This window comes from Elgaria multicarinata, chromosome 11, assembly GCF_023053635.1.
Source record: "Elgaria multicarinata webbii isolate HBS135686 ecotype San Diego chromosome 11, rElgMul1.1.pri, whole genome shotgun sequence".
NCBI lineage: Eukaryota > Metazoa > Chordata > Lepidosauria > Squamata > Anguidae > Elgaria > Elgaria multicarinata.
In genome coordinates this window covers 47442339-47581067 of record NC_086181.1, presented here as the reverse complement: position 1 = coordinate 47581067, position 138729 = coordinate 47442339, and the positions used below count along the sequence as shown (strand labels likewise).

The following is a 138729-nucleotide window of genomic DNA, read 5'->3' as shown; positions in this document are numbered from 1 at the left end:
GACCCTTCGCACACAGCTGGGCTTAGCAGGTAGGCTCCCAGACCTCTGTGTTGGTCTTTTCAGGCGCTAACCTCTGGGTCTATTGCTCTACTGGCTGGGGGATGCTGGGATCTGTAGTCTAGCACAACTGGCTAGTCTTCATGGTACGGGAAAGGGCATACTGGGAGCCACAACTCCTGGGTCCAACAGGTTACAGTGTGGGGAAGTCCCCACGGCTGACGGGCTCCCTCATGGGGCGAGGGGCAGGTGGGAGCCACCCTGGGAGGTGTCAGCCTTCCCCTGCCGCATGTGGCTTGGCCCACTTACTCGAGTCATCTGCCTTGCAGCGTCCATCCCTTGGTTATTTACTTATTTACAGCATTTTACTCCGTTATTCAGCCAAAAAAATTAAAAAGGCCCCCTGGGCAGCTTACAAAGATTAACAGTTGCTGCCTGCAGGTTTACTATCTAAAAGACACGACACAAAAGGAAAAGGATTTAGGAGGGAGGAGGAAAAGAGCAAAACTCAGGCACACGTTCTTTGTTTCAAAGTTCTCATGAGTGTTCTTTTTGGCAGGGAAGGGCAAGATGACCTCCCCGCGGCTGTTTCCTCTCCAGCCGAGGAATGGGGCCGGCGGGGTCTCCCCCTTGCCCTGCTGTTTATCCTGGAGATGGAGGGGAGGGGTGGGTGGGCACGCAGCATCTGCAGCCCCAGGGAGCGGCAGTGTTTGGCCCAGAGGCCAGCAGGGGCCTGGACAGGGCGGGCTCAGCCGGGGCGGGGGCCTCCTCGCCCTGCCGTGGGGGGCCGGGCGCTGCTCTCCTCCGGCCGCCTTACCCAGGTCCCCGATCTCCACATGGCCCAGCACAAAGAGGCCTCCTTTCTTGAGGTGGTTGATGAACTTCATGAGCTGGGATCCGCCCCGGGGATTGGCCACCATGAGGAGAATCTGCGGCCGCCAGAACTTGACGTGGTCCTTCCGGATGTCCAGGAGAAGCAAGTACTTCCGGACCTTTGAGGGGAGGGAGGGAGGGAGGGGGGCAGGGGGGGAGGGAAGGAGAGAAGCGGCCGCCCAGGTCAGAGAGGTGAAAGGATCCAGCCCTTTCCTCACACGCAGGCCTACAGAGGGGGGCACGATGAGACGGCGCCTCGTGAGTCAGCCTGGGACCTACAGGCTCCTCGCCTGCCTGGCCAAACGCAGGGCAGTAGAAGCTCTTCCGGCCGGAGGGCCAAGGTCCGTTTTGGAGGCGGCAGCGGCAGGAGCAGCGGGCCGAAATGGGAACCATCCCCCCGGGGTGTAGTCCCAGGCTCATCCTGCAAGTGACTCGGCCTCCAGGGAGGCATTCCGACCTTTGAGAGCAAGGGGAAAAGTTGCCCCAAAGTCAGGGAACCACCCATCGATGGGGGCGGAGGAAGGTGGGCCGCTGTGGGGCCCTGTGGGAATGGAGCGCTGGACTAGACAGACCCAGGGTCAGATCCAGCATCCTCCCAGAGTGCAGGACACGGAATAACGGGCTCAAGTTAAAGGAAGCCAGATTCCAGCTGGACATCAGGAAAAACTTCCTGACTGTGAGAGCAGTACGACAATGGAATCAGTGACCTAGGGAGGTTGTGGGCTCTCCCACACTAGAGGCCTTCAAATGCAGCTGGACAGCCATCAGTCAGGGATGCTTTAGGGTGGATTCCTGCATGGAGCAGGGGCACATAGTTTGTGGAGGCCTGCGGGCCGGGGCCACTGCCAGGCCCTGAAAAGATCAGGGCCCTGTAAAAATGTATATCTATGTACTCAAGCTTAGAAATAATTACTAGGATTTGTCTGAACTCTGCAAAATGCAAAGCCAGCCAATTCGTTTCCAATCCATGCCAAGTAAGACACAGGCTTTAATTCATTTGCCCTCTGCCTCCCGGTCACCCTAAACCCGTCATTCCTCCGCAAGGACAATTCATGCACAACAGCTACAAAGAGGGGTGGAAAAATGCCCTCCAAAGAGTGACTGCTATGGGCTTTCATGCACCCTTTTTATAGAATCCTAGAATAGCAGAGTTGGAAGGGGCCTACAAGGCCATCGAGTCCAACCCCCTGCTCAATGCAGGAATCCACCTTAAAGCATCCCTGACAGAGGGTTGTCCAGCTGCCTCTTGAAGGCCTCTAGTGTGGGAGAGCCCACAACCTCCCTAGGGAACTGGTTCCATTGTCGTACTGCTCTAACAGTCAGGAAGTTTTTCCTGATGTCCAGCTGGAATCTGGCTTCCTTTCACTTGAGCCCGTTATTCTGTGTCCTGCACTCTGGGAGGATCGAGAGGAGATCCTGGCCCTTGCAACGTCCCTGCCGGGGGCTCCCTCCCTCCACAGATACCGCCACCCCCCAGACTTGCACACAGCTGTACCTGGTGAAAGATGAGGGCCTGGCTGATGTAGCCCCAGGAGGAAGCCGCTGAGCGCAGGTGGATGAAGGCCAGCAGCAGCAGCATCAGGCCCAGGCTCCCAGAAGCGCCGGCTGGACTGATGAGGAACATCATCACCAGGCAGGAGACGATCCCCAGCAAGCACGTGTGCCACGAGAAGACCTGGAACGTGGGGCTGGCGGGGGCAGGGCAGGGTCAGGGCACCGCTCACACTTGCCCCAAAGGCCGGCCAGACGGCGGGCCACACGGGTTCTCTCGGCAGCCAGCCGGCACGGATCCACCCCGCCTTCTCCCCGAGCGCCACCCACCGGAAGTTCGGAGCAGACGCCCACTCGAGAGCCAAGCAGGCCAGGTCCACGGCGGCGTACGCCACGAGGTAGAAGACGGTCACGATGCCGGCGATGGTGTTCAGCTTCCCGACAAGGAGGACCAGCTGCAGGAGGGGGAGGGGGAGGCAGCAGCCGGGGGAGGGTCAGGCCGGCCGGGGCACCCCACGGGGCGTTGGGGGAGGCGCCTGGCTTCGAAGGCAAGGCTCCCAACTTCACCGTGGCCCGGTGGTTGGACCACAGCTCCATTGGGCAGGAGGCCCCCGGCTGAACCCCCTCCCCTGGTGTCTCAGGGGCGTCCGCTCCCCCGGGCTCTCTAGACTCTTGCTTGTAGTTTTAGTTGAAACAGGGTCACGAAAGTCAGCCACGAGAGCAAGCCACAGGGCCACAAGATCGAGCCATGGGGCCATTTGCCAGGGGTGCTTTCCGCCCTCTCCGGGGCCTTTGCTACCCTGGCAGGAACAGGCCCCTTCTAGGGGTCCTGGGCCTCAGGCCTGTGGGCCAAATCTGGAGCGCCCGAGCGCCAAACCCAGCGCTCCCGGGCTCCTCCAGACGACCCCTTCCCCCTTTCCCCTAGCCGTCAGGACCTTACCCATGGTCCCCCCCTCCTTCCAAGAGATTGAAAAGCCCCTCCCGAGGCCGAGTTACTGACAGGAAGGCGCAGAGCCGGGACCGGCTGGTCTTCTGGCTCCTTCCACCCCGGGAGTGTGGCCCCCAAGAGCCCCTCCGAAATGGAATGCGACCCTCGGGCTGAAAGGGCCCCAACCCCTGGCCAATGTCCCCCCTCCCTACATGCTCAACGGTGGCAGGGATGAGCCGCCTGGGACTCCCATGGAAGGCCTGGCTGGGGGGCGGGAGAGGGGGGCCTTACCTGCACGAGGCCCCAGGTGTAGAGGACTGCCACCCAGGGGTTCCCCCCTTTGGACACGATCTTTGCCGGAGCCAGGACCAGGCCTGTTGGGAGAGAAGGAGCGTCTGTTGCAGGGGACCCTGGGAGGGCATTTCCAGACTGGGGAGGGGACTCGTAAAAGGGGTGAAAGCTTTTTCCCTCCGTAAAGGGCGGTGGGGGGGGGCGAGCTCAGCCTCACCGAACAGGTCGTCCTTCGCCAGGGCGTGCAGGATCCGCGACGCGCCGATGAGGTTGCTCATGGAGGCCGACAGAGAGGCGGAATAGATGCCGATGAGCACGAAGGGCGGCCAGACGTTGATGGCGCGGAAGAAGCCGTAGTCACCTTTCAGCAGTGTCCTGCGGGGCGGAGAGGGAGGCCGTCGGTTCCTTCCCCTGGAGCACCACCCGCAGGGAAGACCCCTCTGGGGCGAACCCCACCCCGGCACCCTCAGCTCCACCCCCTCCACTCTGCCCCCCACCCGAGGGCCGGTGCGACCGTCCCCGGCCATCCAGGGACGTCTCCTCTCGCCAGAGCCGCTCGCCAGGGAGTCGGGACAGGAAGGATTCCCAAGGGGACGCCCGGCAGAAACGCCCGCGGCCCTGAAATAACGCACACATGGCGCTCCCACCACCCACCTCTCACAGGTGAAGCTGGTCATGAAGAAGAGGAAGAAGTAGATCACGAAGGTGTAGACCACGGCCACGATGGTCCCCTTGGGGATGGAGCTGCTGGCGTTCTTCAGCTCGCCTTGAGAAAGAGAGGCGAAGACGGCGTTCTCTCTCCGGCCTCGGCACTTGGCGATTCTCTCCCCACTCACCCCCGGTCGCCACAAAAGGGGCACAGGATCAGAAGGACCCTCTCCTCCACGAAGTCCCCACAAAGCCCCCTCCCGTCCATCTGGGCTCCCAAATACACACCCTCTGACACCCCCAAACCTCACCTGACATGTTGGAACCTGCCATGATGCCTGTGCAGCCGTTGAACATGACCGCAAAGACAGTGGCAAAGGACATCATGTTGTTCGTGGTGTAGTCACGAGAGTACATGGCTGTGCAGGCGGTCAGGAGGAGAACGAGGCGGGGGGGGAGAGAGAGAGAGAGAGAGAGGAGGGGGTTGGACTTGATGGCCTCAGAGACCCCTTCCAACTCTACTATTCTATGATTCTATGAAGACACACTTTGCTGGGTCACTTTCTTCTGAGCCACGCAGACAAGAGAGTGTGGTTTACTTCCAAGGTACGAGAAGGAGCCCTCCGCCTCCCCCCCCAAAGCCCCCACCCCACCCCACCCATCCTGCCAGCGCGTGACGGCACCTCGTCCTTTTCTGCCTGCAACACCTCACAGGGCTGCCCCCCCCCCCGCCCATTTTAGAAGATGCCATTTCCAATCACACCTACCCACCGCAGAAGGTGGAGCACCAGCTAAAAGAGAGTTAAATGAACCAGGGAGATAAATTTGTGGATGATGGTCTCGTGCTACCCCCATCCTCATTCTCCTACCATTTCATACCCCAAACATCCTGAAAAAAAAGAAAAAGCAAATCCCTTAACCACCTGTTAAAAATAAAACCATTTTTTTGGGGGGTGTTGCTTTCTTTCCAGCAAATCAAAAACAAAAGCCACAGCACTGTCCAGTAGCTTAAAACCCAAACAACACTGCCCAATGCATTTGCGCGGGCCGACAACAGATTGTGCAATTAACTACAACGCACTCCCAGCCAACCCCAAGGGCTGTGTCTTCATGCAAACTAGGGGAGATGTGCTTTTAGCTGTACAGTTTCAAATGTAGATGGTTTCCTGCATTTTAACATTTATTATATGATTCTTTGAGGGGGGGCTTTGCTGAAAGCAACCCACGTGCCTGGGCACGGTAATGGACTGGACGAGGGCTAACAAACTGAGACTCAATCCAGACAAGACAGAGGTAGTTAGCGGGTGGTTCATCTGTCCGGCGAGGGGATGTTTGCCCTGTCCTGGACGGGGTTGCACTCTCCCTAAAGGATCGGGGCCGTAGTTTGGGGGTGCTCTTGGATCCAGAACTGTCACTTGAGGCACAGGTGAACTCAGTGGCAAAGAGCACCTTTTATCAGCTTAGGTTGATATACCAACTGCGCCCTTATCTGGACAGAGATAGCCTAGCTACAGTTATCCATGCTCCGATAACCTCTCGTTTGGATTACTGCAATGTGTTATACGTGGGGCTGCCTTTGAAAACAGTCTGGAAACTTCAGCTGGTACAAAACAGGGCAGCCCACCTACTAACAGGGACTGGCCGGCGAGATCACATCACGCCAGTCCTTTTACAACTTCACTGGCTGCCAGTCCAGGTCCGGGCCCGATTCAAAGTGCTGGCATTCAAAGCCCTAAATGGCTTGGGGCCAGGTTATTTGAAAGAACGCCTCCACCCATATGTACCTGCCCGGACCCAAAGGTCATCCACAGGGGGTCCTTCTCTGTGAGCCCCTGCCAAAGGAAGTGAGGCAGGTGGCTACCAGGAGCAGGGCCTTCTCTGCTGTGGCACCCCGGCTGTGGAACGAGCTCCCCAGAGAGGTTCGCTTGGTGCCTACATTGTTTTCCTTTCGTCGCCAGCTGAAGACCTTTTTATTCTCTCAGTATTTTAACACTTAATTTTAACTTAAATTTAAATTTTACTGTTTTAACTCTGTATTTTAGTTTTATATCAATTTTGCTGCGTGGTTTTTATCCTGGTTGTGCTTTTCACACTGTATTTTGTATTTGTGCTTTTAACCTGTTGGTTGTTTTATTATGGTTTTAATTTTTGTGAACCGCCCAGAGAGCTTCGGCTATTGGGCGGTATAAAAACGTAATAAATAACTTAAATTTAAATTCTGCTGTTTTAATCTCATATTTTCACCTATATCAATTTTTGAGGTGGTGCTTTTTATATTGTACTTTGTGTTTTTAAATTGTTGGTTGTTTTATATTATGCTCTTCATGGTTTTAATTTTTGTGAACCACCCACAGAACTTCGGCTATTGGGTGGTATAGAAATGAAATAAATAAATAAATAAAATAAATGAAGAAAAAAACCCTATCAATACATCTGTCGGCGGTGGAAATGGCTGTTGTGTCCCCTTAAGACATTTGCGGAATGGAAATTTGGCTTCAAAACAGAAACGTACTGGCGAGGACGCATCTCTGTTTCATAAGCATCTTTTGCGACAGACTCCCCAGCCTGGCGCCTTCCAGATATGCCGGACTACAGCTGCCATAGCTTCGTGTGGGGATGCTGGGAGCAGTAGTCCAACACATCTAGAGAGCACCAGGTTGGGGAAGGCCGCTCCAGGCTCTGCCTACCATACATGTTGTCCTTGAGGGTGGAGACGTTGAAGCCGGTGAAGGAAGCGTTGAAGCTGTGGTTGCCGTCTCGGGAGACCAGGATCTCCCGGGGGGACACGGCGAAGAAGCTGGCGAAGATGGTGACCAGGACCACGTTGACCACCAGGAAGATGAAGAAGGCCGCCTTGGTGTAGATCTGGGCCCCCACCAGGCACACCACCAGGCACAGCAGGAGCACCACGGAGCCGTAGAGGAAGCTGTACAGGTAGCCCTGCGGGAGGGCCTTCGCACCGGGGGGGTCCGACCCATCTGGAGGGGGGGGGGGGAGAAAAACGGGCAGGCCGGGAAGGGGGATTGTTCAAGCTGAGCCCCTTCCTCGCTCAGAGCTGAGACCGCAGGGTGCCGAACCCCTCACGTCTGGGCCCCCAATCCAACCCCAATCCAGCTTCTCTGGAAGAGGTCCTGCATTCCTGCAATGTCCAGTGTCCGTCCTGCTGCAACACCGGAGCCCTGGGTCTCTGCCTCCCCCACCTAACCCCTTCGGCTCCCCCCTCCCCCTGGGTTCCAGCACCCACCTGCTCCGAAGACGTCCAAGATGGCTTCCACCAGCCCCAGGACATAGACGCCGCAGGCACAGACGTTGGCCAAGTAGAACATCAGCCCAATACTGCCGCCAAATTCGGGGCCCAGCGTCCGACTGATCATGACTGGGGGGGGGGGGTGTCAGTTAAGGCAACGTTTTCAAGGCGACGGGCCCTGCCTTCTCCCAAACTCATGCAAGGCTTTGGTTTCTACTGACAGCCATGGCAAAGGCACTTTGCACGAGCTCAGAGGCACTCGGAATCGACCGATTATTACGCGGCTGGTGTTCTGCTTCTGGACACAGGTTCTGGGGCAAAACCTGTACCCAGGCCTTTCCAAATCCAGCCTACTCCACCGGATCCCTGCCCCAGGCAGCCGGCTCCTGCTGCCCCTCACCCACCCCGTGGATCCCTTCTCCCTCGCCATCCTGACCCACTTGCTGTCCTCCTGGCTGGACCCCAGCCCCGAGCGCACCACAGCCAGCCCTCGGCCAAGAAAGGATACAGTACGCCCCGCCGGCCTGCACTGCCCCGTTGGTGGAGATGGCGCAGACAGAGAGGACTGTCAGGGAGATGATGACGTAGGCCACCACGAGCATCAGCAGGGACTGCAGGAAACCCGCGTGGCCCACAACGAACCCTGCGGGGAGGCGGAGGAGGCGGGTCAGGGCTGCACGCGGAGGTGGAAAGTTGGGGGCCAGCGCTGGGTCTCCCCCTCCCACTTTGAAATCTGAATTCCCAACTCCAGCTTTACCCTTCGCTAGACTTTTATCACAGACGTCCCCAGCCTGGTGCCCTCCAGAGGTGTGGGACTACAACTCCCGTAATCCCCCAGCCAGGCTGGGGGATTACGGGAGTTGTAGTCCCACACCTCTGGAGGGCACCAGGCTGGGAAAGACTGTTTTATTAGATCAATTTGGCAAAACAATTCTACGAGAAAAGTTTAGATACATTTTATTAAATAAGTTTAGATACGTTTTATTAGGTCAGTTCTGCAAAAAAGTAACCACAAAATGAAGCTTTCACAGGACCAAAAGTCCTTGACAAGACGAGGCCAAGTGCATCCCTGAGCTAACCTTCGCAAAACCTAAGCTGCCAACTGCCCCGCAAGGGCCATAGCTTCTTTCTACGCTAGGGTGAGCTTTGCTAAACCCAAGCTGCTGAACAGGGCTGGGCAGGGCTCTTCACTCCTTTGGCCTGGGAGTGGAGGCAGAGAGGCCAAACGGCATGTGAAAACATGAGTGGCCAGCTGGGAGAGGGCCCTGCAACCCTCCCGTGGCATGCTTATGATTTAAACCCCGCCCCTCTGACTTATACGGCTCACCTGGCACCTACAACGGTGGTCCTTTTTTCAGCCCTGAAGTTTTAAAAACTGCGTCCCTGTCGTTTTAGATGTTTTACCCTTGCTATTACTGTGGTTTTTATTCTGTATCAAACTTCTATTACGTTTTATCCGGTTATTGTATTTTATGGCTTTACGTTTTGCTTTGTCAAAACGCCCAGAGTGCAGCTTTGGCTATCGGCCGGTATACAAATGCAGCAAATGAAATGGAATACATTTTAAGGACGTGCCATTGGGGCCTGGCGTGCTGTCCAGGCGTCGACCTCAAAGGAGACCCTCAAGGTGAGTTTGGATGAACAGCAAAGGATGAATGCCCACCCGCAATCTGAGGCAGTCCTTTCGAGGGGGGCTTCTCGGCTACGCTGTTGTCTTTTGGGGACCCCAAGATGTTTGTAAGAACGCCCCCTGCCCGCACAGCCTCACCACCTCCGCAGCTGCCTGTGTCTGAACGCCCTGCAGGGGGAAAACGTGGCACCTCTCCAATGCCCCACCATCACCACTCACCGACACGCATGAAGACCACGATGCTGAACATGGAAAGGACCGTCGGCACGATGACCCCGAAGAAGGTGGACAGCTGCCGGGCCGGGTCAGGGTGGGGCCCCCCTGACCCCACCCCACCCACCACCAGGGGGGCCTCTTCCTGGGTGGCCCCCGGCATCTCTCCTTCCCCTGACACCCGGAACAGCCGGTAACTGAGCAGAGGCGAGCTCTCTGTAGACATGGCCCGGGGAGGCGTCGAGGACCCCAGCTTATCTAGGGGGGAGAAAAAATTAATAGGTTAGCTGTGAGAGTCCAAACCAGCAGCGCCGGTTGCCACGGCCATTGGAAGCCCAGTCCCAAGAGGCGGAAGCCCCCTGCGCCCACCCCCACCGGATCTTCGCTACCAGGAGACGTCGAGAGGGGCCCTCACTGAGTCAGAGCTTTCCTCCACCTGGCCCAGTGTTGACGACATGGGCCGGCAGCAGCCACAGCTCCCCCTCCAGAGCTTCAGGCAGGGGATCCCTCCCAGCCCTGCCTGGAGATGCTGCTGAGGCTCGAACCCAGGACCACCACGGAGCTACAGAGCCTGCCCAACTCGGACTGCTTTCAAAGGGGTTTCCCCCCCCCCCCCAGAAATCCATGGGGGAGAAGGCTATACCAACGGTTACTAGTCCTGAGGGCTTTCATTCGTTCGTTCATATCTTTGTAACGTTTCTATCCTGCCTTTCCTCCAAGGAGGCCACGATTCCCCACTGTTTTCTTCTTTCCCATTTTCTCCTCACAACAGCCCTGCGAGGTAGATTAGACTGAGAGTCCGTGAACGACCCAAAGTCACCCAGGGAGCTTCATAGCTAAGTCGGGGACTAGAACCCAGGTCTCCTGAGTCCCAGTCCAGCACTCCGACCACTACACCACACTGCATTTTGCCTGCTGTATTGGAGGAGTTTGAGGTCTCTGTATCAGTTGCTAGGGACCCCAAGCGGCGGGGGGGGGGCGCTCCTGGGCTTCCCCTGGGGGCACCTGCTTGGGCACCGGGGCACCTGATGCTGGGTGAGATGGGCCCCGTTGGGCCTGATCCAGCAAGCATCTCCTGACACCCCCAAAGGTCTCAACCTGACTACCTGCCTGGATGCACCCCACAAATCCTTGGTGGTCACTCAACAACAACCCCCTCCCCAGTGTTGTAGCTGCCAAACACTGCACGAGGGGGGGGGGGAGTGGCTCCAGTGACTCCAAGACCTGCTGCTGTACATCAGACCCCACCCCCACACATCTGTCCTGTGTCATCCCCAATACAAAGTTGGCAGGGGATGGAGATTTCCTGGTTGCACAGGGCTGTGAGCTACGAGGCAGGACTCCTGGGTTCTCCAAGTAGTCTCAGAGCAGAGAGCCAAGAAGGTGAGCAAAAGGGCCGGATGCTGGAGCAGGAGTGATGTTTAGAAGGTGGGGGGGTCAGGGGTGGGGTGGGGGGCAGAGAGCCAAGGCTCCTGGGTTCTTCAGACAGGGAGAGGAGGGCTCCCCTTCCTTTTTCACCAGAGAGCCGTCAGAACGTGGGATAAGAGCGATTCCCCTGTGACAGTTTGAGGGTGAGGAGGGCACTCTGCCCATGATCAGAGGGACCAGTGCCTTCGTTGCTTTACAAACAGGCCCCAAAACTGAGACCCAGGATAAATTAAACCAGTGTTTGTGTGTGTGTGGGGGGGGGGTGGAGGTAAAATTGAAAATAAAACAAAAAGGAGTGTGAATATTTAGGAACGAGACTTCTCAGGGGTGGGTGGGACCCCTCTCCTTCCCCCACCCCCACTTTCAAGTCACCATCACCCCAGTTTCTACAGCTTCTAGACCCTGGCCGCTGACTCCCCCCTCCCCCCTCTCTAAGAATGGCCTTTTCAAGTCAACCATCCTGGATGACTTTTGTAGGGTACAGATACTTGACCCCCCCTTCCCCCGACCATAAAGGGCGGGGGGAGGGGGGTCAAGTATCTGTACCCCTACAAAAAAAGAGCTGTGTGTCCCCCCCCCTTCTGAGAATGTGGTCTCGCGGCCCCTCTGTTCCCAGATCAGGACACACACACACCCAGTGAAGCGGGGGCCGCTTTGTGTATCCCCACCCCCCATCAATGGGGAGGGGAGGGGACGAGAAGCCGCAGCTCATCCTAGCAAGCGCTTGCGGGGGGGGGGGAGGGGAGGGGAGGGGGAGCGGCGCAGCTGGAGTGGGGGAGGGGCGTCACTCGGAGCAGGTGATTCACGTTCAGCGAGGGGGGGAGGGGTCAATTCGCCAAGCATCAATTGGAGGGGGAGGGGCGGAAGAGACCTGCTACGCCTGCCGGGGTGGGGCCCGATCCTCGCTCGCGCCAGCCTCTCCCCTGCCCGCAGGAACCCTGCTCCTCCCGGAGCCTCTCCCTCTAGGGGGGGCTCTTCCTCTCGGAGGGACCCAGGCGTCCTGCACCCCGCTTTGCGAACCCAGGCGTCCCGGCTCCCAATCCCCCTCCCCTCCCTCCGAGGGACCCAGGCGTCCTGAGCCCCCGAGCACCGACCTGGCCACGTCCGAAGCCGCCGCCGCCGCCCCGGGCACCGGCGGGTCACGGGCCCTTCATGTGACCGGCCCGGCTCGGCCTCCGCGCCTGCCCGGCTGTGACTTCGGCAGCCTCGAAGGCGGCGGCGGCGGCGGCGGCCGTGAGCTCAGATCCTGCCGGAGGAGGAGCCAGGCGCGGCGGGCGGCGGAGGAGGGCCGCCGGCTTGCGGCTCCCATAGGACTCTTTTCCTCCTCATGCAGGAAGAGCCCACAGAGCCGCCGAAGAGGGACACGCGTCGGCCTGGCCTTGCGCGCATCCACACGCACACGTGTGTCCCCCCTCCCCCCCCGCACGTCGCTCTCTCCTTCTCCAGCAAGGCTTCGAAAGGGGGCCACGAGCAATTTCTCCTCTTCTCCCCTACCAGGACACGGGCCTCCGCTTCTGGGGCTCCACCACGCCGGGGGGGGGGGGCAGGGTCGTGTGAACGCCCATAGGTCTGATTGCCAAGGCAGACACGCGTGTTTGGGACGGGGCCGAGTGGGAGGGATCACTTCCCTTACCTGGGAATTTCCAGGCTGGAGAGAGAGAGAGGCTGGCAGGGCTGAGGAAGTGGCCAGTGGCCCAGGGTTCGTGGCCTGGGGCTGGGCTTCTGGGTGTGTGTCTCCACAGAGTATGAACTCTCCCTGCTTGCTCTTGCCGGTTTATTCCTGCAGTTAACACAGGAGAAGGGCTTTTTCCTGGCCTCTGCTTCTCCCACAACCTTTGCGGAGGATGGCAACCCGCCCGCCCTGGCCCAAAAGTTCCTGGCTGCGGTCTGACTCTGGGCAAGTCTCTTCTAATCAAGTCGCCTTGGGGGACCCCTGTCTGGATTGATAAGTAAATGAATGTAAAGAAATGAAAAAAGAACAACAACTGGCCTTTCACTTCTCTCACTGAAGTTGCACAATTTGACAACATTCTATTGCCGGCTGCTTCTCCCTGAGCAGTTAGAAATGTAGGTGAATAATATGGGCCCAGCAGCTTAATATTTGGGCGGGGGCGGGGGCGGGGGCGGCGTGCACAGAACCGTCAACCCCACAAGGATCTCACTTGCAAGGGTATAAAAACGTGAGGATGATGCCCAGCAGAGAGACCGCTGCTGAGTGCTGGTTTTCCCTGCTGCTGTGATTCGCATTAAGGTCTTCAAACAGGACTTCTGCTCCCCCTCGCCCAGAGCCATCAAACAGCGGAGGAATGGGGTGTGTGGATTTGCTAGGGTGGCCCTATGAGAAGGAGGACAGGGCTCCTGTACCTTCAACAGTTGTATTGAAAAGGGCATTTCAGCAGGTGTCAGTTGTATGTATGGAGAACCTGGTGAAATTTCCTCTTCATCACAACAGTTAAAGCTGCAGGTGCCCTGCCCTCTTTTAAAGCTGGTCACAGTATAGCTGCAGTATAGCTCCTGCAGCTTTAACCATTGTGATGAAGAGGAAATTTCACCGGGTGCTGCGTGCATACAAATGACACCTGCTGAAATTCTCTTTTCTATGCAACTGTTAAAGATAGAGGAGCCCGGTCCTCCTTTTCATAGGGTCACCCAAGGATTTGCGCTGGCCCTGGAGAACATGCCTCCGGTGGCAGCTTGCAAGTCCCCGTTGCTCGTCTCTGTGTGTGTAAACACCCACATCCGTGGCACGCATGCAAACCAGCCTCTCCCTGCCGACGAATCACAGGATTGCCCAAGAGAGCAACTGGGCCACCTGCATGTGTGCGTTGCACAACTGTGCGAGAGAGAAGTTTCTGAGATTGTGCTCCTGCAGGCCGGGCGGAGCGGCGTCCCTTCATGGCTCTTTTCTGGGCTGTGCCGTTGCCTCCGCCGGTGAATATCAGCCAGCCGGCCGAGTGCGTTATCAGCCCCAGCTGCACGCGCCCAAGTGCCTCTCCGATAAGATACCGAGATAACCCTGCGGCCTCGAGGGCAGCCTCCGGGGTCACTCCACGGCCTTTCGCATGGCAGGCGAGCCCGGTGGGAGGGGTGGGAGCCTCAGCCCCCTCCTCAGGGTGGGTAGCCCTGGACCGGAGGATACTATGGTGGCGGAGGAAGTATGTGTCAACAGCCTCCCCGCTCCTGATATGTTAGTACAAGGGTGGGGAACCTCATGGCTTGAGGCCAAATCCTGCCCCCCCCCCGCTCTTTCCTCCAGCCATCATTTGGGGGCTTCCTGGCGCTGGGACAGTTCCCCCCACCCCATTCCAAATCTCCTTGTGCCTGACAGGAAGAGCTCAGAGCTAAAACAGACGTGCGCCACCACAATGCGGCCCCCGAGTGCTTCTCGGAAACAGCCGCTGGCCCTCGGGGGAAGGCGGTTCTGCCCCCCTCCCCAGGTTAGAGCAACAGCAAGGCTGCTCCGGGCCAACCCTGATGAAGACGAACCTAAAGCATCCTCTGAGCATTTTAAACTTCCTCCAGGCCTTCGCACGGTTGTGACTACAGGTATAAAAGCTTCACTACCTGCCTCACCTGCCGCTCCCTGGAGGTGGGGTGGGGTGGGGCCCCCCTAAGCTGCCGGGCCCTGGACTTTGGCCCCAAGAACCACACCAGCGCCCCCTCCTCAGCCTGCTTTTACAGAGAATCCCGATAACAGCCGGCAGCGTCAGTGCTGGGTCCCCTCCAGCCTCTTCCGGGCGCCTGGCAGGGCAGCTGCAGAACAACAGAGGCCTCCTTGTCTGGAAGGAGCGGCGCCCGTGGGGCTCGGGCGGCCCTCCCAGGTCACCCTGCCTTCTCGCCATGAAACCCACATCCTGCATCCATCCTCCCGTGACCGACCTTGTGGCTCCTCTGTCGTGGTGAGTGCTGGAACAGGAAGGCGGCGTGCCTCAAGAGTGCCCAGGAGCAGCCTGGCCGGTGTTGTGCAACTGGGGCCCGGCAGGCCTGCCGCCCCACTGGCGAGGGAAGTCCTTTGACACATATAAGCCTTTGTTTATGTTCCAAGGCTGAGCCCTGGGTTGGGGACAGCCAAAAACTGCAGGCCAGCCGCGTGTGTGTGTGTGTGTGTGTGTGTGTGTGAAAGCAAACACAAAGAGACGTGGAGGTTTAAAATCAGGAGGGCGTGGGTGTGCAACACACGCTGGAGGGGGAGGCTCTTCAACCCTACACAGCCGTGCTCTTGCACAAGTCCCGGTCGCTTCTGTGGGACTCGTGCCAGATAATGTCTTGCTGGACTGGGCCATGTAGTACTAGATCAGCCTTCCCCAACCTGGTGCCCTTGAGATGCTTTGGGTGTCCGCTGCCAATCAGCCCCAGACAGAATCGCCCAGCCATCAGGGATTCTGGGCGTTGTAGTGCAAAACACGTGGAGCCGTCCAGTATCTGGGGCAGGTGGGGCTGAGCTTTCAAGGTGCTGCTGGAGTCCCTTTCCTCACATGCATGAAGGGTTAATGTGCGGCAGGTGTATATGCAGAGCTGGTGGGCTGGGGGGAGAGTGAGAAAAGGCAGGAAATGCAGACGGGGCTTGTGGCTTCCTTAGCGGTTGGATGAGAAGATGACCCTCCTTGCCCCTCTTCAAGCCATGGGGGTGGGGGGAGAGAAATCCCTGGGGGATGTGCAGCCGAGCAGACCCTTCTTCCCGTCAAAGTGCCTTTGTCCACGAACGTCCCCCCTAAGCTCAGTGACCACGGTGTCCTGGGTGGCCAAAATGTCCCCCTTTGCCGATGTCAGATTTGTGAGCTTTTATCCTTCCCCATAGAGACTGGTCTGCTGGCCCTGCGCAGAACGCAGCAGGCCACGGCTGGGGTGCCCCTCCTGTGGGAAGGCGAGCCGGTGTCTGAGCCCGAGAGTTGTGGGGGGCGTTCTTGGATCTTGCCATAGTGTTGCCGGGGGAGACGCGGGGACAGCAGCGTCCGTTGCCTGTGCCTGGATCTCTTACGAGGTCTCGTACTGCAGGTAAGTAATGGTTTGGGGTTAGGGGGCTGTCTGGAAGAACGTACCAGGCCCCCCCACCCTAAGCCTGTGAGAGGGACGTGTCACGGTGCAGGAATGGCTGGAACCTGTGGGGCCGGCTTGCACAATTGCCACAGCCCACTGTGGCTTATGGTGTATGTCGGTGGCAATTGTGAATATTCAAGCGGCGGCATGTGGGTTTTGTGGCTTAATTTGACACCCAAACCTGGGTTGTTGCCTTGGCTTCCGAACTGCCCTCAAGCCAAAAACAGCCCATGGGTTGTGGGTGTTTCCTGAACCATGGCAACAACCCACTTTCGCCAGGTTCAGATGTCGTGATAAGCTGCAGCGACTGCGTGAATATTCGCAATGCGTATTCCCACGCCAGAAGACGCAGCGGACCGTGGCAGCCGTGCAAACCAGCCCCATCAAGCCTCAGTCCTGCCTGGACGATTATTCCTCGAATATTCATGCACTGCAGCCCCCCACGGCTTAAATAAGCCACAGTGGGCTGCAGTGATCGTGTGAACCGGGCCATTGACGGTAGGGTTGAGCGGTTTCAGCTGGGAGCGCTGGGTGCCAATTGATGTTACGTCGTTTTCTCTTCTAGGCCTCCTTTTGGGACTCTGATGCAACCGCTCCACCCCGACAACTAGGGGTCCCAGGCGAGACGCTCTGACGCTCTCTCCCCCTGCCCAAACGGGAAGGAGGGTCTCCCACCCATGGGTGGGAGGGAAGCACTACTCCTTCCATGCAATATAAGCTCTCTGTTGGCGAAGGCCAGGCACTCCGCTCCAACCATTGCCACTGCTGGCCAAACTCTCTCTCTCTCCTTGCAGCTCATTCTCCCCCCCCCTCCACGTACAACGTCTATTTATTTGTTTCTTTATTGCACTTTTCAACCACCTGGGCAGAGTACAGGTAAATTAAATTAAAGACATGACATACAGTATTGCAATAAAATAACGATAGAACAGCACGTAACAAAACGGCGCAAGAGGTACGAATGGTGCAGCGAGCCATAAAACCAGAGAGAAACCACCAGCAAAAATTAAAACCGTGCAAAGATTTTTTTTTTTATAAAGCACTATAACGGTTCTTAACATGGCTTGCAGGGATTTCAAATGGACAGGAAGCCTCAAGACAGAAAGGGAGCCTGGCGCCCTCCAGAGGTGTTGGACTACAAGGCCCATAATCCCCCAACCAGCACATCTGGAGGGGAAGGAAGCTCCAGCCAACAGCAGCTGCCTGCCCTTTTAAGTCTGTGTCGGTGCTGCACGAACTCCCTTGGCCGAGAAGAGCCGCCCCTCCCTGTTTCGCCACTCCAGATGTGCTCAGCCCCCTCCTCTTCCATGCAACTGTAGATGGGCGCAGCGGCCAGGCGCTCTGCATGACCCTCCCCCCCAGGAGAGAGCATTCAGGTGGCTGCGTGGGTCCATCTCAGCACACGCTTCCGCCTCCACCAGCAGCAGCCTTTTACGTGGCTCTTCATTGCCCCTTCAAGACCAGCCACCCCCAAACATTGCAGCAGGGAGCAAGAGAAGATCCATGGATGGAAGGCACCTCAGCTCACATGGCCCCGGGTGGGGTGGGGTGGGGTGGAGAGGGCCTGCGGGTGGCTGGGGGGCAGATGATGTCAGCATCTCTGCTTAGCAGAAAGTGCCTGGCCGGTGTCCTGCCACGCTCCGGCTCTAGGACACCAGTGGCTGTGAGAAGCTTTATTTGGAACCAGGCTGGGGTCCACGCCCACACAGCTGGGGGGCACCCTGGTAAGGCAGCCCGGGACCCTTCGCTTGGGGGAAGAACCCAGAGAAGGAGCAGGGCTGCTCCTGGCATCCGTGGTCGGGCATCTGCCCGATTCCCTGCTGCTGCGGCCGAGGGCGCTGTGAACAGCTCTGCAGAGCTTGCCGTGTGGAGTGGAGTCCCGGGAGTGCCCTCGCTTTGGCCACGTTCATAGAATCATAGAATCGCAGAGTTGGAAGGGGCCTACAAGGCCATTGAGTCCAACCCCCTGCTCAAGGCAGGAATCCACCCTACAGCATCCCTGACAGGTGGTTGTCCAGCTGCCTCTTGAAGGCCTCTAACTGGTTCCATTGTCGCACTGCTCTAACAGTCACGAAGTTTTTCCTGATGTCCAGCCGGAATCTGGCTTCCTTTAACTTGAGCCCGTTATTCCGTGTCCTGCACTCTGGGAGGATCGAGAAGAGATCCTGGCCCTCCTCTGTGAGACAACCTTTTAAGTATTTGAAGAGTGCTATCATGTCTCCCCTCAATCTTCTCTTCTCCAGGCTAAACATGCCGTTCTTTCAGCCTCTCTTCATAGGGCTTTGTTTCCAGACCCCTGATCATCCTGGTTGCCCTCCTCTGAACACGCTCCAGCTTGTCTGCGTCCTTCTTGAATTGTGGAGCCCAGAACTGGACGCAATACTCTAGATGAGGCCTAACCAGGGCCGAATAGAGAGGAACCAGAACCTCACGCGATTTGGAAGCTCTACTTCTATTAATGCAGCCCAAAATAGCTTTTGCCTTTCTTGCAGCCATATCGCACTGTTGGCTCCTATTCAGCTTGTGATCTACAACAATTCCAAGATCCTTCTCGCTTGTCGTATTGCTGAGCCAAGTGTCCCCCATCTGTGCCTTTGGTTTCTATTTCCTAGATGTAGAACTTGGCATTTATCCCTATTAAATTTCATTCTGTTGTTTTCAGCCCGGGCGTGTGTCTTCCCCTGGTGGGGCTCAAATCCCCAGCTGCTGCTTCCCAGCCCCATGCAGTAAGCCCCTGGAGGTGGCTGCTGCTGCAGCCCGTGTGTGGCTGCCCTGATTGGGTGTCCCATCCCACGGCAGCTGCGCCAAAGGCCCTTTCCCTCCGTGGGTGGGTCTTGAGCCCTTGTCCGTGGAGGGCTGGGGGCACTCTCTGGAGCGCACCCGGGCTCCCCTCCTCCTCCGCCCTGCATGCTGTGCTCATAAAACCTTGCTGTTTCTCTCCCCGCCCCCCTGCAAGCCGGAATGGACTGTTCATTCATTTCCCCCCCTCTGAGAAAACCCCTCTCTGCTGCCACCTTTCGCGTTTGGCAGGGATTTCTCCACCTATGGGCAGCTGTTCATCTGGGGGAGATTAAAAATGGAGCCCAGAAGCTCCCTTCCGAGACAACGACGGGGGCTACTCCAAATGCTCTCTCCTCTGGGGCAGGGGGCCGTGACGGAGCCTGCGAGGGAGGGAGGGAAGCAGGGTCAGCTTGTGGGTCCTACAGGAGTCTTCTTCAGGGGAAGAGAGAGACACAGGCTTAAGTTCCAAGCAAAGGCCCCAGGATTCTTGTGTTGGCGAGGAATACCATTTTATTGGCATTCGGCGATGCCGCCACCCTTCTGTAGTGTGTTCCAGACACACAGACGAAAGCCCCGTAAAGCTGTATTTAGCAGCTGGCTGGGAAAAGTGACTGAGCCAGGCGGTTTGTCCTTGGCCCACTCTCTCGGGAAGGAACGTCTGAGCATCCGAGGGTCCCGGGGGGCAGTTGTGCTGACGGGGAAGAGCTTGGGCCTGGCAGGTGAGTTGTGCAGGTGTCGTCCGGGCTTTGCTACCAACCAATCAGGCTCCAGGAAGCGGAAGCAGGGATCCCTTCTCTTGAGGGCCACCCTGGTTGCGCCCCCTCAGAGATCCAGAACCTCAAAACCCAAAGTACGAAGGTTCCCAGTGTGGCCTGGTTGAGGGGTGGGTGGGGGGACTGGGAAACTCAGAAGTGGGTGAGCTTGTTCCCAAAGGAGGGCGAATCTTTGGGCTGGCCTGAAAGGAAACAGAGAGAAAATTAATAATAATAACAATAATAATACCAAAACAGAGCCGACTTCCTTGGTTTGCAGAGCGGCCCCTGGGGTGGGTGGGGGGGGTGGGGGGGGAGGCAGCTGTGCGCATCGCGTTCCCCTGGGTTTCGGATGCAGCTGACCCTGGGGTGCAGCCTCCCACAACCTGGTGCCCTCCAAATGTGCCGGACTGCAACTCCCATCATTCCCAGCCAGGGAGTTGCAGTCCAGACACATCTGGCCGGGGAAAGGCCGCTTCCGCGTCCCCATCTCACCTTGAGCTGACAAGACAGCGATGTGGTCTTCCTGGAGCTTCTTCCTACAGGGCAGGGGAAGAGAGAAGCGCGGCAGCATCAGTTCCCGAGGGCACGTGGGTGTGGGGGGGTGGGATGTGGGTGTGCCAGGGCAGCCAGGAGAGAAGGCGGAAGAGGCAGCTGGGATTCCCGCTGGCCGGAAGGTCCTCTGCGTTTAGCCTCCTCCCCCGGCAGCCGGGTCTCAGCCTCTGGGGAGCAGAAGCCCCCTACCTAGGGGGCTGTGTTTCATTTCCAGCTGTTGTCATGATCAACAGCCCCTGGAATACCTGTCAGCCATGTTTTTAATGAATCCTTTTTTAAAAAAAATAAAATTCAATTTATGAGTTTGGCTGTCACGAAACGGCACGCCAGATGATCACAGGGCTGGAGCATCTCCCCTTTGAGGCAAGGTTACAACAGCTGGGATGGTCCAGCTTGGAAGAAGGGAGGCTAAGAGGAGACCTGATAGAGGTGGGCAACAGGAGGCCTGTGGTGGAGAACGTGGACAGGGAGCCATTTCCTCTTGCTCTCATCCTACTAGAACCCAGGGGGGTCATTATCCCATGAAGATGGATATTCACGACAGAGAAAAGGGAGGACTGCTTCACACAGCGCAGAGTTAGACTATGGAACTCACTACCACAAGATGTGGTGATGGCCACCAGTTTGGAGGGCTTTAAATTTATTTATTTTATTGCATTTATATACCGCCCTGTAGCCAAAACTCTCTGGGTGGTTTACAAAAGTTAAAAACAGATATGCAAAAATGTAAAAGCATAAAAACAATATCTATTTAAAAAAGGGGGGTTGGACAAATTCCTGGAGGAGAAGACTACCCATGGCGACTAGTCAGAGAATCCTAGAATAGCAGAGTTGGAAGGGGCCTACAAGGCCATGGAGTCCAACCCCCTGCTCCATGCAGGAATCCACCCTACAGCATCCCTGACAGACGGGTGTCCAGCTGCCTCTTGAAGGCCTCCAGTGTGGGAGAAGAGCCCACAGAGTCCTGATGGCTATGTGCTGCCTCCAGTATCTGAGGCAGTCAGCCTACATACACTAGCTGCTGGGGAACATGGGTGGGAGGGTGCTGTTGCCCCCGTGTCCTGCTTGTGGGTTTTCCGTGGGCAGCTGGTTGGCCGCTGTGCGAACAGAATATTGGATTAGATGGGCCTCAGTCAGATCCAGCAGGGCTCTCGTTATGTTCTTAATATCCAGTAGCAAGAGGTTCCATGGGGTTGTTGGTGTTCTGCTAGGAGGAGGAGGAGGAGGAGGAGGAGGAGGAGGAGGAGGAGGAGGAGGAGGAGGAGGAGGAGGAGGAGGAGAAGCGGCTCCTTTTTGGCCCTAAATCTCCTCACAAAGAGCTTTCAGTTGTGTGTCCATATTAACTTGTTCCCCTTCAGCCATTGTAGTTGGGGCTCCTCAACCTCCCCCGTGTCGGCGCTGGGTGGGCCCCGCTTAACCCCCCTCCCCCAGGACCATCTCTCTCTCATCCCACCTCCCGCTGCCAGGGGCTCCCAGCGCACGTCACGCTGCCGCTGGCCGTCTGTGACCCCCGCGGCCCGATCCGCCACCCAACCCTGCCAGAACTCTTACTTCTTCTTCTTCTGTTGACAGACGCAGACGATGGCCACGATAATGAGGATGATTGCCAAGGGAACGAGGACCCCGACGAGGATGGCTGTCAAATGGTTGTCTGTTTGGGAGCCGCAAAGAGAAGCCGGGAAAGAGAGGAGGAATGAATGAATGAATGAATGAATGAATGAAAGAATGAATGAATGAACGAACTATCAGCCTGGAAGGGGCGTTCCCAGGGACGGGGGGCAAGAAACGTGGTTACCTTTGGCGGGAGGTACAGGGGATGTATCCAACGGCGGGGGAGATGTGGAGGAGGGTTCCGTGGAGGAGGGATCCGTGGGGGAGGGATCCGTGGGGGACATTTCCAACGGCGCCTCCTCGCAGAGGAGTCCCGTGTAGCCTTCAAGGCAGAAGCAGATGATGCCCTCGGAGGACTCCTGGCACGTCCCCTCGTTCTGGCACGGAGCGCTGAGGCAGGGGCCCGCTGCGGAGGACGGACACGGAGACCACCGTCGGTCCAAGCGCCACCCTTCCCAGAGAACCCAGGCGTCCGGGCTCCCACACCTACCCCCCCACCCTCCAGAGGGACTCCCCTCTGGGAGCAACCAGCGCCCCCCTCGGCTTCCACACCCACAACCTGCCAGGCGCCCTACAGGACCGTGCCAAAGCCGTGGCAGGGCCCGGGGCTCCCGCTCGTGGTTGCACCACAGCCAGCCCGGAGATGTGTGGAGCACGACTGAATGGCAAGCGAGAGCCACTGGAGAGCTCACGGGCACCTTTTGAGCACGTGGCCGGCGTGGACGTTTGTGCCACGGGGATTCCTGGATTAAATACCTCCCCAGCCGCTCGCAATTCAGGACACAAGAAGAACCCCAAATGTTCCCTCCGAATGGGATGCCACCGCCACCACTGCCACCACCACCTCCCTGCTACCCCATGCTCACTTTGGAAGCAGCCACGGGTGTAGTTGGTCACGGTGCAGGACTGCCCCTGGGAGCACCCGGCCGCCTCGCACTCCAGAACCCCCGTGCTGCGGCAGGTGCAGCGCTGAGAGCAGTCCCCAGTGATGAACGTGTCGTTGATCTGGAGGGAGAAGAGGGGGTCAAGTGTCGCCCCAACAGAGCCCACACCCAGGCCTCTGCTCTACCCACTAGGCTCCCATCCTGTAAGGTGCCAAGAGTCTAGCATGTTACGCTACCATAAGAAGCCACGAATTCTACTTCCTCCCAGCCTTCCCTGTTCTGGGCCCATTTTACCTCACTCCTTGCCCAGAGAACGCGGGCATTTCGCCCAAACTGCCCCCTCAGACTGCATGAGCTGAGCTCCTCATTCTACTTCACCAGACTGCCTCCTCCCAGAAACAAGCCAAGTCTTGAAACACTTGCTGGCGGACGGAGGGAGTGCCTGACGCTCCCTGTGTACGATAATCAACACCTGTGGCCCTCTCCTCCAAAGGAGGTTCTGAGGACAGCGGCAAGGGACAGGGCCTTCTCAGTGCTGTCCCCTGGTTATGGAATGTACGCCCCTCCCCACCCAATGAGGGCCACCTGGTGCCAACATTGCCATCTTTTTTGGCACCGGTTCAAGACTTTTCACTATTCCCAGGCATTTGATGAGATATGATGGGATTCTGATGCATCGGTTGATTTGGTTACGGTCTGTGATGACGTTTTAGTTGTTTTATTCATAGAATCATAGAATCGCAGAGTTGGAAGGGGCCTACAAGGCCATCCAGTCCAACCCCCTGCTCCATGCAGGAATCCACCCTAAAGCATCCCTGACAGATGCTTGTCCAGCTGCCTCTAGAAGGCCTCTAGCGTGGGAGAGCCCACAACCTCACCAGGCAACTGGTTCCATTGTTGTACTGCTCTAGCAGTCAGGAAGTTTTTCCTGATGTCCAGCCGGAATCTGGCTTCCCGTAACTTGAGCCCGTTATTCCGTGTCCTGCACTCTGGGAGGATCGAGAAGAGATCCTGGCCCTCCTCTGTGTGACAACCTTTTAAGTATTAGAAGAGTGCTATCATGTCTCCCCTCAATCTTCTCTTCTCCAGGCTAAACATGCCCAGTTCTTTCAGTCTCTCTTCATAGGGCTTTGTTTCCATATTATTACTATGTTGCTGTTGTTTTTAAATGGAAATTGTTTTTAGCTGTTTTGTATGTCGTAAGGCACCTTGGATCTTTTTTTTTTTTAAGAGAAAAGTGACTAAACAGCTTGGGACCTCGATACTTGAGAGAGCGCCTCTCCTTATATATGCCTGCCCGAGACCTGAGATCTGTTGGAGGAGCCCTTCTCCGCATCCCACCAACGCAACACATACGCTATGGTGGGACAAGGGGAGACATGAGAGCACTCTTCAAATACTTAAAAGGTTGTCACCCAGAGGAGGGCCAGGATCTCTTCTCCATCCTCCCAGAGTGCAGGACACGGAATAACGGGCTCAAGTTACGGGAAGCCAGATTCCGGCTGGACATCAGGAAAAACTTCCTGACTGCTAGAGCAGTACAACAATGGAACCAGTGACCTAGGGAGGTTGTGGGCTCTCCCACGCTAGAGGCCTTCTAGAGGCAGCTGTACCACCATCTGTCAGGGATGCTTTAGGGTGGATTCCTGCATTGAGCAGGGGGTTGGACTGGATGGCCTTGTAGGCCCCTTCCAACTCTGCTATTCTGTGATTCTATGAAGGGAGAGGGCCTTCTCTGCGGTGGCACCCCGACTGTGGAATGCCCTCCCCTTGGAGGCCCGACTGGCGCCAACATGGATTGCATTTCGATGCCAAGTAAAAACATGGCTTTTTAACAAAGCCTTTGATGGTTAAACTCACTGGCACATTGTTTCAATTGCTTTTAAATTATATATTGTTTTAACTTGGATCATGGTTTGTTTTTAACTGTGCATATTTATTGTTTTATACTGTATGTTTTTATCTGTATGCCGTCCTGGGATATTCATGATAAAGGGCGGGATATAAATGTTTTAAATAAATAAATAAATAAATAAATAAATAAGACATTCTAACATCAACGTCACTTCCTCCCCACAAACCCGTCACGGTCCCAGTTCTGACTAAATCCAGGCGCCTGAGCCTGCAGCCTCCCCGGCAGCCCCCGATCCACCGCCCCCCCGACGCCTCTTCTCGGCTTCCTACCTGGTAATACTGGTTATCTCTGGTGCAGCCGCACTGGCTGTAGGGGACGCTGTCGAGCCCGCTGAGAGTGTAGCCGGCGTCACTGGCACAGCCTTCCACGCAAGGCTCGCTGCAGTCGGACGGGGCAGCCAGGTTGGCACACGTCCCAGGACAGGAGCTCATGCAGGTGCTGTAAGTGGTGTGAGGCGGACAGGACAGCTCTGTACCGGGAGACAACCAAAATGCTTTTTTAAAACAAACAAACGAAAACCCACGGTTATTTTTTTTTGGGGGGGGAGGGTTAAGTTGCTACAGGTTTGCCTTGTACTCTAAATTGCAATGAACCGAAGTTGGTTGAATTTGTTTATTTTTGAAATGGTTTCAGCTCGGGGGGTGTTGCTAAAATAGGGAATGTTGCATATTCTCAAATTTACGGAAAGGGGAAAAGGTTAGAGGAAGTGCTTCTCACAGTGAATGGCAGGCTTTGAAGGTTACGTTCTATCAACCATCTGTCAGGGATGCTTTAGGGTGGGTTCCTGCACTGAGCAGGGGGTTGGACTCGATGGCCTTGTGGGCCCCTTCCAACTCTGCTATTCTATGATTCTAACGTAGAATTTTAGTTTGTAAGCGTCTTGGGGGCAGAGACCCATCCTCTTCTGCTCTCTCTCCTTCACACATCCCTAAATGGCGACTACCAGCAGAGAGTTGCCCAGGGAAGCACCAGTGAGTTTTGACCCACCCACTTCGCCCGCCTCTGACTTCTTCCCCAGCCCTCTGAAGAAAGTCAACCCTTGCCTTTACAGCCGGGGAACCAGCCTCCAAAACTGGGGCAGCCATTTTGGCTCAACATTCGCCGCTAAAGAGACATTCCGATCCCCCAAAAGTCGTATCCCCAGAGATTTGCAATATGTACGTGGATTTGCATTTAATTGACAAATTCTCAGACACATTGGTTAAGAAACCGATAGTGAATCACCTACGAATCTTGTCTGGGTTCTCAGCTCCGATACAGAGGGTGCCTGCAAAAGCCCATGGCAAGGAGCACTCCAGAGCAACCTGGGTTTAGTTCTGGCTTCTGGTGGATGGTCTCTTTGGCAAGGCAAATTACTGATTCGCAGCTGCTCCACGTTTTAGGATTTTTTAAAAATGAAGCCCTAAACCCCTGGCAGAAGGTGTGCGTGTGTGTGGGGGTGTGGGTGGGTGGGGGTGTGATTGGGGGCAGGGCCATCTCTCACCGCAGCCCGTCTCCTGCCTCCACGGCCCCAGCACGACCCCCTCCTCCTGGCAGACCAGGGCATAGGCCTCGTAGTCCTGGCACAGGAGTTCAGTATCATTGAACAAAGCGCAAAGGTCATACACGCAGCTCCTGGAGGGATGGAGAGGGAGGGAAATGGGTCACACGCACGTGGGAGCGGAGGTACGGCCTTCCCCTCCGCCCGCCCACCCGCCAGTTGTACACTCACTCCTGGAAAGTGTCCGGCGAAATGATGCCGTGGCAGGCCGCAAAAGGTCCCTGGGGGTCAGACAGGGCCCCACAGGCCTCCGTCCCGTTCACGAGCGCCAGTTGCTCCGGGCTGCAGTCCAGTTCAAATCCTGTCTCCATGTCATCCGGCGGTTCCTCGCGGCTTTTGGGGAAAGAGAGGGGGGACATGGTCAGGATACACACACAGGACCGGGCGAGGCAGGGAAGGGCACGCTGTTGGATCCTGGATTGGATCTGGTTTTTATTTTTCCATTGTTTTAGCTGGACACTTATTGAATTATTGTATGGAAGCAATTTTCTGCAATTAATCAATTAGCGATTGCATCATTGAACAGGACTGCCTATAGAAGTAGCTGTGTTTTGCATGCTCTTTATTCCTTCACCTTGCCCCATCTTGACGTATGCTGCTGTGTATTGAATGTCTGTGAGTATCTGTATATGTGCTGCCATAACTAAATTATTTCAGCTGTCAGTAAAGGGTTTGCTTTTAACTTACAAAGAATCCTTTGCCGCATTGAGTCTTTGCTGCGTCCTAAACTGAGAGCCCGCTGCTACTTCTGCTCAACTCTGGTTCAGAGTGTGATTTCCCAACACGCGCTCGGTCCAGGCTGGCTAGCCAAGGCGTAGGCTAGGCGGAACGAGGCCTGAGGCTCAGTTCAGGGCCGGACCAGCCTGCCAGGGACAGCACACGGCTGGGCACTGGAGCGCGCGCACACATACACACGCGCACACGCGCACGCACACACAGAGACGTGGCTGACCTGACGCGGACGTGGCTGCCGGCCTGCCTCTCCTGCAGCACAGGCGCTGCAGCCTGGACGGACGCCAGCCAGCTGTTCCCAAAAGCATTGAGGCTCCGGGTCCAGGTGCCGTCTGGCTTCATGTACTCGTTTTGCCGACTCCCGTCGTAGTTCCCGCAAAGCCCCCCCACGTGATCCTGATACGTGCTGGGCAGGATGATCTCTGGGCAGGAGAGAGAGGGGGGGGGTTGAACGCAGGGCCCCCCTATGGGGGGAGCCCCATTCCTCCGTGTCTGAGGCTGTGGCGTCCCTCAAACGAAGAGGCCATCGGGGCTGCCTGTCCCTGGACTTTCCCCTTAAACAGGACCAGTGCTGGATCCAGGCTTCAGGGGTCCTCTGGCAGGACCCCCTCCCTGGGCCCCCTCCCTCGGTAAGTCCACCTCCCCACGGCCACCACGGCCCCCAGCTGCTCTGGCTCCCAGTCGCTCCCGCTTGCTTGCCTGACAGGTAGAGAAGGAAGCCCAGCACAGCCCAAAGGCAACGCGCTGAAAGCGGAGGTGCCGTTTTATTACAAATAATCCCCGACGCGTTTCGGACTCCTAAGGTCCTTCCTCAGGGTAGTTCAAGCAAAAATGAAACATCAGCTCTCTGCTTTGCATAGGAGACGGCGGGTCCGTGTGAGAATGGATGTTTCATGTTTGTTTGAACTGCCCTCAGGAAGGACCTTAAGGGTCCGAAACGCGTTGGGGATTATTTGTAATAAAACGGCATCTTCACCCCTTTGCCTTTGGCCTTCTTGGCTGCCTGACAGGTAGAGAGCCAGGGAGTAAGGAGGCTCTAGCGCCTCCTCCTCCTCCTCCTCCTCCTCCTCCTCACCAACGGCGCTCTCTGAGCAGAAGCCAGATGGAGAAGCAGGCTGCCGTGCGGAAGAGGAGGAGGAGGAGGGGGAGGAGGAGGGGGAGAAAGTCCAGGGCGCCCTCATCCGTGCCCCCTTGCTGGGGCGTGGGGCTTTGGCGGGTGAGCAAGCACCCCTAGCCAGGAGGTTGAGCCATGGCCCTTCCCCCACACCACGGAGGGCCGCTCGTCCAGCACACAATTCTTCTAGGCCAGGATTGGCGTGCCACTCGGGTGCCCCAGGGGTTTTGCCTGCTGTCGGCCGTAGCCAAAAGGACCCTCCTGGCAAGGAGCAACGTTGCCCCATCCTCCCTCCAGTTCTCTTGACTTTGGAATACAGTCCTTTTTGCAGCTCGTCCCATGCCGCTGACGCTTTTCTCCCTCTCCTGTAGGACGACGGCGTTTGTGCAGGTGGTTCTGCTCCACAGTCCCTTGCAAGCGATGACCCGCAACGCCCGCGGCGGGAATTTTGCCAGCCAATTAAAAAACGAAACCAAACATTCGCTCAGAGCAGAAGGCACAGATCTCTGTTGCCAACTGTACAACTGGAGACGAATCCTAGAATAGCAGAGTCAGAAGGGGCCTACAAGGCCATCGAGTCTAAACCCCTGCTCAGTGCAGGAATCCACCCTAAAGCATCCCTGACAGAGGGTTGTCCAGCTGCCTCTTGAAGGCCTCTAGTGTGGGAGAGCCCACAACCTCCCTAGGTAACGGATTCCATTGTCGTACTGCTCTAACAGTCAGGAAGTTCGTGCTTTTTGTTTCAGCTGCGCAGGGATAGAGTAGACCACCATGACAGGTGTGTGTGCCCACCACCACCACCACCACATTCAGCCTCTTGACCCCCCCTGCCTCTAAATCTATTTCTGCGTATTGAGACCGCTCTGAGTTGCGACCCATCACAGCTGGCGCGAGACGGGAATATTCTTGGGTCTCCCCCCGTGACGTCTGGATTGGCCTGGCCCTGATCCTATTGAGCCAGCACCTTCACCCCATGGAGGGGGAACCGTGCGCCCTCCTTTCCCTCCCCACCCCCCCCACCCCGCAGCCATTTCATCCTTACCAGCAAGAGCGTTGCCGTCGAAGGAGACGGAGAACCCAAAATCCGTACTCAAAAAGAGGCTTCGGCCCCTTTGGGTGATCTGGAGCCCATCACGGGGAGAGAATGGGGGGGTGACCTTCACGGCATTGACCTGGAAAGGGGGGGGAGCGACAGGGAGAGGTCATCTTGGGAGCCAGGAGGACTGGGAGGGAGAAAGCTCCTGAAGAAGAGGTCCACACAGATACGGCCCGGGGCAGGGGGGTGGAGGGTGGGCGGCAGAGGGCCAGGCCAACCTACGGTGCATCCGGAAGGCCACACGCAGGGCTGGCCACCGGGAAAGAAGCAGGAAACGGTGGCCAGGACAGATCCCACTCCTGTGGAAAGGTGAAAGCGTTTGGGTCTTCTTAGTTTAGGGAAACAGAAGGGGCTGCAGATCGCCTGATATGGGTGAGGGATTTTTAGGGTGAATTAGAAATGAGTGCTTGGATTTTATAATTATAGAGATATTTAGACTAAATGTGATGATTATATAAATAATATTATCTTATCTCTGTAGCACAGCCTTCCTCAACCTGGGGCGCTCCAGATGTGTTGGACTACAACTCCCAGAATGCCCCAGCCAGCTCTGCTGGCTGGGGCATTCTGGGAGGTGCAGTCCAACACATCTGGAGCGCCCCAGGTTGAGGAAGGATGCGAGTGCAGCGTTTGTTCCGAGGAAGCTTGAGCAGCGAAAACGGGAAGTTGATTGCAAAATCCTGTCAACAACTTACAACGCTGGAAAGAATCAAATATAATAAGAACAAACTTTATTTATAATATATCCGTGAACATATGTTTATGTAGTGATGGATTGCCAAATGTGTTTAATAGATTAAAGTGTGTCAGTGTGTCTTTGTTGGGCTATATTATAGAATTGATTGATAACTGGCAAATAGAGGGAGAAAACGTGGAGGCAGCGACAGACTTTGTATTTCTGGGCGCAAAGATTACTGCAGACGCTGACTGCAGCCAGGAAATCAGAAGACGTTGACTTCTTGGGAGGAGAGCAATGACAAATCTCGATAAAATAGTTAAGAGCAGAGACACCACACTGACAACAAAGGTCCGCATAGTTAAAGCAATGGTATTCCCCGTAGTAACCTATGGCTGCGAGAGCTGGACCATAAGGAAGGCTGAGCGAAGGAAGATAGATGCTTTTGAACTGTGGTGTTGGAGGAAAATGCTGAGAGTGCCATGGACTGCAAGAAGATCAAACCAGTCCATACTCCAGGAAATAAAGCCAGACTGCTCACTTGAGGGAATGGTGTTAAAGGCAAAACTGAAGTACTTTGGCCACATAATGAGAAGACAGGACGCCCTGGAGAAGAGGCTGATGCTGGGGAAAGTGGAAGGCAAAAGGAAGAGGGGCCGACCAAGGGCAAGATGGAGGGATGATATTCTGGAGGTGACAGACTTGACCTTGGGGGAGCTAGGGGTGGCGACGGCCGACAGAAAGCTCTGGCATGGGCTGGTCCATGAAGTCACGAAGAGTCGGAAGCGACTGAACGAATAAACAACAATTATAGACTTGTATTGTCTCATAGTAGAAATAGCATTCCAGTTATTGGTTTATTGTATTATAGTACCCAACACCACTATTGTCTAACAACTATGGGATACATCAGCTTTTTTGTAATTTTTGTATAATAATAAATGGGTTTCTTGTTAATCACCCTTCTCCACTAGTGGTTCGAGTAGTTGTGTGCATTCTGGCACCTTATATATAAGAGTCAGAGAAAAGGACAGAGGACCCAGAGGCAAAGAGGCGAAGGCAAATGCCAGTGAGCGAGAGAGGCAGGGCGAGGGCGCCGGAGAAGCCCTGCCCGGAAGCGGACGGAGGGCCGTCAACCACCCAAAGTCCAGATCATCCGACGAATCCGATTGGCAGTTGGTTCAGGACTGATGAAAGGAAGGACGTCACAGGATCCTTTTGTGGAATTCACGGCCACAGGATGACTCAAGAAGGCGGTTAGGTGAATGGATGGAGGAAGGAGGAGGGGAGAAAGGCCTATGGGTGCGGATCAGTCCTAACGGCCGAATAGAACCTCTCTAGCCAGAGGCACTGTACCTCTGGAGAGCAGCTGCTGGGTGGGGAAGGCCCAGCCGTGGGGGGAGCCGTGGCCGTCACAGCTGGCTCGTGGGCTTCGTCTGGACCTGGGGTCCCCCAACTTGGTGCCCACAGGCCACAATGTGCCCACAGATCCCCTCCACTCTCTCGTCGCCCAGCAGGCTTCCTGCCTCTCCTGGGTTTTACTTTTATTTCGTCGGATCTTTTGAGGCTGGGAGGCTGGCACGGCTACCAAGCGGAGGGCTGCCTCCCAGCGCCATTTTTAGGGGGGGCTGGAAAGAGCGTCTTGGAGTTCCAGCCACACCTCTGCCTCGGTCTCAGATCCACGTCTTTTAGCCTCACCAGCTTGACTTCCGGGAAATGAGTGTTTTGCGAAAGGCCACGCCCGCCACGGCAGCCATTTTCGGAACGGGCAAGTCCCCACCTTGGCAGGCGTTTTGGGAGAGTGCTCACGACACTCGAAATCCCAGATGTGCCCAATGACCCAGAAAGCTTTCGTGGGGTGGGGGGCGGGGAAGACCCCTGCTCCAGAGGCAACCGACCCACTGAGAAGCCGTGGGGTTCTGGACTAGGTGGCGCCCGGCAGCCAGAACCTCCGTGGCGCTACATCCGCGTAAGAGAGCCGCCCGTGGGATTTGCCATGGGGCATCTTGGCCACTTACCACCACCTTGCGTCCTTGCATCAGAGCGATGTCGTAGCCGTACACGAAGACGTAGACCTCGCGCAGGAAGGAGAAGCGATGCCACGGGAAACGCCGCCGGTTCCTGCCTGCCACCGAGAGGGGCTGTAGCGCCTCCGGCAGCTCACCCAGCGTGCTGGTCAAGACGTAGGCGGCCCGGCCTTGGAAGTGGTGGACGAAGTTGTCGAACGTGCGGTAGTGGGGGTCCCCTGAAATCACGCACCGGTGGAACTCTGCAGGAGGGGACAAAAATTTGGCAGGCTGGGTGGGATGAGAGAAGGAAAAGGGTTGGGCGAGCCCTCTGTGCATGCTCAGAGGCAACCCCCTGTCCGACAGCTGAGCTCTTGCATTCCTTTTTGAGATTACAATGAGAGGGAGAAAAAAAACCCAAGCAAGAATAAGCGCCCAATTGCTTTTCTGTTTTTGCCACTTCCCCCAAATCATTTAACGATAATTATCTGTGGTGTTCTCAGAAGTTGGTCCGTTACCCCCTAAATTATGTACCATATGTACCTGCCCGGACCCTAAGGTCATCCTCAGGGGTCCTTCTCCGCAAGCCCCTGCCAAAGGAAGCGAGGCAGGTGGCTACCAGGAGCAGGGCCTTCTCTGCTGTGGCACCCCGGCTGTGGAATGCGCTCCCTCAGGAGGTTCGCCTGGCACTTACACTATAGTCTTTTAGACGCCAGGTGAAGAAGACCTTTTTATTCTCCCGGCATTTCAACAGCCTGTAAATTAATTTTAACTTTACTGTTTTAAATGTGTATTTTTGCATTGCTGCTGTTTTTATCTTGGGTGTGCTTTTATATTGTATTTTATATTACGGTTTTATACTGTTGTTTTATACTTTGAATTGTCTTAATTTTGTAAATGGCCCAGAGAGCTCCGGCTATTGGGCGGTATAGAAATGCAATAAATAAATAAATAAATAAATAAATAAATAAACACATTCCCCCTGCACTTTCCCCAGATGTGCCGACTATTTGCCAATGGGGCACGAGCGGCGGCACTGCCAGCGGCGGCTTGGTCTGGGTGGGTGGCGGCAGGTCTTTTACAGCCTACGATGGGAGCAGGAGCTCCAGGCCCCCAGAACAGGAAGCGGACTCTGGCGCTTCTCCCCTCCCGGGGGGTTGGAAGAGACACAACACCCACTGCCTCCTCCAGGCCTCAGACTCCCACTTGGCCATGCAACTTGTTGCTCTCTCTCGCTCTCGCTCTCTCAGGACAATGTCCTCCAGGCCCAATCCACCCCGCCCCGTCATCCGCCCTTCCATCCGCAGGGCCAAGCCCCTGTGCGGGAGGCACTTCCCCTCTTCGAGCTGCAGCCGCCTTCAAGGTGGGCGTCACAGGCCAAATGGGTTACATAAGGAGCCATTTCAGGGATGCAAGAAGCCACTCCTCAGCCTGGCCAGGTATGCAGAAGGCGGGGGGTGGGGGCGATCCTGCACGGCCCCCTCTGGGAAAGACGATGTTGCTTAACCCTAGAAGAGCCTTCCTCAGCCTTGGGGCCTCCAGATGGGCTGGACTACAAATCCCAGCATCCAGCGACTCACCTGGCGGGCCCTGGGTTGAGGAAAGCTGCCCTGGGAGCCGAGACGGGGAGCCTGCCGTGATTTCCCCCTTCTTTTATTGGTGGCTCCGGCTCCGTTGCCGAAAGCCACCCGGGGCTTCACAAGTGGGGAAATGGGGGACTCACTGGTGGCTTGGCAGTAGCGAAGCCCGGCGGTGCTCAGCGCGCAGTGAGAGCCGGACGGGCACTGGAAGGGCTGGCACTCCAGGACTCCGCTGTTGATGCAGGTGCAGCGCTGGCGGCAATCCGCACTCACCCAGGTGTCTCCGGGCTGCAAAGGCAGAGAAGGTGGTCAGCGCTTGCTGCCCCCCACCCCGGATCTGCTGGGCAGCCTGCCCCTGCCCCCCACCCGCCCCCCCCCCCCACCGGCGAGGTCTTGGCTGCACAAAAGGCCACCCGTGCTTGGCTTGACTGCAAAGCGCAGCGGAATTCAGAACGCTTTTAACAAACGGCCCACAGAAGTCATTGGGGAGTTTGCCGTTCTTCTTTGCGATTTTGGGCCGTGCCCTGGTCTCCACTTCTCGAAAGCGATGGGCCCGCCGACCCGTTTCTCCCTCCCTCCCTGAGTTGTATTTTTTAAGATCTCCCCCCTCCATCGTTATTACTATTTTAACTGGCAGGCTGCCAAGCTACACCCTAAACGGCTGCCCCTCCAGCCACCATCTGTATTGGGGTTCAAAAGAGCTGTTTTGTGTTTTGGGGCTCAGGGGAGATCTACACTACTGCTTTAAAGCGCTTTATAACAGTTTTGACAACTGTTGGGGCCCAGGACACACGGCATATACAGGTTTCAAACCGTTTTCAAAGTGCTTTAAAGCAATAGTGTAGATTCCCCCCCCAGATCCCACCTCTGCCTTGGATGGAGGCTCTTGGGCAAGTGGTTTTTTTCCTTCTAGCCCCACGTGTTTGCCCTCTGGGAAACCAGCCCAAAATGGCCGGGGTCCCCAACTCCAGCCCACCAGCAGAACTTGAAGGCCATCGCTTCTGCTTCTCCTGGGACCTGAACGCCCCCCTTCCAAACCTGGGCGTTCTCTCCTGGCTGAGAGGCGCTGGTACGGCCTCTGCTCCTCCTGCACAAACTGGTCTAACATTCGTTTAAAGACTTCTAGGCTTTTGAAAGGAATTTGCGGCAGCAAATTCCTGACGTTAGCTGTGTGTTGCGCGACGACGGACTTTAAGAACATAAAAACATCAGAAGAGCCCTGAGGCTGGATCAGACCAAGGCTCCATCCAGTCCAGCACTCAGTTCACACAGAGGCCAACCAGCTGTTGATCAGGACCCACAAGCAGCACCTGGGTGCAGCAGCACCCTCCCACCCATGTTCCCCAGCAACCGGTGTGCAGGTTGGTCCGTCCACCTTGAGTCTCCTGCCCATCAGTTCATTGGGTGACTCCAAGGTCTAGTGCACCCGCCCCCAAGAAAGGTGAGATGACAGCTCCCCTCATCGCCAGCTAACATGGGAGTTGTAGTACAACACATCTGGGAGGTGCTAGGTCAGGGGAGGCTGTACCAATATCCTAAGGGAATCATAGAATCATAGAATAGCAGAGTTGGAAGGGGCCTACAAGGCCATCGAGTCCAACCCCCTGCTCAATGCAGGAATCCACTCTAAAGCATCCCTGACAGAGGGTTGTCCAGCTGCCTCTTGAAGGCCTCTAGCGTGGGAGAGCCCACCACCTCCCTAGGGAACTGGTTCCATTGTCGTACTGCTCTAACAGTCAGGAAGTTTTTCCTGATGTCCAGCTGGAATCTGGCTTCCTTTAACTTGAGCCCGTTATTCCGTGTCCTGCACTCTGGGAGGATCGAGAAGAGATCCTGGCCCTCCTCTGTGTGACAACCTTTCTAGTATTTGAAGAGTGCTCTCATGTCTCCCCTCCATCTTCTCTTCTCCAGGCTAAACCTGCCCAGTTCTTTCAGTCTCTCTTCATAGGGCTTTGTTCCCAGACCCCTGATCATCCTGGTTGCCCTCTCCCTCCTTTTTGAAGTCCCTTCTCCCTCCTTTTTGAGACGCACCCCCCCCCCCCCGGTCTTTCTGTTCGCTTACGCCGTGGTACTGGTTTTGGCTGTCCATGCATCCGCAGTCCCGCATCGGGATGCAACGGTCATCGCTGAGCACGTAGCCCCTGTCACAAGCGCAACCCTCCACACAGGCCGTGCGTTGCTGGCAGCTGGCTGGGGCATACATGTTGTAGCAGGTAGCTGGACACGGTGAGGCGCAGGTGGTGTAATGGCTGTTCGATGAGCACGGAAGAGCTGGAGGAGGGAGAGAGGGAGGGAGGAAGAAGCAGAGAAGAAATGGCCGTGACTTTTAGGACCAGAGGGCCTGGGAGGTATTTTTCTGGACAACAACATGGTGAATTCCTGGCAAAAAATATATATTATGAATTGGGAGGGGGAGGGGGGGAGAGACAGGCAGTGGGTCTCCTCCACCCCACCAGGGCCCTTTAGGGCTGCTGAAGCATTGCTTTTCAGAGTTCAGGTACATCAAAGGGGGCCACAGGAGGGTCAAAGAACTATTCTCCATGGCCACAGAAATGAGGACCCAAAATAATGGGTTGAAGTTATAGCTACCTAGTTTCCGATTAAATATAAGGAAAAACTTCCTGATGGTAAGATCTGCACAACACTGGAACAGTCTACCTATGGAGGTTGTGGGGTTCTCCACCTCTGGAGGTTTTGAAGAAGAGGCTGGACAGCGACCACGTGGAGGGTTTAATGGGTTTTCCTGCACATTGCAGAGGGTTGGACTAGATGACCCTTGTGGGGCCCCCTTCCAACTCAACACTTTTATGATTCTTCAATCAGCCAGAAGCAGAATTGAAACAGAGGTTCCACATGACACTGAATCACAGAATCATAGAATCACAGAACAGCAGAGCTGGAAGGGGCCTGACTCACTATTAAGGCAGCTTTCTAGATTCGTATGGACCAGACCCTGGTTTAATGTTGGCTCTAAGTCAGTCCTGTTCGGCAAAGTTACCTAACAACTTTAATTAAAAGCTTCCTGCTTGTAAGTGCTACCTCTATAATTGCTTCCTGATAAGCTTGGCAGGGAGATTAATTAGCCTTTTACCCCTGAATTAATGTCAAATCTTGCTCCAAGGGTGAGTAGCTTTTATTACTGATTTCCTACCATTATTTTTCTTTTCTTTTTTCTTAAATAGTGAAATAGCACCATTATGCTATAAAAAAAGAGGGGTAAAAATAGAAGAAATAAGTAAATTAGATGCTCACTCAATCCTATGTGGAAGCAGGAACTAACAAAAAGGTGGAACCAAGGGGGCGCTTAAGCTGTTATTTATTTATTTATTTATTATAATACTTATATACTGCTTGATATAATAAAATCTCTAATCAGTCGACAGGGGCTAACCCTAAATTCCCCAGCCTCACTCAGCAAGGAACACTAAAAAGAGCAGAAGCTCCTAGGCGGAAGTTTTTAATTAAAGGCACAGTAGCCCTAAACGGTGTCAGTAGCTCTTTGCCTGCCCACACTAGAAAGGGTGGGACTGTGAAATGCAAAGCAATCGCCGCAGATCAGGTCTGAAAAAACATGGGAGGACAACACACACGCACACACACACACACTCTACACTGGAGGGCAATAGGCTGTCAGTCTTTCTGCACAAGCCATATTCTCCAGACCTCAAAAAGATTTCATCGGTTCATGTTCTTCCCTGAATTCTGTGTGTGTGTGTGTGTGTGTGTGTGTGTGTGTGTGTGTGTGTGTGTGTATGCGTGCGTGTGTGTGTTCTGCTTTGGGTTCTCCCCATCCTTCCCCGTCCACGGGGGGACTTACGGCAGAAGGTGTCGTTTCTCCACGTGAGGCCAGCCACGCCTTGGCTCTTGCAGGCTTCCACGTAACCCTGGATGTTGTCGCAGAGCACGGAGGCCATGCCTTGGTACTCGCACATGTCGTACAGGCAGTTCTGGAAGAAGGGCTGCGGGTCGATGACGCCATGGCAGGCCTGGTACTTGGGCCCCAGGATCTCGCCGCACAAGGCCTGCAGGCGCTCCATCTCCTGCTGGGAGCACTTGGGGTTCAGGTCCTCTCGGTCGTCTGGCTGGCAGCTGAGGGTGGGAAGAGGAGAAGGGGGAGGCGTCAGCGGCAGCAAGAAAACACACGCTGGGCTGGGAAGGAGCCAACCATGGTGAACAGAGCCACGTGCAGTTGGGAATCTGGTAAAGCTGCTCCCTTTGCAAACAAGAAGGAAGCGGATTTATTCAGATCTACCAAACTGGTGCAATTCCAGTAACAGAATCTGGGATTTCTAATTGACACATCTGGATTTATCTTTTGCTGTTGTCCAGAAATCTACAGTCCTGTTAGATTGGGCTCAGCCCCTAAAAACAGGGGTGGGGGAACATCTGGCCCATGGGCCAAATCCAACCCTCCTGGGGTCCCAAATAGCCCCGCCCCCTTTCCCTCGCCCCACCCACCAATCACGCAGTGGGGTTTCCTGGTGTTCTCCCCCCCCATTCTAAAAGGTTGAAAGGACTCATCTGAGAGCTTTAGGAAGAGCTTTAAGTTAAGATACAGTGGTAGTGTGGCCCCGCCCCCTTGCCTTTAGCCACACCCACCCCTGGAATGCAGCCCCCGAAAACTTCTCTGAAACAGAATCCAGCCCTCGGGCTGGAAGAGCTTCTGCACTCCTGGCGCAAGGGACCATTTCCCTCCCCAGCTCATCCGGAGGACTGTCTGCACCTCGTTGCCCCCCAGCGACTCACCCTGGGTCAGCATCGCCAGCGGCCTTCCAGCTGTTCCCAAACTGGGGGTCGTTGGCAGCCAAATTCCCATCTGGCATCAGGAGGTCATCTTGGCTCTGGTTATTGAAACTCCCACACATGCCACACACCTGCGAAGAGGGAAGCCAAGGCCTTTTAGAGGGGCGGATTAATCAGGGAGGAGTCAGGAATCAAAACGGAGGCATGCAGGATCCTGGCCTTATTATGGGCTTCATTGTAGACCAGAGAACCGTTTTGTTTATTTATTTATTGCATTTCTATACCACCCAATAGCCAGAGCGCTCTGGGCGGTTCACAAGACCACAGGGATTAGGCTAAGACCACAGAGGTTGACGAGAAGGATACTACAAACGAGAAGGATCTTGGAATTGTCGTAGATCACAGGCTGAATAGGAGCCAACAGTGCGATATGGCTGCAAGAAAGGCAAATGCTATTTTGGGCTGCATTAATAGAAGTCTAGCTCCCAAATCACGTGAGGTGCTGGTTCCTCTCTATTCGGCCCTGATCAAGCCTCATCTAGAGTATTGCGTCCAGTTCTGGGCTCCACAATTCAAGAAGGACGCAGACAAGCTGGAGCGTGTTCAGAGGAGGGCAACCGGGATGATCAGGGGTCTGGAAACAAAGCCCTATGAAGAGAGACTGAAAGAACTGGGCATGTTTAGCCTGGAGAAGAGAAGATTGAGGGGAGACATGATAGCACTCTTCAAATACTTAAAAGGTTGTCACCCAGAGGAGGGCCAGGATCTCTTCTCGATCCTCCCAGAGTGCAGGACACGGAATAACGGGCTCAAGTGACAGGAAGCCAGATTCCGGCTGGACATCAGGAAAAACTTCCTGACTGTTAGAGCAGTGCGACGGTGGAATCAGTTACCTAGGGAGGTTGTGGGCTCTCCCACACTAGAGGCATTCAAGAGGCAGCTGGACAACCCTCTGTCAGGGATGCTTTAGGGTGGATTCCTGCCTTGAGCAGGGGGTTGGACTTGATGGCCTTGTAGGCCCCTTCCAACTCTGTGATTCTATGATTCTATGAAGGTCAGCCTGTAAGATCACCCGGGATGGAAGTCGCAGCACTGTATTTAAGGGGAACTTTGGGAAGAAATGTCCTTGTGTGTGAAGCAAGGACGGGGCAGGAATTGGTTCAGTTTGCATTTTAATGGGAACAAACTACATTTTGCACTTTTGAACGTTTTGCGAACCGAAACTCAGTTTTTCTTTGAAACGTTCATGGCTCTGAATTTTGCAAGGGAGTTCTTTGATCAAAAAACATGTACGTAAAATGCATGTATTCGAGAAAATAATGTTCAGAAGGGCATTATATGCGGAAAACTGCTCAATGAAATGTATCTATTAGGCAAAAACGCATATAAAATATGCACAAAAAGTATAAGGAATTTTCTTGCACATTTTTTTTTAATATGTCAAAAAACAAAAACAAAAAAATACACACCCTCAAATGAACCAACTTAAGGCTGGAGAAATTCTCAACGTTCAAGATGAGCTAAACTTGAAGTTGGAAAAATGAGAAACTGAAATTGACGAATGTCTGCCCATAGCAGGTGGACATGATGTATGTCAAGTTGAGGCCAAAGGTCAAGGATCAGGTGCAGAAAGGTCAGGAGGGCGGATAGGTGCTTCTAGAAGTCAACCCTGGCCAAGAGGTTGGGCATTGGGGTCAGAGGTCAAGGGGAGAAGGTCACTGTAGAAGTGGCGAAGGGTCAAAACACGGTGCGCGGCGTGGACACGCAGGTCAGGCGTTACCTTGTCAAAGTAAGTTCCGGGCAACTGGATCTCCAGGTGATGGTTCCCATCAAACTTCACCACCAGCCCGAAATTTGTCTCTAGGACAGCGTAGATGCCGACCGTGGTGATGGAGACGCCGGGAATGCGCCCCTCCACGGGTGTCCGCACGCGCTGGCCGTCAAGCTGAGGGGAGACAAGACAGGCAAGTAGAACGGATCGGGGCTGAGCTCCCAAGACCTCTTCACGGCATCTTTCAACCAATTTAGAACCGCCCGGGCTACGGGTTTTTTTCCCCCTCCCGAGGCTTTCTGGGGAGTCTAAGGCTCAGCCGCCCTTCGCCGGCCCCTCGTCGGTCTGGGCAGGCCCCCTTACCAGCACCCGCCGGCTCTTCTGCAGGGTGACGGTGGCTCCTGCCACCTCCACGGTCACGAAGCGGAGGTAGGAGGCTTCCGGCTGGCCGCGCTCCTCATTCTTGGCCGTGATGTTGAAGAGCGGGAGGGGAGGGCCGCCACGACACACCGTCACCAATGTGTAGGTGCAGGTGCCCATGAAGGAGACCATGGTGCCGTCGAAGGTGAAGTAGTGGGGGTCGCCGGACACGTGGCAGGCAGCCACGCCTGGAGGGGAGGGAGGAGGAGGAGGAGATCAGAGCGAGGCACAAGGCGTGGGCCCTCCCCCTCTCTGGGAGCGCATGGATCCCGCTGGAGCTGCAGCCGCCCCTGGGGCAAGGCCTCACCTGTGTCCTGGCACCCCAGCAGGCCCTCCAGGGCCTGGCACTCTTGGACGGGGCTGCAGCTCCACTCCTGGCAGGTGGTGGCGTTGTGCGCGTCGCAGGTACAGCGCTGGGTGCAGTTGCTGTTCCCCATCCAGCTGTCACCAACCTGAGGAGGGAGGGAGGGAGGGAGGGAGGGAGGGAGGGGCGTTGGTGAAACAGTCCAGGCACGCTGCTAACTCTCCTCTTGCTGAGCACCCAAGAACCGCGGCTTCCTGTACTCCACCAAGCTCCCTTTCCCAGTTCCCCGCCTGTTGCGTAGATTTCTTCGGTTTATATCCCGCCTTTCTGCCCCCAAACGGTGCCCAAAGCAGCTGGCGTTTAGATGGCGAGAGGCGCCCTGGGGCAGGGCCCCCTCCCTGACTTGCTGAAGTCACACAGGAAAGCGCCACTTTGGCATGCAGTGAACGAGGGCATCCGAGACTAACGGCCACTTTGTATGTCAGCACACAGCGTCCTGGCTGGCGGCCCCACTTCTCCCCAAACCCAGCCACTCGGGTGGCATTTGGAGCAGGCGTCAGCTGCTTCCCCTGCTGCCACCCCCCGCTTTCATGTCCAGTCTGAGATCAGAGAGGATGACGGGGGATTCCTTCCGGGGGCCACATCCCTGGCGCTTTCCTGGAAACAAAGCCCTAGGAGGAGAGACTGAAAGAACTGGGCCTGTTCAGTCTGGAGAAGGTTGAGGGCAGACATGAGAGCACACTCTTCAAGTACTTGAAAGGTTGTCACCCAGAGGAGGGCCAGGATCTCTTCTCGATCCTCCCAGAGTGCAGGACACGGAATAACGGGCTCAAGTTAAAGGAAGTCAGATTCCAGCTGGGCATCAGGAAAAACTTCCTGACTGTTAGAGCAGTACGACAATGGAACCAGTGACCTAGGGAGGTTGTGGGCTCTCCCACACTAGAGGCCTTCAAGAAGCAGCTGGACAACCATCTGTCAGGGATGCTTTAGGGTGGATTCCTGCATTGAGCAGGGGGTTGGACTGGATGGCCTTAGAGGCCCCTTCCAACGCTACGATTCTATGACCCTGCCTGAGGGCCCACCAAGGCTGGCTTGGAGCTGCCACCTCCTCCCTCTTTGACCTCCTGGCACCCATCCTGTCCCAGAGCCTCAGCGCCTGGATGTGCATCATCCCCCCCACCGCACAGCCTGCTTCCCCACCCCTCTCACCGGATGGTACTGCCCGCTGGGGTCTGTGCAGCCGCACTGGTCGAGGGGGACGCATCGGTCTCCGCTGAGGACGTAGCCGTCGTCACAGACGCAGCCCTCCACGCAGGGCAGGCCGGGGCAGCTGTTCTGGGGGGCTGGCTCCATACAGGTGGCCGGGCAGGCTGGCCCGCAAGGCGTGTAGGAGCTGCCGGGGGGGCAGTTCAGCGCTGGAGAGGAAGACAGCGTGTCAGAAAAGGGCCCAGCCCTGCCGCAGTCCCTTGAGAACAAAGGCTGCTTCCATGCGAGAGCTGCCTTCTAACGCTGCTAAGGAAGCTTTTGCCAGATGTCTTGGACTGCAGGTGCCATCGTGGCTGGCTGGGGATGATGGGACTTGCAGCCCAACACATCTGGAGGGCGCCAGGTTGGCGAAGGCTGTGCTAAGGCATTGCTTTCCCACAATTAGTGGAAAGTGGAGTCAAAACAGAATAAAAAACAATTTGTCCACTACAGGATTATTTTGTTCTCTTGTTTTTGGCAAGTTCGCTCGCTTCAGGCGCTGCGCGTAACTTGCCATTATTTCCCCAGCCATGCTGAATCGGAAGCATGAAAGCCAGCGGTACTTGCCAAGAGGAAGCTTTTGATTAAAGGCACAAGGGGGCTCTTAACAGGTTCAAGGAATGCATTGCGCTCTCTACACCAGGGTTCTGCCTTTAGGACGCAGGTTGCTGCTGCTTTTGAGAAAACCCAGTGCTTCCACTGCTGTGGGGTGGCGGCAGCTAATTCCATCGCAAAAGGCAACACAGGCTTTCCAGTGGCCACGTAGCTTGCCAGGACAGCCCCCTGCCTGGCTTCAGGGGTCCCCTTCCACCCGGGAACACCTCCGCCTTGATGCCGGAGCGAGGTCGGACGGCGGAAGGGCTGCGTTCGCTTCACTCCATCGTAAAAAGCCAGGGTAACTCCCCAACTTTTAAAATCCGCAGCTTTGTGGACTGCGAGGTGGCTGCTGCGTTGTATAACCGACGCAGTGCCACGTCGCAGCCCCTCAAGGGCTTTTAAACCGTATAGGAAGTCCCCAGGCAGGATGGCCCTGTTACCCATCCTTCTTGAGCGCCAGTCTATCCCTCTGTGGTTCTCTAGACGGCCACACACTCCTTTTCCTGCAAACACCACTCATTCGGTGGTCTTCCGGCTTTTGCTCGGTCCCCCCCTTCTAAAAGGATGAGATGCCCGCCCCCCAAGGCCTTTAACTAAAACCTTGCTGGTGTTTTTGCCCCCCGGAGAGCTTCTCTGAAATGGAATTTGACTCTCAGGATTCTGCACCCCTGGGTTAGAGGGGTCCTGGAAAAACCCACGAACGGACTCCTGTCTCAAGGCTGGGGACTGAACCCGGCCACCCCAGGGGCTTCGTGGCCCTTCCCTGTTTCCTTCGTGTTTCCTTGCACCGTGTGAACGATCAACGTGTTCTTAACTTTGCTGTGAGCCGCCTGGAGAAGCCTGTTTGTTGCACTGCAGCCTGTAAATCGGGGGTGGGGGGTGGGCTCTTGTGGCCCTCCAGAGGTGTTGGCCTTCAGCTCCCACGATCCCTGACCCTTGGGCGTGGGTGGCCCAAACCTCTCTGGGGCCAGAAGCCGCCCACCCTAAACGCTGGGAATCAATGAAAGAAACCTTACGGCAGAAGCTGCTCTTCCTCCAGGTGATGGTGACCCCGGCTTGGGCGCAGCGGTCGGCGTAGGACTGCAGAGCGAAGCAGAGGGAGCCGGAATCCCCTCCTGTGCCGCAGAGGTCGTAGAAGCAGCCCTCAAAGGCCCCCTCGGGGGGGACCTGGCTGTGGCAGGGGGCAAAGGGACCTGGGGAAACAATGAGGCAGGGGGCGTGTGAGTGTCTCACCGAACACCCCCCCTCCCCGCAACCCTTCCCTCTGGCAAAGAACCCAGGCGTCCTGGCTCTCCAGAGGAACCCAGGGACCTGCCCCCCCTTCACAGCCTCACCTTGGGGGTCGGTGAGGATCCCACAGCTGGTGGGTCTCTGAGCTTCCTCCGCAATGTCCTCGTCGCATTCGCCTGGGTTCCCTGTGTTGGTGCAGCTGCAAAGGAGGCCGCGGCACCAGTGACTTGCCCGCCCTGGCATTTCAGAGCGCAGGATAGCCAGGCCCAAGCTGGAGCACTCCAGGTGGCTCGGACAACAACTCCCATCATCTCCAGCTGGGATGGGGATGATAGGAGTTCAACCCATCCAGAAATCTGCTTTAGGGATGCACCCCCTTTTCCTCCCCGTCCTGCTTTGATAAAAGTTTCAAGGGAGAGGATTCTTTTTCATTGCCGCCTCAACAGAACCCCCCCTTGTGACCCCTTCCTGCCCACCCACCCAGCCCCAGACCCCTGTCCCTCTTCAAGACCGCCATGGCAGCCCGGAAATGAAATGTTGCTCCAGTTTGAAATTTTGGAATGATCTGATATTTTTTTAATGTGTCATTTTGAGGGATATTTAAAGCAGGGGTGGGGGTGGGAGAAGCAGTACCTTGAAGGCGCAATCCCATGCATGTTTTGACGGGGGGGGGGAAGGTCCTAGTATTGCATATTAAGCTCACTCGTTAAACGTCTACTACTTCACCAAATCCATTTGCAAAAACCAGAACCGATACAAGTTTATAGATTTCCACTCACTGCACTCTAGAATCGAACTGTGGCTCTAACTGGGGATGTAGGATACAGAAAAAGTCAGGAGCAAACAATTTTGAATCATTGGAAGTAAATTCAGTTTGGGGTCATTTGCCGAGGAAACTCTTTCCTTCCAAATCTGCTTCGGTGGGGATAGCAGCTCCAAACCAAGGGGTCACGGATGTGGTGGCCGTGGGTATCAAGGTACCCAGGGATGCCTTTATTGGTGCCTGCCAGGGCTCTCTGTCCCTCCTGATTTTTATTTTATTTCTGAAAGGTTCTTTTTAGTAATATTAACAAAATAACGGGGCCTGCAGGATGGTGCACTGCAAAGTGTGGCTCTCTGGTGCCATCTGTATGTGGGCTCAAAACACTGCCTTTGCCTTTTGGAGCTCAGACTTAGGCCTCTAGGGGCCACTCGCTCTTCTTTCCGCCTCACCAGCTTGCCTTCTGGGAAATGAGCACTTGGTGACGGGCCACGGGCCATCGCAGCAGCCCTTTTATGAACGGGCAAGCCCTCCCCCCCAGCCATTTTGTGAGAGCGCCCGAGGCTCCTTTAGAATTCCAAATGCGCCACCGCCGGCCAGCAGCAGCTGCCTTGGAAGGAGGCCCATAGAATCATAGAATAGCACAGTTGGAAGGGGCCTCCAAGGCCATCGAGTCCAACCCCCTGCTCAAGGCAGGAATCCACCCTACAGCATCCCTGACAGATGGTTGTCCAGCTGCCTCCTGACGGCCTCTAGGGTGGGAGAGCCCACAAGCTCCCTAGGTAACTGATTCCACCGTCGCACTGCTCTAACAGTCAGGAAGTTTTTCCTGATGTCCAGCTGGAATCTGGCTTCCTTTAACTTGAGCCCGTTATTCCATGTCCTGCACTCTGGAAGGATCGAGAAGAGATCCTGGCCCTCCTCTGTGTGACAACCTTTCAAGTATTGGAAGAGTGCTCTCATGTCTCCCCTCCATCTTCTCTTCTCCAGGCTAAACCTGCCCAGTTCTTTCAGTCTCTCTTCACAGGACTTTGTTTCCAGACCCCTGATCATCCTGGTTGCCCTCCTCTGAACACGCTCCAGCTTGTCTGCGTCCTTCTTGAATTGTGGAGCCCAGAACTGGACGCAATACTCTAGATGAGGCCTAACCAGGGCCGAATAGAGAGGAACCAGTACCTCACGTGATTTGGAAGCGATACTTCTATTAATGCAGCCCAAAATAGCATGTTCTGCCTGACAGCACATCCCGCCCGGGAAAAGGTGTGTCGTTCGGAACCCCGGCCTCTTATTAACCCTAATGCATCTTCTGACCGGGAAATTCCGGAGCACGGTGGAGTTTTGCCGGGGGTGTTTGGCAGGCCCTCGGAGGACTCACTCACCCAAGGTCTCCGGCATCCGGGACCTGCCAGCTCTCACCCAGCCGGTCGGGATCCGCCCCAGCCGACGTGCCGTTGGGCATGAGGTTGTCATCCGAAGAGTTCCCGTTGTAATTGCCTGGAAAAGGAGAACAGCCATAAGAAGACGTTGCAGGGCAGCGTACCCGGAGGCTGCTGGCAGAGCGGGAGGCGAGGGCTGCTGTCCCAGGGCGGGAGGTAAATGCAGCTGGCCCAAAGGCGGGCACACCCAGCCCTCTCTCGTAAGAAGCGAAGAAGAGCCCTGAGGCGGGATCAGGCCCAGGGTCCATCCCGTCCAGCACTCTGTTCACACAGGGGCCAAGCAGCCGTCAGCCAGGGACCCATAATTAGGATACAGGTGCAACAGCACCCTCCCACCCATCCTCCCCAGCAACTGGTGCACGCAGGCTTCCTGCCTCTGACGCTGGAGGTGGCACACAGCCCTCAGGGCTAGTAGCCATGGACCACCTTCCCCTCCTCTGCTCACGCCCTGTCTCCTAGGCTGATCCTCTTCACCCCAGGAGCATATCGAGGACACAGGGAGGACATAGAACGGTGGTGAGATGCAGGCCCCGGGGACCAAATCCGGCCATCCTAGGGCCCCAGTCTCCCCAGCCCATCTCCTCTGACCAGCAAGCGTTCCCCCTCTTCTAAAAGGCTGGAATGGCTCTCCCCCAGCGAAGGCTGGCTTAGTTAGTGGCGGGAAGGGCTTTCAGCTGAAACACGGTGGAATTCTGGCCCCGCCCTGTTGCCTTTGGCCCCGCCCATCAGTGGAATGTGCCCCTCCCCCAACACACCCGCCCAGGTCTTCCCTGAAATGGAATTCAGCCCTCGGGCTGGAAGAGATTCTGCTAGGACCACGTGCCTGGGGACGCGTCCCTTGGCTCTCCAGGGGACCCTCTTTCCAGCAGGCAGGAATCGGGTGCCACTGTAAACAGGGAACTTCAACGGGAGGTGCCAGGATTCGAACCTGGGGCCTTGGCGATGCAAAGTACGTGCTTCTCCCCATCCCACCTCCTTTTAGCAGCGAGGTCCCACGGGCGTCCCAGAACGCCCGAGGTACCTCTCAGCCTCCCCCACCTCTGGATCAACCGCGCCGGGTCCACGATTCCGCTCACCGCAGAGGCCGCAAAGTTGTTCGCTGAAGGCGGATGGGACGGAAATATCGACGTGGTGATTCCCGTCGAATCGCACCCGGAGGCCGAAATCCGTTTGCAGCAAAACAGAGGTGCCGCTGAGGCGCACGGAGACCTGGCCCCCGGCCACGGCCACGGGCAACGTCACCCGCTGGTCGTTCACCTGCGTCGGAAAGAGGCAGATTGAGGGGGGGGCATCAGAACGGGCAGAGCGTGGGGGTAGAGAGGCTTTGGGGTCCGCAGGCGTGGGGGGGACACTCACGTTGACCTTCCGCCCCTTCAGCAGTGCGATCCGGCTGCCGTGGACGTCCACGCTGACAGACTTGACGTAGGAGACCTGTGTGTTGGCTCCCCGGTGCTCGTTCGTGGCCTCGACCCGGAAGGTGGGCAGGCCGGAGGTGGCGTTGCAGAGGGCAGAGAGCAGGTAGGTGCAGGTGCCCATGAAGTGGAAGAGGCGGCCGTCATACGTGGTGTAGTGGGGGTCTCCGTAGACGGTGCAGATCGCGTCATCTAGGGAGAGGGGGGTCAGGGGTCAGTCCCACCACCCCACGGGCCCCTGGAGGCCAGCGCCGCCCGAGGCGGGCTGCTCCTGACATGAAGAGCAGCTTTCTCCCGAGGCGGGATTTGTGCAGCATGGTTACACTGTGCTTCTGGGCATGTACAGAGCGACTGTTCCACAGCACAAAGCCACCACGGCCAGCGTTCACCCTGGCGGCTGCCTGAAATTCACATCAACCTACCTGGAAGCATTTGCACCTTTAATCATGGATGTGTGGGTGGTGAACTGAATTTCTTTAACGGTGAGGGGAATAAGCCTAGAGGTGCTCTCTTCAACGGTGGTATTATTATGATTATGATTATGATTATGATTATGATTATGATTATGATTATTATTGCTATTGTTATTACTACAGGAACAATGACAAAAATGATCGATATTCTCTAGAGAACCCAGGAGTCCTGTCCTGTTCTCCTGCCACACTCCCTTTTTGGAGACCCCCAAATTCTGGAGTATCGGGAGGCTATACTGAGTCAGGCCCTGGGTCCATCTAGCCCAGTATTGCTGACACTGACTGGCAGCAGCGTCTCCCCAGGGTGTCAGGCAATGCTTCTGGGGGTCGAACCAGGTACCTTCCACATTGGAAACATGCGCTCTCCCACTGAGCCACGGCCCCTCATGACAAGTCACGGGACCAGGCTCTCGTCCCACACACAATGTTTGCTGCTGCATAGCGGTCATTGATACTATTTATTTCTGCGCCCTTATCTGGACAGAGATAGCCTAGCTACAGTGATCCATGCTCTGATAACCTCTCGTTTGGATTACTGCAATGCGTTATACGTGGGGCTGCCTTTGAAAGCGGTCCAGAAGCTTCAGCTGGTACAAAACAGGGCAGCCCACCTACTAACAGGGACTGGCCGGCGAGACCACATCGCACCAGTCCTTTTACACCTATATTGGCTGCCAGTCCAGGTCCGGGCCCAATTCAAAGTGCTGGTATTGACATTCAAAGCCCTAAATGGTTTGGGGCCAGGTTATTTGAAGGAACGCCTCCTCCCATATGTACCTGCCTGGACCCTAAGGTTATCCTCAGGGGTCCTTCTCCGCGAGCCCCTGCCAAGAGAAGTGAGGCAGGTGGCTACCAGGAGGAGCAGGGCCTTCTCTGCTGTGGCACCCCGGCTGTGGAATGAGCTCCCTAAGGAGGTTCACTTGGCACCTACGTTATATTCTTTTAGACGCCAGGTGAAGACCTTTTTATTCTCCCAGTATTTTAATAGCCTATAAATTAATTTTAACTTTACTTTTTAAAATTTGTATTTTAAATTTGTTCAACTTTCTGCATTGCTGCTCAGTTTTATCCTGGTTGTGTTTTTTGTATTTTATTTTATTTTATTTATTTATTTATTTGTGATATTTATATACCGCTCCCCATTCAAGATTTTGGAGCGACGTACAAGATAAAATAAAAACAAAACCAGAATAAAACACCTTAAAATAGATTTTTAAAAGAGGCAAAATGCTTCTTTTATACTAGGCTTTTGTTTGTTTTATATTTTGAATGGTTTTCATGGTTTTAATTTCTGTAAACCATGCAGAGAGCTTCGGCTATTGGGCGGTGTAGAAATGCAATAAATAAATAAAATAAAACATAATTTTCTTTCCTTCTTTCTTCTTGATGCTAATTGAATTTGTCTATTTAGGAGCCGCGTTTTAAGAAAACTCCTTTGGGGTCTTCTTTCCCTGACCAAACTGCAGCCTCTCTCTCTCTCTCCTTAAAGTGCGCACCCCATGAAACACACTTGACTCCCGTGTGCCTTTACCTGCTGCCGCAATGGCGATGCCCGTGGCTGAGGCTTTTACCTGGAGGCTGTGCTGGACTCTTGGTTGTTGATCCTGTAGAAACCGTGGACATGGAGGTGGGCTTGGCCGTGGCTGCCGTTCCAGGCTCCGGCCCAACAGGGATGCTCGTGCTGCTTATCTCGGGACTGCCAACCGTGGCGGTGGTGAGGTTGGTGGAGGGTTCAGTTGTGGTTGGCGTAGTGTATGGGGTGGTGGCGCTGCCGTGGCTTGTAACAGAAGGGGTGGAGACGGGGCTGGTCACGGGACTGGTGTGGTTGGTGGTGGAACTGCCCTGGTTGCTGCCTGGGGTTGTAGACGTGCCTCTGGTGGTCGTGGTGCCTTGGCTTGGGGTTGTAGCATTGGCGTGGCCAGTGGAGGGGGTGTGGCTGCTGGTTGGTCTAGCGGTGGTGGTAGTGGTGAAGCTAGTCTGGCTGCTGGTCCACACGGAGCCAGTGGTAGAGGGCTTGCTGTGACCTGGGGTACTGGTTATATTGGGATGGGTGGGGATAGGGCTGGCGGTGGTCCACGTAGCACTGGTGTGGCTAGTGACTGTACTGGTGTGGCCAGGGGTGGTCTGGTTGCTGCTAGGGGTGGCGTGGCTGCTTGTGGTGGCGAGGGAACTGGCATGACCAGGGGTCGAAGCAGTAATGTTTGGGTTGGCGTGGCCAGTGGTGGTACTGGGTGGGCTACCGCTAGTGTGGCCAGTGGAAATGCTTATGGTGGTGGCTGAGTCGGTGTAGTTAGTGGTTGTACTTGTGTGGCCAGGGGTGGTCTGGTTGCTGCTGGGGGTGGCGTGGCTGCTTGTGGTGGCGAGGGAACTGGCATGACCAGGGGTCGAAGCAGTAATGTTTGGGTTGGCGTGGCCAGTGGTGGTACTGGGTGGGCTACCGCTAGTGTGGCCAGTGGAAATGCTTATGGTGGTGGCTGAGTCGGTGTGGTTAGTGGTTGTACTTGTGTGGCCAGGGGTGGTCTGGTTGCTGCTGGGGGTGGCGTGGCTGCTTGTGGTGGCGAGGGAACTGGCATGACCAGGGGTCGAAGCAGTAATGTTTGGGTTGGCGTGGCCAGTGGTGGTACTGGGTGGGCTACCGCTAGTGTGGCCAGTGGAAATGCTTATGGTGGTGGCTGAGTCGGTGTGGTTAGTGGTTGTGTGGCCAGGGGTGGTCTGGTTGCTGCTAGGGGTGGCGTGGCTGCTTGTGGTGGTGAGGGAACTGGCATGAGCAGGGGTTGAAGCAGTAACGTTTGGGCTGACGTGGCCAGTGGTGGTACTGGGTGGGCTACCACTAGTGTGGCCAGTGCTGGGCAGGGGTGTGTGGCCAGTGGAAATGCTTATGGTGGTGGCTGAGTCGGTGTGACTGGTGGCCGTGCTTGTCTCGACGTGGCTGCCGGTGGTGGAGATGGTGGCTGCGGTGGTCTTGCTCGTGGCAGTGGTTTGGTTCTCTTGGCCGGTGGCAGCTGAGACGGTGCTGGCGAGAGTGGTGTGCTGGCCACTCTGGGTGGTGGTTGCATCACCAGGCAGAGTAGTGTTGGGAGTCGCGTGTCTTGTGGTGGTAAAGGATCCGTGGCTGGTAGTCGTGGCTCCACCTGCCGTGGAGCTCCCGGTCGCTGGTTGGGGTTTGGTAACGGTGGAGTTCTGGGGCTTGCTGGGGGTGGTAGGGTGTCCGCCGTGGGTTGTCGTGGCATTGTGACTGGTGGATGTGGAGCTGACGGTTGAAGGACCGGCTGTTGGTGCTGGGGTTCCAGAGGCTCCTGGGAGAAGAGAAGACAGAGCCCTACGTTTCACCTCCTTGGAGATGCCCACGCCGTGGATCTCTCCGGGGTACTATTTTAGTTTCGCTCTGCTATATGCCGCTTGGAGCGGGAAACCGACCTACACATTGTAGCATGCAACTAAACACTCCAGCACAAGGGACCCCAGGCAGGCTCACGCCGAGCAGGGCCACACCTTTGTGCACATGTCCTAAACAAGGCCGCTCTTGCGCCTTCCATGGCCGTTCATGTTCGTTGCACCTGAGCGGATGCTTTGCCCAGCGTCTGAAACTGCGCACCGAGCAGGCGCCCCTTGAACTGCCGGCGGGCAGAGCTTGAGCTGCGCTCTGGAGCCTCGTTGGGGCGCCCTTCCTGGGATATGTGGGAGGAGCCCCAGGGGGCCGTGGGGGTGGGGGGGTTACGTCCCCTGCCGGCACTGCAGCTTTCCCCAGAATGCAACCACTCGCAGCTACAGCACTACTTCCAAGCGTGCATGCTTCCATGCGCTTGTGAGTGCGCACATACTACTACTACTACTATTTATTTATTACCAGCCTCTCCCTCCGGATCGAGGCGGGGAACAACACCAAATGCAATGTGATACATAAAATTAGTTAAAAGAGCATATAAAACCAATACGATATTAAAATAACAATCACAGCATCTTAAAATTCTTAGGTTCCACCACAAATCATGCAGTCGAGTTTCCCGCATTTGGGGAAATCGCAGGGGTCAGCAGGTCCGGAGTGCAACGGATGAGCCTCACTTTGGGAAAACCACCTTCGTGGTCATGGTGCCTCCCCTGCCAGGTCAGTCTGGCCCGCACGCTTTCTGAGCGTGCCAACCCCAGAACACAGAGCCCCGTGGGGAGACCCCGTCCCGTCCCGGCCTCACCTGCACACGGCCCCCTCCGCACGGAGATGTTGTCCAGCGCCACGTCCAAGTAAGGGTTGCTCCCCCGGACCACCTCGAAAAGCACCTGTGTCAAAAGAGGAGGGTCAGTCCAGGATCCCTCCTCCTGAGGCCTGCCGCAAACCCCCAGCCACCGGCTCCCTCGGTCACCCCAAGCACTGCCCCCAAAACATGCACATTCTTGGAGACAAGCAACCGACCACATGCCACGGCTGAACTGGGGACAATGAGAAGGGGAAGCAGAGCCGTTCCACCAGCTTAGTTTTTTCCTCTGCCCTCCCCGTTCCTTTTGCCTCGTGTGTCGTCTCTTTTCAGATTGTGAGCCTGCAGGAATGCCTTGTTTTACTGATTAAATGTAAGCCACCCCGTGAGTCTGTTTTGGCTGAGGAGCAGGATAAAAATACTCCGAGTAAGACAAGTCATCAGCCACTTATCCCCCACCCGGGTCCTCTGTTTGGAGCGAGGGCAGCCCTCCCCCCTCAGTGCCTCCCCACCCACCTGGCTCGGCTGGGGTCCACCGACCGGCACCGTCACAGATCCTAAGAGCCACGCGGGGCTTTGGATCCCAGTCCGGGACCAGAGAAGGGCGGGTGCTCTGGACGGGCCCTCCACCAGCACCCGGAGCTGCGTCTCGACTTCCACAATGCCGTACATGTAGTAGTAGAATTCCACGCACGCGTCGGTGTCCATGCAGAACGGCCGGCTGGACAGGCGCACGGATTGGCCCGGCCGCACGTCGCCCCCTTCCACGTAGATGTAGTAGCCCTCTATGGAAAGGGAAGGGAAGGCAGGCCAGAGGGGTGAGTGCTCAGGCCGGGCGTTTCCGGGGCCAAGTTAGACAAGACCCCGGAGAGAGACACAACTCAAGAAGGATGGGAAAGGTGCGGCAAAGCGCCTGCCACGATCTGGGGGGCGGACACCTCCCCTACAAGGAAAGACCAACACGGGGTCTCCAACGTGGGGCCCATGAGCCAGAAGGTGCCGGCGGACCCTCCCTTTGCCCTACCCCCCCCCTCCCAGGCTCCCTTGTCCCCTCCTGATTTGCATTTTATTCCTTAACATTTTCTTTTAAAAAGTGATTTTGTAACTGGGCTGCAAAACAAAGAGCTGCCCTCTTGCCCACAGACCTATCTTTATTTGGGTTCAAATGAGGGGGGTCGTGTTTTGGCGCCCCGCCTCCCACCTGTGCCTTGTCGCACGCAGGTTCTGGGGCAGGCTCCTTCCCTTCCGGCCTCGGCCCTTTGCCTTCTGGGAAACGAGTGTTGCCCAAGCGGCCTTGCCTGCCATGGCCGCCATCTTGTGATTTCAGCCCGGACGCTCTCTCGCAATTCCAAAGGACCCTTGGACTAAAGAGTCTGTGGGTTTGTGGGGGGAGAAGGAGGTTGGGGTTGGGGAGACTAAGGGGCAGGAGGCAGCCTTGCAGTTGTGTTTCTTGAAACAGCAACCAGGGCTGACCTGATCCAGGCTGGTCCTGTGACACGGGTAGAGGGTTTTTTTCATCCTTCCAGTGAGAATAGCATCCCTAAAGTTTGTATTTCATAGAATAGCAGAGCTGGAAGGGGCCTACAAGGCCATCGAGTCCAACCCCCTGCTCAATGCACGATTCCACCCTAAAGCATCCCTGGCAGGTGGTTGTCCAGCTGCCTCTTGAAGGCCTCTAGTGTGGGAGAAGAGCCCACCACCTCCCTGGGTAACGGGTTCCAATGTCATACTGCTCTAACAGTCAGGAAGTTTTTCCTGATGTCCAGCTGGAATCTGGCTTCCTTTAACTTGAGCCCCTCATTCCGTATCCTGCACTGTGGGAGGATCGATTTGCCCTGGGAGTCCTACTGCCATTAAAAGTGGTTCTGGGAATGGGACGTGCGACCACCCGACCAACATCCTCTGTCAAACGTTCCGCTATGCAATTTCTGAACGTTTGCACGTGTGCGGGGAAGGGAGCTCCTTACCCCCGTGGGGATAATCTCCTGGGGGTCCGGTCTCTTCTGTCGGGGTGTTTTTGTTGCTCCGTGTCCAGCCGACGTCATTGCCACTAGGATTGAGCCAGCCGCAGAAGGGATCCAAGTTGTTGTTGAAGTCGCACTGAGCAAAAACCTCTGAGGGCAGGAAGCAGCCGGGGTCAGCCCGAGAGGTGAGGAAGCACCCTCCCTTGCCGCCCGCCCGGCCCACTGCCTCCTCCCTCGGCTGCTCCGCACTCTCCCCACGCCAGCCCTCTCGGTCCAGAGGACGTGTTACCTTCGCACGGGGAGACCTGCACATTGTCCACTGCCAGACCAGGCTTCCCTCTGTACGTGCCTTCAATAACGAACTATGAAGGAAAACCCCAAAGCGAGCCCCTGAGTGTCAGAATTCGCACACACGCCGCACGCCGCTCCTCAAAGCCACCTCCCCGATGGCCCTCCCGGCTTTCCCAAGACCTTCCTTCCTCCTGCTTTGAAAACAGACCCTCTGCCTGGATGTTGGTCAGCCCCCCCGGTCGCAGCCGCTCCCTCTTCTGCAATTATTCTTCATTTGACCAAGCTCCTCAAAAGCTCCCCATGCCTAGATTTAGAGCTTCTCTACATTAAGCAAAAAGCCCGCAGCCTTACCGGGGCTTTCTGCTTTCGGTTTCTTTGAGGGATTACAATAGGTTCCTTTACACAACAGACATGTGGTTTGAGTCGAGGAAAGTCCTTCCTCTGCAAGTTCTATATATTTCTCTGTGTGTTTCAATTTAAAACCACTAGATGGCGGTGTCATTATAGCATTATGCTGGCAATTAATTGGAACAACGTCCCTTTTTGCCTTATCTCCAATCTTTTAAAAGTAGAATAAAGGGGGGGGGGGGAAAGCACGGGAGATGTCCTGGAGGTTGATGGCGTTGTGTAAAGGACAACTAACTTCCACAAGTGACCGATCACGAGCGTACAATAAATCCGTCTTATAGAAAAGCCCTTAAACAAGGCTGCTCTGCTCTCCTGCGACTTCATTCTAGTAAACTATGCAAAACTTGGGCTGCTAGAACAACACAGTGCAGCTCCATGGCCCACTCTGCAAGCTAATCAAGGCAATCTTTGCTAAACCTGAACACAGGCTCCTTTGACAAATAGTCAAAGTTGGTGGAGAAGGTAAACAAGTTTAAATGGACAAAGAATTGGCTGCCTGTCCATATCCGGGCCCGATTCAGAGTGCTGGTATTAACATTCAAAGCCCTAAATGGCTTGGGGCTGGGCTATCTGAAGGAACGCCTCCTCCCATATGTACCTGCCCGGGCCCTAAGGTCATCCTCAGGGGTCCTTCTCTGCGAGCCCCTGCCAAGGGAAGTGAGGCGGGGGCTACCAGGAGCAGGGCCTTCACTGCTGTGGCACCCCGGCTGTGCAATGAGCTCCCTAAGGAGGTTGGCCTGGCACCTACGTTATACTCTTCTAGACACCAGGTGAAGACCTTTTTATTTTCTCAGCATTTTAACAGTCTAGCAAATTAATTTTAACTTGCTGTTTTAAATTTGTATTTTAAATCTGTATTAATTTCTATATTGCTGCTTGGTTTTATCCCGGCTGTGTTTTTTATATTGTATTTTATATTATTATGCTTTTCATAGAATCATAGAATAGCAGAGTTGGAAGGGGCCTACAAGGCCATCGAGTCCAACCCCCGCTCAATGCAGGAATCCACCCTAAAGCATCCCTGACAGATGCTTGTCCAGCTGCCTCTTGAAGGCCTCTAGTGTGGGAGAGCCCACCACCTCCCTAGGTCACTGGTTCCATTGTCGTACTGCTCTAGCAGTCAGGAAGTTTTTCCTGATGTCCAGCTGGAATCTGGCTTCCTTTAACTTGAGCCCGTTTTATGCTGGTTGTTTTATATTTTGAATGTTTTTTGTGGTTTTAATTCTGTAAACCGCTCAGAGAGCTTCGGCTATTGGGCGGTATAGAAATACAATCAATCAATTAATCCTGACTGTTAGAGCAGTATGACAATGGGACCAGTTACCTAGGGAGGTTGTGGGCTCTCTCACACTAGAGGCCTTCAAGAGGCAGCTGGACAGCCATCTGTCAGAGATGCTTTAGGGTGGGTTCCTGCATTGAGCAGGGGGTTGGACTCAATGGCCTTGTAGGCCCCTTCCAACTCTGCTATTCTATGATTCTATGAACTGGGCATGTTTAGCCTGGAGAAGAGAAGATGGAGGGGAGACATGATAGCTCTCTTCAAATACTTAAAAGGTTGTCACACAGAGGAGGGCCAGGATCTCTTCTCGATCCTCCCAGAATTCAGGACACGGAATAACGGGCTCAGGTTAAAGGAAGCCAGATTCCAGCTGGACATCAGGAAAAACGTCCTGACTGTTAGAGCAGTATGACAATGGAACCAGTTACCTAGGGGGTTTGTGGGCTCTCCCACACTAAAGGCCTTCAAGAGGCCACTGGACAAGCATCTGTCAGGGATGCTGTAGGGTGGATTCCTGCATTGAGCAGGGGGTTGGTCTCAATGGCCTTGTAGGCCCCTTCCAACTCTGCTATTCTATGATTCTATGTACAGGACGAGGTCAGCCCTACACCTTTGCAGTTGGGGGAAGGGGACCCTATGATCAAGAATGGACTACTTCAAAATTCAAAGTTCACGACAGAGTTCGGTGCTCCCTCTCACCCCTACGTCCCCAAAGCAGCTGGCTTCCTTCTCAAGTATGCAACTCGGCACCCCACGCCCTATTCGGCTCTGCCCACCGCCTCTTACCTGGATGGTGGCCGTCCCAGTATAATTGGTTGCTCTTTTCTTCCAGGTGGGTCCGGTCTCTTCACTGATGCTTAACAAGGGGGACCCCAGTTCACCCCCTATGGAAACAGAAACAGGCCGCTTAAGAAGCAATTCAGTTGCTCTGAGAGGAGGGACCTGGAATGGACTCCCCGCTCTCCCCCACCCCACTCCCATCCCGCCCTGCAACCACCCACCTCCTTTTCCTTTCCCCAGAGACACTTGCCTGGTGCCGCCGTGGCCGCGTACACTTTCAGCGTGGGGCCGCTGGGGACGCCGTGCAGAATGTAATAGAAGCTAAGGGAGAGGCAGCCCCCCGGGGACTGGAACGAGGGGCTCTTCAGCAGGGCCGACCCACTGCTTGCAGGGTCCAAGGAGTCCAGCAACATGTAGGAGCCAACTGCAACGACATTGAGGAGAGTCAGAGCCTGCTTTGGGCTGCGCCGGGGAGAAGCCCCTTCCCCAACTACAAAGGTCCTTGCACCATTCAGAGAGAGTTTTTGGAGAAGCCACCCTGGGTCCTCTGTGGTGGCTGGACACGGGGGCTGCGTGGATGCTCCTGTGGGGCTGTTTACTTATTCAGATACTTAGCAAGCTTCATCACACCAGCGTTACACTGTGCAATCACTGCGAATTGCATGCAAAGGACTCGGACGTTTCCCACCTTAGAATCTGCTTTCATTGTGAAGGGCTCCCAGGCACCCTCCCTTAATTGTGCAAGAAAGACAAAAGATTCGCCGTATTTAGCCCCTACTTTTTGAGCGTATCTTCCGAGCCGCCGCTGGGGCACAGGAGCAGGATTTTAAAACAAATGCTTACATCTGCGTAAGCTTTAAAGATAAAGACACCAACATAATAATAGATATTAGGGAGAGCTAATAATAGATATTAGGGAGAGCTTTAAGCATATCAAATTTGAATTGAATTGGGTCATCTGTGGATTTTTTTACATTCCCCCCCCCTAAACTCACTTTCTGGTATGCAAAAGATCGCTGTCGCCTGGTAGCAAAAACAATAACAACCGCGAATTCTTAGCGCTACGGGGATAATCTGAGGGAAGCAGGTACGGGGGATGAAGCTAAGGCTGCCCTGCTTTGCACGCTTAGACAGAGAAAAATCCTACAATTCCCAGCATCCCTCAACCAGCATAGCTGGTTGAGCTATGGGGGAACAGCCACAACAGCATTAGAAGAGCCCTGTGTCATGATCATAGAATCATAGAATCTAGAATCATAGAATCACTAGGCCTCTTCTAGAGTATTGCGCCTAGTTCTGGGCTCCACAATTCAAGAAGGACACAAACAAGCCGGAGCGTGTTCAGAGGAGGGTAACCAGGATGATCAGGGGTCTGGAAACAAAGCCCTATGAAGAGAGACTGAAAGAACTGGGCATGTTTAGCCTGGAGAAGAGAAGATGGAGGGGAGACATGAGAGCACTCTTCAAATACTTAAAAGGTTGTCCCACAGAGGAGGGCCAGGATCTCTTCTCGATCCTCCCAGAGTGCAGGACACGGAATAACGGGCTCAAGTTAAAGGAAGCCGGATTCCGGCTGGACATCAGGAAAAACTTCCTGACTGTTAGAGCAGTACGACAATGGAACCCCTGACCTAGGGAGGTTGTGGGCTCTTTCACACTAGAGGCCTTCAAGAGGCAGCTGGACAGCCATCTGTCAGGGATGCTTTAGGGTGGATTCCTGCACTGAGCAGGGGGTTGGACTCGATGGCCTTTTAGGCCCCTTCCAATACTATTGTTTGCGGAATAAAATTTTCTGGATTACTTGGCAAACCTCTTTATTGTCTTGCCCGGCAGCGGGAGGGCTTGCAAACACGACACCCTGCTGGGTTAGATCAGGGGTGAACTAGATGGACCTTTGGTCTGATCCAGCCTCAGGGCTCTCTTTATGTTCTTATGCCTTTCTAGCCCTCAGTGGCCAACCAGAGACCCCAAAGGGAATCCCAGACGCAGGACGGGAAGGCAGGAGAAACGTCTCTCTTGCACGTTCCCAGCAAATGAAATTCAGAAACGCCTACAAATGATACCCAAAATAGACTCACATCCGGGTTTAGAGAAGTCGTCGTCCGGCCCTACGCCCGGCACGCTCCCTGAACCGCTCCACTGTTCCCACTGGAGGTCTCCTTCGGGCGGGTTCTCCCAGCCACAGAGGTCTTCAGCAACGTCAAAATTGCACCCGGTCACACAGGCTGCAGGCCGGGGTAGGGGTGGGGGGTGGGAAAAGAAGAAAAGACCCCTCATTCAATGCGGGTGGGAATGAACTCCGTTACTCCAGCCTTCCCCAACCTGGACGATGGGAGTTGCAGTCCAAACCAGCTGAAGGCCCGCCAGGGTAGGGAAAGCTAGGGTGCCCCGTGTCGGAAGCCCAGATCCTGCTGCGTGCCCCTTCTTCTCGAGAGATATGGGCACCCGTTGAGGGAGAGAGACAAGGGGGCGGGGGGAGCTTACGTGAGCAAGGCCCGGGCCGGACCGAGATGGTGTCCACGGCTACCTGGATGTCTTTCGTTCCGAGCTGCAGGGCTGAGAAAACCACCTGAAAGAATCGAGAGGAAAAGGAGACGGAATTAGGGCCGGAATTCTGGAATCAGGGCAGAATTAGGGCCATGGTATGTTAAGGACATGAGAAGAGCCATGCTGGATCAAACCAAAAGCCCGCCTTGTCATAGAATCATAGCATCATAGAATAGCAGAGTTGGAAGGGGCCTACAAGGCCATCCAGTCCAACCCCCTGCTCAATGCAGGAATCCACCCTACAGTATCCCCGACAGAGGGTTGTCCAGCTGCCTCTTGAATGCCTCCAGTGTGGGAGAGCCCACAACCTCCCTAGGTAGGTAGTGGGCTCCCATGTCCCGCAGTGTGCGTCCAAGCCCAGTTCAAAGCACTGGATGAACCTTAAGTGATTTGGGCCCAAATTGCTTGGCGCACCACCTTTATCTGTGCCAGCCTGCCTGTAGGCTGAGGCCCTTCTCGCTTGCTTGCTTGCTGCGAAGGGCAGGTAGGCTGCTGTGCAGAAGAGAGCGGGGCCTTCCCTGTGGTGTCCCCAAGCCTCTGGAATAACTTCCCATCAGGGCTTCACCAGGCCCTTGTAGACCTACTTGTTTTCACTGGCCATTTAAAAAATGTGAACTGCTGGTTTTATTGATAATCACCACTTTTATTTAAAGTTATTTGTTCTATATTGTGTGTCGCCTAGCGAGGGCTTCACCCTTAAAGGCAGGCCAAAAATAACTTTTAAGTAAATAAATAAATACAGGTCAGATGCCTATGGAAAGCCCAGATTTATTTATTTAAAATCCCCTTTGGCCTTCCGTAAAGCTTCCTCTTCCAGATGTACAAATGCAAGAGAGGCGCCTGCAGAGCCAGAACTGCAGAACGGCCGCCCGCCCGCCCGCCCGCCTGCCCACCCGCCTCGAAAAGACTTGCCTGAAAAGGGCGGCGAACGGGCGTCTGCGCAGTCGCAGCCCCGAGCAGCCACGCAGAACTCTGCGTCTCCGGTGAGGTCCACACGGTGGAGATGTTCCCTGACAGGTCTTGAACCTCTACGTTAAGCTGGGCTGGGTTCACCGGGCTGTACAAATAATAAAGGAACTCCACGCAGACCTCTGACGCGGTCGGGTTCAGGTCTGGGCTTTGCAAAGACGCGGATTTTCCAGCCTCTGGGTAGATGTAATAAGCTCCTGGAAAGGGAGAAGGGCATGCCCTTGTGACGCAGGGGTGGCGCTGCGGTGCAGCTGCCTCTGGGGCGCAGCAGCGCCTTAAAGGAGTCTCTTCCAGCCCCTTCAATGAAGCAGAGCCGAGTCCATCCCGGAGGGAGACCTGCCGCCATTCCTATTCCAGCTGGACTCCGCTTCTGTTCGAGACCTGACCGACTGCAATGACTGTGGGCAGGAAGGGACTTGCTGTGCCTTGCAAGGCACGCGCCTTGGCTCACTCACATGAGCCAAACATCAGCACAGCCTCTGCCGGATCGGACCAAAGGCATCTCTAGGCCAGGATCCCGGTTCCCACATTGCCCAAACCTGATACCCTGAAGTAAGCCCTCAAACAGGCCACGAAAGAAGTGGCTCTCTGCCGTGGCTGCCTCCAAACTACGGCCTCTGAACGGGGGACTTAGAATCATAGAATCATAGAATAGCAGAGTTGGAAGGGGCCTACAAGGCCATCGAGTCCAACCCCCGGCTCAATGCAGGAATCCACCCTAAAGCATCCCTGACACACCAGCTTTCCCCAACCTCGGGGAGGACTGCCATGCCCATCATTCCCAGGCAGCCTGGCCAACTGCTCCCCCCCTCCCCCTGGGTCATTGCTACATCTGGCTTAAGAGACGTCCAGACCCTAAGCCAGAGTAGTTCAGGGCTGGGAGACATGGGCAAAAAGATCTTACTCAGTCAGATATACCAACTGCGCCCTTATCGGGACGGAGGTAGCCTAGCTACGGTTATCCACGCTCTGATAACCCCTCGTCTGGATTACTGTAATGGGTTACACGTGGGGCTGCCTTTGAAAAAGCTCCAGACACTTCAGCTGGTACAAAACAGGGCAGCCCGTTTACTAACAGGGACTGGCCGACGAGACCACATCACGCCAGTCCTTTTCCAGCTTCATTGGCTGCCAGTCCAGGTCCGGCCCGATTCAAAGTGCTGGTATTAACATTCAAAGCCCTAAATGGCTTGGGGCCAGGCTATCTGAAGGAACACCTCCTCCCATCCATATGTACCTGCCTAGACCCTAAGGTCATCCTCAGGGGTCTTTCTCTGTGAGCCTCTGCCAAAGGAAGTGAGGCAGGTGGCTACCAGGAGCAGGGCCTTCTCTGCTGTGGCACCCGGGCTGTGGAATGAGCTCCCAAAAGAGGTTTGCCTGGCACCTACGTTATACTCTAACAGCCAGGAAGTTTTTCCTGATGTCCAGCTGGAATCTGGCTTCCTTTAACTTGAGCCCGTTATTCTGTGTCCTGCACTCTGGGGGGATCGAGAAGAGATCCTGGCCCTCCTCCGTGTGACAACTTCTTTAAGTATTTGAAGAGGGCTCTCATGTCTCCCCTCAATCTTCTCTTCCCCAGGCTAAACCTGCCCAGTTCTTTCAGTCTCTCTTCATAGGGCTTTGTTTCCAGACCCCTGATCATCCTGGTCGCCCTCCTCTGAACACAGGTTAAATAAATAAACAGATTACTTCGCTCGGGGCTCCCTCCAGGGGGGCCGGCGCTGCCCCCGGGCTTCTGCCCTTCTCCTCGGTTCCATTTCCCACCACTGCCCGTGGGCTGCGTCCAGTCACAGAAAGGCCTTCCGGGATCATCAAAATCGCAGCTGGCGAGGGCGGCTAAGCGGACGAGAAAGAGGCAAGCGAAAGAAAGCATTAGCAGCCACGCACAAAACACCCCGGCCACGTGCCACGAATGGACTTCCGATGCAGAGGTGCCCTCAGGCTGCCTGGCACTTGGCAAGCCCTCAGCTGAAGGGACGGCGGTGCCGCCTGCTCTTCCGCTGGGAAGTCCTGGGAACAACGGGTCTGACCAGGAAGAGCTGGGAATGAAGGGCGAAACCCTGGGGTTGGGGTTAGAGAAGTGCTCTGGGCCGGCCCTACCATGAGGCAGAGCGAGAGGCAGCTGCCTTAGCCAGGAGCAGAAGAAATTGGGTGTCATAAAATGGGAGCACGTTGTCCGTTATTTACTTTATTGTTGTACTATTATTTTGACACCGGGGCCAGGGGGTGGGGGGAGGTGCTGGTGAGGGTTTCCTGCCTCATGGTAGGGCCGGCAGCAAAAACCTCTTGGCACAGCTCTGGAAACGATGGGCATGCACTCTGCACATGCTCAGCCACTCCAGTCGAGCACAGGCAAGGCTGGGTGCACCTCTGAGGTGGTTCCCGGCTTTGCTGGAGCCCCTCCCATTTCAGGAAGGGCAAATAAACATTGCGCTGATACGGAAAAATCCCCCTCTTGAGACGAAAGGGGTGTCAGGGTGGAGGCGTCACTTACATTTCGTGGCAAACGGCTTCCGCCATAACCTGGTGCCAAAGAACTGATTTGCCCTGAAATGGAGGAATGTGGAAACAAGAGTTAACAGCGCTGAATTGGCCCAGGACCGGAGAAGAGCTCAGCTTCATGCACACCTGTCCCTCCACCTGGGCTACCTGGCAACTCCTCCTCTACGCACGGAGCGAGTCCCTGGCACTTACCCCCCCCACACACACACCAAAGTTGGGATGGGACAACGCACCGCCGTCTCCCTCCGATCCGGCCAACTGGATTCCTTGCGCAGCGGCGTGGTTCAGGGGTGTGGAAAGCGCAACTTCGGGGTTGTCGTTCCATCATTCCCCACCAACATGGCCATGCTGACAGGGGATGATGGGAGTTGAAATTCAACACATATGGGGGCACTAGGTTGAGGAAGGCTGCAGGTGAATGTCCGTTTATTTATTCATGTATTAAAAACCTTTCTGAGCCACCTTTCAGGGCAGGAGCCCTTCCAAGGTGGCATAGAACAATAACATCCCACAGAAACAAATGAACACAGCAATAATACAGCAAAAAATAATCATCATAAAACCCACAAATGCCAGCAATAAAACGTCTAAAAACCTGCAACACAATTGCAACGACAAACCAGAACAGTCTAGTAAAATGTGATGAGGGTGAAGCCAAAGTAAACAAGTCTTCAAGTTAAGTCTTCTGACACCCTCCCGATGGAACAGACCCATTCCAGATGTGTGGGGCCCCTGCAGAAAAGGCCCTCTCTCCCACACTAGAGGCCTTCAAGAGGCAGCTGGACAAGCATCTGTCAGGGATGCTTTAGGGTGGATTCCTGCACTGAGCAGGGGGTTGGACTCGATGGCCTTGTAGGCCCCTTTCCAACTCTATGATTCTAGGATTCTAGGATCCACCTGCCCTCAAGGGAGGGAAGGTAAGAAGGGCCTCTGTTGCAGATCTTAAAAGTGAATCTCAGTCATCTCAAGCACCTATTACTGATCTTCGAAATGGCTTCTGTGTTTATCTGTTTATTCTGGCTACATTTCGAGTGAAGTTAGAATTGTTGTCACTCTCCTCCACTCTCCCATAATGACTTGGTTTGCATATATTTCTAATCCATGACGTGGGTTGATAAATTCTGGCTTGCTGTGATGTATGAACACAGCTGCACTAACAAACCATCGAGAAAGAGAAACCTACAGTTTGTTGATGAGTTGTGAACTGGGCTCTTTAAACGATGGTCTGTCGTTATGCATGAACCTAGAACCATGGTGTGTTCATGGCTTGTTTCGCTAGGCTATAGAGGCGGCTCGCAAGAACAGTAAAAACCAAACAAACAGATGCTCCACATGAAAGTATGGGAGTGTTTGGGATACAGGGAAGCATTTGGGATAAAGGGAGGGAGTGGGAGAAGGACGAGGAAATCAAAGGATAGAAAAAACAAACCACGATGTCGTAGAATCATAGAATAGCAGAGTTGGAAGGGGCCTGCAAGGCCATCGAGTCCAACCCCCTGCTCAATGCAGGAATCCACCCTAAAGCATCCCTGACAAAAGGTTGTCCAGCTGCCTCTTGAAGGCCTCTAGTGTGGGAGAGCCCACAACCTCACTGGGGAACTGATTCCATTGTCGTACTGCTCTAACAGTCAGGAAGTTTTTCCTGATGTCCAGCTGGAATCTGGCTTCCTTTAACTTGAGCCCGTTATTCCGTGTCCTGCACTCTGGGAGGATCAAGAAGAGATCCTGGCCCTCCTCTGTGGGACAACCTTTTATGTATTTGAAGAGTGCTCTCATGTCTCCCTTCCATCTTCTCTTCTCGGGGCTAAACATGCCCAGTTCTTTCAGTCTCTCTTCATGGGGCTTTGTTTCCAGACCCCTGATCATCCTGATTGCCCTCCTCTGAACACGCTCCGGCTTGTCTGCGTCCTTCTTGAATTGTGGAGCCCAGAACTGGACGCAATACTCTAGATAAGGCCTAACCGGGGCTGAATAGAGAGGAACCAGGACCTCACGTGATTTGGAAGCTATACTTCTGTTAATGCAGCCCAAAATAGCATTTGCCTTTCTTGCAGCCATGTCGCACTGTTGGCTCATATTCAGCTTGTGATCTACAACAATTCTCGTTTGTAGTATTGCTGAGCCAAGTATCCCCCATCTTGTAACTGTGCCTTTGGTTTCTACTTCCTAGATGTAGAACTTGGCATTTATCCCTATTAAATTTCATTCTGGGGGAATCCGCACGTCGTTCTGAGATCCCTTCTAAGCGACCCCAGAGCGGCGTGAAAGCAAGCGTGTAACTTGCCTTTTGAAGAGCCGATGAAGAGACGTCCTTTGCGCCGCCGCCGCCGCCCAACTCCCTCCTCACCGGCTGGGACGGAGCACTTGGGGGAAGAAGGCTTCTTCAGCCGAGTTCTCCTCGTCGCTTGGCAAGGAGGTCTGCGGGTGGCGCGGCAGGAAGGACGTCTCTTCGTCGGCTCTTCAAAAGGCAAGTTACACGCTTGCTTTCACGCCACTCTGGGGTCGCTTAGAAGCGATCTCAGAATGACGTGCGGATTCCCCCCTGTTGTTTTCAGCTCAGCACTCCAGCCTATCCAGAGTGACATTCCCACAACCGCCCCCACGCCCTCAGCCCATTCATCTTTAGAACCCAGGCGATGTCCTGACTCACATCGTCCTTTGGTCCAGCTCGGGTGTTCGTTGCTCAAAGTTCAAGCTGAGCAAAACGTCAGTGGGAATTTGGAGTTGGGTGTGTCAGATAATTTATCGTCTTAAAACAGCCCAACAGGATTAAGGACGCAGCAATAAAGGACCTATAAAGCTATAAATACTAGAAACTAACAGATTGGGCCAAAAAGGGGGGGGAACCAGGGGGGGATTTCTCAGCGAGCAAAGCTGGTTTACAGGCAAGAGGGAGTTGAGGGAGGGTGTCGATTCCTCTGAGAAGAAAAGGAAGTTGCCTGGTGAATTTTAGCAAGCAGATAATGTCATCTCTGGTATTAACATTTAAAGCCCTAAACAGCTTGGGGCCAGGCTATCTTAAGGAACGCCTCCTCCTGTATGTACCTGCCCAGACCTTAAGGTCATCCACAGGGGGTCCTTCTCCACGAGCCCCTGCCAAAGGAAGTGAGGCAGGTGGCTACCAGGAGCAGGGCCTTCCCTGCTGTGGCACCCTGCTGTGGAATGAGCTCCCTAAGGAGGTTCGCTTGGCACCTACATTATATGCTTTTAGACGCCAGGTGAAGACCTTTTTATTCTCCCAGCATTTTAACTGTCTATAAATAAATTTTAACTGGTGTTTTAAATTTGTAATTTTGCATTGCTACTGTTTTTATCTGGTTGAGCTTTTATATTGTATTTTATATTATGGTTTTATACTGTTGTTTTATACTTTGAACGTTTTTAATTTTTGTGAACCGCCCAGAGAGCTCCGGCTATTGGGCGGTATAGAAATGCAATAAATAAATCTCAGGGCTCTGGATTTGGGACACTGAATTCAAAACATCCATGAACTGAGCCTCAGCAAACCACATTTTCTAGTGCAGACCTCCGCAACCTGGTGCAAGTTTTTTTCCTCACATTTTAAGGGGTTGTAAAGCTTCTTTGAAGACCAGACCCCCATTTATACGACAACGGGATTGCTCCTCATTGAATATAAACCCGAATTTTCGTGGATTCGAATCTACGCAGAGCGTCACACTACAGCAGTTATTAATGTGCACATACGAGGCTGCGGAACGCTAAAGCTTTATCTGCGTAGCTCCGCAGATTCATATAAGAGGAAAACCAAGGGGGGAAAGGAATGAGGCAGCAGAGGAGGATGCGAGCGGGGGACTGAACACGTCTCCTCCCTCTCGTTGCCCGTTCCCCCCTCTTTGTTTTAATTTTAAAAGCTCCATCTGCGGACCTCCGCAGATTCATATAATTCAACATGAAAATGGCAGGAAGGAACGAGGTAGCCAGAGGACATGATAGGTAGGAAAGCTTGGGACCGCAATACCTGATGGAATGTCTCTCCTGACATGAACCTACCCGTACACTGCGCTCAACATCTAAGGTCCTCTTCCGAGTGCCTACTCCGAGGGAAGCTCTGAGGATGGCAACAAGGGAGAGGCCCTTTTCGGTGGTGGCCCCCCGACTGTGGAATGATCGCCCTGATGAGGCTCCCCTGGCACCAACACTGTTATCTTTCAGGCGCCAGGTCAAGACTTTCCTCTTCGTCCAGGAATTATTGGCATTGAACGCTAAGTTTGTTTTTTTAATGGACCCCAGAATTGTTGTTTTAAATGGATGCTGCTGTTTTTATACTGTTGTTTTTATGTCTCTGATGTTTTTTAAATTTTGTATACTTTTAATGTCTATTGTTTTTAGCTTTTATGAACCGCCCAAAGAGCTTCGGCTGTGAAGCAGTATATAAATATAATAAAATAAATAAATAAAATAATAATAAAGTGGGAAGTCAGCCAATCACTTTGTCCTGCCCTCAAAGTTTCGCCCTCATTTCAAAATGCAATTTAACTCTGCCAAGGACACATAACTCTCATGTGGTGCAAACTCGAAAGTTGATCCAAAACTTGCAGTGAATCGCAACTACGAACCTGCGCATTATCAGGTTTAAGACCCGGCGCTGCGGCGAATGGGCGCCTGCGTCATGTGTCCTGAAACGCGAATCTGCGCATTTAGGTCAGGGTAAAGAAACTGTATAGACGTCCCCTTAGTTACTGGCAGAAAGAGCTGTGAGGTAAAACCGGCTGGTGTTTTTGGCAATGTTGGTCCCGCCCCGTTTGCCTTGGGGCCTGTCCCGCCACGGGAGAGCGGCTCTAGGAAGAGGGACCTTCAGGAGAACCCAGGCGTCCTGGACTGCAGCCCCTTGCGTTCTGAACAGGGTAGCTTCCGCACTCAGCTCTGTCTGTGTGGCATGTCCATGAGGTTCCCCCCCCTTGCAGAATTCAGTATTTTGGGAATATCAGCTTTCCATCCCAATTAAAAACAAAGCTTCTAATTCTCATTTGTTGAGAGAAGCCCCACAAGAGACCCACTTGCTCTTCTCGCCCTGTAAAAAGAAATAGGGGTGGGTGGGGTGAAATCTATGTTATACCTTTTGCCCTTCCTAGGGACCCTTAATTTCTTATAACCACAGGTTCCGCTAAGGATTTCTATTCATTACTGACTGATTAGGAATCCTTGTTCTTACATTAAGTGGCATACATCTCTCTGTGCTTCACGCAGAAAATAAATAAACATCACAGCCAAGAAGAGACATGTAATACGACACAATGCTGAAGAATGACCTCTCTGCTCCCCCTCACCCTGTCCCCCCCCCCGTTCCCTTCTCGGCTCACCCAGGTGAGTGGCGTCCAGTGCAGCATGTCACGGCAATGCCCCCAAGGGCCAGGAGCGAGGCCAGCAGGCGTGCCATCTCACTGCCCACCCCGTGGGAGCCGGGAGCAAGTAGGCCGATGGCCTCTCAGCGCCCAGTAGATATATCTCAGTCCCCGTCCCCACCCAGTCCCCATGGGGCAAGGAACAACGCCGCGTTAGTCACCCGGGAGCCTTTGCCCACATCCTGTAAGTGGACCTTGTACCCCCCCAACCCTTCACCGACGTGCCCATGTTTCCAAGGGGTGGGGCAGCGGGGCAAAGATCTGAGGAGAGGGCAGCTGGAGATATTTATGGACTACCAACCACTGGGCCCCATTGCACCATGCAGGCAGTGACGGCCCGGCGCCCGGGCGTCTACTCAGGTGTGCGTGCGTCAAACCCTCTCCTGCCCCACCACTTCCCAAGGTCTTGGGAGAAGGACAACAACTTGATTCTATTTATAGATGTGAAGAAAACAGGCAAAGGTAACATCTCCCCGCCACCTGCCCCGGAAGGTAGCCAGGCGCTGTGCTTGCAGGAGAGGGGAGTTGAGACAGCTATGGTTGCCTTAGTGGATGATCTCCGCATGAGTATTGACAGGGGGAGAGTGTCCCTGCTGGTACTTTTGGACCTTTCAGTGGCTTTCGATACCATCGACCAGGGTATCCTTCTGGAACGCCTGAGGGATTTGGGAATCGGGGGCGCTGTGCTGCAGTGGTTCCGGTCCTACCTCTCAGGTAGATTCCAGAGGGTGATGCTGGGGGATAGTTGCTCCTCAAAAAAGGAGCTGTTGTATGGCGTACCACAAGGTGCCATCCTATCCCCAATGCTGTTTAACATCTACATGAAACCGCTGGGAGAGATCATCCGGAGGCATGGGGCGGGGTGCTATCAGTATGCTGATGACACCCAAATACATTTCTCTATGCCTTCGACAACAGCGTCAGCTAAGGATAGTGTGTCTCCTTTGAATGAATGCTTGGAGGCGGTAATGGGCTGGATGAGGAAAAACAAACTGAAGCTGAATCCAGACAAAACAGAGGTGCTTGCTGTCAAGGGCTCTGACCTAGGTTTGGAGGTGTGTCAACCGGTTTTGGATGGGGCTACACTCCCCCTGAAAGACTGTGTTCGCAGTTGGGGGTGCTTCTGGATCCGTCGCTCCAAATGACAGCCCAGATGGATGCGACGGCCAGGAGTGCCTACTCTCAGCTTCGGCTGATACGCCAGCTGCGCCCCTTCTCAGAGTCGGACGACCTAAAGACGGTTGTGCACGCGCTGGTAACCTCAAGGCTCGACTTCTGCAACGTGCTCTACATAGGACTACCATTGTACCTAGTTCGGAAACTTCAACTAGTTCAAAATATGGCAGCCAGGTTGGTCACCGGTACATCTAGGGGTGAGCATATTACCCCAACATTAAAATCACTCCACTGTCTGCCAATTAGTTTCCCGGCAAAGTACAAAGTGTGGGTCATCACCTTTAAAGCCCTACATGGTTTGGGTCCAGGTTACCTGCGGGATCGCCTTCTCCCATACAGTCCGCCCCACACACTCAGGTCCTCTGGGTGAACTTACTCCTGTCAGCTAAAACTAGGCTGACATCAGTTTCCCAGAGGACCTTTTCTTCTGTTGCCCCCGGATTGTGGAATGGCCTGCCGGAGGAGATTCGTAAAATTAACTCTCTGTGTGATTTTAAGGCAGCTTTGAAGGCTAGCCTCTTCTAGCAGGCCTATCCAGATCAATGTAAAATCAAGAATTTTTAAGATGTATTGATTCCTGTTCTAATTTTGTTCCCCGCCTCGATCCAAGGGGAGAGGCGGGTAAGAAATAACTATTATTATTGTTATTATTATTATTATTAGCATCAGCATCTGCACCAAGCAGGATATTCCACTATGAAAGCAGTATGAAAGCGGTATACAAATGGCAAGAGCCACACGACTGCTTTATAGCGGTATTGAAGTGCACCCACAACTATTGGGGCCCATTGACTCATACCATATATCGCTTTCATACCACTTTCAGAGTGTTATATCCTGCTTGGTGTGGATGTGTCATGGGCCACAAGAGTTGTCAGTGCACTTCAGTACCACTATAAAGCAGTGGTGTAGATCCTGCAGTGCACTTCAATACTGCTATAAAGTCGGTCGTGTGGCTCCTGCATTTTATATATCGCTTTCATACCGCTTTCGTAGTGGAATATCCTGCTTGGTGTAGGTGAGCTCCTGGAGTGCCAAGTTCACTTTCTCTTCACGTGTCACGTTTCTACACGGCCCAATAGTCAAAGCTTCTCTGGAAGGTTACAAGGTTAAGCCCCCCAAATACAACATAATAAGGTCAGGCAAAAACAACGTACAAAAATATAAGAATTTTAAACAATTAACAGTAAAGTCTGGAACCCACTTAAACCCTTATCACATGCTGTCAAATTCCTGGGAGTAGAGGAAAGTCTTAACCTGGCACCAAAAAGATGACATTGGCCCAGGGGAGGCCTCACTGGGGAGATGAGGTCCTGGGGAAGTTGTTGGGGGTGGAGTGGGATTTGCGGGCCATGCCCTGAAAATTGGGCAGAGGCACCTGTCGTGAGTGGAGCCCTCCTGTCCACAGAAGGGAGATCCTGGATCCAACCCACTGATAACTCAGAAAACGCTTCATGCGTCTGATGAAGTCCAGACTGCAGTCCAGAAAAGCTTATGCCAGGGGACCCCAACACGGTGCCCACGGAGTCTCCAATGGCGCCCACAAAGCTCTGCCCTCCCTGCCCATTTAAAAGAATTGTTTTAATTCTGTGGCACCCCGGTTGTGGAACGAGCTCCCCAGAGAGGTCCGCCTGGCGCCTACATTGTACTCCTTTCGTCGCCAGCTGAAGACCTTTTTATTCACTCAGTATTTTAACACTTAATTTTAACTTAAATTTAAATTATACTGTTTTAACTCTGTATTTTAACCTTATATCAATTTTGCTGCGTGGTTTTATCCTGGTTGTGCTTTTTATACTGTATTTTGTATTTGTGTTTTTAACCTGTTGGTTGTTTTATAATGGTTTTAATTTTTGTGAACCGCCCAGAGAGCTTCGGCTATTGGGGGGGGGGGTATAAAAATGTAATAACATAAATAAATAAATAAATAAATTTTAAGAAAAAACTTTGGGAAATGTTAGGCTGGCCTTCTTTGCCTCCCTTTCTAGCCTTGTCCTTCCACTCCCTCTCCCTTGCTGTTTATTTTCCCCCTCCCTCCCTCTCTCCCCCCTTGCAATTTCTGTTCCCCACCCTCACTTATTCAGCCCATTTTTGCCTAGCCAGGCCCCCGCAGCACTCACTAGGCGTCTAGGCACATCCCCTATGCAAGCTGTTTTGTGGTGGCACTCACCACAGTTTCTCAAATTCCCCAAAGTGCCCATATGCCCAAAAGGGGGTGGGGAGGTTTGACAATAGAGCCTGATAAATTTGCTAGCTTGAAGGTGCCACATGACTCTTCATTGTTTTCGCATGCCAAAGATGTGGGTGATTCCAGGGGAACCCTTATCATCGTGACCACCACCAGATAAGAGAGGGCTGTGCAAGGTGGCTCCCTCCATCCCGGGGAACCACCCAGGCCATAAAATAGTTTGTGCTGATAAACAGATTTCACCTCATTCACTGTCTCCACCTCCCGCCCACGATCATGGAATAAAACCATAGTACCATAGACTCAGTTCGCACGTCACACAGCAGAGATACACCCCATGTACGAACAGCTTCTGCGTTCTATAAATAACCTCCAATTTGCCCAATTCGAGGTTGTGACATGCAAAACTGGACTGCTGGCTGGTTCAGGGGCTAAATAACCCAGTGGTTAACTCATGACTTGCTGTTGAGTTAACCACTGGGTACAGCTTGCACACAGCACGCGTGCCCACAAATCATAGGTTAATTAACCCAGGATTTGCTGCTGTGATGTGCAAACTGGCCCATACAGTTGGGAGGGGCCTCTAAGGCCATCGAGCCCAACCCCCTGCTCAGTGCAGGGATCCAGTTTAAAGCATCCCTGGCAGATGGCAGGTGGTTCCATGGTCACACTGCTAGGAAGCTTCCGCTAATGTTCAACTGAAATCTGCCTTCCTGTAACTTAAGCCCGTTATTTTGTGTCCTGCAGTCTTGGATGAGGGAGAAGAGGTTGCAGCCCTCTTCTGCATGCCAACCCTTTCGGTACTTGAAAAGTGCTCTCATATCCTGCCTTGAAGCCCCTGGAGACCACCAGCCTGACCGCCAAGCTGGGGCAGCTGGCGGCTTCTTCTCCTCCCAGCGCTGGATGGCTCTGGCCCTGGCTGTCCTTCGGTCTTCCACAGGGCAACTCCACCACCAGGTCGGGCCGCCGGCACAGAGGCGCTGCCAGACCCACTTCCTCCGGCCTCGTCCACAGGCGTGTTCTGGCCTGCTCTCTTCTCAGCCTGCCCAAGAGGTTTTCAGGGGACTCCGTATTTTTGGGCCTTGGGCTAGTTTACCCGTGGGTAAAACGGTGTGGGGAAATAGTGAATAGGACTGGGGAGACCTGGGTTCAACTCTCCACTCAGCCATGACGTTCCTGGGGCGTCCTTGAGCCAGTCACTCTGAGACAGACTGGCCTACCTTGCAGGGCTGTTGTGAGGAGAAAACCTCTTCCCTGCCCCGAGGACCTTGCAGGAAAGGCGGGTGATAGAAATGTAAGTCAGGGCCTGGCCGTCCTCCCCCCACTGCAGCGCTGGGGCCCAGGAGGAGGGTGCAAGCAAAAGTCACTCTGCAGATGCCCAGAGACACTCTTTCCATCGGCCTTACTCCCCAGCACCCTCAAAAGATAAGGAGAATAATTTGTCGTTCGCTGTTGTTCTATTCTGTCTATCTGTCTATTCACTCCTTTATTCCTCGCCAAGGCATAGGAATCCTCTTACGAAGCCAAAACTGTTTGCTGACGTCATTTTACGACGACGTGACGCCCATGACGTCATCGACGCAGCCGGGCCGGGAGGGAGGACGCGGGGAGGAGGAGCAGTGACGCGCTTCGAACCTGCCCGGCTCAAGCCACGTGACCCAAGCCGGCGTTCCCGATAGGCTTCCGTGAAGGGCCGGGCCCGGCGCCCTAATCACGTGACAGCCGCGCGCGCCCGCCTCTCTCAGTACCTCCGCAGCGTTCGGGGAGGGAGGGGAGGGGGCGGAGCCTGAGGCGAGGGGTAGGTCACGTGACGCCTGCGCGTGCCCAGCGCCGGTAAAAGGGACGTGAGGTGGAAACGCCGTCGCCAACCGTGTACTGCGCCTGCGCGACGCCTTTTTCCCACCGTTTCCCCCCAGCACGTGACCGCTCTCGCCGCCTGCCTTGCCTGGGAGCCCGCGTCACGTGACCGGGAGGAGGGCGGCCATCTTGGTTACAAACACAAACAAGCGGCGAGAGGAGGAAGGAGCGAGAGACGCGGAGCCGTAGACGCCGTTGCGGCCTCCTCCTCTTCCCCTCTCCCGTCCCCCCTCTCCTCCTCCTCCCCGCGCGCGGAGCAGCCGGTAAGACGCGCCGCGCCCCCCTCCGTCGCCATGGGGACCGGGGAGCCCCCACCCCGCTCCCTCGGGGCCCCGCCCCCTCCGTCGCCATGGAGACGGGGCCCCTGCGCAACCCCCGGGGCCTCCGCGGGAGGGGGGCGGGGGGCGCCGTGCAGGCGCGGGACACCACGGCCCCGCCCCCTCCGGGAGGGAGGGAGGGAGAAGAGGAGGGCGGCGGCGCCCCCCCCCCGCCCTGCAGGGGCAGCCATGGCGACGCAGCGCCCCTCAGGCCGCCGCGCCCCGCCTCGGCCTCCTGGGCCCCGCGAGAAAGGCGTCCCCCGCGCATGGTGCTCGCCGCGGAGACCCGTTATCCGCGGGGGAAGGCGAGGGCCTCGCCACGCCATTCCGGGCTGGCCACTGGGGAAACTGAGGCAGGAGGCCCCGCGGTGGGGGGAGGGGGGCAGCCGGGGCAGGGCGGGCGCCCCCTCCCCCTCCCTCCCGCCTCCCCCGGCGCCGCGCTTTGCAGGGGCCGCAGAGGGGAGCTGCGGACCGGCCTCGTGGCCTTCTCCGGCGGCCCGGCGCGTGTGCTGCAGGCCTGGAGCTCCAGGCTGGCTTCCCGGCCAGGCGCCCACCTCGCACCCTCGAGGAGGGCCGCAGCCCCGTCCTGCGCCCTCGGCCCCCTGGGCTTCTGCTCTGGAGCAGCCGGCCACGCTCGCTTCGCGTCTCGCGTGGGTCCGGCTGGGCTGCCCAAACGCCTCTCCGGCAGCGAGAGCCGCTCCTGGCCGCGCTCGAGGTCCTGCTGGCCTGCCTGCCTGCCTGCCTGCCTTGGTCCCTGCTCCCCCCCGGGCGTCGTTTCTGAATCAGCCCTTGCGGAGTCAGGGTAGAACCTGCGTTTTTGCGCGTTAGGATGTAGGTGGAATTGTCGGCAGCATCGCTTCCTGCTTGGACAAGTGTCCTGTAGCCGCTTCGCTTGCCTGGGTAGATTTTGCTGAAGGTGTAAGAGAGCCGCTGCCAGCGAAAGGTCATTGATTCCACCCAGGGAAGGGCAGGTTTTCGAAAGGCAGCTCAGGATTGAGCGGTTTCAGGTCCACAGCCCTTGAAGGCTGTTATTTCTGTGTGCGGTGAAAGTCAAGGTAGCAGGGCCTTGTTTCCCGGGTGGCGGCTTCTTGGTATTCAGGGTGCAGCCCTGGGACACGCATTGAATGAGAGTGGTGGATACTAGGTGGTCTTGAGCCAAACGTGGTCATGTGTGACCTGTACTGATTTCTGCCCATGGCCTTTTAAGTTCCCATTTGGAGTCCTGCGGGCCTTATGATCTCTAAATAGGCTTACATAGATCCATATTTCGTTCACAATCGTGACAGTGCATGTCGTTCTCATTGCTACATCTCCAAAGAAAAGAAAAACGCTTTGCAGCATGAATTGAAAAGAGCAGCTCAAATGAGCTGGGATTTTTGTGACCACGTTGGAGATGACGCAGATAGGGGTTTTGTTCTTAGCTTAGCGGGGGATAAACATACAAAAGGTCCATAAAACTGCATATGGTAGAAAGTTAAATAGATGTGTTCAGTGATGCAGTTCCACGGTGCATCCAATAACAGTGGTGCATACAAGTATTTGCCTTGCAAATAAGTTGACAATGTTACTGGCCTGTCTGCCCCCAACGTAGTCTCTCTGTGGCCCACAAGAGGGAATGGAAACAAAGTTTGGATTTTGTACAGCCTCTTCCTGTCTGGAGGTTATGACTGTTTATGTTGTTAGGTTTGTGCTGTACACCTTTTGTGCCATGTGTTGTTAACGTTTGGAATTCATGGCTGCAGGATATTGTAACTGCTACTAGCGTAGGTGGAGTTTTAAATGGCTTATATATATACTGATGGAGGGGAGGTCTATCAGTGATGATCAGCGCAGTAGCTAAGAACAGAATTACTCTTACCTAGAAGCCGCAATGCTCTCATTACTAAATGTTGTTAGCAAACATGCCTATTTTCTTAATGTTGTGGTTGGAATCTTTCAGATCATGGGCTTAAAGTTTAAATTGTTTTTAAAATACAAAATTCTACCAGGCAGAAAATGGCACGTTCTGTAATTAACAGTTCCACAAAGACTGTGAGATATATCCTCTGGTGTTGTAGGCTGGCTCTCAATTACCTCCTCTTCTGGAATTGGGGCATTGTCTCCCACATGGTATGGTTTGGAACTCTGCTGGTCCTTGAAGGATTGGAAGATCAACAGGGTTGGGAAACCATTCCAATTCTGAAGCCCTCGACTCTGCAGAGGAGTGGGGGCAATGGCTAACTTTCTTGATTCCAGCATTGAATTTCCCGCACTTGGGAGGTTTCCTTCCTGGCTCACGTACTGCATTGCGTGTTTGGAAGTGGACATTTTCACTGCTGAACCCCTTAACAAAATGTGGCTTTGGATCTTTAATTGGGATGGCTGCTACATCTGTTCTTGTCGCTCAGCTGCTACTGTCCACATAATGTTTCAGAAGCACAGCACTGCATTAGGGGCATGACTGTCTGAAATTGCAAATGGGTGGCCAGAATTGCTAAAAGGGACCAGAACTTGGCAGTGATGAAGTGGTGGGAGTGGTGATCTTGTGGAGCTCTTCTCCAGTTGATGTCTGCTGGGCAGCATCATAGCAGGTCTTCAAAGACTCACCAGTTTGCTTTGGCCTCTAGTTGAGTTAGGACTCTGCTGGGTTTGTTGCATTTATGGAGCTCTTTGTTTTTAACTGTTAATTTTGATCTTTTATGTTTTGTGGCTTTTAAAACCATAGAATAGCAGAGTTGGAAGGGGCCTCTAAGGCCATCCAGTCCACCCCCCTGCTCAGTACAGGAATCCACCCTAAAGCATCCCTGACAGGTGGTTGTCCAGCTGCCTCTTGAAGGCCTCTAGCATGGGAGAGCCCACCACCTCACTGAGGAACTGGTTCCATTGTCGTACTGCTCTAACAGTCAGGAAGTTTTTCCTGATGTCCAGCCGGAATCTGGCTTCTTCTTCTTCTTCTTCTTCTTCTTATTATTATTATATTTATTTGTATCCCACCTTTTGCCCAATGCTGGGCCTCAAGGCGACCTTACAAAGTTTAAAACATACATTGGGTGGGAGTGGGGAAACAAAACCATAAATGTTTAAAATACACAACAAAATTATAAGACATTAACATAGATGGAGGGCCAGATTATTCTCCAAAGGCCTGCCGGAACAAAAAAGTTTTAGCCTGCTTCCGAAAGCCCATCCAGGAGGGAGCCAGCCTAGCTTCCCCGGGAAGAGAGTGCCAGAGTACTGGAGCAGCCACCAAGAAGGCCCTCTCCCATGTTCCCACCAAGCGTTCCTGTGAAGATGGTGGGACTGAAAGAAGGCCTCCAGAAGATCTTAAAGCACGGGCAAGCTCATAAGGGAGAATACGTTCTTTCAAATAACCTGGACCCGAGCCATATATGGCTTCCTGTAAGTTGAGCCCATTATTCCGTGTCCTGCACTCTGGGATGATCGAGAAGAGATCTTGGCCCTCCTCTGTGGGACAACCTTTTGAGTACTTGAAGTATTTTAGGTTCTGTTGTACACACCATCTTAGTAGGGTTAATCCTAAGAGGCTGCTTATAAATCTTTCACATAAATTAAATCTATTTTCTTTAAAAATCACAGATCATTACTCTGCAGCACTCTAGAATGCATTAGGCTCCAGCATTGTAAAAATTCCCCGTCTTTTAGATACTGGCTTTAAGATGCTCCGGAGAGGAAGCAACCCTCCTCACGCCCCAGCCAGCCTGGTTGATCCCAGCCCTTTCATTAGAGGCCCAACTGCCTTTCACCAGTGAAGAGGCTGATATACTGGCTGCAACTCTTGCTAGGTAAAAAGAAATTGCGCTGTGGTAACCTCCCGGTTAGGCTGCTGCAGTGTGTTGCCTTTTGGGCAACCTTTTGAAGATGTCTCAGAAACTGCAGATAGCTCAAAATGCAACCACTGGGTTATCTGGTGGGACTTGGGAATCCGTCTCCCCTGTTCTTAGAAGAGGTCCACCAGCGTTGGGGCTGGGTGTGAACACAATTCACAGCGCAGGTGCTTAAAGCTCTACATGGTTTGGAAGGTGGATACTTGAGGGGACATATTCTCCCTTATCAACTTGCTCTTATACTAAGACAGCCTTCCCCAACCTGGTGCCCTTTGGATGTCATGGAATCATGGAATAGTAGAGTTGAAAGGGTTGAGTCCAACCCTTCCGCTCATTGCAGGAATCTACCTTAAAGCATCCCTGACAGGTGGCTGTCCAGCTGCCTCTTGAAGGCCTCTCCTGTGGGAGAGCCCACCACCTCCCTAGGTCATGGGTTCCATCGTGGTACCGCTCTAACAGTCAGGAAGTTTTTTCTGATGTCCAGCCAGAATCTGGGATTACAGAAGCTGCAGTCCAAAACGTGGGTTTCGGCACCACATTTCATTGTTTTTCATTAACGTAAACTGCTCTGAAAGTTTTGAATTGAAGGACTGTATAGGAATGTTTAAAATAAAATAAGGTGACATGGTGACAGCCAAGGTGTTCTGTGATCTTTTTATAGATCACCCCCCATTCCTCTTGGTGCACAATAATAAATTCTAGTCCTACCCTGAGGTTGGACATACTTTTGAACTCTTAGGTGCTAGTATTAAAGTTATGGGTGATAAGAAGAAGAGCCCTGATGCTGGTTCAGACCAGGAGTTTGTGTAGTTCAGCATTCTGATCCTGCAGCGGCCAAACAGCCGGGTTTGAGTTTTTCATCCACGGCCCATGCTTATAAACCAATAAAGCCAGCTTGCATATGTTCATTTAAGCGGCAGAATTATTGACAGTCTGAAATGCTAAAAGGTGTGTGATAAGTTCAGTATTGTATATTTCTTGATGAGTAAGTTGAGGTTTGTAATAAGTGAACCAAGATCTTGTGTAATTCCTTGGTGCTCAGTAAATTGATGACCTTAGAAGTTGCTCATGTTTGAAATTGTTAGTGCTGTCTTTTAAATATTCATGACCAATAAAAATGCCAGTTAGATTTTGAAATCTAGGTGTGTGTCCAAGGTGAAGGCAACTTTCTGTGTGAAGGAAGTGAAAACAAATTCTGTTGTATTGCAGCTGCTCTGTAGAGGGTGTGTGGATTGGATCGGAGGTGAAGATGCTGTTTAACCTTTTCCCAAGTGTCATTTTTTGTGCTCTACATAGGGCTACCATTGTACCTAGTTCGGAAACTTCAACTAGTTCAAAATATGGCGGCCAGGTTGGTCACCGGTACATCTAGGAGTGAGCATCTTACCCCAACATTAAAATCACTCCACTGGCTGCCAATTAGTTTCCGGGCAAAGTACAAAGTGTTGGTCATTACCTTTAAAGCCCTAAATGGTTTGGGTCCAGGTTACCTGCGGGATCGCCTTCTCCCATACAGTCCGCCCCACACACTCAGGTCCTCTGGGGCGAACTTACTTCAGTCAGCCACAACTAGGCTGGCAACTGTTACCCAGAGGACCTTTTCTTCTGTCGCCCCCCAGATTGTGGAACGGCCTGCCGGAGGAGATTCGTAAAATTAACTCTCTGTGTGATTTTAAGGCAGATTTAAAGACTAGCCTTTTCCGGCAGGCCTATCCAGATCAATGTAAAATCAAGAATTTTTAAGATGTATTGATTCTTGTACTAATGTTGTTCCCCGCCTCGATCCAAAGGGAGAGGCAGGTAAGAAATAAATATATTATTATTATTATTTCGCTAAACTAGTTTATTCCTTTTCCCAAAGCTCCTATTAGACTTGTCAGGGGGATACACAGGCACAATAGAGATAATTTATTTTATATAATCATTCAATTTATTAGTATAGCAAATAGCTCTCAGAACAACATATACAGATACGTATAAAACCCAGAAAACACAGTAAAACAATCACTTTAAAACCAGCAGGATCTAGATCTTAGCAGCCAACAAAAACTACAGAGCTTTGAAAAGTCACACAGGTAAACCCACTTTAAAATACAGTTGGGCAGCAAGAATATACAGGTATTTTAAAAGCCTGCAAGAATTAAAAAAATAAATGTTTTGGTTTTTTGGTGCCAGGCAAAACATTTATTTTTTTAATTCTTGCAGGCTTACTCTAATAGGTTCCCACCGGATCTCTATCGGAAGGGCATTCCATAACTTGGGGACTACCACTGCTAAGGACTTCTCCTGGGTAGTCACTCACTGCACCTCCCTGTATGTGAGCACTTAGAGCAGAACCCCTGATGATGATCTTAAGGTGTGGGTAGGCAGAGATATAAGGGAAGAGGCAGTCTTTCAGATGGCCCCAAACCATGAAAGGCTTTAGAGCAGCCTTCCTCAACCTGGGGCGCTCCAGATGTGTTGGACTGCATCTTCCAGAATGCCCCAGCCAGCTGGCTGGGGCATTCTGAGAGTTGTAGTCCAACACATCTGGAGCGCCCCAGGTTGAGGAAGGCTGCTTTAGAGATTAAACCCAACAATTTGAATTGGGCTTAGAAGAAAACCAAGAGCCAATGCAGATGATACAATATTGGTGTAACGTGTTTGTAATGCCCGCTTCCAGTCAGTGTTCTTGCTGCCATATTTTGTACTAATTAAAGTTTCCAGGCTGTCTTCAAAGGCAGCCCGATGTGCACCGCATTGCAGGAATCGAATCAGGAAGGTTGTGAAGGCATGGATTACCGGACCCAGGTTATCTCTGTCTTGGTGGGGTCATATCAACCAGCTTAAGTTGGTGAAAGCTGTGCTGTGTTGATTTGTGCCTCAAGTGACAAAGGAGTTTCAGTTTATTGGTCTTCATCTGGCCTATTACCGTGGCAAGGCACTGCCTCACCTGATCTGATGAGAGAGAGAGAGAGCGCCATGTTCCATCAGCATACTGACGCCACTGCATTTTAAATCTGGATGACCTCACTGCGTGGTTTCTTGTCGATGTTCAGTAGAATGAGGGATAAGAAACTGAGGGACCCCAGTGCCGTGGAGTTGAGATGAATTCCCCCAGCACCACCTTTTGGAAATGGCCACACAGGTATAAGTGGAACCACTGCAAAGCCGTACCACCCACTCTCAGCTCAGGCAATCTCTCCAGAAGGATGCCATGGTTCACGGCATCAGAAGTTGCCAAGAGGCCCCAGCGTAAGTCATCCCACAAGGATGAAGGCGGTTTCAATGGGGAAATAAAGTACCACAGTTGTGATTGAATTGATCTAGAACAATCAGTCTTACTCAAGATTGCCCCATGTCCTGCACTTTAGGATGATCCAGAGGAGGGCCAGGATCACTTCTCAATCATCCCAGAGTGCAGACACAGAATAACGGGCTCAAGTTAAAGGAAGCCAGATTCCGGCTGGCCATCAGGAAAAACTTCCTGACTGTTAGAGCAGTGCGGCAATGGAACCCCTGACCTATGGAGGTTGTGGGCTCTCCCACCCTAGAGGCCTTCAAGAGGCAGCTGGACAAGCATCTGTCAGGGATGCTTTAGGGTGGATTCCTGCATTGAGCAGGGGGTTGGACTCGATGGCCTTGTAGGCCCCTTCCAACTCTGCTATTCTAGGTTTCTGTGATCAGCTGCCACACGCCTGAGCACCTTGTCCAGGAAGGATCAATGTTAGTTGCTGGCCTATAGTTATTGAGATCTAGGTCTATTGATCTTTTTCCAGAAATGATCATACTGACACCTCCTTTAAGGAGACAGGGAGCACTCTCTCTGTTTCAAGAGGAATTTATTCCAGGACACAGCCGGTCATCTCTATCTTCCTAGATATAATAAGCTGCAAAGGCCAAGGGTTAAGCAAACAAGTGATTGTTTGAACATGACCGAGGACCTTGTTCACATCCTCAGGTCTTAAAGCCGAAAGTCATGCAACAGTGTCTGACTAGTTGCTGCCATGGACACCTCTGCAGGTCCAGCTGCATCGGCCGTGGATTCCACTGTGCTGGATGCAGGCAATTTTGCCCTCAAATGTGCAGCAAAGCCGGCATGTCATGCTATTGAGGGTTTTAATGGCTCTCCCACCAGGCCAGAATACAAAAGACTCCAAATCGGCAAGAGCTTTTCATAGTGGGCAACGCTGAGAGGTTGTGAAAGTGGTGGTGAAAAAGAATTGCTTCTTCACCGCCACCCCTGCCACAGAGGTTCGAGATGTGTGTTCTTCCGCCGGCCTTCCGGTTGTCACCCAGTGTGCTTCCTTGTCCTCAGCTCAGATGTATACCCAAGAACCAGCTGTGAAAGCAGGAGTGGATGCTCAGGGGTGATCCATGTCTTCTGGATTCCACCGAGTACCTAGGTCTTTAATAGGACTGCTGGCCATTCTACCTTGGAATCTGGAATCCATCCTAATAGGTCCCCCATCCCTGCCAGCCAAAATTTCAACAGGAAGTGATCTGACCATGTCAAGGGGATAAATGTGAAATCCCCCAGGCACAGACCGGAGCCTTCCTGTCCAGTAGAGAGAACCAAACCTGGGGTGTGACCTGCCACAAGTGTTGCTGGGGACACGTTGGGACAGCTCTGGTTGTCCTGCTGGCCATGAAGCCATAAGCTCTTCCAGGCATGGTGGCCCTGGTGTGGATATTGAGGTCTCCCTCTGTTCTGGGAGTCTGCAACACCAGATCTTGGACCTCCTTGGTTGGTTGGTTAGTTAGAGAGATGGACGGGCTGGAGGATCCTTAATCTGTCCCAAGCACTCAGCGCAGGCTACAAACACTCCATATGGACCTCTGAATGGACAGGAAGCCTGGAAAAAGGTACAGAATTCCTATGGACCCCAGCAATTCCCACTCCCCAACCCTCTGATCTCTTCAGGTGCGGAACAAAGTACCCAGAAGGTCATTTCTGGGATAAGCTGACTGTTCCCAGCGCCCCAGCCTGGGTCTCGGGTTTACTCACCAGGTCGGCCTTTTCATCCACAGTGAAATCATGACTGAGGGAAACCTTGCTAACTATTGGCGTGGCATTTAAATACGGCACCGGCAGAATAGAGGAGCAAGGCACCACAGTTCTTTAGGATGAAGGAGAAGCCGGAAGGGGAGGGCTAGGAAGAAGACGCCTAGTAGGAGTTAGAATCATAGAATAGTAGAGTTGGAAGGGACCTATAAGGCCATTGAGTCCAACCCCCTGGCCTGTCAACCCTGCAGGACCACCTCCTCCTCAGCACATCTCATAGGAGCTTGGAGGAGGGGGTGGTTTTGATCAGGGAAGGGGTTGAACCTGTGGCCATCCAGATGTTGGAGTCCAACTCCTATCTGCCCCCAGCCAGCATGACCAGAGGTTGGGAATGATGGACATTGTTGCCCAACCGCATCTGAAACCCACAGGTTCTCCAGGGAAAGGGTTCAACCTGTGGCCATCCAGATGTTGGACTCCAACTCCCATCAGCCTTGCCTTCTTTTTTTTTTTTTAAACCCCAAATACATCAGGAGCCCTGGTGGCTGCTTTTCTGTGTAATGTGTAGTTGGTCCCTCCTGCCTCCCAGTCCAAGGGTTCCTCTTTGTGAACTGCCCTCCATGTTGATCCTCTGAGGCCGCCCAATTGGCCTGCTTTGGTCAGTGCTTATACTTGGACGTCAAGGGGTCATTGGCGGGTCAGCAGCCAAGTGACCTCGGCGTGGCTCTCCTGCTATCCTTGAAATCCATGGGCCCCATACCTGTGAGTGAGGCTGTTTAGAGAAGAGTCAGAGCAAAGCCTGGGTCTCCCCTAGCCCCCCACCATCATCCAGTCAACGAGTTTTCTCTTTGGGTCTCTTGTATGTCCAGAACTCCGACCACCTAGGTTGGGCGTATGCTGAGTAACATAGGCGCTGGTTGGGTATCGTTTCTGTGGGTGTGGCAAATGCTAAACTAAACTTGCCTGGGTGTCCCAAATCTCAGTACGTAGTCATAGAAGCCACGTTGCCTCCTTCCCGTTAAGCATTTGTGATTTCCGGAGGAGGTTACTCTCTTGTAAAGCCTCCCTGCTGCCAAGTCAGATGGAAGTAGTTCTGTAGTAGTGATTCAGTGCCAAGTGTATAGCATCTGCCTCTTTTGCTGCAGCGCTACATTATAAGCCAGCCTTCCTCAACCTGGGGCGCTCCAGATGTGTTGGACTGCATCTCCCAGAATGCCCCAGCCAGCTGGCTGGGGCATTCTGGGAGTTGTAGTCCAACTCATCTGGAGCGCCCCAGGTTGAGGAAGGCTGTATAAGCTCATATTGAGATTTGTGATCTGCGATGCCCCCTGGCCTTTTCAGGTAATCTTGTGCCAGGTCGGGGATCTCTTGTAGGCCTTCCCCTACAAAAAGCAGAGCAGCTGTAGATGGCACCCGAGATTAATGTTCAAGTCATTTCCCTCTCTTATTTTACCATTTCCAGAAGAACAGGACTCCTGGGTTCTGTTGTTAGCTCTGTGACGGAAGTTGAGTCTGATTAGGGCAGGTGGGAGAGAAGGGGACAATAGCAGGAAAGGGGACAATGGCCGCCAGGACTCCTGGGTCCTGTTGCTCCTCTTGGAATGAGAGTGAGCTCGCCTCAACACGCCTGCGTTGGAAGCTAACCGGTCTGAGTCTCCCTTTGCTTTCTACTTTGCTGTACAAGATCTTGACTCTTATTTTTAAACACTGCAAGCAGCCAGACAGCCTGACCTTCCAGTCCCCAGGCTAATCTATTCCCTTGGCCTTTTGCCTTGCGAGGGAAGGCGGAAGGCGGAAAGAGACTTTCTGGGGAAAGCTCTCTATGGGCCAAAGGCAGGCTGGGGTGCCGCTTGCGTGTCAGTGTGTAACATGCACCACACGGATCTCCTAGTATATACTAATAAAAATATCTGTTGCGAGAGGACGGAACAGTCAGGTTTTTGCTTTTTGTGTGTTCTGTTAATGTTAAACAGATTAGGAATATTAAGCTACATTTAGGAAATAGAAACCAAATGCACAGTTACAAGATGGGGGATACTTGGCTCAGCAGTACTACAAACGAGAAGGATCTTGGAATTGTTGTAGATCGCAAGCTGAATAGGAGCCAACAGTGCGATATGGCTGCAAGAAAGGCCAATGCTATTTTGGGCTGCATTAATAGAAGTATAGCTTCCAAATCGCGTGAGGTACTGGTTCCTCTCTATTCGGTCCTGGTTAGGCCTCATCTAGAGTATTGCGTCCAGTTCTGGGCTCCACAATTCAAGAAGGACGCAGACAAGCTGGAGCGTGTTCAGAGGAGGGCAACCAGGAGGATCAGGGGTCTGGAAACAAAGCCCTATGAAGAGAGACTGAAAGAACTGGGCCTGTTGAGCCTGGAGAAGAGAAGATTGAGGGGAGACATCAGAGCACTGTTCAAATACTTAAAAGGTTGTCACACAGAGGAGGGCCAGGATCTCTTCTCAATCCTCCCAGAGTGCAGGACACGGAATAACGGGCTCAAGTTAAAGGAAGCCTCATTCCGGCTGGACATCAGGAAAAACTTCCTGACTGTTAGAGCAGTACGACAATGGAATCAGTCACCTAGGGAGGTTGTGGGCTCTTTCACACTAGAGGCAGCTGGACAACCACCTGTCAGGGATGCTTTAGGGTGGATTCCTGCATGGGGTTGGACTCAATGCCCTTGTAGGCCCCTTCCAACTCTGCTATTCTATGAATATGATGCTATAAACGCTGCGTTATCCAAGTCTGAATGTTCCATGATGTCTTGGTCATGGTCGGGCGGCTTTCTTGGTTTGCGGCTTCGGTTCTCTAGTTTGTTGAGTCTGTGTGGGCTAAAGGTGAGAAGGATAAGCCCCTTTAAGTGTTCTGAGAGAGAGAGAGAGAGAGAGAGACCGTCCAATATTCTATTTTAAGGCTCCTGGTGCAGCAGCAGACCCCAAGCCTTTTGGACCTGTGGGCACATTTGGGAATTTTAGACCACGGCGTGGGTACCACCACAAAACACCTAATCCATGGGCTCCAGCTTTGGCGTCTACCTGTCGCATCTATGGACTTTCGGCTTTGTCATATTCAGCAAAACCTTTTGTGTCGTGTCTATTGGACACTGCAGTGTCTCTTTAATAAGGGACTGTCTAATTTGGTTAATTGCCTGTGGTGCAATAGAGCTAATGTTGCTTTAAAACATATTTTTTGACCATGTCCAGTAGTTATTTTTTGCTGGGAGGTTATTACACGCAAAAGAGTTTGTACTAGAACAGTTTTTAATCTTCAGTTATGTACACACACTCTTAAATTGTTTACCTGCTTCATGGAAATTACCCTATTTCTTCGATTCTAAGACGCACTTTTCCCCCCATATAAACATCTCTAAAAATGGGGTGCGTCTTAGAATCGCAGGTGTCTTAGGTTTTTTTTTTCTGTTGGTGGTACTGAAATTAGTGTGCGTCTTACAATCGAAGAAATACGGTAATAAATGGTCAGGGTAAATGGATTCTCTGCACCCTTTTTGACAGCTAAAAGACTGATATTACAACATTGGAAGGACAAACACTCAACTCCAACGGACTGAGGACCTTACGAGGTTTTTAATATTTGGTCCTTCAAATGGATGCAGTTGAATATTTGGTCCACTTTTGTTGGAACTCATGTATAATTGCTAGAAAGTTGTATGCACGTCATACATATCCATGTATGTATATTAAAAAATTGAGGAAATTTTAAAAAATTGGGATGCCCACAGGCATGATGTTGGGGACAGCTGGCGTAGGGAGTTCCTGTTTCTGTGGGAGAGGTTGAGTCAGGTGTGCTTTCTCTTCTGGTGTCTCAGTCTCCAGGAAGCAGGGTAGATAAAAATCAATGATTATTTTTTTAAAAAAAATTAAAAATGGATTTTTTTAATTTAAAGTGGATTTTTTTAATTTAAAGTGGATTTTTGAGGAAAAATCTATCTAAAGATAGTTTTCTATTTAAGATACATTATAGTCCAAAGGCTTATTAGATTGTAAGCCTATGCGGCAGGGTCTTGCTATTTACTGTTTTACTCTGTACAGCACCATGTACATTGATGGTGCTATATAAATAAATAATAATAATAATAATAATAATTCATCATGAAATAAGGATTCGTTTTTAATTATGTATCGTGAGGCTGTTTAAATTTTTGATAAATGAATTCCATGTCATGCTCTTCCAGAGGTTTCTGTAAGATTATTTTTCTCCTTCCAATAAAGTACAGCAGAAAAGTTGTCCAAATATAAATGGTTAACCTGTTAAACTGGAGATAGTTCACCTCACAATAATTTCATAATTCATAGAATCATAGAATAGCAGAGTTGGAAGGGACCTACAAGGCCATCGAGTCCAACCCCCTGCTCAATGCAGGAATCCACCCTAAAGCATCCCTGACAGAGGGTTGTCCAGCTGCCTCTTGAAGGCCTCTAGTGTGGGAGAGCCCACAACCTCCCTAGGTCACTGCTTCCATTGTCGTACTGCTCTAACAGTCAGGAAGTTTTTCCTGATGTCCATCTGGAATCTGGCTTCCTTTAACTTGAGCTCGTTATTCCGTGTCCTGTACTCTGGACACGGAATATCTGTCTATGATGTGTTTCTAATAGTATAACCAAATCAGTATTTTTTTATATATAACTGTAAAACTAATCTGAAAAGTTGCTATTCTAAAAATGAAACCTTCATCTGTTTGTAAATGTTAAGATTATACCAGCAAGAATGAGTCTTTGGTAACTCTTGAGTTGTGTAAAATATAGTGAGGAAGAGTGCACTTTTGGGGTGTGGGGGAGGAGTCACATGATTAAATCGAGTCTTTCTGAGTAGTGATTTAAATCAAATCCACCCTGCCAGGAAGTGTAGTAGCACAGCGGCACCAGACCTCTCCTGGTGATACGCAGAGGTGCCCTGGCTTTGCGCATGGAGGCTCCATTCTCAGGGTAGGAAACGGCAGGTCTTTGTCCGTCCGTCCCCCAAAAGAGGACATACTCTCAGATGCCAGACTAGGGGTGCGGAGAACAGGGGTGACATCAATGAGCCATGAAGCTCACTGATGATGATGACCTTGGGTTAGTCGCTCTCTCTTGGGAGATGCGTCATGGACTGTGCATGGTGTTTGATAAGAGTGCAAGAGGCTGGAGTCCTGCCCCAAGGGGCTTACAGTCTATGATTTGAAAGAGGGTGTGGGCAAAGGAGATGTTAGAGCCAAGGTGAACAAGGGAAGGGTCTAGGTTTATTTCAGTTGCATGTACTTGGGCTTAGCTGCGGTGAGGCAGCCTTTCCCAGCCAGGTGTTCTCCAGATGCATCGTCAAACTAGGAGGTTGTACCAAGGGTTTTATAGGAAAAGTGGCTGTTGAAGTGGGATTTGGAGGAAGGAAGGAAGGAGAGTGTTGCTGTGGCCGTGTTCTGAGAATCAGGACCAGGCCTAAGAAGGGGCACTAGGAGAGCAAGGGAAGAAGTGTTTGAGGGATCAGGAGAACTTGAGATGGTGGAAGAAAGATCACTGAGGCCCAGGAGCATTGGGACACAGGAGCAGAGGTGTGTGTGTGTGTGTGTTGTGGGAGGGGGGCGGGGAGATAAGGCCATGGAGGGCTTTGAAGGCAAAGGCAGGGGCTGCACTGGATTTGGGAGTGTCGGGGAAACCAATGTAGGGATTTCAGGAGGATCGTCAAGTGAACAGAGCAGCGAGAGAGGTGATCTGGGCAGAAGTGAGGGGATTGAGGTGAGGTAGCAGGAGGCCAGAGAGGAGAAGGCTACACCTGAGGTGGGTGGCGGCGGCTGTGTTTTAGCAAAGGGGGGGGGCTGCATCTGTGTAGTGTCAAAGGCAAAGCGGTGTGACTTGGTGACAGACTGAATGTCCATGGAGTAAAGGAGACGGAGGAGCTGAAGGTGGAGCCAAGGCGGTCATGCCTGGTGGTAACGTCTGGGGCTTGGAGGAAAGCCACAGTCTTGGACATGTCGAGCTGGAGACAATGAAATGGCCCAGGGCGTAAAGGAGGGCAAGTGAGGCAAAAGCGATCAAGGTCCAGAAGAGGCCTAGTTGTTGGGGAGAGAAATACGTTTGCTGCTGCCCTGTGATAAAAGGGTGTGATGACAATGGAATACCCCAGCAAATAATAATCCCTTGCTAGTGGCGGTGGAAAGATCTCTCCTCTTCCTCCTCCTCCGTGAATTTGTCTAATCCTCTTTTAAAGCTGGCTGAGTGAATAGTGATGCAGCAAATTCCATAAACCAAGATTGTGTTCTGTGCAGGGCTTCCACCTCCCCTGGACCCTACGGCCCACCAGTCTCACTGGCTGACCCTAAGTGCCGGCATTTTGTGTCTGTGTGTGTGTGTGTGTGTGTGTGTGTGTGAGAGAGAGAGAGAGAGAGAGAGAGAGAGAGAGAGAGAGAGAGAGAGAAGTGTCTCCCTCCCCACTTTCTCCAGCGTCCTCAGCATGCAGGTTTAGGTAGTTTGTTTATTTATTTATTTATTTATTTATCTATTACATTTTTATACCGCCCAATAGCCGAAGCTCTCTGGGCGGTTCACAAAAATTAAAACCATAGTAAAACAACCAACAATTTAAAAACACAAATACAAAATACAATATGAAAAGCACAACCAGGATAAAACTACGCAGCAAAATTGATATAAGATTAAAATACGGAGTTAAAACAGTAAGATTTAAATTTAAGTTAAAATTAAGTGTTAAAATACTGAGAGAATAAAAAGGTGTTCAGCTGGCGACGAAAGGAGTACAATGTAGGCGCCAGGCAGACCTCTCTGGGGAGCTCATTCCACAACCGGGGTGCCACAGCGGAGAAAGCCCTCCTCCTAGTAGCCACCTGCCTCACTTCCTTTGGCAGGGGCTCACAGAGAAGGGCCCCTGTAGATGATCTTAAGGTCCGGGCAGGTACATACGGGAGGAGGCGTTCCTTCAAATAACCTGGCCCCAAACCGTTTAGGGCTTTAAATGTCAATACCAGCACTTTGAATCGGGCCCGGACCTGGACTGGCAGCCAGTGAAGCTGGAAAAGGACTGGTGTAATGTGATCTCGCCGGCCAGTCCCTGTTAGTAAACGGGCTGCCCTGTTTTGTACCAGCTGAAGCTTCCGGACCATTTTCAAAGGCAGCCCCACGTGTAACGCATTGCAGTAATCCAAACAAGAGGTTATCAGAGCATGGATAATTGTAGCTAGGCTAGTTGCTTGCAGGCAGTTCCTGCCGGAGGTTTTCCACAGATCCAGGGAAGCAGAAGAAGCCCGTGCAGATGGTCCGGCAGTGGCCAAGGCAAGGGGACGGTTTGGTCGGTCACGCAGGGCAGAAGGGGGTAGTGCTGTGCTTGCCCGTGTGTGCCTGCTGCCCTGGCTTTCTTGAGCCCCACAAGCGGTGTGGGATCGCTTCCTTGGCAGTGCTTAAAGTAGCCTTCCCCATTTGGGTGTCCTCCAGGTGTTTTGCACTACAACTCCCAGCATCCCCCAGCCAGCATAGGTGTTTGAGGGGTGATGGTGAATATTCAGTGGTGCTCAGTTTACTACTCCTCTTTTTGACACATGAACTGAAAACCCGTCCTGGGGCTCAGCCTCAGCCCCCGGGGTCATCCAGGGCTATCTGTATGCCGCCCTGAGATCTTATTGGTATAGGGCGGGATATAAATGCTGTAAGTAAGTAAATAAATAAATAGATAAGAAGAACGGTTTTCCCCGTGGGGCGGAATCTGGCTGTTGTGTAGCCGGATCCGCCCTTTCGGGCAGGAGGAGCACGTGGGCAAATTCCTCCCTGGAGCGCAGCAATTCTCACTGCGGTCTTGTCTCTTCCAGAAAGTTTCTCCAATGTGAGTTGAGCCACTGGGCTCTGTCGTAGGGGCCGAGACCAAGCAGCCTTCTGGGAAATCGCCGGCGGCCTCAAACCGAAGTGGGAGCTCCACGGGTGGCACCGGAGGAGGCGGCGGCGGCGGCTGACTCTTCCTCCCCTTCCTTCCTTCCTTCGGCGGTTCTCTTTGCCAGCCTGGCCACTCACCCCCTCCTTGGCCACTCACAAGGGAGTGGTGCATTGTGGGGGCTGCCGTTGAGGGTGAGCGCCCTTTCCTCGTTCCGGGGCAAGAGTGGCTCTGTGTTTTCTTTGGGGGGGGAAGGCTGCGTGATTCCCCCCCTCCCACGCATGCACGCACTTCACGTTGTTTCCTTCGATGTCCGCCCCCCAGCCTGCCATAAGGTCCTCTTGCAAATGCAAGGCCTGGAGCAGAGGTTTCTCCTCTACCCCGAGGCGTGCCCTTCCACTCCCCAGCGGTGGCAAAAAAGAGCCCTTGAAATCTGTGATGTGTGGGGTGGAGGAGGACCGTATCTTTGTGGGGGGAGGGAGGATCTACCACGTTGCGAAGCTTTGAGAGGTGGAGACGGCTCAAGGAACGCTGTGGGGTGGTGAGCGGATGACCTCGTGGATAATAGGAGCCGAATGAGGTTCAGGTCTGTAGGGTGGCCATTTGGGACAGATGTTTGCCCCACTTTTGAGTTCTTGCTCTAAAGGGTGGGAACCAGTTTGAGCCAGCCTTCCCTAATCTGGTGCCTTGCAGATGTTTTGGCATACAACTCCCGGCACCCCCCAGCCAGCGTTGCAGTCCGACCCGTCTGGAGGGCATCAGGTTGTGGCAGGCTGGCTTAAAGGACATAGAGAAAGGATATATTGTCCTTGCCGGTAGGGCTTGGATCTCAGTTTACCTTTACCCTGCCTTTGTATTCTAAAACTACGCTGCAGTCCCTGTACAGATGAAAATATGTGTATCTTAACAGATGCGAAACAACTTAAAATAATACTTTAAAAACCCAGCATGAAAGAAGCCCTTTTGCCAGATGCGAGGCAAACCGTGAGCCCCCAATGTGGCGCAGATGCAAAGAGGGCGGCCGTCTTTGGTTGGGTGGCAACCGGGACCAAGAGACACGGGCGCTCCTGGCACAAGGTGGCGCCTGCCTTGCCGGGCCTGTGGAGTTTGGGTCGACGCCACTCGTGGAAGGCTGGAACCCAGCTAAGGCCCCTGCAGGTGCCCGGCTTGCCCAGCTGAGATTCCTGGGCACCAGCCGCAAACCACCTTTTGGTCTTTTCTCTTTTGCAGGTTTCTAGCTGTTGAATTTGGCCTCCCAGCTGGAAGGAGCGATCCAGGGCGAGTTCTTGAAGATATAACATAGGTAATCATCATCATCATCATCATACCCTTTTGTTTCTAGCCGCTGGGGCCTGGCTTCTTTTTCTCCTCTTGGAACCTCCCAAGGTGCGTTCTCTAGAGCAGGAGTGGGGGAAACTCCTCTCCGCCCAACGGACAACGTCAAGTTTACTAAAAGTTCTTGAGAGCCACGTTCCGGTCGTGGCCAAAAGGGCCAACCCCCCCCCCCCCCCAAACCACCAGCACTTTGCAGCTTTTAAAAAATACCACCATATTTTAGCCTAAAGCTCTCACTGTGGGTGAGCCTTGGGAGGGGCAGGGAGGAATGGGACGGCACACAGGGCTACAGGAAACCAAATGATTGGTTGTGGGAAAGGGGGGCGGGATCTGGAGAACTCTGGAGGGCTGGGTTTGGCCCACAGCTTGATGTCGTTTCCCCCCCCCCCCCCCGCTCCGGAGAACTCTGGAACACTGCCGGGGTGGGGGTGGGGGTGGGGGCTGCATCTGCTTCCCACTTTGCTGCCCCTGGCAATTTGGGTGCTGCAGCAGAGGCTCTGCCTCCGTTGGGAATTCTGGCTTTGACTCTTCTCTGTCTCTTCCAGGTCAGTTGAGAGGAGAAGGAAGAAGGTCGCCAAGACCCAGCCAGAGAGCAGCCAAGGCGCGGGTGGTAGGATGGCCGCGGAGACGCTGAACTTTGGACCAGAGTGGTGAGTGAGTGAGTGGTGGCGGGAAGAGGCAGCGCGCCGAGCGTCCTCCACGTCGCGTCAAGCAGGGTGGGGGTGGGAGGCGGCTTAGGCGGCCTGTGCAGAACGAGGGGGTGGAGGCGCGTTGGCCGGGTCGCTTCTCCTCATTTGTCGGCTCCTGCTGCAGCCAAAAGAGCCTCCGCTGGGTCAGGGCAGAGGCCCGCGTGGTCCAGCGCCCCCCGTTCGCACAGAGGCGAGTGAGGTGCCTTTGAGGGGGGCTTGGCGGCAGCCCCCCAAAGCCGCTGGGCTGCTCTCTGGACGCGGAGCCCTGCCCCATTGGGTGCCCTCCAGAGGTGTGGGAGGACAACTTCCCAGAGGACACCCGGCCGGGCAAGGCTGCTGTGGACGTTCCCTAGAGCCACGCTTGATAGACCGCCGTGGATTGGTCTGATCCCCTTTTAAGGCCCTTTGAGCCCCCTCACACACACCCCCTCGGGGCAATGCCTCCTCTTGTGGCAGGGAGTTCCACGCGCATCTCCTCCTCCTCCTCCTCTTCCTCCTCTCTCTCCGCTCAGCCTGCCCCCTCTCCCCTCCGTTCGCCTCCCCTTCCTCTCTGCCGCCACACATCCCATCCCTGGCGGCCTTCCTTCGCCACGTGTCCCTCCTGCCTTGCTTCCCCCCTGAAGAGCCCCAGGGGCTTCCAGCTCCCCTCTCTCCCCACGAGGAAGGCTGTTCAGGGGCAAGGAGGGCCGCGGACTTTCCCGCCTGGCCACCGGAGGTCCGAGGGGGCTTTCCCCTCTGGCTTCCGAGACCTCGCCAGCCTCCTCCCTGCCCCCAAGAAGGGCCCGAGCGTCTCTTTCTCAACGCGGCGTGCCGGAAAGCCGCCCTCCTGGTGTGCGGTTCTGTGCCTGAGAGCAAAGCTTCCTCCGGATCTCGCCTGCTGGCTGCGCCCTGGGCGCCGGTCTGGCCTCTCCCGTGTCGTCGTGCCTTTGCCGCTGCAGCGTCGCTCGGTTCAGCTGTGAGACAAGCCCAGGCGCCCCGTCCTGGCAGGAGGCAGCCGCCGGGACCAGCAGCCAACCTCTTTGAAGGGAGCCTGGAAGTGGGCTGGGCAGGGGCGGCTCCTCCCCGGCCTGCCCTGCCCCTGGGCTGCCGCCTCACGCGCCGCTTCGCCGCTCTCTCCCCAGGCTTCGTGCGCTCTCCAGTGGCGGGAGTGTCGCTTCCCCCCCACCCTCCCCTGCCATGCCAAAGTACAAGCTAGCAGAATACCGATACGGGCGGGAAGAGATGTTAGCACTTTACGTCAAAGACAACAAGGTGAGCGCTGCCCAGCTACTCCCCCCCCCCCGAGCCCCTGCAGTGGGCTACTTGCCCCGTGAAGCCCCGTGCCGGGTGCGAGTGGTGCGGACGAGGAGCGTGTTTGAATCGTGGTGGCTTCTGCAGCCGCAAAGCCCAGAGCAAAGGTTGGGATGGGTCCTGCTAAGCGGGGTGGGTGACCGGACCCCCTCCGTGGCTCAGGAGCTGCGTGTCCAGCGCTGCTCCTGCTGGTTTATCTTAGCCCTGCGGCCCGCTGGCTTCATCAGGTGGCCCTGAGCCCCCGCGAGAGAGTCGTTTCTCTCGGCTCGTGACCTCCGATCCGGCCTGTGGCCCCTTTTTGCGAAGCTGAGAAATCTCAGCTGTTCTTGAGCCTGAAGATCGGAACGCCTGAATTGCTCCTCCCCACGAGAGCAACACCCACAAAGCCCGATTCTGAGTTGGGGGAAGCAGGGAGGGCTTCTTTTGCCCCCGCATGTTCCAGCAGGTAACTTCTCTCCCTCCGTCCCTCCGGCAGGTCCCGGAGGAAATCCAAGATAAAGAATTCTCTGCCATTCTTCAGGATGACCCTCTGCAACCCCTGGCGTTGGCACCGTTGACGGAAGAAGAACAGGTAAGGCGCCGGCCCTGAGAGGGAGGGAGGGAGGGAGGGAAGGGGGGGGGCGGCCTTTGAGGGGCACGATCCGGGGGCTCCTTCCCACTGTCGGGTCTTCTCTTTTCTGACTCTCCTCCAGAGGAACTTCTCCATGTCTGTGAACAGTGTTGCAGTGCTGAGGCTGATGGGGAAGGGGAGCGGGGCTGCCCCAGCGGGCGTCTCCCGAGGGAGAGGCGCCACGCGAAGCCGAGGTACGGAGGCGGCCGGGGGGGGGGGATGACATGTGACACGCCTGCTGCCCGCCCACCCTTCCCGTGCTCTCCTTCGTGGGGGAGGGGGAAGCAGTCGAGTGGGTTTCTGTCCCGTGACGCCTCGCTCCCTCTTCCCCCACCCCAAACAGGCCGTGGCCGTGGCGAGAGCGGCTTTTACCAAAGAAGCATTGAGGAGGCGGAAGGCGCGTTTGGCCGTGGTGGGGTCCGTGAGATCCACCGTAGCCAGAGTTGGGACGACCGGTGAGTAGGCGCCGCAGGTGCTGCTCCGGGGCGGGGGCGGTGCCAGGCCTGCTGCCCTCTTTTCCTTCCACTCTGACGCTTCTCCTCTTTTCCTCCCGCAGAGGAGAACGGCGGTTTGAGAAGCCCATCCGACGGGAAGGAGGTACGTGGGAGCGGAGCGCGAGGGAGGGAGGGAGGGAGGGGCCCCTGCAGCCTCAGGGGAGCTGTGGGCCGAGGGCTTATTCTAGGGAATTCCCTCCCCCCCCCCACTTCGCCAGGGGAGACTTTAGGGGTGGGTCTGGTTTGCACACGCATCGCAGCCTCCGCAGCCCGCCACAGCATCGTAGCAGAGTAGCATTGGAAGGGGCCTCTAAGGCCATCGAGTCCAACACCCCCCCCCCGCTGCGCAATGCAGGAACCCACCTTCAAGCATAACTCGTGCGCCCGCCTCTTGCCAGACACCCTCTTCCCCCCCCCCCCCGGCATGCCTACAGCCTTTGGGGGGGTGTCGGTGGCGACTGTCCCTTCCATTTGGTCCCTCTGTTTCGTAGCCCGAGCCCCATTTGAGGAGGGGGCTCTCCCTGGCCGCAAAGACTTTGCCCGCTCGGACAGTGACAACTGGCGCACGCTCCGGGAGGAGCACGAGGAGGAGGAAGAGAGCAGCGGGGCTGCGGCTGGGCCGGGGGGCAGTTGGCGGCAGAGCGGGGGGCCCAGGCGCGAGAGCGAGCGCTGGCGGTCCGCCAGCCCAGGTGAGAGAGGCCCCGGCAGGCGCCCGTGGGCCCGGCCCCGCTACGGCTGGCGGCGAGAAGCCCGTTTTGGGGGCAGGGGGGCAGGGGCAGGCATCTGGCTGGCAAGGAGGAACTTGGGAGCGGCCTTGGTGAAGAGAGAGATTCCCCCCTCCCTTTCCCCACAGATGGAGGGCCTCGATCCGCGGGGTGGCGAGAGCACGGCGGGGACGGGCGCCGACGGAAGTTCGACTTCGACTTCCGGGAGCGCGAGGATGAGCCGCGGAGTGGGAGCGGGCGCCGACACCGGCACAACAGCGACAGCTTTGAGGAGGATAAAGACGGCCTGCCGGAGTGGTGCCTGGAAGACGAGGAAGAGGAGATGGGGACCTTCGACTCCTCCGGGGCCTTCATGTCCCTCAAGGTACGGTGGGGAGGGGGGGGTTGATTGTGTGTGTCTCTCTCTCCCCCCCTTGCCCCTGAAGGCCCTGAGCTGCCTCTCTGAAGGCCTCGTTCCTGGCAGGAAGGCCCTTCACGCTACTGGGTGCTTCAGTCTCCCCCTCGGCTGCTAGCATTCTCCACACCAGAAGCCCTTGGGCCGGGAGAGTTGCCCCACCCCGCCCCAGAGTCACGTAAGGGGCAGCGGAGCCTCTGTGTGCAGGGAGACCCTCGTTTCCCCGAGATGTGGTTGTTCCCCACCTGCCCCCACCTAGAGAGGGGGGAGGGGAGGGGGGAGGGGAGGCACGGTCGCCCATGGCCCACTTGCCCTGAGGGCTTGTGTTGCCTTCCCTTTGGGCTGGGGTCTGGGCCCGCCCCTGTCCCTTGGCCCGCCGCCCTGCCAAGAGCGCCCCCTTCAGCTGCCTGCCCGCTTCCACAGAAGAGCCCCAAAGAGCCAATCCCCGAAGAGCAGGAGCTGAGCTTCCAGCCCCTGCAAGAGGAGGAGGAAGAGGAGGAGGAGGAGGCGGCCGCAGAGGCGGAGGAGGACCAGGAGCCACCAGAGGCCAAGGAGGGTCATCGGAGGGAGAGCGCAGAGGTTCCTGTCAGCCCCACAGCCAAGGAGGGGGCAGAGAGAGGTGAGAGGCCAGGGAGAGGGGCGGCACGCCGACCACGACGAGGAGCAAATGGCGGTGGCTTCAGTCTGTGGGTAATACCCTGCCCCCTTCTTTCCTTCCCTCCCTGCTCCCTCTCTCCCCCCCCCCAGAACGGAAAGAACCCCGGCAAGTGCCAGATGAGAAGCTGCCTGCTCCCCCTGGGGCCCCCTGGCGTTCGGGGCCCGCTTTCTCCGCGGCCGTTGCCGCTGCTGCTGCTGCCGCCGCCACCGCTGCTGCCAGTGTTGGCGGATGTGAGAGTGTCGTCCTGGGGAGTTCCTCCTCCTCCTCTTCCTCCTCCTCCTCCAAAGCGGAGGTGTCGGTGCTGGCGGCCGGTGGCAACCCGGATGTAGAAGCTGTGGATGGTACGTGGACTCCCTCCCTTTTGCTCCCCTCCAGCACGTGGTACGGCAAGACGTGATCTCCCCGGGTGGGAAGAGGCGACTGCCTGGCCTCCGCCGGCAGGCATCACAGGGCCAGGCCGGAGGCGCTGTGGGTGTCGGGGTGGTAGCCTCTCCCTGAGGGTCCCCGCATGCCCGGCCTGTGGATTGGAACGACCTCCTCTCTTGCTCCCCCTTTCCCTTCCCCCCGCCCCCAGGGGAGCCAGGCCTCCTCAGCCGCCCGACGCAGCTCAGCCCCGCTGCCGCCTCCGCCCTGTCTGTGCCGCCCACGTCCTCCTCGTCCACAACTGCTGCTGCTGCTACTGAATTCACAGTTGGAGACAACGAGGATGAAGACGGGATGAAGCACCTGCAGCAGGTGAGTAGAGGAGGAGGAGTTTTCCTCGGGGGGGAGGAGCCCCAAGGAAGGCGTCTGCTCCCCTTGCCTGTAGCCTTGCTCGGGCGGGCGGGTGGGTGGGTGGCAAACCTGTCAGGCCAGACGACTTCTGCGGCTGGCTCTCGCCGGTGTGCGGCGTCTCGCCAGCAGGGGGAGCCCTGGCACTTCTTTCCGGGCAAGGGGGCAGGCCCAGCGCCACTGCCCCGTGAGTCTGTCCTTTACGGTGGGTTCCTGTGTTGAGCTGGGGGTGGGGCTCGATGGCCCTTAGAGGCCCCCTTCCAACTCCACTCTTCTATGGTCCTATGACCCCGACCCATCTCAGCTCAGCGCTTCGTGTCGACGACGTGCTGCTCTTGGGCAGACGCTGGTTTGTGCTGGGAGCAGCTCAGAACCCGAACGGCTCCCTCTCTCCCTCCCAAGGTCAGAATAGGGGAAGCGGCACAACGAGGCCTGTCGGATTCTTAAGGGAAACATCTCCCGTTATTAGAGAACAGTGTTTCAGCTTTCTAGCGCCGCATCCGTCAGACTTAATCCATTAAAGCTGCACGACAGCGAGCAGTGTTTGCCACTCTCTCACTAGTGGCACCCGGGCCAATCAGCCCGGCAGCAGCAAACACAATTCCCCAGTGGAGATTTCATTTGTTTCAACATATCGGTTTGATTGGCGTGCCACCTTTCGAAGTAGTAAGCCTTCCCAGTGTGGCTTACGTAAAGCTAAAACCAAGGAACTGTCGTTTAAATCCAACTCGGAACAATTAAAGTGGGCAGACGAGCCCACTCTGGCTAGCCAGGAAACGCCCCCGGGCCAGCTGTGCACAGACACCCACCCACCCACCCCGCGCGCTCCAGCCAAACTGCAGGTCATGTCACGGAGCCAAGCCTGTGTCCTTCTGCCCCCTGCTCCTAACTAAGCCCTATCACTGGGTCAGGGACACGATGCTCTCCTGGCAAACCCCCCCCCCCCCGGGGCCCCTGTTGTGTTTCTCCCATTTTCTGGGAACTTATGGGACGACTTCGTAGTGAAGTGGAAAAGGGAAGACATGAGGGGGGGGGGGTCCCCGGGTCCCCACCCCCTTTGTGCAGCAGCAATGCATCGCTGACCATGTTGTTCTGCACTTCAACACTACAGTGGCCCACGTCGGTTTTGCCTGTGGAAAGCCTGGGGAGGGTGGGGAGGCCCCCGGTTCTGCCCTCTGCTTTTGCCGTGGTTAATTCCTGCCCTGCTCCTGCAGAGGTTCAGAGAATCTGGGTCCTGCCTTTGGGTTTGTCTTCTGCCAATGTGGTGGCCTGGCTGGCTGGCGGCGGCGGCAGCAGCAGCAGCTCCCCTGGCCCTAACGGTGGCGGGGTTTGCCTTTCACCCTCCCTCCCTCCCTCCCCCCCACCCCCCTTCAGGAAGCAGAGAAGATGGTGGCTTCCTTGCAAGACAGCTCCCTGGAGGAGGAGCGCTTCACCCAGACCATCGTGGACCACCGCAACACTGCCGCCGCCTTGCCGCTCTCCCACGAAGCCGCCATGAAGTGGTTCTACAAGGATCCCCAAGGGGAGATCCAAGGTGAGACGGGCAGCCCGGCCAGAGTGGGGTGCAGGTGGTGCTGGGCCCGTGGCCGTTCCTCTGGGTCACGGGGCCCGCCCGCCCTCCCTCCCTCTCTCGTTCTCCCCGCCAGGCCCCTTCACGACCCAGGAGATGGCAGAGTGGTTCCAGGCGGGCTACTTCACCATGTCGCTGCTGGTGAAGCGGGGCTGCGACGAGGGTTTCCAGCCGCTGGGAGAAGTCATCAAGATGTGGGGGAGAGTGCCTTTCGCGCCGGGTCCGTCCCCACCGCCATTACTGGTGAGCGCCCACGGGAGGAGAGCAGCGGAGCACAGGAATCCCAGGATGCCTGGAGAGGGAGGGAGGGGGGGCGCTTCCCTGGAAACGCGTGCAGCGGATGGCTTCTGGTTCTCCAGCCGGTTTCGGCGGGCTTCAGGCTACGGAGCGAGCGTGGCGGATCTCTGGCTATGGCTGCCATAGTAGGGCTTGCAGGAGAAGAAACGCGACCCCTTTCTTTTTAGATGGGGGTCACCCCCCTCAGGCCCCCTTTTGGAAGAGGCTTTCCCTCTGGGTGAAGGGGAGCGAAGGAGTGCCTCTTCTGAGTTGCGGCCTGCTCCCCGCAGTTTCCGAAGCATTTTTAAAAATAAGATGTGTCTAAAAAGTGTTGTGTCCAGTTAATCAGGGATGTCTTTGTAGTCAATTTTCTTCAAATGTTTTTGTCGATTTTAAGCGATTTACCATGCAATCTTATACAGGTCTACTCTGAAATAAGTCCGATTGAGTTAAATGGGGCTTACTCCCAGGTAAGCGGGTATAGGATTGCTCTGCCTGTCACTTAAAAGTTATAGCCCTGCTTCTGAAGTGCTACTACGAAATGGTGGTGGTGGTGGGGGGGCAGCTGTTCAAGGGAGACGCCAGGTGTTTAGACGTGTCCCGGCGTTCAGAGAACTGAAAGGGGTGTTTGGTCCTGTGGCTGAGCGGTAGGTTTGCCGTAGGGTACGTTCAGTTCAGAACCCGAAGGATCGGGAGGACGGGGAGCAGTGGTCCGAAATCCCCCCTCCCCTATCGCTGGCAGATACCGCTTGTTTTGCGGTAGCACACGGACGCACACAGGGACACGCCCCACCAGGGAGGCCGAACCTCGAGGTATCGCAGCAGCTGTGCAAAAGGGATCGACAGACCCCTCCTCCTCCTCCTCCAAAGATACCTCAGAACAATGCTGTGTGATGCTTCAGCCTTGTTTTAGACTGTTGGCGTTGGACGTGTTAGACTACAACTCCTATCATCCTTCGCTCTGTGGTTGGAAGTTGTAGCCTAAGACCCCTGAAGGGCACCTGGCTGAGAACGCTCTTCCGAGGGTCGTAGAAATGGCAGCCGCTAGCTTCCATTCCTAAAATCAGTCACCGTTGAAAATCGCCTAGATTTCGGTGGGTGGGGGAGCATTTTGACTGGGCCCTCCTTCCTCCCCCCCCCCCCCCGCTCCTTGATATCAGGAACGTGATGCCGGATAGACTCTACGTGCTCCGGAAGTTCTCCCTTTGAGAGGGGGGCTTGTTGGCTCCCCCTCCTGTTTGGGCTGGCGAAGGAATCCCTCCCTCCCTCCCTCCCTCCCTCCCTCCCGTTTGAGCAGCTAGCGGCAGCCTGGGGACCCTCCTTGCCCCCCTCTGCCGTGCGTGGCTGGGCTCTCTTGCTCGGTACCCTCCAAGCCACCCGCTCTGCTGTGCTCGTGCCCTGTTGTCTGGGCCCGGGATCCGGACGGGCGTGTGCCTGACCTCCTCCCGTTTGTCTGTCCAGGGAAACATGGACCAAGAGCGCCTGAAGAAGCAGCAGGAACTGGCAGCCGCCGCCCTCTATCAGCAGCTCCAGCACCAACAGCTGCTTCAGCTCGTCAACAGGTAACTCGCGAGGCCTGCTGCCGTGGCAGGCCAGGCCAGGCAGGGGCCTCCGCCTCCTCCTCCGCCGCCTCCTCCTCCGCCTCCTCCTCCTCCGCCGCAGCAGCAGCCTGCCTTGACAAGCGCCTTCCCTGGCTTCCGTCGGGGTGGGCCAGTGCAGGTGCCACACAGGTGCAGGTGCCACACAGCAGTGAGTCATCCCAAGAAATGGCCGCCACTTCCCTGCCACGGGGGGATGCCCTGCTCCGTTTCGCGGCGTCCCCATTGGCACGTAACGACTACCCAGACCATGGGTTGTCGTTGAATCGTGGGTTGCTGTTACATGCAAAGCTCGCCGTGCGGTTTGACTGCGGGTCGTAAATCATGAAGACGCAGGCAGAGAACCCATGGTTTGTTTTTGGGTTGTGAACTCTCTCGGTTGTTTGTGGTTCATAACCCGTGGGTAAACCACAGTGCAGGGTTTGCACGTGGCAACGACCCACGATTCAATACCGACCCAGTCTCTCAGTTGTCATTACGGGTGAACCGTGTCAGGAGAAGTGCTCCCTCTCCCATAATACTAGAACCCAACGGGGTCATTATCCCATGGAGCTCATGGGTGGGAGATTCAAGGGGGGATCAAAGGAAGGACCTCTTCATGCAGCGCAGAGTCGAACTAGGGAATTCACTACCGCGAGATGTGGTGATGGCCACATCTAACCACCTTTCAAAGCCAATTCTTTATCTAGTTCTTAGAGGAGAAGGCTATACATGGGGATTAGTCCTGACCGCTGCGTTGCTCCCTTCAGTAGCAGAGGCAGTAAGCCTGTATACACCAGTTGCTGGGGAACATGGGCGGGAGGGTGCTGTTGCATTGTGTTGCCATCTCTGCGGCAGCTGTAGAGGATCATAGACTCATAGAATAGCAGAGTTGGAAGGGGCCTACAAGGCCATCAAGTCCAATCCCATGATGGAACTGGGCAGAGCTCTTTCTCCTCTTCCTCTCTGGGACGTGGGGAATTTGCTTTCCAGTTTTGTCTAAGAGCAGAGAAAGGAGGTTTTGGCTCAGGTAAGGTGATGAAAAGGCAGAAGGGAGGGCAGTTCCAGGCTTCACTTCGGACACGTTCACCCTGCCTTTCAATTTTATGTTAAAAACAGCAACCCTCAAGTGGGTAGTTACCAGCATTGGGTAGTACGACAAAACACCCTAAAAACTTTCTGTGGCAGGGAAGGAAGATGAGAGAATTGTGATATCTCCTTAGTAAAGGTTGCTTCTGGATTTCCTTATTTATAAGAATATGAGAAGAGCCCTGAAACTGGATCAGACCAAAGGCCTTTCTGATCCAGCATGCTGTTATCACTAGGGATGTGCACGGACCCCCTGATCCTCTTCGCGCCTGATCCGCTCCGCCTAGGGGCCGCTCCGCTCCACTCCACTGCGGAGCTCCGGCTCCAAATCGGAGCTCTGCAGTGGCGGGGAGTGGCGCCAGGTAATGCCCTTCCCCCCCCTTACCTGTGTCCGTCACGGCCCATCCCAGCTTTACTAGAGCCCGCGGCTCAACCAGGAACTGTAGGCCCGATTGCAGCCTACACTTCCTGGTTGAGCCGCAGGCTCTAGTGAAGTTGGGATGGGCCGCAACGGACGCAGGTAAGACCCCCCTCCCCCTTACCTGGCTCTGCCACCGTCGCCGCACGGGGCGGCGGTGGCGGCAGGGCCAGGTATACCCCCCCTCCCTCCTCTCCCTTACCTCCATCCGTCTGCGGACCCATGGCTGCTTCAACGGAGCCCGAGGCCTCAACCAGGAAGACCAGGCCGCGGTCTAGTCTTCCTGATTGAGTCCTCGGGCTCCATTGAAGCAGCCACGGGACCGTGGATGGATGCAGGTAAGACCCCCTTGCCCCCTTACCTGGCTCTGCCGCCGTCGCCGCATGGGAAGCAGCGACAGCGGCAGGGCCAAGTAAACCCCCCTTACCTTTTTTGCGGGGCTCCGGATTGAGGCGAAGGATCCGCCTTCACCTCGATCCGCTCCGCAACGCTCCGCGGCTCCCCCGATCCTCTTCACCTCCGCTTAAGCCCCCCGATCCGCTCCTGCTTCTCCGGTCTGAGGAGAAGCAGAGCACATCCCTAGTTATCGCTGTGGCTAACTACTTTTTCATGCAGCACATCGGCGAACTGTGGAACTCACTACCACAGGACGTGGCGATGGCCACCAATTTGGAAGGCTTTAAAAGGTGCGGGGGTTGGATAAATCCCTGGAGGAGAAAGGTACGAACGGCCGCTAGTCCTGATGGCCCTCTGGAGCACTCCTGCCCTGCTCGCGGGCTTCCCGTCGAGGCCCCTGGTTGGCTGCTGTGAGAGCAGTGCTGTCATAGGGAGGCCTTTCGCCTGGCCCCGCTGGACTCTCACGTCCCTTCTCCGCTCCCCCAGCAGGCAGCAGTACGCCCAATGTGCCCTCCAGCAGAAGGTGGCCACGGGGGACCTGACGCAACAGCAGCTCTCCACCTTCCTGCAGCAGCTGCAGGCTCTCAAACCGAGGTGAGGCCTGGTGTCCGCGGAGCCGCGCTCCCGCCTTGGTCATCTGAAACTCACCCCGGGGGGGGGGGGCGTGGGAGGAATGGAGCTGCTGCTTCCTTGACAGCCGGGGCTTCTGGAGGCCCCTGACGGGTGGCGGGTAGTGAAGGCTGCTGACCGCCCTAAAGACTGGCTGGAGCCTTTGCCTGCTGCCTTTCTCTGGGCCCAGGGGAACCTTGGCCTCCCCGTGTCTCCTGGAAGCTCAGATGCTCTGGCTCTGAGCAGTGGTGGGTGGACTTTGGGCCTGTGGGAGTTCCTTTCCCCTCCCTCGTTCTGTCCCCCCCCCCCTTTCCAGCTTTCTCCATCACCCTAATTTGGGGCAGGGGGTTGGGGTTGATAGACCTCTGGTAGAGTTGGACATGTTTGCAGAGATGGTCTCCCGTCCTGATCTGCCCTTCTGCCCGGCCTTGCAGCCACGCTGGCCGGGGACGCTGGGGATTGTAGTCCTGGCGTGTCTAGTGCTCACCAGCCTTGGGTCACAGCCCACGTGCTCCTGGTTCAGAGAGGCAGAGCTGGAGAGCTGTTCCGGGTGCTCGAGGGAGCAGTTGCACCTTCCTGCTGGGCACGACGTCCCCTGCTATTTTGCTTGTCTTGCAGAGCCGGGGAGCAGGGAATGATTCCTTGCATGAACCGATCGTTATCTGTGCCAGACACCGGGTCCCTGTGGGACGCACATACCTCAGCCTCGCCGCAAGCAGGTCTCTCTCTCATGCATGTATATCAAGATGTTCCAGGGAGGGGAGAGGGCAGAGGAGATGGGTCTGAGTAGTTGCTAGAGAACAGGATTCCCCCGCATTAGAGAGTTTGAGCCAGGAAATCCTCCCCAAGTTTCTCTTTGTACTCTGGTGTGGATTAAAATTCCTTCTCAGCCCTGTGTTTGCACAGGACTATGAACTGGCTACCTTGCAGGGTGGTCGTATGGATGAACAACATGAGAATGATAAGAAATGTGTAGCAAAGTAGATGTTTGCACGCTCTCTCTCTCTCTCTCTCTCTCTCTCTCTCTCTGGGTCAGCTCATCGCTTGCGTTTGAGAAGCGGAGAGCAGACTTGTGGGACATGCAGGGACCTTCCTTGGGCTCAGCCGGTGACCCCCATGGCCGTCGGTCTCCCCTGTTCGTAGGACTCCCCCGTGGGCGGCTTTCAGATTAGTCAGTAGTTCGTAGGTCAGGGTGGGGGTGTCAGATGTTGTGGGACTGCTATGGAGACCCCGAAAATGTTTCCTTGCTGGTAAACTCCCTTTCTTCCCCCCTCCCCCCCGCCTCCTTCCTCATAACGGCCCTTTCCTCTTTCAGGTGGTGAAGCCAGCTTATGGGATATTCCAATTAATTCTTCAACTCAGGGTCCAAACTTAGAACAACTTCAACTGCAACACAAAGTGAGCGGCGTGACTCTATTTATTTGTGTTATTACTTTGATCTACCGCCCCACAGCCGCAGCTCTTTGGGCGGTTTATAGAAGTTAAAAACAATGAGCGATCGACTTTGGGGTGGGGCGGAGGGGGTGGGCGCTGGAGGCCCCCGTCTGACTCGGTGCCCCCCCCCTCCTGTCCCCTCGCAGCTACAAGAGCGGAGAGGCGCTGAACTCAGGGCGAAGCGGGAGGAGGACGAGCGGAAGCGGCGGCGCGAGGAGGAGCAGAAGCGCCGCGAGGAGGAGGAGCAGCTGTTCCGGCGCAAGCAGGCAAGCGGGCAGCAGGGGCTCCCGGGCCCCGGGACGCCGCGGCCGAGGGCTGGGTGGGGCCGATGGGGCGCTCCACGGGCGGGGCTCAGGGTTCGGCGGGGCGGGGGAGCGCCGCACATAGGCGGCTTGTAGGGCCCCCCAGCCTGCCTCCCCAGCCCTCCAGGGCCGCCCTGGTTCTCTGCCACCAATGGCGGTTTTGAGCTGAAACGGCCCCCGGAGCGGCCGCAGTCCTGCAGCCACGGGCCCGAGCTGCGTCCCCAGGGCCCTCCCCCGCTCTCTTGCTTCCGCGGGACCTGGGACTGCCGGAAGAGCAGGGCCCGGAGTGGTGCTGAGGGCGGGGCCTCTGGGGAGGTGTGGCGGAGGGCCGGGAGAAGTGAAGGGAGGGCGGAGTGAGCGGGCCGGGACTGCGCAGCCTTGGAGGTCCTCCCAGGGGTTGTGGGTAGGAGGGGCAGGAGTTTGGCGGGGGTGGGGGGCTTGGAGGTTGGCCTTCCTCTCCCTCTGGGCTTTGGTATCTGGAGAGAGGGGGGGTGGTCGGTGAGATCCTGGACCAGGAGACGTGGAGCCTGCGGCACGGGTGTGAGGGGCCTGGGTTTGAAACGCTGGGCTGCTCCTCTTCTCCCCAGCTGCCCTCCTCGTCCTCCTCCTGGGGCCAGCAGTCCGGGAACAGCTCCTCCAGCCAGAACAGCTTCAGCATCGCTGACATCCAGAAGCTGGGAGACGCCCGGGCGTGCCGGGAGCTACGGGAAGAGGTGAGCAGACACACACACACACACACACACCCCGCTGCGTGGCAGGGCCTTTGCTCCCAGGGCTGGCCTGGCGGGGCTCCGGCGAGAGGGCTTGGCCGCCTCACCTCCGGTCTCTCCCTGTCTCTCCTTCTCTCCCCCCCCCCCCCGCCCTCTCCCCACAGTGTCGACAGCAGGAGCTGCTGCTGAAGCTTCTGCAGCAGCCGCAGAACTCCAACGCCCTGTGGGGCGGCCTGGGGAAGTCGAACGTCTCCATGAAGGCCCTGCTGGAGCTGCAGCAGGAGAGCGACAGCAGGCACATGCAGAAGCAGCAGCAGCGGGCGCAGCAGAGAGCGGTGAGCGGAGGGAGGCCCTTCCTCAGCCCGTGGGCAGCGTGAGAAGCCGGCTTGGAGGCAGAGGCTGGGGAGGTCTTTTCCGTCGCCCTCCCCGGCACGCCTCCCTGTTTGGGTTCTGAGTTCGAGGGTGGGCCGGAGACTGTGTTCCACCAACGGAGGCTTACTGGGTTTTCTCTTCTCCCACCCCCACCCCCACCCCCGGTGTTCCTTAGCACGGTGGCCACAGCCTGACCAGCCTCCCCTCCCAGTGGGGGGTGGACTCCCCCTCGCTCTGGGGCAGCCACGACAAGAACAGTTCCATCAGCCTCTGGGAAGAGAGCCTCAAGAACGCCGGGCCCCTGGCTCGGAGCCTGGGCTTAAAGAACAGCCGGAGCAGCCCTTCGCTGGGGTGAGCGAGGCAGGGCGAGCCGGGGGGGCGGGTGGGGGGGGGCGGGCCGAGCCGAGCCGGGGGCCTGGCTCACTCTCCTCTTGCCTCCCACCCACCCCCGGGCGCAGGGACACGTACGGGGCCTCCTGTCGCCAAAGCCGGAAGAAGACGGACGAGGAGGAGAAGCTGCTGAAGCTGCTGCAGGGAATCCACAAGCCCCCGCAGGACGGCTTCACCCAGTGGTGCGAGCAGATGCTCCACGCCCTCAACACCTCCAGCAACCTCGATGGTAGGAGTGGGCCCCAGGGGGCGGGAGCAGGGAGACCCACATGCCCCCCCCACATGCCCCCCCCACATGCCCCCCCCGCTCTGGAATGGGAGGGGGCAGGCAAGAAGCCGGCGGCGGCCAGCCCCCTTCCCCCGCCCCTCTCTGGGTGGAATGTCTGGAGGGGAACTTCGGTTCTTCTGCGGGGCGGATCGTTGCCTTGAATACGGGCCAAGAAACAAGGGGGAGCAAATGACACCCAGTGTGTGGCCACGGAAAACGACGTGCCCCCTCCGCCGGGGACTTGTTGACAACACAAGCTCTTCCGTGTGTCTTCCTGCCCGTCGGGGGCTCCGGGGTCCCGTGTGCAGGAGGCTCCCTCCCGCTTCCTGCATGCTGGGGGGAGGAGAAGGCGCGGGAGCCCCCTCCCCCCGGCAGGACGGCCTGCGGAGGGCGGTGTGGGTCTCAGCGCTTCTCTGCCCCCTCCCCCCAGTGCCCACGGTGGTGGCGTTCCTGAAGGAGGTGGAATCCCCGTACGACGTCCACGACTGCATCCGCTCCTACCTGGGAGACACTCTGGAAGCCAAAGAGTTCGCAAAGCAGTTCCTGGAGCGCCGGGCCAAGCAGAGAGCCAATCAGCAGCGCCAGCAGCAGCAGGTGGGGGCCTCTGGGAGGTGGGGAGGGACGCACCCCTAGCCTCAGCCAAGGCTCCCTCGCGGGGTCCCGGCTCCCCACTCAAGCCGGTGCTTCGGAGCCTCTCTTTCCTTTGGCTGCCGTCCCAAGGGGGTGGGCTAAAACCCAGGGGCGCCCTGCATGCCGCCACTCCGCCTCGGGGGGCCCAATCCCACCCCGGACTCGGCGGGTGTTGCAGGGCGGCCGTTTCCCGCCGCAGCCCTGCTTTGAGGGCGCTGGCCCTTCGGCTGGCTGTCGGCCCCGCTCCAGCCCGGGCTTCGTTGGTGGCGTGGCCTTTGGGCTGGTAGCTAAGAGAGGTGAGCCTTGCGACGCGCTGCGTGAATGGGGTGAATGGGCCAGGGCGGAGGCCGGATGGACGGACGGCTTCTGACGCGCCTCTCTCGTCCTCGCCCCTGCAGGAAGCCGCCTGGCTGAGCTCCAACAGCCTCTTTCAGTCCAACCACAACCCCAAGCCGACGTCCTTTGAGAACAGCCAAGCCGTGAGGATCAAGCGGCGCCCCATGATGCTGCACGCTGACCCCAGCATCCTGGGTTAGAGGGGGGCCCGCGGGCCAGGGGGGCGCGTCTGCGTGCTGGAGGGGGAGAGGGCTGGAGGCCAGATGGGGCCGGGCGGCGGGTTCCCTGCCTGGTGGGGGCGGGGCGGGGCGCCAGGACCCAGGGCAGGGCGAGGCGGCAGACATGGGTCGGGGGGTGGCCGGTTCCGGGACTGACGGTGGGTGTCTTCGTCTTCCTCTCCCAGGCTACGCCCTTCACGGCTCCTCAAGCGAGCTGGAAACGGTGGAGGACTACTGACGGAACCCCTCACAGCAATAGGAATCTCTCTCTGTCTCTGTCTCTCTCTCTCTCTCTCTCTGTGTCTCCTCTCTGCCGCTGCTGCCTTGATTTAACCAATTTCAGTTTCGGCTGAATGTGCACTGCAGGAGAGGCGGCCGTGTGCCCTCCTCCTCCTCCCCCCAACACCCCCCTCCCCCCCCCAGGGGGGCAGGAGGCAAAGCGTGGAGGCAGCAAGGATCCGTCGGACCAGACCAGGAGGGTGTTCAGCACTTCTTTCCTTACAAAAGCACCTTAATGAACAAACCTTTTTCTGCCATGCACTTTATCAGAACTTTTTTTTTTACAGTGACTTGTTACAGATTCAAAAAGAAAAAAAGAGGAAAAAAAAAAAAGAGGAAAAAACATTTTTTTGAGATTCTGGAAGAATTTTTTTTTAAAAAAAAAAGTTTAAAAAAACTACAAAAAGTTTATCTTTAAAAGAAAACACTTATTTTTCACAAGGGGATAAGTTTAAAAATGTGAATGGCAATTTCACAGAAGCTTGATATAAAAAGATTTATAAGACAAAAAAAAACTTGAAGAAATGCACTTAGAAAAAGGAACTGTGTTTTTTATTATTATTATTATTATGACTTGGATAAATACTATGTGTAAATAGTGTTCAGACTCTCGCTCCGCACAGTATATTTTCTCTTACGAAGAGGCCATTTTATAAGACTTTTTTTTTGTTGGTTTTTTTAAAAAATTGCACAAAAAATGCCTGCCCTCCCCCCCCCCCCGTTTCCTTGTGTGTGTGTGTGTGTGTGTGTTTTGGGGGGGTTGGGTTTTTTTTGCCCTCTGGACATACAATTATATTTGTTTTGTTTTTGATATATAAAAAAAGGAAAAAAACGGAAAAAAACGGAAAAGGAAAAAAACAAACTTGCAAGAAGATGAATTTACACTAACGACGACGAAGCGGGCTTGTGCTGGTCCCGGACGCTGCTTTGCTGTACCACAAGCGTGATCCCAGGCGCCTTCCTTCCAGCGATGGGCTCTTCTGGCTTCTTCCAGGAATCTCGCAAGGCTCCGCCCTTCCTTTCGGTCGTCCCCCGCCCCGTTCCTTTCGGGGGGAGGCCCCCGGTTATTTTTCTCGTTTCCCCCCCCCCCAACCCCACCCCGTGGATACCTTAAAACATTTTTGTCCTACGGCTCCTTGACGGATGTATTTTCTTCAGCGACGATTCTGCGTGTGTGCGTGTGTGCGTTGCACTTTTTTTATATGAGAAGAAACACTCGGAATATTGTGAGTCTTCTCTCTTTTGTTTCTCCCCTGTTTGTTTTGTATACCTGTATACAGATGAGTATCAAATCATATTGGGCAGGGCGAGGGGGGGGGAACCTGCGTGTAACAGGCGGCAACCTAGGGACTCTCAGTGCACTCGAAACAGAATTGAATGTATCATACTTGGGTGGCCATTTTAGCTCTGGAGGGGCCCCCCCCGTGCTCTCCCCCCTCTCCCAACGCTGCAGCAAGCACCAGCGGACGGACGGACGGACACGAGTTCTTGTCGGCAGGGTGCATCTGTTCTCTCAGCCAGGGAGCTGTTCGTTCGCGCCTTCGGCCTCCTCTGGAGCGCTGGTGGTGTGGTGTTTGGGTTTTTTTTGGTAACCTCCCGATTGAGGGGAAACATTTCTGTATGTTCTTTTTGTGTATATGTAGCTGTGTATATAGGGTATCTTTACAGATGACAACCTTTTTATATATAATTTTGCTTGAAAGGGGTTGTTTTGCTCACAAGGAACGTGTTTTTTTTCTGTTTACAATCCATCCCGAGTTTTACAGGGGGCTGGTTGCACACAGGGTACTCTGACGCCCAGCGTCCTTGAGCCGGAGGGGTGTGCGTGCCCATGCGTTCGCCATTGGTAATCTCTCTCTCATATTTTAGAAATATATATATATATATGTGTGTGCGTGTGTATGAGAGAACCATGCATATAGTCACACCCTTCTGAAATGTGTGAAGTGTGCACAGAACAGAGATGGCCCTGAACTGACAGGGACATCATCCCTTGGTTCTGTGCCCACTTATCCCTCCACCCCCGTCCCCGTCTCCTGCAGCCCCCATTCCTCCCTCAAATAGGGTGCAAGATGGCAGGGACCGCCTGTGTCATACCTCCCTCAGCATCTGAGACGTACACAAATCCTGCTCTTTCAGAGACGTTTTGTCATGAACATCACATGAGAACGTTGTCGGTCTGCATAAAGAACTTTAGCAGCACTGGATTCCCCCATGTTTTGGGGGGTGGGTGGGTTGCGCACGTGGGACACCCTAAATCAACGTCCCATTTCAGTGCAAAAACGGCAGCCAGAAGAAACGTAAAACAATTTCATGTTCATGACCAAAATGGTGAAGACCTGTTTGAGGTTGTTGTTTTTATATATATATCTCTGTATCATCTTCCGTAAAGCTACTTAAGACCACAAATTCCTGCTGAAAGGTTCTTGGGGCCGTGTATGTGTGTTATATATATAATTTTGATAGTCCTTGTAATTAATACTGTGATGTTTTAACGGTTATTGTGTTACAAAGTAGGAAGAGACCTTGAGAAAAGGGATGGGGGGAAGGAATACGTGTGTCGTCGTCCCCCGCCCCCCGGCTACACCGCCTCGCCGAGACGGAAAGGCCGCCATGTTTGTGAGGACGTGAATTCATCTCAGGCGTCTCCTGTTCTCTGCCGCTCCTTTTGCTATTGGTCAGTATTGATCCAAGGAGGAGACCCCCGGGAAGCCCCCCGCCCCCCCCCCCCACCCCGGTGGAGGCGCCCGCAAGTGAAAGGTCCCCCCCTTGCCTTGGTGCTGCAATCGGAGGACTCGGTGGGCGTCTCCAGGGACAGAGTTTGGGCGACTTGTGGCATTCCTTCCCCTGGCTCCTGCGGTTCTTCTGGATTGGTGGGAACGGCTCTCCTGGGGGCAGGTACCGTTTCCCCCCCCCCCTCTTGGATATTGCCTCAAGAATGTATTTACAAAAGCTGCTTTCTCTTGCCTGCCTTCCAACCAAGGGCTGTATTTCTTTTCTTTTTTTATGTTAGACCCACCAATCAATCAGTTGCTTTTCTTGCAAAATTGGCTGGAGAAGTATTACGCCCCCCCCTGCCCTCCCCCCGGCTCACTCTCCTGCCAGATGTTGTTTCTTCTTTTGCACCAAAACCTCGGGGTTGGATGTGAACTGAAATAATCCTAAGATATATGTTTTTGGTTATTTTTAATCAAGGTACGGGCAAAGTTTACAAAAGAGCTGGGCTGGTAGCTGCAGCTCTTCTATCCTTGGCTGGGGCGGAAGCCAGGCAGGGGCGACTGCAGGCGGATAGATGCAGCCCTGCCCCTACCTTGGGGTGGGGTGGGGAGACTTCCCATGCAGCTCTTGAAGGTTATTTTTCCCCTCTTTCGAAGTGTGTGTGTGAGTCAGAGAGCGCGTGTGCCTCAAGTCCCCTATACCCTTCTTCAACCTCTTCATCGTATAAAACTTATCTCTCCCCCCCCCCCCCCCGTACAGGGCAGAATGGAAGCGTGGGTCCGCGCACGCAAAGTTTTGCCTTATCAGTTTCAAGGAGAAGATAGTTTTTTGGGTGGGGAGAGAAAGACCAACATGGGTGGGATGTTCTCCCCGTCACCCCCAGTATTACAGCTGTTGTTGTTTTTTATATCTAGCAATAAGGGGGGGGGAACATAGCCCATGTTTCAACAAGAATCGTAGCACATGAAGAAGCTGGAGAGGCTGTGAGGAGAGCAAGCACCTGTGAGTGGATGCTCATGGGGGCCGGGGGGGCTCAGCCCTCTCCCTTTCCCCCTGTGTGTGTGTTGTGTTGTGTGTGTGGTTCGATAGAATCCATCAAATGTGAAGAACGAAGTGTGTGGTTTGGGGGGCCGGCGGGGGGCGCGCGAGAGGGAGCAGGGGCGAGCCTTCACCTGGCACCTGTGCCACTTACCCTGGGCTCGCCTTCTGCTGCGCTCACCCGGTGCCCTTCTGCCCGCCTCCCGGAGTGTCACAATCCCTGATGCCAGTTTCTCTTTACGTGAGACCGTGTGTGTGTGTGTGCGTGAGGATGAGAGAGAAGTTTTCTCTTTTTTTCCATAGCGATGTTTTCATTGGGTTTTTTGTCAACCGTTTGGGATGTTACTATGAATGTAAAAATGCGTTGGGCTCACCCCTCTCTTGGCCGGTGTGTGTTTGATTTCAATTTTGTGCTGTTTTTTGAACGCCAGAATGAACAGCGGAGCCACGTTCATGCCAAGGGAATTGGCAGTGGCTTACAGGAGCGCGGGGGGCGGGGGGGGGATGAAAACGCTATGCAGCAGTTGTGGGTGGTGAAATGCTGGTTACTGGGGTGGAGAGACCTCAAAAGTACCCCTGTCCGTGGGGGCTTCAGCCTCTTGACGGGGTGTGTGTGTGTGGGGGGGGGGGAGTTGTGTTCCCAAGTGGTGTGTTTTTTTTTCCTGTTCCCAAAACTAGTGACAGCTTTGCGTATTGTTTTCTGTTACGTTTTTTCTGATGCCTTAAATTGTACACACAATTTCGTTTGGAAGGGGTGTGTGAGATTTCTGGGAGGCTGCGTGTGCGTGTGCTTGTTTTGTTTTGGCGATGGATGCTTTGATACGGGGTTGGGGCGGGTGGTGGGTTTTTTTTGGCATACGCTGAACTATCGAGTGTTTGATGAGAAGTCTCTGGGAGCGCAAGGCTTCCGCCAGCTCAACTGAGACACTGCGGGACAAGATTGCGGGGTGGGGTGGGGACTTTGTACGTTCAGTTATCAGCAGCCCGTTCGGAGCAGGGGGGCCCGGCGGCTGTGAAGTTCACCTGTGCTGTCGCCGGACGCCCGAGTTCTTCGTGGGACTGCAGCTTGACAGGGGCCAGTGGAAGCCGAGGGAGCTCACCTGCTTCGAGTTCGGCAGAAATGCGGGGGGGGGGACGACGACGACACACAGTACAACCCCTCCCCCCCTCCTTGGACTGTGCGCGTGTGAAGCTCCTGCTCGGCCCTCAACTTCTAGCCATCCATCTGCCAAGTGCGGGCTGAAAGCCCATCTACCTCCCCCTGCCGTTGCCGTCCGTCCGCACAGGAGAGATGTCCGTCCCTCAAGTATTACAAGAAACTGTGATGGGGGCTTGCGAACGCCCGAGGCCTTCGGGCCTCCCAGCTCCTCTACTGAGAGTGGAAACATGTTTACAGACTTCACCTTTTTCTGGTGCAAATTGGCAGAAACGGGGAAGGGAGAGGGAGTCCGTCCCCGTCCCCCCGTTTCCGCTTGGCTGAATGTTTAAGATGGACCTGCTGCCCTCCAAGGACTTCAGCGGGGGGGGGGCAACTTCTCTCTCTCTCTCTCCCCCCCTCCCTCCTATGGGGGTGAAAGGCTGCATGCAGGACTCCTGGGTTCTTCTGCCACCTCTGATCGAGCAGTTCGTGGACTGTCGGAGCCGCATCAGTGTGGAAAGGACTCGTGCTACGAAAGGAGAAGTCAGACTCCCCCCCCCCCCCAATGAGCTTTTGCAGCTTCTGCCCCCAGGGGCAAGGGTGGGGGGCTGATTCCACCCTCTGCCCCGGATGGGGGCGGCAGGACTTCAAATTCCGTTCCTGCGCCTTAGGTTGGGGTGGGGGTTTTCTCCTTGCTGTACATAATTGCCCCTTTTTGCTCTTCTCTGAAGTACGTAGGAACTGTTTGGCTTTCAATAGGGGTGTAATATCCATGGATGTAAGATGCCAAATCTCTCTCCCTTGTGTACTATATATTTTCCCACATGCATCTTTTGTAAATACCCTTTCTTCTCTCCACCCTGCAAGTTTGCAAGGAAATAAAAGCTTAGATGGTTGTGAAAGCAGCTGTTGTTCTTTGCCTCTCTCCCACCTTCCAGTGCCACGGTGAGCCCCGTGTCTTCTTCAGGCTCTAGCTGACCCAGCAAAGCCTGCAGGTGCCAGGGTGGCATTTCCCCAAGCTGGTGCCCTGCAACACCCAGGATGCCTGAAACCGGCTGGCGGAGGCGGAGGGCTTGGGAGCCGCAGCAGGTGCTAGCGCCGAGGAGCTCCCGTTCGCGAACGCGGAACCGTGCACCGCCTCTGCCCTCGGCTGTGGAACTAACAGGAAGGGGAAGCGGGTGGCAGGCCGGCCGGCCGGCCTTGGGAAAGAGGAAGCCAGGGTCAACGGCCAGCCCTTGCTCAGAGCAAAGGCTTCTGCTGGATTTCTCGCTTGCCAGTATTTTTAACCGTCGGGCCATTCTGCCTTTCCAATTTGAGAGCCCTGCATTAAAATGTTTCAGGCAGGAAAATATCCCTACAACCTTGCAGGGCTTGTTGCTTGGGGCCGCCTACTGGAGCTGGACGTTGTCCCAATCCCCCCCACCAATAATTGATTCCCAGGTGCAGGGTTGGCCGCCCCACGCACGCCTTGTTCTCTAAAAGATCGCTCTCATTTAGAGGCCTCTTCCAACTCCACGATTGTAAGGCCATCCAGTCCAACCCCCTGCTCGTTGCAGTAATCCACCTCAAAGCATCCCTGACAGAGGGTTGTCCAGCTGCCTCTTGAAGGCCTCCAGAGTGGGAGAGCTCACAACCTCCCTAGGTCACTGGTTCCATTGTTGTACTGCTCTGACAGGAAGTTTTTTCTGATGTCCAGCTGGAATCTGGCGTCCTGCACTCTGGGAGGGTCGAGAAGAGATCCTGGCCCTCCTCTGCATATCTGAAGAGCGCTCTTATGTCTCCCCTCCATCTTCTCTTCTCCAGGCTAAGCATGCGCAGTTGTTTCAGTCTCTCTTCATAGGGCTGTTTCTTCTACGTGCAAACAAATGGAGCCCCCACCCCCTTTGATGGCCACCTGAACAGTGGCCCCAACATGCAGCTCTGCTCTCATCTCACCAAAGCAGCCAGCCCCGGTGTCCGCACTCCTGCTCCTTGGAAGAGCAAAGCAAGAGCAGGGGGGATTTGCTCCGATGGAGCAGGCAGGCAGGAGTGGACTCCAGGCCTGCTCTCGTGTCTGACGGGCGCTCCCTGAGATTGTGCAGCAGCAAAGTGATTTTAGACCCTGGCCCTCACGGCCTTCGCTCCCCACATGCTTCAGGTGGCCACGTGAATAAACTGCCGTCGTGAAGCACCACCATTTCCTCCTCCCGCTGCCAAGACACGTATTGCAGCTCCGTCGCCAATTCGTTGTTTTATTTAACAACAAAACGTGTGCCAATCTTGAGCACGGGGCGCGCTACCGCTCGTACTTCCTGAAACCGTAGCACCATCCAGGCTTGCTACAGGTGTAAAATGGGAGCCGGCCCTTGCCGGGGGTGTGTGTGTGCGGGGCTTAGACTTTGTCCCCGAGGGCCAACCCCAGCTGCACCACTGACTGCCTCCCTCCTTCCCGTCCAGGAACCCGTTTCCCACCTTGCTCAATCCCAGGGTAGCCGGGGGCGGGGGGGGGGGCTCAGCACAACTCCAGAGGCCCTGCTCACGCGGTGGAGACTTTGTTCTCCCCGGCTGCAAGGGAGGAGGTTTGCTCTTGCTGTGTGTTACACGAGGGGCAGCTGAGAGCTCTCTGTGCGTGAGCAATTTAAGCTTCAGGAGAAGGCATTTTAACCCTCTCGAATGGGGGAAAGACCCACGCTATTGGCGGCCGGGGGAAAGGTGGCACACGTGGCCGTCGGGCGGGGAAGCTGGATTGGGACCGAGCTGTGTAGTGGGGGGGGGGGTTCTCTCTTGCGGGGGCCACGGAAGAAAGACGCAGACGCGGGCTCTTGGTTTCGGTTGTTTAACAGGTTACACACAGACCCGCCGAGGCAGCAGGGAGGGGCCGGCACCAACCCCTGCGCCCGTTACAAAACCCGCCACAGGTTAAGAGGAAACGAGGCCACGGGGGCCACTGCTGCTGCTGCCGCTGCCGCCACAAATCCTCCAAGCACCACTGTGAGGGGAGGGGGTGGGGAGACAAACAAGTCATCACAGCGAAGACGGACGCGGCTGCCCTGGAGCCTCTCCGGTTCTGGGGGGGGGGGAACGCTACATAAAACCGTCTTCTCTCCCCCCTGCCTCGCCAGAGGTCTCTGCTCTCAGCACCTTTCTACGGGTTGCTATGAAATCAAGAGTGCTACAGGCAGCAGGGCCATCTTTAACCATCCCTCCCTTCCTCGGGGAAGGCGATGGGGGGGGGGGGGGGAGAGAGAGAACTCAAAGCCCCAGCCAAGGCGCCCCACCCTTGAAGGTAGGGGGGGTAGGGTGAGGCTCTTTTCTAGATTGGACCCACACATGGCATCCCCGGACAACTCCTTTTGTGGGGGGGAACACAGCCCAACCATTCTCTCTCCCCCCCCCGTCCCCCTCTAGAGGCCCCCCTTCTCCCCACCACCACCCCCTCCGTACTGCAGCTGGAAAGCAGGCTTGGTCAGGACATTTTTAAATCAGAGCAGAAAAAGGGAAAAAATGTGTGTGTGTGTGTGTGTGTAGGGCAGCCGAGGGAAGGAAGGAGAGAGACAAGGCCACAGCCCCCTAGAGACAGGGGGGACAGAGGCTAGGTTATAGGGAGGGGAAGGGGCACCCTTTCTGGGCACCCCCTCCTCTCCCTCCCCCTCCCCCCCACAAGGCAGCGCCGGCGAGAAGGGGGGGGTCAGTTCCAGACTTTCAAGAAGCTGTCCCACGAGCCGGTCGCCACGGCCATCCCGTCGTCCGTCACGCCCAGGCAGCTGACCCGATTGTCATGGCCAGCGAGGACCCCTGGGAGAGAGAGAAAGGGACGAAGAAGAAGAAGAAGGACGGGTCAGAGAGGAGGGCAGCAAGACCTCCGTGCGCCGCTCAGCCGGGAACCGGTGGCGTGAGGGTGGGCGCGGCGGAAGGGGCGCATGGAGAGGAAGTGCAGCGACGGTGACTGGCAGCCCGATCTCCCGGTACTAGTCCACAGGGAGCCGAAATGAGCTGTCATCACTCACTTCCCGTGGTCTGGAACGGCCACGCTCCTTTGATCAGGGATGGAGAACCCTCCAGCCCAATGACGTTACAGAGGCCGGGGGTGGGGGAACCAGTGATCAGAAAGATCCCCCCATCCACCCCCGGTGGGATCACTACTGGACTAGAGGGACCTTTGGTCTGATCCAGCACGGCTCTTCTTCTGTCCTTAAAACAGAGAAATCCTGAATTTCACACCAGCTGCAATTGGGCCCCCAAACAAGCAGCAGCAGCGAAGAGAAGCGGTGTCTGGAAAATACGTTTTGATTTTTAAATCAGGTTAAAGATGGGCCTGTGTCAATGCAGCCCATTATCCTCATACTGAAGGGTGTGTGTGTGTGAAGGGGTTTACGACAGCCCTGCAATGTAGGCTGCTGCATTTTAGGTGAGAGGTCGGGGCTGGGGGCAGGGGGGGCGGGGGAGGCTGGGCGTTTCCGCCCCAAATCCATCCTGCCAAACACCTCTTGGGCCGAGGTAAAGGTCCACCCACGGAGGTTGCCTGCTCCCGCTTTCCTCCAGGCCTCGGCCGTAGGCAGAAGCCCACCCTCCACCCGGCTGCCACGCATGCAGCCGCTTTGTGCTTCAAATGTTGACAAACTGAAAAAAGGGAGCAGGGGGGGGGGGAATCTTATTTCAAGCGAAAAACAACAGCTCGAACGAGCCAGAATTCTGTTCCTGGGTGAAGCTTCTGTCAACCGCTGGCAGCTGCCCTGAAACCCCTCCCCCCCATGGCGTCCTACGGGCTGCTCTCATGTCCACCCCAGGGAAAGGAGGAGTGTGGGGTGGGGGTGGGCCGGCCCTGATGCAGGAACCTCAGGCCTGGGCATCAATTCTGGACCTCCTGGGACTTCCACATGAGCCCTGGCTTCCAATGTGGTTTCCTCCCCATCCTCAAAGGCTGATGAAGCACTAAGAGATCTTCAGCTAAACTACGCTGTTATTTGGGGGGGCGGGGTCGGACTGGGTTGGGGGTTCAGCCCTCGGACTGACAGCCCTGGAAATAGCTCGGGAAAGCTGACGCAGCCTGGGCGCGTCCCACCACGAAGTCCGCGCCTGCACGGCTCCCTCCTGGCAGCCCCGGGAGGGCAGGCCGTTCATTGATTGGAATATTTGCATGCCAATATTCATCTCAGGGGGACATCGGTCAGGGATGCTTTGAGGCGGATTCCTGAATGGAGCAGGGGGTTGGACTGGATGGCCTCAGAGGCCCCTTCTGATTCTACTATTCTATGATTCTATGACGCACAGAATATAATAAATATACAATTCTAAAACACCAGTATGTTCGGCCGGCCAGCTGGCCTGAGGAAGCCAAAGGCAACCCGTTGGCCCAGGGATACCAGCAGGACAAGACAGGGAGCAGATTTTCCCCTTGAAAGAAGCGAGTGGTGACAGGTACGAAGGGGAAGGAGAAATCGTGCTCTGGGAGATGCATATCCAGTACTCCTGACCCTCCTGGGTGTTGTCCACTCAGGGCTGGTTCACACATGCACGGGCCCAGAGGGCTGAACATGTGTGAACAGGATCCGCTGAGAGACTGGCCGGCGAGATCACATCACGACAGTCCTTTTACACCTATATTGGCTGCCAGTCCAGGTCCGGGCCCGATTCAAAGTGCTGGTATTGACATTCAAAGCCCTAAACGGTTTGGGGCCAGGTTATTTGAAGGAACGCCTCCTCCCATATGTACCTGCCCGGACCTTAAGATCATCTGCAGGGGCCCTTTTCCGTGAGCCCCTGCCAAAGGAAGTGAGGCAGGTGGCTACTAGGATGAGGGCTTTCTCTGCTGTGAAACCCCGGCTGTGGAATGAGCTCCCCAGAGAGGTCCGCCTGGCGCCTACACTGTACTCCTTTCGTCGCCAGCTGAAGACCTTTTTATTCTCTCAGTATTTTAACACTTAATTTTAACTTAAATTTAAATTTTACTGTTTTAACTCTGTATTTTAATCTTATATCAATTTTGCTGCGTGGTTTTTATCCTGGTTGTGCTTTTCACACTGTATTTTGTATTTGTGCTTTTAACCTGTTGGTTGTTTTATGATGGTTTTAATTTTTGTGAACCGCCCAGAGAGCTTTGGCTATTGGGCGGTATAAAAATGTAATAAATAAATAAGTCCTTTGGCAGAGAGAGGGAGAGAAAGTGGCGGGCAGAGCAGAGCCATGCCAGATCAGTCACACGGTCAAAACCGGCTCCAGCTGCCAGTGAGAGATCCAGAAACGCACCCACCCCACGTGCGCGCCTCAGTCACTGCTGGGAGGGGCAGGGCGAGTGGGTGGGTGGCCTCAGGCAGGTGCCACGGGAAACCCGCCGGGGCGGTGGGGCAAAGGAGCCACGGCCCTCCCCTCACCTGCACGGTCGCCTTTCATCGAGTCCCAGATGTTGCAGTTGAAGTCGTCGTAGCCCGCGAGCAGGAGGCGGCCGCTGCGGGAGAACGCCACCGAGGTGATGCCGCAGATGATGTTGTCGTGCGAGTACATCATCAGCTCCTGGTCGGCGCGCAGGTCGAAAAGGCGGCAGGTGGCGTCGTCCGAGCCCGTGGTGAACGCGTTGCCGTTGGGGAAGAACTGGGGAAGGCAGGGAGGGGGGAAGCGTCAGCGGAGGCGGCCCACCGAGAGCAGGGCCACCGGGTTCCTCTCGGGCTGCCGGCCTCACAACCCTGGCTTCGTAGCGCCTTGCCTAGACAGGAGGCCTCGGGCGCCTCCTCCTCCTCCTCCTCCCCCCGTTAAAGCGCCTTCGCCGGCCTCCCCTGCTTTGGCCTAGCAACCCCTCCCTCCGCTTCTAGAGCCTTCCTCCCCAGGGCCCCAATCCTTCCCAACCCACCCAGGACTCCAGGCCCTCTTCAGACCTCCAATTACAGCGGAAGCAGCCTTCTACTCAGTCAGACCCCGGGTCCATCCAGCCCTGTATTGCTGACACTCACTGGCAGCAGCCAGGGCTCCCCGGGGTTTCAGGCGGGCGTTTTCCTGTCCCCGCTTGGAGATGCTGCTGCTGCTGCTGCCGGGGAGCGAAGTTGGGACTTTGCGCCTACGAAGCAGGACCGCTTCTGCCACTGAGCCCCGTCCCCTCCCGGGCCAAAAGGGACGCAACGGGGGGGGGGGGGGGCAGGAGCCTCCTGGCCACGCCCCCACCTCGCCAGAGCACTCACACAGACGGCGTTGATGTCGGACTCGTGCCCGGTGAAGGTCTGCCGGCACATGCTGTCTCGGATGTCCCACAGCTTGATCGACGCGTCACAGGCGCCCGAGACGAAGGTGCGCATGTCGGGGGACAGGGAGAGCGACATGACGTCGCCGCTGTGGCCCGTGAAGGTCGTGGCCTGCTGGCCCGTCTCGATGTCCCAGAGGGCGCTGCGGAAGGGAGAGAGGGAGGAAGGGGCACCATCAGTCGGCCTGCAGCCTGGTCTGCAGGAGAACTAGGGCCTGGATCGGCTGGGAACAGCAGGAGCTGCCCCATCCAACACATCTGGAGGGTCATGGGCTGTGGTGTGCCCCCACCCCGGGCCTTGAGACCAACTGAAGAAGCCCTCTTCACTGTCTGGCCTTGAAGAGGAATCAGGACGGGCAAGCAGGCGGGACGGGGGCTCTAGGGAAGCCCTTCCCCAAGCAATGCCCCTTCTAGCCCAAGACTCAAAAAGGCCTTTCAGACGGATGCCTGCTGATTGGACCTGCTGCTGCTGCTGCGGCTTTATTGCTGTGACTCCAGGAAACTGCTTCACGCTGACTAAACATTTGCATTTGCACAGTTCAAGCTCATGCGCCAGCTGCGCCCGTTCCTAGAGATGTCAGACCTGGCCACGGTGACCCATGCCTTAGTTACATCCCGATTGGATTACTGTAACACGCTCTACGTGGGGCTGCCTTTGAAGACTGTTCGGAAACTCCAGCTGGTTCAAAGAGCTGCAGCCAGAGTGTTGACTGGGGCTGGTTACAGGGAGCAGACAACAACTCCCCTGTTAAAACAGCTCCACTGGCTTCCAGTCTGTTTCCAGGCACAATTCAAAATGCTGGTTATGACCTATAAAACTCTACATGGTTCGGGTCCAGGTTATCTGAAAGACCGTCTTCTCCCTTATGAGCCTGCCTGTGCTTTGAGATCTTCTGGAGAAGCCCTTCTTTCAGTCCCACCATCTTCACAGGCGCGCTTGGTGGGAACATGGGAGAAGAGGGCCTTCTCGGTGGCTGCTCCGGTGCTCTGGAACTCTCTTCCCGGGGAAGCTAGGCTGGCTCCCTCCTGGATGGGCTTTCGGAAGCAGGCTAAAACTTTTTTGTTCCGGCAGGCCTTTGGAGAATGATCTGGCCCTCCATCTATGTTAATGTCTTATAATTTTGTTGTGTATTTTAAACGTTTATGGTTTACCCCCCACCCCAAATGTATGTTTTAAACTTTGTAAGGCCGCCTTGAGGCCCAGCATTGGGCAAAAGGTGGGATTCAAATCATCATCATCATCGACATTTGAATGTATCGTGTGTTTTTTGTTGTTGGCTTTTAAAATTCAGTTGCTTGTATAATGGTATACTACAGTGAGTTTATGTGTTATTTTTGGCAGCCTTGAGTGTGTTTTTTTGTCCAGGAAGCTGGCTTAACATTTTGAATTAGTAAATCAGAGAACGTAACAAGAGCCGTGCTGGATCAGGCCAAAGGCCTGCTCTCTAGCCCTGCATTTTGCTCCCACAGTGGCCAAGCAGATGCCTTTGGGACGGGCGTGCAATAGCACCCTCCCACCCATGTTCCCCAGCAACTGGTAGGCAGAGGCCTGCCACCCCCAATACTGGAGGCAGGATATAGCCACTACGACTGGAAGCCATTGAGAGACGTCTCCTTCAGGAATTTGCCGATGCAAAGCGATCCACGTTGGTGGCCATCGCTACATTTTGTGGTGGTCCTTCCTTTCCTCTGTCCGGAATCTCACACTATTCAGCTTCATGGAATAATGACCCTGTTTGGGTTCTACTATTTTGGGAGAGGGAGAAAAAACATCTCCCGATCCACTTTCTCCACACCAGGCATCATTTTGTACACCTCTTAACAGGAGTCCTGTCACTCGCCTTTTCTCCAAGCTAAACCTAGGGAGGTGGTGGGCTCTCCCACCCTAGAGGCCTTCAAGAGGCAGCTGGACAACCCTCTGCCAGGGATGCTGTAGGGAGGATTCCTGCATGGAGCAGGGGGTTGGACTGGATGGCCTTGTGGGCCCCTTCCGACTCTGCTATTCCATGATTCTATGAAACAGCCCCAGCGGTTGTGACCTTCCTATATCAGGGAGATGCCCCCGCCCCTGGATCAACTGAGCTGCCCTTTTCCCAGCTCTGCGATAACCCCGCCCCCTTTTTAAGGGCCGTGACCATAAACCGCGCTGGGCCCGCCCACCCTGGCATCAGGCCTCCTCGTCCCCAAGTCCCGTTGCTCACCAGGTCGTGTCTCCGGAGCTGGTGATTATCTGGTTGTCGTTAAGGAACCGGCAGCAGGAGAGGTAGCCTGGGAAGGAACACACAACAGCTCTTCCATGGCGCGCCTGAAGCACCGTGCCAGGAAAAGGGGGCCGGGGGCCGGGGGGGGGGGAGACGCCCAGCTGCCTCTCCCAACTCCCTCCCTCCCACGCCGACGCGCAGCTCCTCACCCGTGTGTCCCGGGAGCTCCCGGCTGACCCGCACGTTCCCCTCGCGGGTCTTTAGGCTGTAGATGGAGCAGATGTTGTCCAGGCCTCCACAAGCCACGTAGTTCCCGGACGGAGCATAGGCACAGGTCATGACCCACGACGACCGCAGGGGGATGGCATGGACCTAAGCAGGGGGAGAAGCAGGCGCCCAGCATCAGCGGCACCTTTCCCCCCACTCCCCCCCCGGTTGAGCTCAAGCCCACAGGCCCACCGCCCCTGGCGCCAGGCCTTACCTTATTGGTGGTGTAGCTGTCCCAAATGATCAGCTTGCCGTCTTGGGAGGCGCTCACCAGCAGCCTGCCAGAGAAACCCACAGGTGAGGGAGTCCTGAATGGCCCCGGGGTGGGTGGGGGGCGCTGCCCTGCTTTGGTAGGATTCTGGCTGCAGGGGAGCCTGGGGGGTGTGTGTGTGCTACGCGGTCTGCCCGCCTTTTCTTGGGAAAGCGCTCCCGGTCTCACTCCAGTTTGAGCAGTTCCCTTCTTCCACTTCCACCCCCAACCCGAGAAGCACTCACCTGGAATCTGTCCCCCAGTGCATGGCGTAGATTTTTGCCAGGTGACCCCGTAATGTGCGTCTCGTCCGCATCTGGATCCGGCCAACCGGGTCGAGGCCGGCGGTGATCTTGGGAGGAAGAGGAAGAGAGGGTCAACGTGGCCGTAAGGGAGGAACGGAGAAGCCAGGACGTCCAGGGCGCCGGACAAGGCCTCCTGTCGGTCCCAGAGAACCACGGGACGCCACCCTGCTGCTGCTCCTCCTCCTCTCCCGTGGCTGGGGAGCAGGGGACCCCCCCACAGCCCCCCCCACACACACATCTATGCCAGCAGACCTTCTCCTCACCTGGGTCAATGTGGAGTCGCCACATGCTTTCCTTGCGTCCTACGAGAGGAGATCAGGATGTGAGTGACTACTCATTCCCCCACCCCCCCTCCCTGTCAGCCATCCCTTCTGCCACCGCCACCGCCACCCCCACCCCCCCTCTCACAATTCGGCTCACAGAACGCTTCCCCTAAGCCCTGGTCTAGCTCCTGAACCCACAAACCAGAGAGGGAAGAGCAGAGATACATCCCAAGAAGCTCACCCTCTAGTTTCAAAACCTTTAAAGCAAAATCTATTGATTCACCTCCTCAATGAGGCCTAGGGCCTTGCTACGCCCTGACCCCCCCACCCTAAATACCCCCCTCGGGTCACTCACCCTGATCTGGTTCCGCAGCTGTTCCGCTTCCTGTCTCAGCTGTTCCAGTTCGCTCATGGCGGATTCTGGCGCGGGGGGCTTGGCCTGCAGCCCCGCTCACTTGCCACAATCCTGCTTTTGGGGGCGGAGAGGAAAGACGGTCAGCCTTTGCGGTACAGGTCCTCGGCCCGAACCCCCTCGCTCCCCTTGTGGGTGGCCAAAGACACCTGAACGGCCTGTGCCCTGGCCCTGAGGAGCCCCGGCTTCCACCCTCCCCATAATGGGCATAATGCCGTTAAACAAAGCTGCGTTACAATTCAGCCACCCACAGCTGTTCCCATTTTACAGACAGGGATGGCGGAAAGGTGAGGCCAAACTGTAGTTTGAAACATTCCAAAGTTCAAACCACGTACTCTGTTCTCAAGCCACTGACACCGAGACTATTGTTGGAATGGGACAGTTATCAGCTTTTGTGTTTTGAAGAAGCCCTCCTCTCGTGCAAGCACTGAGTCATTACTGACTCTTGGAGGGACGCCAGCTTTTGCTGACGTTTTCTTGGCAGGCCTTATAGCGGGGTGGTTTGCCGTTGCCTTCCCAGGCCGTTATTCCCTTTCCCCCAGCTAGCTGGGTACTCATTTTACCGACCTCGGGAGGATGGAAGGCTGAGTCGACCCGAGCCGGCTGCCTGAGAACCAGCTTCCGCTGGGATCGAACTCAGGCAGTGGGGAGAGTTTCAGCTGCAGAAACTGCTGCTTTACCGCTCTGCGCCACACAAGGCTCTATTTTGAAAAAGCACGCCATTATTATTCTTTAATTATTATATTATTATTATTATTTTCTTGCTCGTGGCAGTTTTTCTAGACATACTGATGGGCTTTGCCAGGTTATGTTGTGTCTTACTGATTCAGGAATTTCCTGACTATTGAACATGGTGCTTTAAGGTGCTGTAGGGTGGATTCCTGCATTGAGCAGGGGGTTGGACTCGATGGCCTTGTAGGCCCCTTCCAACTCTGCTATTCTATGATTCTATAGGTATGACTGCTTTCTGGATGTTGGTGTGGATATATTTTGATAGGCCCAATTTTTGAAGGTTTTCTGTAAAAAAAAATTTTTTAAAAAAAATTGATGTGATGTCAGTGACTGATGTGACCAACGGAATAATTGTAACTTTTTCTTGTTGCCATAGTTCTTTAACTTCCATAGCCAGTGGTGTATATTTTTCTCTTTTCCTTCCTCCTTTTCTATGGCATGTTTGTCAATCGGTATTGCTATGTCGATGAAGTAGGTGTGTTTTTCTTTTTTGTCTACAACTGTGATGTCTGGTCAGTTGCAAGGTCTTGTCCTTATGAGTTGTTCTGGCCCAGTATATTTTATGATCTGCATTTTCCAAGATTATTTCGGGTGAGTATGTATAGTACGGTGTAGGTTCTTTGATGAGGTTGAATTTGATGGCTAGTTGTTGGTGAATTATTTTTGCAGCTGTGTTGTGTCTGTCTGTATACTCCGTTCCTGCCAGAATTTTACGTCCTCCTGTTACATGGTCTATTATTTCTTGGGATTGATAACATTTCCTACTCGAATGTGTTGTTACACTGTTACCTTTTACAAATATTTTTTGGTAGTTCTTGGTTGCTATAACTTCATCTAGTATGGCTATTAGGAATCATCATTATCATATAATACATTTCTATAACACACCCCATAGTCAAAGCTCTCTGGGCAGTTTACAAAACTAGGACCTGAAGTTTTTTGTTTTTAATACAACAGGTTGAAGCGCTCCTGTCTGGATGACTGCAACACACTCTCCATTGGCTTCTGCCTTTAACAACGGCCCCAGAGAGGCCAGCAAGGCAGTGAACGGGGACTGGGCGAGATGACCCTAGGGTGCCATTCTGTTTCGAGGCCCGCTTCAAAGTCTTGGCATTAAATCTTTCAAGCCCCAAATGGCCGGGGCAGGCGGGGGGAGGTTACGTGAGGGTAAAGACCACATTGCTTTTCTCCCAGGCATTAGAAGATTGCCAAGCTCTTTGGCTTTGCTGTTTAATGGTGCTAGTGATGACCCGGGTTCTGGCCCACACTCACAGAATCATAGAATAGTAGGGTTGGAAGGGGCCTACAAGGCCATCGAGTCCAACCCCCTGCTCAATGCAGGAATCCAACCTAAAGCATCCCTGACAGATGGTTGTCCAGCTGCCTCTTGAAGGCCTCTAGTGTTGGAGAGCCCACAACCTCCCTCGGTAACTGGTTCCATTGTCGTACTGCTCTAACAGTCAGGAAGTTTTTCCTGATGTCCACTTGGCCATGGCGCTCAACGGGTGACTTTGAGTAGTCACCAACTCTCAGCCTAACCTACCTCACAGGGTTAAGAACATCAGAAGAGCCCTGATGCTGGATCAGACCCAGGGTCCCTCTAGTCCAGGACTCTGTTCACACAGTGGCCGACCAGCCATCCACCAGGGATGAACAAGGCAGGACATGGTGCAACAGCACCCTCCCACCCATGTTCCCCAGCAACTGGTGCACACACGAGATAGCACAAAACCATCAGGGCTAGTAGCCACTGATAGCCTTCGCCTCTAGGAATTTATCCAACCCCCTTTTAAAGCCATCCAAATGGGTGGCCATCACTACATCCTGTGGCAGTGAGTTCCATAATTTAACTAGGCGCTGTGTGAAGAAGCCCTTCCTTTTACCTGTCCTGGATTTCCCACCCATCAGCTTCATGGGATATGACCCCCATTGGGTTCTACTATTATGGGAGAGGGAGATAAATGCCTGCCTCCCTCTCCACATTCTCCACACCAGGCATCATTTTGTCCACCTCTATCATGTCTCCCCTGAGCCTCCTTTTCCCCAAGCTAAACAATCCCAGTTGATGTCACCTTCCCTCAAAGGGGAGATGCTCCAGCCCCTTGGCCATTTGAGTTGCCCTTTTCTGCATTTCTTCCAGCTCCAGAATACCCTTTTTTAGGTGTGCTGCCCAGAACGGCACACAGTATCCTAAGTGGGGTCGCACCCTAGACGTGTATAAGGGCCGTATGATCCTGGCAGCTGATGTGAGGGTTGTCTTTGGATCGTTGAAGAAAAGGAAGCTGCCCTGGTATTGCTTTGGAATCGTTAACAATGAACTTATGAAAAGGAAAAAAAAAATCTGTGGGAAAATACGGCACTGGAAAATGTTCCATTTTGGAAAACCTTTCGCCCAACTTCACTCTCTGTTTCGGATTTTATTTTCAATTTATTAAGTTCCGTACCATGCTTAGTTTTTATTCTATTTGATTTCAAGGGCTCCTGTTGATTTTTTGTAATGGCTTTTGACTTCTATTTAATTACCTATCTACTTATTTATATTTAAACGCCGCCTTGAAAGGAGGGGCCCTGAACCCGTATGGATAACTGCCCCGGAGGACATGGTTCATAGAACCATAGAATAGTAAGAGTTGGAAGGGGCCTATAAGGCCATCTAGTCCAACCCCCTGCTCAATGGTATATAAACTATGTAAATAAATAAAAGCTTTCGAAACTTGTGGTTTTAGTGGGGGAACCTGGAAGGGCAATCCGATGACTGACCACCTGTGTTTCTGACACCCCCACCCCACCCCCACCTGGTTTATAGCAGCAGAAATATGCAAAATATACCCAAATACCATTGGTGTGGTGTGGGGTGGGTGTGTGTGTGTATCATGTGCCACTTTGATAGATCACAGAGTTCAGCTTTCTTGGTGCAATTTGCAGGTTAAGCCCAAAGGACAAGATGGGATTTAGTGCAGAATGAATACAAGGGACTCAGCACTGCCTGCTCGCTCCCCCTCCCCTTCTGGAGAACCCAGGAGTCCGGCTAGCAAACCCATTCCCAGAGACTGTGGAACGAGCTCCCCAGAGAGGTCCGCCTGGCACCTACACTGTCCTCCTTTCGTCGCCAGCTGAAGACCTTTTTATTCTCTCAGTATTTTAACACTTAAATTTAAATTTTGCTGTTCTAACTCTGTATTTTAATCTTATATCAATTTTTGCTGCGTGGTTTTATCCTGGTTGTGCTTTTTATAATGTATTTCGTATTCGTGTTTTTAAACTGTTGGTTGTTTTATTACAGTTTTAATTTTTGTGAACCGCCCAGAGAGCTTCGGCTATTGGGCGGTATAGAAATGTAATAGATAAATAAATAAATAAAGACTGTTGTTCCAGTGCAGATTGCAAATCCCAGGTCACCCAAAAGCACATGTTAAAGGAGAAAAGGAGGCGGGGAGAGAAATCCCCCCTTACTGCCTCGGATAGTGGAGGTAGCACATAACCTTGGCTACTAACCCTGATGGCTATGTGCTACCTCCAGTATTCGAGGCAGTAAGCTTATGTGCACCAGTTGCTGGGGAACATGGGTGGGAGGGTGCTGTTGCCTGTTTGTGGGTCCTTGGCTGACAGCTGGTCGGCCACTCTGTGAGCAGAGTGCTGGACTGGACGCCCCCCTGGTCTGACCCGGCATCAGGGCTCTTCTGATGTTCTTTAACTACCGTGATTATGACTACGGTGTTGTAAGTGGTGACCGAGCTCTGGGTTATGCTCGCTCTGTGCATTCTCCTCCACAACTGGAGCCAGTGTGCACCTGTGAGGCTAGTAGCAACCCCCCTCCCTCCCTCCCTGAACTGGCTCCGGTCTTTTCCCATCTTTCTGCCAAGAACTGCAACCCAGAACATCTTCACAGTCTGCTCCCCACCTTTCAAACCCCTGAGAAAGGTTTTCCCTTAAGCCTTTAGGGCAGCCTTCCTCAACCTGGGGCGCTCCAGGTGTGTTGGACTGCATCTGCAGTCCAACACATCTGGAGCACCCCAAGTTGAGGAAGGCTGCTTTAGGGCAACCTCGAACACTGAAATGAAGCTCCGCCCTGCCCGTTTGCCCTACAGATGTCTTGCAGTACTCCAACCTGCTGGCTGGGGGATGATGGGAGTTGGAGTCGAACACATCTGGGGGGTGCCAGGTTGGGAGGAAGTTGCCGTTGTACTAATAATTTTAAAATAATAATGAAATACTTTGCATGTATACACTGGGCCTGTTCAGACGACACGCTAAGCCATGGATCTAGGCCGCTAACCCTTTTGCAACAAATGTAAGCGAGCATGTTTAAACCGTGGTTGAGAATGGTTCACACGACACCCTAAGCCATCATGCTCAGCTCGAAATGCTTAAGCACCGTGGCTTTAGTGTGTTGCCTGAACACGGTCAACGTTTCCAATGTTCAAAGCACGGCCCACACACTGACCTCCCCATCCTGTTTACCACCCTCCTGTAGATTAGGTCGATAGCATCATCCTGAGAAAAAAGGGCCCAGGGGGGCAGAGAATGGGGGGCAGAGAACACGAGAAGGGGGGCAGCTCGCCCTGGGGTCCGTGGCAGGAGTGAAATTCCAAGGGCCAGCTCCATCTCCCCATCCCGCCCGTCCGGCCAGCCATTTCACGTAAGGGGGCAGGGATGGGGTTCAAGCCGCCCGCCCGGCTCCGTTGGCAGGAGGGAAGCCGAAAAGCAGAGGTAAAGGTGTTGCCGTGGCAACCAGGCCCTCTCCCCGGCTGGCTCTCTCCCCATCTCTGCGCTCCAGTGGCGGTTGCCTTGGAAACGGGATGTGAAAAATCCAAGACCAAGATGGGTTTGGGATTGAAGGGGGGGGGGGAGAAAGGGGAGAAGGAAGCCAAAGCAGGCCCACAAGGAAGGGCTCCCCCTCCGGGCCTGATCCAATGTGGGGAGAGAGCGGCTCTGAGGATCGGGACCCGGGGCACCGCCTTGGAAACAGGCCTGTGACAACGGCGATCCGGGTGCCCCCGCGCCACCGGCAAAGCCCTAATCCCTAATCCCATTTGCTTCGTTAGGGAAAGTGCACTAAGCAAAAGGACGCAAATCTCCTCAAGCGTAAACGAGGAGATTATGGGCGGATTACATCGGCTGGGCTTCCAGCTGCACGGACAGGCAGACGGACAAGAGACCCAGCAACTGAGGCACAGAATGGACGTATGGGGTGGGTGGGTTGTGTATTAAAAACAGCTCCAGAGAGGGAACCGTATCTTGTGGGTTAGAAGAGAAGGAGCCAGGACTCCTGGGTTCTCTTGGGAGGGGAACCCGGCAGAGCAGGACATGCAGCCAGGAGCCAAGAGGCCCTGGTTGCCCAAGATGGCCAGGGGAAGCGGAGGAAGCATCCCAGCCAGGACGCCACACGGAGGGAGCCTCACAAGCCTTGAATGCTTCGCCACAGGAAGCCGCCCTCCTCTCTGGCGGGGTGCTGTGGGGCCGCGGGTTTCCCGTGTCTACAAGCCCTGCTCATCAGGGCTTCTCCTGGGGGTGGGGGATCAAATGGGGGCCGTGGGGCTGGCGAGAGAGATGACAGAGCCAGGCACAGCTGGGTGGGAGATTCCGGCAGAAGGATGCAGACGTCCACCAGCACCGTCTCGCTTCACACCGGTTTGATTTCAGACTCGAGGAAGGCTGCGCCCCCAAAACGCGGGGAGGGAGCCAGCCTTTGGAGGTGTTTGCATCCGATCCGATCCTTCGGCCTTCCCCAACCTGGTGCCCTCCAGATGACAACTCCCATAATCTCCCAGGCAGCAAAGCTGACAACAGGAATCCTGCCCCTTATCCGTCAGCATGTGTCCAACGTGGGTGCGTGGGTGGGGGGACCCCAGTTGCCACACAGAACCAAAGCGCTTTAAGAAGCAATGACCAAGTCCAGATTCCGTGAACTTGAGTAGGAGCCGTTCATGCCCAAAGACAAGATCCTTGTCTTCCGCAAATCAACTAACTCAGCGTACCTGTCTACACACTCCTGTTCCACCGTTGTGGCTTCCTGAGCCCAAGGAGGAGAACATCAGAAGAGCCCTGATGCTGGAACAGACCCGGGGTCCATCCAGTCCAGCACTCTGTCCCCACAGTGGCCCACCAGCTGTCGACAGGGACCCACAAGCAGGACACGGGTGCAACAGCACCCTCCCACCCATGTTCCCCAGCAACTGGTGCACATAGGCTTACCACCTCTGCTACTGGAGGTAACACATAGCTATCTAATCATTATTTTAATAACCATAATATTATTCTTCAAACATTACACACAAGTGAAAATCAGACAACATCCTTGACAGAGGAAAAGAGGCTGGTCAAAGGCCACCCAGGGCTAACGAGGGCAGGTTAAGTAGCCTGAAGCAAGAGCCCTTTGCGAATTCCGGCTCTGCAACCAAAATACAAATTGCTGGTCAGCCTGGACTTCATTTGCATATGTTCTACATGCAAAAGATGAAGGCATCAGGGGATGCTGGCTGTGTCCTGCTACAATATTTCAGGGTCACAGGGGTGAATTGCTCCAGGGAACCTCTCAGGCTCCTGCCCTTTTTCAAGCCTCTCTCTCTCTCTCTCTCTCTCTCAGCCATGAGGACTAGAAAGCCACTCATTTCAATTAGGGAAGGGTTATGGGGTTTCTCTCTAAATCCACTACCTGCAGCTTCCAGAACAATTCACACGCATCCACCGGTTACAAACGCATCGCTAAGGACACCAATATTGATGCCAGCTATATATAGCGCTGCCAAACGGCGAATGCCCTTTGCACGTCCTGGCCTGGCTTCATTCCAAAACACAAAAAAGGGTGGCAAACGCGAGAAGTGCAGCAACGCCGAAATATCATTTCATTGCACCCCGGAAGGGCAGCTCACAAGGCCAGGAAGAGTTGGGGAGGGAGGGAGGCAGGAGACGTTGAGAAGCAGCAGGCGCAGAGATGCAAAGGGCAAGCCGGGGGCTGGTTCCCTGATTAAATTTGGTGCCCTCTAAAATGGTGTGTGTGGAGGGAGGGGGGAGGGGGAGAGAAATGGATGGACCCCACATCTCCAAAGCTAGAAAGGGCCAAATCAAAGAAGGGGGCTCCTTTGGGGGTTTGCAGTATTATAGAAAGGCAGACACAGAAAGGGGATTCCTGAGTCCCAGTCTCCACTGTTGTATCACTTTTTGTTTATAGCAGCCTCCCCCAACCTGGGGGCCCTCCAGATGGGTTGGACTACAACACCCATCATTCCCAATGATGGGTGTTGTAGTCCAACCCATCTGGAGGGCCCCCAGGTTGGGGGAGGCTGCCTTATAGCCTCAACCAAACCCGTTCACCAGTTTCAGTTCTCTCTCTGCCATCGACATCGTGAAATACATGACCGGAAGAGACCATCCCTTCCTGGACACATCCAAAGCCAGGCCTCCTGAGTTCTCTTCCTCAAAACTAAGAGGGGTCCGAGTTCAGGTGTTGCCAGATCTCCAGGGCACTCCATAATGGCTGTGGGGGTGTGTGTGTTGGGAGCCAGGAGGGGGCTGGAAACCAGGACGCCTGGGTTCCATAGGAGGGATTCACAGAATCCAAAGTGTAGGTCGGGTGTGCAACTCCCCAGCTCAAGGGGATTCAGCCCAGAGGGAACCCAGGTATACTGGGAAGACCCCCCCCCCATGGTATGCCTCCCGTTCTGCTACTACTGCTCAACAGGCATCCCCAATCAGCGCTAGGCGTTCTACAACCACAGAAAGGAGGGCATAAAATCTACATTAGAAAGATGGAGCCAGAGGTGTTTCGCCCCACTGTGCCTTGAAGGCAGACCCCGCCCACCCCAGAACCCCCAAATTGAGGTCACATCCTAGCATGCTCCCCTCACCAACAGGTTTCTCGGGGCCACAGGCCGGCATCCCAGAAGCCTTTATGGACAAACACGCGCCCCCCCCCCTTCACTCGCACACAGAGCAATATAAAGCAACACAACCAGCAGAATGCTTGGTAGAGCCGGTAGTATTACCCAGTGGTTTGATTCAGATCCTGACACTTCACTGAGTGGCCTTCAGCAACTCACACAGACCTCAGTTTCCCCTCCCCAAATCTGCAAAATGGGAATAAGGGAAAACTACCCGACGGTCCTCACTGCGAGGGAGGCGGGGATTGATGCCGCAAGGCGCTGTGGACGAGACGTGGGACGTGTTCGGTAGGTGCTCAGCAAGCAGCCAGGAGAGGCCCTCCGACCTCTGGGCCCCCCAGGCTGGTCCTCTTCTTCCCCTTCCCCCCATGGCGCCCTTCTGGGCAAGGAGGGGGGCTGCCTTTCTACCATTCCCCCCTTCCCGCCCCCGTCCAAGTGCAAAGTGATGCCGAAGGAGCCGCTGGCCAGGGAACGCGTGTAATCAAGGTCTCCAGAGAAGCTCATTAAACACGAGAGGCCTCTGGGGGAACCCGCGACAGCTGCTCCTTCGCTGCCGCCTGGGAAAGAGACACTTCCAGATGTGGGACCCAGGCGTCCGGGCCTCCAGCAAGTCCGCCCCTGGCCCAACAGACCAGAGGAGAACCCAGGCGTCCGGGCCAATCAGAGCAGTCCCCTTTTCTCTAACCTGAGGATACGCACACATCGCCCTGTTAACAGGAGGACCCAGGCGTCCGGGCTCCCCCTGACTCCCCCCACTAGGCCCGAAGAACCCAGGAGTCCTGCCCCCGCCCCCCCCCGTCTCTTGTAGCCCCCCTGTGGATTTCAAGGCCAGGGGGCACAGAGACCCCAAAGAGAAGCAGGGAGGGGGCTTCTACGGAATGGGAGGGGCCTGGGAGCCACAGGGTGGGAGGGGGGATCCCGGGGAAGAGAGGGGCCTGGCTCTTTTGGGGGGCGGGCGGCGCCTCTGCCAGAGGAAGCCTTCAGGGTGGGGGGGCTTTGAGGGCACCTCTTCCGGGGAGGGGAAACAGCGATGGGGGCTGCCCATGGGGCGGGTGGGGCAGACAGAGCAGCCTAGAAGTGGCAGTCCGGGGGGGGCGTGCAGAGGAGGGGGAGGTTGCCAGGGGGCGTGGAAAAGGGCAGCAGGTTGCCAGGGGGATTCCGGGGGGGCGGTTGCTAAGGGAGGCGAGTGATATGGGGGGGGGAAGAGGACCCTCGGAGGAGGCCAAGAATTAAAAATAAAAGGGGGGGGCGGAAGCCCTGGAATAAAGAGATGCGTGGGGTGGGGGGGAGAGGCGGTGCTGCTGAAGGAGGGGCTCGCGTTGGGGCTCCCGGGGGTTGTGCAATGGGGCGGCCGCTGCTATGGGGCAGCAGAAGCCCACCCCCGACCCGGGGGCATGTGCAATGGGGGGGAGTTGCTATGGGGCGGGGGAGGCCTCCGAGGTTGTATTGCAAGGGGGGGACTCGGGGAGGCCTTTGCTTGAAGGCTGCTGGCAGTGGGGCAGAGAGCGAAGCCGGGGGGGGGGAGGAGGAGGAGGAGGGGAAGCCCCGGGTCCAGATCCAGCCCCCGCCCAGCGGCCCGCACGTACCTGCTGCTGCAGCAGCGCAGCCGCCCGCCGCCGCCGCCGCCTTGGGGGTGGGGGTGGGGAGAGGGGTGGGGGCGGCGGACTCGTTCCCGCTGCTCCAGGGGCGGAAGGATCCGGCTCTGCCGCGCCTGCTGTGGCCGAACGAGCGCGCGGCGGCGGCGGCGGCGGCGGCCGGGACTTGACTCTGGGGCGCGCGGAGCGATCCCGCCCCGCCCGGACCCGGTGATGCGGCTCCAGCGCCGCGCCCAGGGCCGAAACAACTCCCCGGCGGGAGGGGGGGAGGAGGAGGGGGAGCGGGAGAGACCAAGTCGCTCAGCTCGAGGGGGGGAGGGAGGCGGAGAGAGAGAGAAGGGAAAGGGAAGGGAGGCGGAAGCAGGAGGGGGAGACCAAGTGACGGACTGCGTGGGGGTGCGGTGGGGTGGGGGGGTGAAACCAAACTGAGCCCCAGCCTCGTTTTTTTACAGTGGATGTTTCTTGTTTAGGAAGTGGGGGGGGTGCGCGTGGGTATGTTGGACTACAACTCCCATCATCCCCAGACAGCATGGCCGGCCGGCCTCCTCTTCAGTGCGCCCGCCAGGTGTGCGGGGACTACAACTCCCATCATCCCCAGACAGCATGCCCGGCCTCTTCTTCAGCGTGCGCGCCAGGTGTGCGGGGACTACAACTCCCATAATCCACCCGACGATGGGAGTTGTAGTCCCCGCACATTTGGAGGGCGCCAGGATGGTGGTGGTGGTGGGAGGCTGAACCCGTCTTAACTCCCGAGTCATCCGCTCTGGCCCAGTGGGTTTGTGGGTGAGTCATGTCTCTAGCGAAGCAGCTCCGCCCTGTCGCGAGGGGAGGGAGGGAGGGAGGCAGCCGAGAGCAACGCGCGCACTTTTGCACAATCGTCTTGCACAAGCGCGCCTGTGCCTTTCCTCGTGCTACTATGAGTGGCTTTCGTCCCTCCCCGCTCCCAGCCCCACGAAGGGGAAGAAAAGAAGAAGAACCACACACACACACACACACACCCACACACACACCCACACACACCTCCCCACGACGAGAGAACCCAGGAGTCCTGGCGCTCACACTCCTGCTCTGTGGCTTTACCAGGGACCTTCTCCTGTTGAATTTCTGCCTGCCTTAAAACACTCAAGTGCCCCGCTTAGACTGTGTTCTCTGTGTTCTCGCTCTCTCTTAGAGAGCCCGGGAATTCTGCCAGTGCAAACTTAAACTCCTCCAGCTCACAAGGAAAGGGAGGCTGGAGGAGGAAGAAGACGACAAACAAGAAAAGAGGAACAGCTTTGAGGAAATGAGTATGGGCGGGAGAGAGGAAACCCCCTTCGCCTCTGAGGGTGGGGTGGGGTGAGTTGTGGAGAGACGGAAACACATTGAAGTTTGAGGGGTGGGTGGGTTTTGGAGTCCAAAAGGGGCCTTTTAATAGCTACGTGGCAGGCAGGAATTCAGCAGGAGGAGGCTTCTAAGCCAAGGTAAAGCTGCACCTGTTCATTGCTTGTCTGTCATTCAGCTCTTTCCATCTCAGGAAAAGGGTCTCTGTGATGCACATGCTTTGGAAAAGATTGACCTGTTGAATGTCTGCCTGTCCTTCCACTTTTGAAAACACCAGGAGGGACCTGCCAGGAAAACAGAACAGAACAAGCAGGCATAAGCTGATCAGGAGCGAAGGAAGAAGGAAGGGCGCTTGCTGTAGGTCTCCTGCAAGAACTTTCAGACAGGTGGAGATAAAAGTGTCCGGCCTTTAGGGGGTTATTTTTTTTACTTAAGCTGGGGCGAGAGGAGTAGGAGAAGAGTAAGGGGGGGTAGTTTTATCCCACCCCCTCCAAATATAAGTGGAGAAGCAGGTGTGTGTGTGTGCGTGTGTCCCCTTTCCACCATCACCATTATTGTGCTATTCACTAGCTTTAGCCAACCCAGCACTCAGGCTGGCTAAACAGGTTGTTGGGCTACAACCTGGTGTCGTAGTCCAACACTGGTGAGGGGTGCTGTCTTGGCAAAGGTGATCTCTTTCTCTCTCTCTCTCTCTCTTTGGGACGTGGTGTTTCATTCCTCCCCAAATTCTAGCCCCCTTGAAAGCAGGAGGTCGTTACTCCTGTTTAGTTACTCTGGAATAAAAGCGCCTGGTCTGGTTCATTCCTGCATCTCCCTCCCAATCCCAAACCCGTTACACAGAAGTAAGCCTCACCAGTTCCAGGAGGAGTGACTTCCACATCTGGGAAATTATTAGGACAGCGGCCTCTCAGTTGCCTGGAGTCTGGTTGCTTAGCAACTGCAAGGCCTAGTGGTCCAGGAGAAGCCTTTGCCAGAGCTTTCTCCATCATTAGTTACCCCATCTTGTTTGTCCCTGGGAGGGCAAAGAGCAAAGTGATACAACTCCTGGCAGAGCACGAATGCCCCTTGCAAAATCCTCCACCCCATTTCTAGGTTGCAAAATGGGGGGCAGCAGGCATGGTGGGGGGGGGGGAGATTTTACCAAATATTATCCAAGGGGACAAAAATCTCCCAACAGGCTTAGGGGAGCCTTATCACATTTTTTCCCTACGTGGTTAATGCAATTCCCTCACCACATAATGCAAAAAAAAAAAAATCTGTTGTTGCTTTTGCCAGCAATTGTAGCAGCAACAGCAACTACAATTAAGAGAATTTCAGGAAGCAAGGGCAAGAAACGCTGCAGCTGCCGCCCCCCCCACCCCACCGTCACTAATGATGAATCCCCTCCCCAGAATCTACTGGGGAATTTTGGGACTCCCCAGATAATATTCTTCAGTAAAATGGCCCCTTCTTCTGGGGTGGAGATTTCACAGCTGAAATTTTGATTCTGAAAAAATTCCTGCCCAAAGGGGGTGTGATTGGGTAAAGTCCCAAGGATGGGAGGTAGGCGGGAGCCAGGGTTGGGGGGGCAAAAAAAGAGGGGGACACCACCCTCTGTGACGCTATCAGAAGTGACTATTACGCTGCCTTTGATCACCCTCCTCCTTTTGAAATGAGGGAACTTTAAACCTTTTTTGTGTGAGAGTGTGTACATCTGCGTGTATAACAAACCCTCAGCAATAAGACCGAGCAAGACGTGGCTTAAAAGTAACAAAATTAATTTGATTTTTTTATTTACAAGAATAAGGGTGTTTTACTACAACTTAAGTTTCATGGCGTTAAAATAAATATACTTCTCTCCACCTCCCAGAGATAACTAACTAACTCCCCTAAAATGTATGACCCGGATTCCCTAATCCTACCTTTCTCAAAGCCGGTATCGCTTTGTAACATCTCCGCTTGCCGTTTCTCCCACTGAAAGGCTAAATACTAAGGGCAGACTTGTAAATGCTGGCTATTTATTTATTTATCATATTTATACCCCGCTCCTCAGCCAAAAAAGGCTCTCAGAACGGCTTACACTTAGCAAAAAAGCCCTATATGGCTTGGGTCCGGGCTACCCGAAAGACTGCCTTCTCCCATACAAGCCTTCCTGGTTCCTAAGACCTTCTTTCCAGACCTCCGCCTTCAGAAGTGCCTTTGGTGGTAGCCTGAGAGGGGGGCCTTCTTGGTGGCTGCTCCCAGGCTCCGGGAGGCAGATTTGCTCCCTATTTGATGTCCTTCAGCCAGCGGGCAAAGGCTGCTTTATTTAAGAAGCTCTTTAACATGTAAGTGGGTTAGAATCATAGAATCATAGAATAGTAGAGTTGGAAGGGGCCTACAAGGCCATTGAGTCCAACCCCCTGCTCAATGCAGGAATCCAACCTACAGCATCCCTGACAGATGGTTGTCCAGCTGCCTCTTGAAGGCCTCTAGTGTGGGAGAGCCCACAACCTCCCTAGGTAACTGATTCCATTGTCGTATTGCTCTAACAGTCAGGAAGTTTTTCCTGATGTCCAGCTGGAATCTGGCTTCCTTTAACTTGAGCCTGTTATTCCATGTCCTGCACTCTGGGAGGATCGAGAAGAGATCCTGGCCCTCCTGTGTGACAACCTTTTAAGTATTGGAAGAGTGCTATCGTGTCTCCCCTCCATCTTCTCTTCTCCAGGCTAAACAGGCCCAGTTCTTTCAGTCTCTCTTCACAGGGCTTTGTTTCCAGACCTCTGATCATCCTGGTTGCCCTCCTCTGAACACGCTCCAGCTTGTCTGCGTCCTTCTTGAATTGTGGAGCCCAGAACTGGACGCAATACTCTAGATGAGGCCTAACCAGGGCCGAATAGGGAGGAACCAGGACCTCACGTGATTTGGAAGCTATACTTCTATTAATACAGCCCAAAATAGCATTGGCCTTTCTTGCAGCCATATCGCACTGTTGGCTCATATTCAGCTTGTGATCTACAACAATTCCAAGATCCTTCTCGTTTGTAGTATTGCTGAGCCGAGTATCCCCAATCATGCAACCGTGTGTTTAGTTTCTATTTCCTAGATGTAGAACTTGGCATTTATCCCTACTAAATTTCATTCTGTTTTTTTCAGCCCAGCACTCCAGCCTATCAAGATCACTTTGAAGTTTGTTTCTGTCTTCCAGGGTATTAGCTCTCCCACCCAATTTTGTGTCATCTGCAAATTTGATAAGCATTCCCTGCATCTCCTCGTCCAAATCATTAATAAAAATGTTGAAGAGCACTGGATGCTGTTGGATGCTATTTAAATAATATTTTTACGGTTTTTAAAATTTCTTTTTAATGTATTGTTTAATCCATTTTAATTGGTTTTGGAAACAGCCTGGTCTGCCATTTTTTTGTGGAACGGTTGAGTGCAAATAAAATAAATACATACAAAATAAAAACAGTTGCAGTTAAAAAAAAACCCAGCTGACATTAAAATCCCATCAGATGCCATCAGATGCTTGAGAGTAGAAGACAGTCTTAAGCTGGCACTGAAAAGATGACAATGTTGGCACCAGGTGGGCCTCACTGGGGAGAGCATTCCATAATCAGGGCCCCCCACTGAGGAGGCCGTCTCCCTTGTTACCAACTTCCGAGCCTCCCTTGCAGGAGGCAC

The 138729-nt window shown here is 54.9% G+C and overlaps 3 protein-coding genes and 1 non-coding gene across 6 annotated transcripts in view; 1 reads left to right on the top strand and 3 right to left on the bottom strand.

Annotated features, from left to right (window-relative positions):
- The window catches only part of SLC12A9 (solute carrier family 12 member 9), a 13841-nt gene extending 1973 nt beyond the window's left edge, over positions 1–11868 (bottom strand). Inside the window, exons 1-12 of the mRNA XM_063137859.1 lie at positions 11841–11868; positions 9325–9576; positions 7984–8118; positions 7473–7604; positions 6916–7206; positions 4540–4647; positions 4235–4346; positions 3798–3955; positions 3581–3663; positions 2692–2816; positions 2366–2558; positions 815–989 (exon numbers count right to left, since the gene is read on the bottom strand). Coding sequence (XP_062993929.1) covers positions 815–989; positions 2366–2558; positions 2692–2816; positions 3581–3663; positions 3798–3955; positions 4235–4346; positions 4540–4647; positions 6916–7206; positions 7473–7604; positions 7984–8118; positions 9325–9544 — 1732 coding nt within the window. The 5' untranslated portion in view covers positions 9545–9576; positions 11841–11868. The remainder of the gene's footprint in view (positions 1–814; positions 990–2365; positions 2559–2691; positions 2817–3580; positions 3664–3797; positions 3956–4234; positions 4347–4539; positions 4648–6915; positions 7207–7472; positions 7605–7983; positions 8119–9324; positions 9577–11840) is intronic.
- Positions 11869–51366: 39498 nt separating this feature from the next.
- LOC134407073 (U1 spliceosomal RNA) lies at positions 51367–51529 on the bottom strand. The gene has a single exon (XR_010026004.1). It is a non-coding gene; the product is annotated as a U1 spliceosomal RNA (small nuclear RNA).
- A 21528-nt stretch (positions 51530–73057) lies between these two features.
- On the top strand, positions 73058–110615 carry GIGYF1 (GRB10 interacting GYF protein 1). Of its 3 annotated transcripts, XM_063138447.1 has the most exons (29): positions 73058–73193; positions 89863–90115; positions 91152–91224; positions 91802–91906; positions 93067–93196; positions 93711–93806; positions 93928–94039; positions 94189–94300; positions 94402–94442; positions 94831–95028; positions 95193–95428; positions 95882–96077; positions 96206–96457; positions 96691–96851; positions 98262–98421; positions 98534–98700; positions 99156–99203; positions 100195–100295; positions 102700–102807; positions 103441–103541; positions 104138–104220; positions 104403–104522; positions 105146–105271; positions 105433–105603; positions 105816–105991; positions 106099–106259; positions 106729–106892; positions 107327–107459; positions 107668–110615. In XM_063138447.1, the coding sequence occupies exons 4-29, from the start codon at positions 91872–91874 to the stop codon at positions 107718–107720; spliced, it is 3441 nt and encodes a 1146-aa protein (XP_062994517.1). In that variant the 5' UTR covers positions 73058–73193; positions 89863–90115; positions 91152–91224; positions 91802–91871; the 3' UTR covers positions 107721–110615. The 3 variants fall into 3 exon arrangements, with proteins under 3 accessions (XP_062994517.1, XP_062994519.1, XP_062994518.1); XM_063138449.1 differs by lacking the exon at positions 94831–95028; XM_063138448.1 differs by lacking the exon at positions 99156–99203.
- A 4839-nt stretch (positions 110616–115454) lies between these two features.
- GNB2 (G protein subunit beta 2) lies at positions 115455–133954 on the bottom strand. The gene is made up of 10 exons (XM_063138655.1): positions 133759–133954; positions 123504–123617; positions 123149–123187; positions 122826–122932; positions 122545–122608; positions 122273–122435; positions 122064–122130; positions 119804–120005; positions 119006–119222; positions 115455–116429 (listed from the first exon to the last, which is right to left on the bottom strand). The coding sequence occupies exons 2-10, from the start codon at positions 123558–123560 to the stop codon at positions 116323–116325; spliced, it is 1023 nt and encodes a 340-aa protein (XP_062994725.1). The 5' UTR covers positions 123561–123617; positions 133759–133954; the 3' UTR covers positions 115455–116322.
- Between the last annotated feature and the right edge of the window lie 4775 nt (positions 133955–138729).

Coding starts and splice junctions, on each gene's coding strand:
- GIGYF1 (XM_063138447.1), top strand. CDS start 91,872: ATGGCCGCGGAGACGCTGAACTTTGGACCAGAGTG. Junction 104,221..104,402: donor AACTTCAACTGCAACACAAA/GTGAGCGGCGTG, acceptor GTCCCCTCGCAG/CTACAAGAGCGGAGAGGCGC. Junction 107,460..107,667: donor CGCTGACCCCAGCATCCTGG/GTTAGAGGGGGG, acceptor TTCCTCTCCCAG/GCTACGCCCTTCACGGCTCC.
- GNB2 (XM_063138655.1), bottom strand. CDS start 123,560: ATGAGCGAACTGGAACAGCTGAGACAGGAAGCGGAACAGCTGCGGAAC. Junction 122,609..122,825: donor CACTGGGGGACAGATTCCAG/GTGAGTGCTTCT, acceptor TTTCTCTGGCAG/GCTGCTGGTGAGCGCCTCCC. Junction 120,006..122,063: donor AGCTCCGGAGACACGACCTG/GTGAGCAACGGG, acceptor TCCCTTCCGCAG/CGCCCTCTGGGACATCGAGA.